The 128697-nt window shown below is 42.1% G+C and overlaps 2 protein-coding genes across 3 annotated transcripts; one reads left to right on the top strand and one right to left on the bottom strand.

Moving 5' to 3' along the window:
- Positions 1-15219: 15219 nt before the first annotated feature.
- On the bottom strand, positions 15220-26499 carry commd7 (COMM domain containing 7). 2 transcript variants are annotated; one of them, XM_083976305.1, is made up of 9 exons: positions 26335-26499; positions 25037-25090; positions 24706-24808; positions 22185-22241; positions 22005-22042; positions 21227-21317; positions 19318-19367; positions 19176-19224; positions 15220-15493 (listed from the first exon to the last, which is right to left on the bottom strand). In XM_083976305.1, exons 1-9 carry the CDS (start codon positions 26413-26415, stop codon positions 15417-15419), a joined length of 600 nt encoding a protein of 199 aa, XP_083832431.1. In that variant the 5' UTR covers positions 26416-26499; the 3' UTR covers positions 15220-15416. The 2 variants fall into 2 exon arrangements, with proteins under 2 accessions (XP_083832431.1, XP_083832432.1); XM_083976306.1 differs by having other exon boundaries at positions 25037-25087; positions 26335-26486.
- Positions 26500-29820: 3321 nt separating this feature from the next.
- Positions 29821-91707, top strand: dnmt3bb.1 (DNA (cytosine-5-)-methyltransferase 3 beta, duplicate b.1). Its single transcript, XM_083976294.1, has 22 exons — positions 29821-29989; positions 45381-45489; positions 58694-58844; positions 59116-59201; positions 59312-59446; positions 61142-61285; positions 67238-67396; positions 67498-67605; positions 73986-74127; positions 74245-74367; positions 75457-75501; positions 75593-75669; positions 76448-76560; positions 77399-77582; positions 78818-78902; positions 79003-79148; positions 81973-82063; positions 83068-83216; positions 84393-84478; positions 86884-86953; positions 87074-87192; positions 88865-91707. Coding segments are annotated over exons 1-22 (2466 nt in total). The 5' UTR covers positions 29821-29987; the 3' UTR covers positions 89007-91707.
- The last annotated feature ends 36990 nt before the right edge of the window (positions 91708-128697 follow it).

Raw genomic sequence — 128697 nt, 5'->3', positions numbered from 1 at the left:
ATTCGTTCACTCACATGCACTCTGAACCCATACAAGCACTTTAACCTTTTTACATGCACATATTTATTTATTGTGTTTTTATGCACTGTGTTTTATGTAATTTAGGTACTTCTGTTTCTGTTATTTGCGTTTTTCTTGTCATGTATTTCCCAGCTGCTACTTTATAATTCACAATTTTCTACTCACAGAAGGGTTGGGAGAACTTTCAGAATTATCAAAACACTTTTGGAGTTCCAGGGGGGGTCTGGCTGGCAATGGATTTTCATATAATGGTGGTGAATAGAGCTCACTTTTGAATCATCCAAAACACACACTATGAAACATCCAAATACCTCCATACTGCTCGTCGGACGATCTGATTGATGACTCCAAAAGTTCTCTGTACCCTTCCTTGGCATGACAGTGAGTAGAAAATTGGTGAATTATTGATTTTGGGTGAAGTATCCCTTTAAATAAAGTAATCTATCTATCTATCTATCTATCTATCTATCTATCTATCTATCTATCTATCTATCTATACACAGGGACACAAGTGGATAAGAGAAGAGGTCAAAGGTCATGTGTGAATTCTAAAGTTTCCCTCACTGCAGTAGTCACGCACAGGTCGAGAAACATTTAAACATCTGGATCAATCTGTAGTAAAGTTGAAAAGTGGAAAATTCTTGGTTATGGTTTTATCAACTATTTTCAATGCACATTATAACTAGGCTATTATTTAGCTCCTATAAAACATCTCTGATACACAATATTTGGTGGCGAACCTTGGCCCCACTACTCTGGGCCTTCAATTGGACCATGGGACCACACAAGGCAATGACCGATCAGCCAGAGCCCCTTGTCACATGGAAGTTCAGCATATTGAACACTGCAATACACAATATCAATTCAAATATAGGAAAAATTAAGACACAAAATTGAACATAAGTCAACCTAAAATCACTCTCAACGCTCACAATGATAACAGCAGAGTTAACCAGCAACTTGTTGCCTACCCATGAAGCAGCAAACAGAGACATTCAGTTTCCTCAGTGCAGCTGCAGCAAACATTTAGAGTTTCTATTCATCTATTTTCAGAAACATCTTCAACCAAATATAGGCCTACTGCAGTGATCTGATCAAACTTCCTGCCGGAGACACGGAGTTGACAGGTGTCTCAAAGGACATATGCTGTTTCTGAGTGGGTTATGAGTAATAGACTGGTTTTAAATATCTTAAAAACAAAAAGTATTGTCTTTGGTTCACGACATAGTCTAGCAAAAAATCCTACACTTAACTTACAGATTTAAGGACAATCAATCAAACAAGATGATAAAGTAAGACTTTTGGGCGTTACCCCTTAGTAATACACTTTCGTGGTCTGAACATATCAATCAAATCATCGCTAAGATGGGTAGAAGCATCGCTGCTGTTAGGAAATGTGCTACGTATTTAACACCTGCAATTCGCAGACAGGTAGTACAAACATTGGTGTTGTGTCATCTGGATTATTGTTCAGTTATTTGGGCTTCTGCACCCAAGTCTGAGCTTACAAAATTACAAACAGCTCAAAATAGGGCAGCTAGACTTACTCTTGATTGTTCTTATAGATGGAGTGTGGACCGTATGCATTCTTGTCTTGGATGGCTGAAGGTTATTCATAGGTTATCCAGCAGTTTATTGTTATTTATTCGAAACATTATTCATAATAAGTATCCTACAGCTCTTTTTAATCAGATTGGTTATAAAGCTGATGTTCACCACTACAGTAGGCTACCAGAGCTTCAACTCAAGGTCTACTTGCATTACCACCACGACCAAGAACTAATTCAATAAAAAGCACTGTTGGCATTTCGTCATGGAATACTCTTCATTTAAATATTAGGACTATTCCCAGTAAAAAAGCATAGAAACATGTAAAGTCACTTTTTAGACGTAAGAGTTAATTTTTCATGTTATCATTTTGAGAACTTTCTCTTTCTTTCCCTTTTTTCTTTCTTTTTATTGTAACTGGATCTGTGTATGTTTTGTAACTGGATCTGTGTATTATTATTTTATTTTGAACTTTTGAAAAGGACCCCAGGAAGACTAGCCTGGCGTTTGTGCGTCGGCTAATGGGGATCCTCAATAAATAATAAACAAACAAACAATAAACAATAAACAAACCCACGAGGAGTAGGTTCATTCAGCTGGTTGCAGGCAGGGGTCTGTCAAATACAGAAAACCCAACTCACGGTTTGTCTGCTGTCCTGGAGGAGAAGAGCCCGGATGTTGAATAGTCCGAAAATTGACGGTGTTGTTGTGATCTGTTCGACGCTGAAGTTAGCCGACCTAGCTCGGCTGGCTCACACACAGTGGTAAACTTTAAGTCCTGAGTTGTTTTAGGATTAAAGAGTTGGAGATCAGATAGCATTTCCACCGGGCGCGCCGCGGCACGTCAGCAGGGTCCCACTCCCACCCAGCAGTGGTCCTCCGCCGCAGCGCAGCGATATCAACGAAGCCGTTGCTAAGTCGCGTGAAGCTCAACAGAGCAGATTGCACCAGACAGGAACTCACTGTAATACACTTCCGCCCCCTTTCAAAAATAAAACACAATAGGTAGCCTACGCAGTTAATATCACAACTTCATATCAACAGGGTCTCGGATATTCGGTACCACGGACGACGAGAGATTTTTGTGGAAGTTGAAAAACACTTTACTGTTTCATGTGTTAACTTCCAGCACTTGGACATGATATTGATTTTAGACCGTTGTTGTGATTGGATATTGTGTTTATTGATATGCTTTTTGATATATTCTCTGATGTGCTTTTTGACATGTATTATAATGAAATGCTTATTCTAATTTAAACATATTATCTCATGTAACAGCTGGTGAAGTCAGGCCACAAGGCCACCCACTTTGCCTGTAAACCGGTCAGGGTTTACTATTGTTTTTATGTAATATGCCCTGACTTTTATTTAGCGAGTGAGTGCCTGAAGCCTAGTGCCTTTTCTTCCCTTAGGTCAATAGTGTCTCCAACAGTTTTCATGGAGACAGTGGCAACAGGTGTCTGGGACTAGAATGATGTTTCCTCTGGTAGCTCTTGCTAACTCGCACTAATCTTGATGATGGTCAGTGTTTCTAGATCATTGAAACTTTTTCCTGAAAAGGTCATCTTGAAAACGGAGTTTCAACGTATCCATCAACCACACAGTCTTCTCCACTGATTTCCACCATTTCTCTTTGTTGTCATTCGTACTTTCTCCGCTCGGTCAGTTTTCTCAGCATTCACTATTTCTTTACAGCTACTCAAAGCACTGCCTGCCAGGAGGTGTCACTGAAAAGTTTAGAACAATAATCTAGAAACAATTTCTATTTCAGTGAGTAAAAGCAAACAATGTAAAATAAATCAAATAGGACTACTTTCGATGAGTTACTCCCACCGCAGGTAATTAATTAGCATAAATGATAACAGTCCTGGGAATAAAGTTAAACAGTTTTATTACAAAGGTTCAGCTTGACAGGTTATATGCCCACTTGTAGCTATCTCCTCGGTTTACGTCATCAATATCATTAGCAAGGCAAGGATTATGTATTACAAACCACTTGGCACACTTGGCACACAAGGTTTACACACTCTCTGAACTAACACACTTAAGGTTTGCACACAAATCCATTTCACTGCAAATGTTTTAACCACATCACACCTTATGCCTGCCTTGATGGCTTGAGACTGAAAACAAGTGGGGGGTTGGCCGCAGAGAATAAAACAAACAAACAAAAAGGAAAAAAAGAAAAGGAACTAGACAAAATAATAAACCCAAACCAATAAACAAACAACGGCAAGAAACAGCTAATAGGCCGCTGATTCTCTGCAGAGACACAAATACAAATCTTCAATACTTTATTACATCCATAAAAATATTGAAGAGTTTACAGCATACATCACAACTTTAAAATACCTGGTCTGCCCAACTGTGCCCATTCACCGACTACCAGCTACTCACAACCCCAGCAGGGCAACAAGTCTGAAAAATATTTAAAAAAAAACAGTTCATATCAAACACACATCAATGACATAAACCCTCAAAAACAGGGCCTCAGGCTACCAGTATTCCTTGGTTTCCCTGCATGCCCGCATGGAGTGAGGTGTGCACCTGCCTCACTCCTCTGGCCAGAACCAACAAACAGACGCTCTTTCCCTCATGGGATTTTTTTGGTTTCCCTCATCAAACTCATCAAATACACAATCCAACAACTCCAAAAAGCTCTGGTGGACAAGTTGTGACCTGTACATTCACCACGCTATGAGATAATAACGGAACTTTACGAGACAGAGTTGTTTTAGAGGTAAATTCATGCAAAACCGCTGATACGCGTTCCCATCGGGGCAGTTTTTCAGCAAGCAGTCTCTGCATTTGCCTCGAAAGCAACTCCGTCTTGTAACATTCTGTTATTATCTCAAATGAAAGTTTATTAGATATTTATTTGCAATAATCTAACACTTTAAAATGGTGTGACAGAGGTATGAAATATTAAATCCTATGCTGTATGCTGTAAAGGTGTAACTATTAACAGGGCTGGTCGTACTGTAGCAGCTGCCTGAGTCGTCATTCTTTCTTGGAGGCCCAAACTGGGGATTTCATTGTTTTCAGTGTATCATCAAAGGCATAGGCTACAGAATAAAGAATACAATGTATAAAAACTATATATTTGAATAAAACAAACAATAAACTGTGTTGTTTGCCTGAAGAATGTCATGTGTCCTACCCAGAAACAACAGGGAGCAGATCCAGGCTGAAACAGGGAACTGATGTAGAGGGGTGGGAGTGGGAGTGGGAGTGGAGTTTCCTCACCTTATCTGGGAGGCAGATGTACACTTCAATCTGCAGGTTCTGCATCCAAACTGGTTACAGGGCTCTGGTGCTGCAGGAGACGAAGGCCTCTCTCTCAGCAAGAGACTATGATGATGATGATGATGGTTAGGGTTTTAAAGGTGTTGCTTAGTGATGACGATGATGATGACAGCTCTGTTACCTCTGGAGAAACTCACACTTTACTACCTCAGCCAGTAAAACATGTCTGGACACAATCCTCAGTTTTCCTGCTGCATTCGGCAACAAATTCTGACCCTCGACCCCCCGAACTCACGACCTCTGAAGGGATCTCTGAGGTTTACCGTTCTGCACCTGGACATGCACACGAAGATGCACAAGTACCTGCACATGCACAGACACACAGGCATCCTATGCAAAAAACCTGGAGGAAGACCACCCAGCACTCACTGTCTCTGTCAGGGGCAAAAGTTATGGGTTAACACACACACATATACACACACACACACAGCCTCGCATTCAAAGCCGTAATTACCATATACATTGGGGGGGACATATCCCCCCCCAATATTCAGATATGCTCAAAATATCATGCCCCCCCCCCCCCCCCCCCCCCCCCCCATATATAGCTAGCTGAAAAAATAAAAAAAATAAAAAAGTATTCCATGTGTTAGCGAATTTACCGAATTTTCTGGATAGAGTGCACCTGAATAAGCCGCACCAGCTAAATTTTAAAAGAAAATACATATAGGTCGCACTTGAATATAAGCCTCAGGTTTTCATGTTGTAACATGAGATATTTACACAGGAAGATAGGGAACTATGCAAGTCCACTTGCTTTTCCGTTGTTTCGGTTACGCTCCTCTCGCCCATGTGCATTTGTTTACAATGAAGCCGGAAAAAAATCAATAAATGGAGCGGTGGATAACGTTACATAACATATACGATGTTACGGTGTGTGTGTTTGTGTAGTCTTAATCGTCATAAACAAAAGATTACGGATTGTGTTTGTGTGCGGTGTGCAGAGACGAGAGCTGGGACAACGGGGCGGGGAAAAAAGTAGCAGCTTATAGTCCGGAAAGTACAGTATATAGAAAGAGAGAGATTTGGTCCCCCCCAATGTTGACTCCATGGTTACGGCATGGTTATGACTGATACTGTGCTGGACTTATATGTACCATAAATATAGAAAAGCTTTAAAATGATAAAACTGTCTTATGAACACACACAAGAACACAATGGCATCGTTTGACAGCTGTGAGCTACTGGAGTTTACCCTGATAAACTTCCTCTTCCCTCTGTAGGTCCAACGGTAAAACACACACACACACACACACACACACACACACACACACACACACACACACACACACACACACACACACACACACACACACACACACACACACACACACATACACAGTTTCCAATTGCAAAATTACCGTTTGAAGACTTTGAATTCCTCAGATGACATTTTTTTCAGATTCACGCTTGGCGGAAGAGCAGAAGGCCTGGTGACAAGATAACACCAGCAGAGACTGAGTGCTGACAGAAGCAGCTGAGACACAAAGTTAAAGGTGTACAGAAATGGCCGTTTGTCCTGTTTGTCGCCCCGAGTTGTCACGAGCTGCAACACGAGTTTACCCGAGTAAGGAAAACGAATTTGATTGATCGTTATCGAGCGGGCGGGATATTCAAAGCTTGGGGCGAGCCCGAGCTCCGTGTGTGTGTGCGTGTCTCAGACGTTTGAATGACGGATGACGGATCCAATATCAGTGGCTGGTGAATCGTGTACAGGCTGACGTATAATCCGTGCGCCTGCATTATCCAATGCGAAAAAAAAATACACACTTTCATCCCGGATTTACTCAAAAATAGAATTTTGCACAAAGTTTGGCCTACAACGTCTGAAAGATGAGTTAATTTTATGATCCAGAGTGGGCTCAAATTCAATTTTCTTTTCTGTACACCTTTAAAGGTAGCAAGGTAACCTGGATGTGTGGGCACTGGCAGTTCATGTCAGACCACAACTAAAGCAGAATCGCAGGCAGGTGGCCACGTGTAGATCCACACATGAATGAGGTGTAACATATTTAACACAGCAGGGGTTGTGTGTTTGTTATAAACAACAAATCTCCAATCCCCTTCATCTGTCTATTTTTCATTTTGAGATACATAAGTTAATACAACTTAAATGACCTTTTTATGTAAATGTGTACGTGTAAATGTGTATGGTGTCTGTAGTGTCTGATATGTTTTATGTTAAAAATGAGGAAAATCAATAAAAAAAAGTTGAAAAAATAATCTTCTCTGAAACCAAAAGTGAATACTAAAACACTGTGTGTGATCTGTGGAGCCACACAAACGGAATCACACTCATTATGTCAGCTCATGCAGAGGGGTTTCCCCAGAGGAGTAAACTCACTGACCACACTAAGCCACATTGGTGCTGTGTGTGTGTGTGTGTTGTGGGTGTCTGCCTTGTGTTAAGTCTTGAGTTATGGCTTTTTTAAAAAGTGTTTTATGAGGTCACGCTGACTTTAACATTTGACCACTGAAATCAGTTTGTCCTTAAGTCTCAGTGGACATTAGTAGTCTACAAAATGTGAAGGAAGTCCCTCAGGGAGTTGCTGTCAAGATGTGGTGCTCACAAGGCCAAAATCAGATTGTATGAAGCCACCATGGCCTTTGACCTGTTTGTTTTAATAATTAACTGAAATTCAATAATTGAGAGGAGCACAGAAGATACTTTTGCTTCTCCAGAGTGGATGATATCATGCAGCAAGATACATGCTCTTCCTCACTGGGTGTCAAGGACAGGAGGAGAACATGTTTGTTAAGACAAAGTGATTTTCTATCGCTGTCAAATAAACATATTTCTCTTGAGTTCTATTTTTTCTCCTCCATCTCCATGGTGAGCAGAGGTGAGGAGCAGCTGAGGATAGAGTAAAACCCAACACAGGGAAGTGAGGGGTGGGGGGGTAGAGATCCACAAGGAGTCTGAATGACTGTTCTAGTATATAAAACATGAGGGATCCCTAACCCTCCAGGCTAACAGATTCTTGGCAGGCAGCACAGGGAGGACTCTGACAGGTTTACCTAGGGTTTAGAGATTCTATTGCGTAACTCAATTTTGTAAAAAAAAAAAAAAAAAAAAAAAAAAAAAGACATGGAAGATTGACGCAGCAAAAACTGACTATGTTGAATGTGCAGTTCTGCCTTTTGCTCCTTGTGGCTGGTCTGGGAAAAAGAGAGCAGATTGTAGAGATGTAGAGATACAGGAGTCAGTGACCCATGGGTGAGAGGGCTGTTAGATATGTGGTGTTTACCATAGGTTTACACGGCAACAGGCTTTGGGATGTGTTTCAGGAAGACAGTCTGTTCGTTTATGACCGGATGAGGAAATGAGACAGTGTTTACAATATGTTGAAGCTACAATGGGGGCGGGGAGGGGGGCTGTGGAAAACAAAGGGTTACTGTAGCTTGTTGGGTTTAGAGACAAAGACATTTTTGGTTGTTTTTTTTTGGTTTTTATGCCCTACATTTTAAAAATTTATTTTATTTGATCAATTCAAAGGAACCCTTTTAAACCTTTTTTTTTTTTTTTTTAATATCAAGTGTCCAGTAACTGTCAAGTGGGTTTTATCCTATTTCATGTTTATCTTGTGATGTTTTATCTGTGATGTGAGTGAATGTTTCTTGTCAGTGCGTAAGAAGCCCACTGGAATGAATTCCAATCGACATGCCGATATGGAAATAAAGTATTGAAACTTCAAACTTAAAATACTAATGTAAAAAATAAAAATATAAAGTACATAAAACATACAACTTTGAAAACACCTATGTATAAGAATTAAAGGGATAGTTCAACATTTTGGCTCTGTCCTGCCATTCTAAAAATACAGTAGCTTGCACCGACAATTAAAGGTAACGAACCTACTCCAAAACTGTAGCGATTATGGCAATGGGCCAATTTGCCAAAATGTTGAACCATCCCTTTAAGAATGAATATAAATACATACGGGAAATCATATAAGAGTATCTCTATATAAATAAATAAAGCAAACATAGATAAATGAATTGGGATGTGGTGAGCAGTGTCAACATGTGAAAGTGTGTTTTACATTCATGAGGGTGAAAGGAACTCTGATGTACAGCATACATGTATGTTTAAAATAGTGTGTTTTAATGAGGACACAGTCAGGGTATGGGAGGATGTGTTAGACACAGTGTTGGCTGTGAAGGTTAGAAAATGACAGGATGTCTGAGCAGATACAAGATCTCCTGAGGGGAAGAAGAGGTGTTGGTGAAATCAAGTCTGGGGTCACGGACGCCACGAGGAAGACGAGTTATACGCCTGATCTTGCTGGTAATTAAGAAAAATTACGTTTGAGGAATTACAGAGTGGTTTGGGGGCAGATCACTCGCTGAGGTCATAAAGTTGAGATGAGCAGCTTTAGGCTCTTGGCTGCAAACTGCATGTGGATTTTAGCTCATTGTGCTCATATACCTAAGAACACAGTGGCGCTAAATTACATGGAACTGTCACTGAGATTGACAACATTATTTAGACTACAACGTTTATGATCGTAAACTAATGTATGACAGGTTTGTGGTTCCTATAGGGAACACATAAGGGGGAAGACTGTATTCAGAAACTGTCGTCAGGACTTCTGTAACTTTGTGATGTCACAACAAAGCGGTCACCAGAGGTGCTCTTACAGACCACCCAGACAACAGTGAGCCAATCAGAGGAGAGAGGACAGAAGATGTTTTACACTTGGAAAGCTGTTTTTTCGGCTCTTTTATCTTCTCATTGCTCTTCAAATTGGAAATAAAATACCAGAAAAGTGTCATATATTGGACCTTTAATGTCTGAGAACAGCACATTTCCTGTGTTTTATATGAATCTTGCTCCCCAGAGGATGAACCCTTTCTATTCTGGCGCTTCTTTGCAAAGCCAAAATGTTGCCTTCATAGCACTGCCATGTATTTTCTTAGGCAGATACTTTTTGCAAGCCAATGCAATCAAATTTTAAACCAGATATGTTGGGATGTAGTCTAGACTGCTATGAAATTGGCTGAACAAATACCTGATAATCATTCAGTCAGTCAGTCAGAACTCTGGTCCAACAGCTCTCAGTGAAGTGTGACTGTATCTCTTCGGAGCAGAGATGAGGAATGACGAGGACTAGTACGCACACGTACAGCCGGGTGGTTCGTCCTCCTGAGGTCTGCCCCACGGGGTTTATATGTATCAGTGTGTGGCATCGATGCTTTCATTTTGTCTGTCTTACCTCTGTTATAACTGCTAATTGCTGCTCCTTAAAATCACCCTGCCCCGACACGTCCCTGTGGGCCCTCCAGCTGATCCACAACACCACGGCACGTGTACCGACAGGACAGGACACAGGAAGACGGATCACATTTCTCCCTCATTAGCTTCTCTGCATTGTGTCAGCTCACAGTGACCTGTTGCTGCATCTAGACACAGCACAGCCATGTCCAACTACAGTTTTTCTCAGTTACTAAAACACTAAAACCCATTCACCAAACCAAATTCTCAGTGGCATAAACTTTTTTTGGGGGGGGTTTTTGGCCAAACCTTAAATAATGTTCAGGTACTTTGACAGAATTTGCAAAGCTCATCCGCTCTTTTTTGCAAAAACCTTAAACACGTTCTCAGTCACTGACCACAGTGCTACACTTGCAGCAAAATGTGAACACAACTCCAACACAGCTGGCATCTTTTACATACAACTCAAAAGTGAACACACATATTTCTAAAGATGTAATCAGACCAATGGGGCAGGAGAAAAGTCAGTTCAGAGCACAGGTGGCCCAATTGTTGAAAAATATGTGCTAAAGTGCCCTCTTAGGAGCCAAAATTTGAGCTAGGTGAGGACTCGCTGTATGTGCCCTTTTTTTTTTCGCCCCTGGCCTTCTGTCTGTGCACGCCACTGCTCTACAATGGACAGAAACACAGTGTGGGGTCCTCCGGCTGGACCCCACAAAGACATAATGTTGGAGAATAAATCTCAGTGACTGTGCAGTAATATGCTTTTCATTTAGATCTTTTTCTTTTAGTTTTTTAAATGTATATTTAATTTTTTTTTTTTTATGAATGCTCTGTGGTGAATATGTTTTTACTTGCTGTGTGTATGATCTGTACAGTGTTTGGTTTTGAACACAGGAGAACTGGTTTTGAGATGATAGTTTAACTTTGATGGAAAAGTCTGGGGTTTTGTGGGTGTAGTTTGATGTTTTGGATTTGTGTTTAAGGTTTTGAGAAAATGAGTGGAAGTTTCAAGAAGTGTGTTTTAGCAATTGGGGAAAAACTGTAATACACTGTTAGCCTTTTTCCTGCTGTTTTACAATAACATACTGGCAGCACCGTTGCCTGCTTATTATTGTAAACGACTGTTACAGTAGTTACTGTAAACGGCTAATACAGTATGAAGCAGGCAACGGTGCTGCCAGTATGTTACTGTAAACAAAAACTACAATATGTTACTGTAAATGAAAACTACAGTATGAAGCAGGCAACGGTGCTGCCAATATGTTACTGTAAACAAAAACTACAATATGTTACTGTAAACAAAAACTACAGTATGAAGCAGGCAACGGTGCTGCCAATATGTTACTGTAAATGAAAACTACAATATGTTACTGTAAATGAAAACTACAGTATTAAGCAGGCAACGGTGCTGCCAGTAAATTATCCTTACTGTTATACCGTTTTACAGTAAGAAATGTATTACTGAAAATATTGATGTATATTATTGAACTGCAGTGGCCTGTAGATTACTGTAAAATAAAAAATATTTACAGTGATATGCAGTAAATTCAAATTCTTTATTTAAAAACATACACACAAAAACAGTACAAATTTTGCAATACATAAAGTTTTTTAAAAATCAAAACAGTATCAAATTCAAGTATGAAATTCATAGTTTCACTAACAACAGTTGTAGTATTTCAGTACAATTAATTCAATACAACAATACAATTCATACAATATGAAAGTACAAAGTGCTTACAAATGTTTGAAACATAAACACTTTTCAAAGAGTTAAAGACTGAATCAAATTTTATGCCATGTACTAACTTAAAGGGACAATTAGGAGTTTTGGAAAGCAAAGTGTTTTCAGACTACATTTCTCATGAGCTTACGCGCGCACGGTGAAATTCTTGGACCGGTGCAAGATGGAAAAAAGCGAAAACATTTGCTAAGAATGTTTTCATTGATCAAGAATAAAATTCGGAGGTTCAAAGACAATCAGATACCGTCGTAGTTTCGACCATAAACGGTGATTCGACAGCGTTATTCCCATGACCCCAGTGTTTGCGAAACCGAAAGTAGGAAATGCTGGGCGAGCCGACCACTAAATAATATCAAAATTACCATAAAGACAAAACAACATATTTATTGAAAATTGACCCATTAACAAGTGGTAACGTAGATCCATCCACATTAATATGAGACTCCTCGTTGTCCCTTTAAAAAAATTAAAAAAATTCCCAGGAAAGGTTGAACAATACCTCTAACGATGGGGCAAGGGGCAAGGGGAGGCCACAGACCACAGAGCTTCGTTTGGTGATGGGTGTGTCGATCAGTGGGATGTTGGAAGGACTTCAGTGGAGAGTATCTTTCTGAAGTAAATGAAGGAGATAGTTAGATGGAGAAGATGTGTTTAAAGATCACCTGCCAAGGGCTGGTAAAGTACACTACACTGAACACACAAATGCCACACTATCCAGACCTTAATTTGTGTAAGATTTTATCTGGTTTGATTTAGACAGACATATTTCCTCTGTTAACAAGGCCACATCACTGTATAGATGAAATTTGTTCTTTACAACCACAAATTTCAGAATGTGTGAGATGGTTGAAAGTTTTCCTACCTATGAAATTTATAGCTGGAATTCAAGTGTGTGTGCATGTGTGTGACTGTCTGAACATTTCAGGCTAACTAACATCATTCAGAGTAATGTCATGCTAAGCAAATGTTAATTCAGGTCAAGTTTAATCAAGATGTTTAATTTGTACAATACAACTTACCAGAATCTGACGCTCTGGTTAGACAGCCCAGTGCCAGAGGCCCCTGGCCAGTCTAAAGGTTCCTCTCTCCTGTCTGGATTTTTCTGGAGCCTGGTATTCACCTGCTTCTCTGGAAGGTCCCTTCCTGCCTCCTGATGCTACAACCAACACAAACAAACAGACACACACATTAAGCAAATACACGATTGGCTGCGCCACTTATCAATAGCATTTCCAATTTATATTTTTCCTTACATAAAAACTTACAAATCTCTGGTTAGACAGCCCAGCACTGGAGTTGCATGGCCAGCCTCAAGGTTCCTCTCTCTTGCCTGGACTCTCTTGGAGCCTGGTACACACCCCCTTCCTTGGAATGTCGCTTCCTAATGCTACAAACAACAAATTAAACAGATGTATAAAGCAACGTATAGATTCAGCTGCACCACTTAATTTATATTCACAAACTACCATACAAAAATTAGATCACTTTCCCATATCTTTATATTTTTTCAAAAAAAAAAAAACTTTCAATACTTTGATACTTTTGCCACAAATTCTGTCAAACTTTTAAGAATTTCAAAGACCTAAGGGAACCCTGGGAGTAGTGTAGTGATCTTTTAGCTTTTAGGTGCTTTGATAACGTCTCTGCTTTGTCCCACCTAATCCAAACTACGGTACATTACTAGAAAATACACAAATTGTTGTTTACTGTAAATTATATGTTATCAACAACGGTACCTTACTTGAAAATGTATTAGTGTAGTTAACTGTAAATAATCCAGTAGGTAACCATTTTTGCTTTGTGGGCCCATGATGCATTGTATAAGAGACCAGTATCATACCGTATTTTTGAAATTATACAGTTTTGTACTGTTTTCAATGTTTCTAAGATTTTTACTGGGCATTTTAGTTGACAGTCAAGGCTTTCACAATGGTATTTATTGAATCAAATTAATATTACAGACGCACACACAAGATTATAAATCATAATCTTCTCGACAAGAAACGTGACTGGGCTGGCTGCCTTGGCTCCTCTCTGAACAGAGTGAGCACAAGGGACGACAATAGCAAGCAGGCTAAGGCTATCCTAGCATGCTACTAAAGCTAGGACATTAGGGACAAAAATAAAAAAATATATATTTTAACGGACTCAAGTCTGCAGGACTCACACAGGAGGGCTTGGGTGTTACACCGAGCAGCATACAGCAGTTTGGCCGCATTCAAATGATCATATTGTATGAACATTTATCACCAGAGAGCACATAGCCTAACTAGCTACTTAACGTTACCTCCTGCCATGAAACACAGGCACGCACGCACGCACATAGACCCAAGCGAATTAATAATGTTTTGGTGAAATTCATAAGTGGTGTCTATCTAGATGTTAATCTTCTACATGACTTTAACAGTTACATAATGTTAGCTAACCTTGGTCGGTAAGGGGTAGTAGGTATGTGTTTGTGACTGTCTGAACATCTCAGGCTAATAACATAATTCAGAGTAATGTTAGCATTATGCTAAGCAAAGGTTAAATCAGGTCAGGTTTAATCAAGACGTTTAATTTCTACATTTAAACTTACCGCAACGGTGTAGCCTCTCTCCACCAAGGTTGATGAATGAACTTTACTTGTCCACCGTCTTCTTCGTCCTCTTCTTTTGTTTAACGTAACTGGCAACTGGTAAATGGCTTTTAGATGCATTCCCGCCTAATCCAAACTACAGTACCTTACTAGAAAATACAAAAGTGTAGTTTACTGTAAGTAATCTAGTAAATAACTGTTTTTGTTTTGTGGACCCATGCTACAACAGTATACTACTGCATTTTTGAAATTATACAGTAATATACTCTAGTTTATAATAAAACTCCCATGATGCAATGCATGTTACAGTTTTATACTGTTCAATGTTTTTAAGTTATTTTACTGGACATTTTAAAGTAATTAACTGTAGGTTTTACAGCAAAGGCTAACAGTGTACACATTATTAACCCGGCTTCCTCTCTCTCCTGTGGCCTTGTGCTTTCTATCCCCCTGCACATCTCTGTATACTAACTTACAGAATCACAGTATTCCTCTCACTGTAATCATATGATGACTCAAGCCATGAAACAATAGGAAGTGATCAAACACATCCAGATAAGGTTGGATTGACTTTCTCTCATCATTTTACAGTTTGTGTGGATTTCTCTTCAGACAGATGAGGACAGAGCAGCCACCAAACTCAAGGAGTCATTCACATCTTGGTTGGCAAACAACACTTCCTGTGCTTACACCAGAGGAAGAAATTCAATGACTGGAGTGTTGCTTTATTCCCACATAAATCAAAGATACACACACACGCGCGCACGAACACATACACACAGTAAGAGTGTTTGTTTCTTTTTCTCTTTATTGAGAAAAGAGTATAAATTTCTGGCAGAAAATAACAGGACTTGTTTTTGTGCTCAGTTTCAGTCAATGAGACACACGCGCACACACGCACACACACACACACACACACACACACACACACAGTTTGACACATTTCAAATTACAACACACATTATCTCGCAGTGGCTCACACACAGGCACACACACTCAGCTCAGCTGAAACACTCCATGCTGGCCTTGGCCCTCTCCATCTCGTGCAGGAAGTTGTAAAACTGAGGGAGGGTCAACTCTGGAAGAGACAAGGGAAGAAAACAGGAAACACACTGAGGTGAATGGATCTCCACTTCACTGCAGAAGACACAGTCGATAAAAACTGATTGACACTCTGACTTAAAGGACAATTCCGGGCAAATTCAACTCGGGGCTGTATTTTCCTAACATTTTAGTTCTAAAAGAAGGAATCTGAAGATTTTCAGTTTAATCGCTCCTGTTTTGCGGTAGTTGCGTCTGTCCCCGCATCGCCACGGCAGCAATGAATGGGAGCAGACGCAAGTTCCGCTGCTTAGGCTGTTTACATCCCTTAAAGCCGCATTTTTTTTTCCACAGACAGCATCAGATGGAGACTCAAACATGCACCGAGAAGTTTATTTACTTCAAGCAAGCCGACATGTTTGTAAAACTAGATCTAATTCAAAGTCTCCCGGAGTCTCGTGTTCGGTGTGTTCACGTGCAGTGGGAAAGCTAACGTTTGTGTCATAAACACAGGAATATCAACTCTTGACTTGCTTCAAGTAATAAAAACTTCTCGTGCATGTTTGAGTAGCCACCTGACGCTGTCTGTGGAAAAAAATTTACACTTGAAGCAAGTCAAGAGTTGATATTCCTGTGTTTATGACACAAACGGTAGCTCCGACTGCACCTGAATGCACCAGCACGGCAACTTGGGTCTCGCGCAAGACTCTGGGAGACTTTGAATTAGATCTAGTTTTACAAACATGTCGGCTTACTTGAAGTAAATAAACTTCTTGGTGCATGTTTGAGTCGCCATCTGACGCTGTCTGTGGAAAAAAATTGCGGCTTTGAGGGATGTAAACAGCCTAAACAGAAGATTTTCAGTTTAATTGCTCCTGTTTTGCGGTAGTTGTGTCTGTCCCCGCATCGCCACGGCAGCAATGAATGGGAGCAGACGCAAGTTCCGCAAAACAGGAGCAATTCAACTGAAAATCTTCAGATTGCTTCTTTTAGACCTAAAATGTTAGGAAAATACAGCCCAGAGTTGAATTTGCTCGAAATTGTCCAAACAAATATTATTTAGCTCCTAAAAATAATTTGGCTTTGTTGTGTGTTTTCTGCAATAGTAACTGTCTGGCAGAGTTGGCTAATAAATTGGACTCTTTTATGTCAATGGGTGTAGTGGCAGAGGCCTGCACAATGACCTTGCCTTAGCAATGTCCATTACTGAGTCAGAATAAACTAACTACACTGTAAGAGACAAAATTTCTATTATATTCAGTTCGGGCTGCCGTACAAACATGGCGGCGCAAGATGGCAACACTCTCTAAAGCAAGACCCTTGCTATATGTAGATATAAAAGAAGAATTATAAGGTTATGAAAACCAAACAAATTTTATTTTATAGTGATTATACAATTATACTAATATATTCATGGGTAGTATACTCAGATTTTGCCAATAAACCCTGCCAATTATTACACATTGGACCTTTAACCAACGACACACACACCCTGCATCATCACAACAAGCTTTTTGATGTGTTTTGCAGCTCTTTCAATGGAAAATGTGTCTGGAAGTGGATTTGCCTTGAAGAAAGTGAAGAGCTTCACATGAGCTGAGGATGAGGATGAAGAAACCTAATGAAGCTCTCTGACAGTGGGTCAGTGGTGTTGACCCAAGACAACGGGGAAAATAAGTACGAATACGTCAACATTCTTCTATGGTGAGTGTGCAGAGGCCATGGTGGTGGGGTGCATTACTCTCTCAGCTGCGCTGCTGACTCACAGTTCTGACTCCGTCTAAAGCTCTCAGTGCTCATTGGCTCTTGGACAACTCTTCGAGTTTCGTTTTGACTTCAATCTTGCAGCAGCGCCTGGTCGTGGCCGGTTTATGGTCAAATGATGTTCTTTTCACTTCCGGCCCAAACAGATTCCAGCTGCTTTCTGCTCCTCCTCCTTTCCTTCATGTGTTTAATACTTATTCCCCGTGTCATTTCACTTTATTACACAGAATTTCAGTTGTCAACATACAGCTCTGGAAAAAAACAAGAGACCACTTTCACAAATGTTTCTTAAAAGCATCTCTACATGTATGACAGTCATTCTTTTCTTTTCTTTTTTAAATACCAACACAAACACAACTCATACTATGTGACACTGATGAGGTCATCACCTGAACCACATCTAATTTTATAGGAAGACTATAAAAACCACTGCTGGGATTAAACATTGACATTATCCCACAAAAACTGATTTATAAACTCTTCCTGAGTTAAAATATTCTTGCAGTGTTCTTTAGGAATAAATATGAACATGTTTTCTTTGCATTATTATTATTATTCAAGGTCTGAAAAGACTTGATATTTTGTTATTTAGACTAGTTTAGTCATTAGCCAATAAAAGCTCTAAATGACAATATCTTTATTTCAATTTTGGGAGAAATGTTGTCTGTAGTTGATAGAATAAAACAGCATTTTTTAAATTGAATTTTACTCAAACACATACCTATAAATAGTAAAACCAGAGAAACTGATCATTTTGGTGTGGTTTTTAAATTTTTTCCAGAGCTGTATATGTTTTGAGACCAGACAAACTCCATAATGCACAATGACTTTATTTTCAGAATTATGACTTAAAGAGGAACTATGCAAGTCTGGACGCTTTTCCTCTGTTTTGCTAACCCTCCACCTGGCCATGTGCATTTGTTTTTAATGAAGCCGACGAAAAATCAATCTATGGAGTGGTGGATAACGTTATATAACACATACGATGTTATGACGTGTATCCTTCACCCTTGCCCTGACGAAGGTCAGTTTGGCTGAAACGCGTAAACACGTTTTTAATAGATTAGCCATGTATCAATAAAGGCACCAGGTTGGTTTTCAGCCATGAGACGCCAGGTGGAAGGCAGAGAGCCTCCATTCTCACTCGTAAGAAGTCACAAGTCATGTAGTTCGATCACAATTACTCCGGATTTCTTTGTATGTGTGGATTACTTAGGTTGTTACCGACATCTGGTGAAAATTTCATATCAATAGCCCCATTCGAAATATATTTACTGAAAATTACTAAAAATGTTGCCGTGTTCAATACTTATTTTCCCTTCTGATCTTTTTTAATCCGCTGTTTGCTGTGAACAGTTTTCCTTCCAGCTTCTGTGCAAATCTATCCACCACCTTAGAGAAATAAACAAGTTGTCTATTGAAACTTGAGTTAAAAATAAGCTTCCTTCTGTCAATAATAAACATTTTATCTGCGTTTTGTCTGTCATTTGTGCAGTTTCAGCCACAAAAAACATCACCTCAGGTATCTCACGGTCCATTTCATCTCATCTGTCTGCATGTTTATACAACTGTGCAGCTGGCTCTCCAAGCATTGAAAAACTACATTTGAAAAAAAAAAAAAAAAAAACTTTTCCAAAAGTGGAAACAGGAGTGGCAGCAGCAGAATGTGAAAGAAAATTATAGTTTCCATCACAAGATATATATCCGCTCCGCTGCTTCTGCAGGCTGAGCATTCCTGTTGATTACACACATCTCCCTTCAAGCAACACAGTGGTAGATGGAGGTAAGGGGAGCTTCTACTCCTAAGAGGAGTAGAAGCTCTTGAGCTTCATGCACGTGTGTTATTATTCATCACACTGCTGCACCCACATGGATCTGACAGTCTGTCTGTATTTCATTGGTCCGAAATGTCGTCAGTGCTGATTTTATCAGTACACATAAACAAACTCACTCACCCATGTACACGTTCTCGGAGGAATTTCCCCGTCTGACCACCAGCTTCAACTGCAGCAGGACAGAGAGATTTGTCACCGTGTGTGCGCATGTGTGTGTGTGTGTAAATAAGAAGCATAAAGCATTATTTCTTGCTACACTGACCTGCAGAAAGATGTTGCCCACTTTCTGAATCTCACTGGTGCCCACCGTCACTGTGGGTCAGAGAACACATCACAAAACAACAACTCAGTCAGACACAGGGACGTTCATCTGTCTTTGAGGTAACGGTCACATCCCAGAACAGCAGACACACACACACACACACCACTCTAGCTGGTTACTAATGTGTGTGTGTGTTGGATATGTGTGTTTGTACATGGCCTGTCTGCCTGGTCTTTGGTTCCTTTAATGTATTGCTACTTTTATTAAGGCCCAGTGGTCTCTAGGTACCTACTGTTTTTAATAAGATTATTATTATTAATATTATGTTAGAATAACTGATTTGCTTTGAGGGTGTTAGCTCGGGCTGGGAATCACCACAGGCCCTTTGATGCAATATTATCACAATACAGTATTACTGACGTTTTAAACATGTGTTGCACTCATACATTGGGATTTATGACCTTTCATCTAATAAGATCAAGTTCTCAGTCTGTGAAGTAGACAGAAACAATTGGTGTTCCAGTGCTAAAGTTTTCATATTTTCATTTTACATGGTAAAAGGTTGATACTTGGTGTCCGTCCCCGTGCTGACACAATATTGCCACACAGAATATCCTAATACTAAGTTGTATTCATGTTTTTCCCCCACACCCAACCATAGCATGCTAGAAAACACCTTCAGGCTGCCAAAAATCACAGGTTCAGCAGTGACTGGCCTCAGGTCTGGTCAAACAAACTCCAAAATGCACAATGACTTTATTTTCAGAATTATGACTTAAAGAGGACACTTTTCCTCTGTTTTGCTAACCCACCACCTGGCCATGTGCATTTGTTTTTAACGAAGCCGATGAAAAATCAATACATGGAGGGTGGATAACGTTATATAACATATACAATGTTACAACGTGTATGTTTGTGTAGTCTTAACTGTCATAAACAAAAGATTACGGGTTACGGAGCGCGTTTGTGTCGTGGTGCACAGAGACGAGGGCTGGGACACCGGGGCGGTGACCGAGTAACTACACTGATGTTGCAAGGTTGATTTTCAGCCGTGAGACGCAGGTGGAAGACAGAGAGCCTCCGTTCTCACTGTAACAAGTCACAAGTCATGTAGTTAACTATCACAATTACTCCGGAGGTTTTAATTAAGGTAAAAATGTAGCAGAGCCACAGGAAAATCCTGTTTAGTTTCTCTTTAATTTTTTTAATTTACATTTCTATACATTCCTCTACTCTGTTGTAATTATTACTCTTTTTCTCTACTTAATTCTTATTTTCTTTGTTGCATATTCTTTGTATGTTTGCATACTTGACTAATAAAAACAGCAACTTATATGGGGTTTTGGTTTTAACACTGTGATGTTAAATCAACATTGTGGGTGAAATAAACCTACTTGGTCATCATGAATCTTTCTTAAAAATATGTTTGTTTAGGTTCATAAATTATTCACATTATCAGTTTAAATGTGTTTTGTAAAATATGGAAAACTCATACTGGTTAGACACACCCCATCTGGGTGACTGGAGGTTTTTTTTTGTAGTACGTCTAAAAACAGTTGGGCACAGCTCAGGCCAATAAGCTGGAGCACATTATGAACATCAGTTCAACGATGGTTTAATATGACACTAATGACTCTCCTGCCTGGCTCTATTAGCATCTCTATCACCTGTATGTCTTCACAAGCCATTAGATCCCAATGAATAAACAACACTGTCTGATAGAGACCCATCATCTAAATGCGACTCCGCAGTGCATTAGAGGACCTAACATAACATATGCTAATGAGTACATTAGACTAGAGACTCGTTTTCATGAGAGCAGGGAGAGCTGCAGCCCTCACAGCGTGCACAGAAATAAACTTACAGCCAACCTATAATTTCAAAAAGCTAAATCTGATGTGGTTTGTACCTCCAAACTTCCACTCCATGTCGACCAGCTGGTTGACCATCAGAGTCTGCCTCACAGCGAGTCTGGACAGCGCTGCGTAGTGCTCCCCCCACTGAAAAATACCACTGAAAATGTCAGAATGACTCCTGTTGTTATAGCAGGGTATATACAGGAATCTTGAAGTTAATTCTAATACCTTTTTAAGACATTTTCAAGACCTTCTCAATATTTTTCAATACCTCACCGCCACTTCAAGCTGTAACCATTTACATCAGTGACACTTTTAACGTAACATGCAGTTTTAATTTGTGATAAAGACTATAGACCACTATGATGCTACAGAATTCAAAATAGGCTGGGATAAGGCAAAGTTTACAAAAAAAAAAAAAAACATTGCTCCACTCTCAAAAAACAAAAACAACAAGCTTATTTTTTTTTTTTATGTACCGCTTCATCTTTGTTTTTTCATAAAATGAATAAATTCACACACTTTTACAATGTTTTTTAGGACTCTTGGACAGCTAATTCAGAAAAAATACCTTCAAAATTTAAGACTTTATAAAGTCGTGAAAATACTTTTAAATACTTTTTAAGGGTCTTAATTTTCCCCAAATTGATTTATCACCTTTTAATACTTTTCAAGACCCTGCGGATACCCTGTATAGAATGATTTCTGGATGCTATTTAAAAAGAGAGAAAGAAACCAGTTTATCTACTAAGCGATCGTCATGTTGTAAATGATGAACATCTGCATTGGATATTTGATTTTTATAGATTCTGACAACCTGACATTAATTACCTGCTGTGAGAAGTGAGCCGCCTTGTCTTCGTTCAGTCCTGAGGAAACAAGCAGATGTAAAAAAAAAAGTAAAATGATACAGCGTCATGAGAGAACACTATCCAGGAGCCATACTTAACCCCCAGGTTTAAAAATCGACGCCGCTGATGATGTTATCAGTTGAGGAGACGGGATGACTACCTAACGTCACGAGGTCTTCTTTGATCTGCTCGGCTGTCAGGTTTTTCTTCAGGGCTCCTGAGGAGGAGACAGGGGGAATAAGTGTCACTCAGATGGAAACGTCCCTGTAGCTGCAGCTTTCACAGGTGTCAAGGTCGGAGTGTCGTGGGAAATTTCAGAATTAGCACCGTGTGTACGTTCAGATCCGTGCGACCTCACAGAGAGCTGATGTACTGTAGTCAGGTTGCACCGATGAGAAAAGAAAGAAAATGCACTTCTTGTCCAATTTTGTATGTTTAGTTTTTCTTTTATTCCTATTGTTGTATGATATACTGTTAATATGTCTACTGGCTATAGCGGAGGAGTAAGTCACAGCAAACATCAGCATCAAGAGCCAATAGTGTGTACTCAAGCTTTATGTATCTGTGTAGGCTCAGAGCTTATGGTGTACAGTAGCTGCTATAAAGGTTCAATGTGGAAACAACAAGAGCTCTGATGGGCTACAACAACTGCTTGTGTTTTTTATGCGGGTGGCAAAAGTCATTCAGCCATGTCAGTCATGTAATGCAATAAGATTTAAATACAATATGATAATATCACAACCCAATGAGCTTAACAGGTTTGTGGATAGGGGCCCAGTCACAATGTGTACAATACAATTTCAGCTTCAATATGCAGAAATCTGTATACACAAAACCCTAAAAGAATAATTTAATTTCCTAAAACAATTGAACAGTCCAAACATTGATCAAATAGGACAAGAAGATACACAATCAGCATGACATCCATCCATTGGCTATACTGCTGGAAGAGATTAACACACTCACATTCACACCTATAAGCAATTTTGAGGCAAATCAAGCTAGTGTGGATGTGTCTGGACTTTAAGAGGAAGCTGCAGAACCAGGAGAGAACCCAGGCAGGAACAGGAAAATTGGGGCCCGCGGGCCAACCGATTATTTTTGGCCCGCTGCCCATGCTCGAATTTTTAATTTTTGAAATTTCTATAATTTTCCCACTGTGATGTATGTTGCATGTACGACTCCGACCACTAGGTCGACCACTGTCACCAGTGTTGTTGTTAACGTGCTGGGAGTTTTCATAGACGAAGAGACAGGAAGTAAACACACAAGTTGGGCAGTTGTCGGTCTGAGAAGTGAAGCTCACTTCCGCGTTCAAAAAACTGCAATCCCCTCGGCTTCCTCTGGGGGCTGGTGTCAGAAAGCAGCATTCTACATAGACCCCCATGTTAAAATCACAGATTTTACATCCTCAATAAACATGTTAAAAGCCTGGTGTCAGCACGTTTTTTTTTCTCAATCGATAGTTTCTACCCCCGCACACACTCTGAGGGGGGTGAATTTTTTTTTAACTCTACCGTTTTACTGTTATTAGGTTAAAACTCTGGCCAATTAGGGCGCGGAAACGTTGAGTGACAGGTCCGAGCAGCTCCGTGGACAGCTGCTTCGAGGCCAGTGGGCGGGTTATCGGCCGGCCAATCCAACATGGCGCTGTTCAGGCCGGCATATTTGAGTCACAAAAACGACTCCCCAAAACCAATGGGTGACGTCACGGGTGCTACGTCCATATTTTTTACAGTCTATAGTCCAGCTTAGAGCTCTGAGCTCCAAAGAGCTTTAGCACCGGGAAAGGTGACGGCACCGGTAGCGGCAACGACGATGGCAATGGTGCCGACTGGACTGTTGCCCCCCGTCGCCATCATTGCCGGTAACGTTACCGTTGCCGGGAGCTTTAGAACTTTCTCCAGAGTTGCGGCAAGCTCTGGAGGGGAGGCTGGCCGGCCGTGCAGCCCAGCACAGGGCGCTGTGTGTGGGTGAGAGGAGCAGGGAGACTGGGCATTAACTGACTGGGCAACGGCAACAAATTCACAAGCTACTCTGCTTTTCTGGGGACGACACAAGTAGCAGACAATGCCCTTCTCAACCAGAGTACCACTAACTTTGCTTTGTTTTAACAGCAGGGCTCCACACTAACATGTTTCCCTAGGAGTACTGTGGCCCCTAACTTAAAATTTTAGGAGACCAAGCAGAAAATTTAGGGGCACACACTTGTAAATCGACTTGTAAAGCAAGTATTCACAATACTCACACACATTGACCTGCCACCTGTAATTACAAACATCAGATTTTTCTCCCCATGTTTCACCAGCGTTACAAAACAAAAGACAGGCAAATTCACTGGCTGCACATGTGCACATGAAAAATTTACTTGCACTGTCCCAAATTTTAGGGGCAAAATGCCCCCATTTAGGGGCAGTCTGGAGCCCTGTTTAACAGTGAAACACAATAATCAATAGTATTATTTAAAAATTACTTTGTATGAGTGTTTATTTTTGCACAATTAACCTATGTTACAGGCATATTTCATTTGAATGTTCATTTTTGGCCCTTCACTGAGAAGAATTTGGGCACCCCTCGTCTAACATCTGTGAACCACTGCATTTATCATGCTTTCCTGAACTTCAAAAGAATAAACTGTTCATCAGGTGGATTTTCTATGTGTGTGTGTGTGTGTCTCCCACCCTGCGGTACCAGGAGCACGCTCTTCATCAGGTTCCTCAGAGGACCAGCGCTCATCCCGTGTTCTCCTGCAAACTCAGTGAGCTGCTGCATGAACCTCTCCGTCTACACACACATGCATGCACGCACGCACACACACACACACACACACACAAATTTATGCATTCATTTGCACACATGCACAATGGGACAGGCAGTGTTTTTCCTCGGTTCAGTTATCAAGGTTAATCACAAAAATCCAAAGTCCCATTGACATAAAAATTGTCTGTGTGTGTGTGTGTGTGTGTGTGTGTGTGTGTGTGTGCGTGTGTGTGTGTGTGTGTGTGTGTTCACCTCTTTAGGCTCCAGGAGAAAATGGAACAGAATTTCAATCAGTCTCTGAAACTGCTGTAGAAAAAAAAAAGTAGTGGATGTTAAGAAATGTTCTGCTGTTTGGTTTGTTCGATCAGCCTTTCACATCAAGAGACGCAGTTTCATCAACAACTTGAACCTCTATCCAACAATGTTCATAAAGTAATAAAACAAAAAACGCTTAAAGTATATCAGTTTCAAAAAAGTGCATTTTTAAATGATGTGCATGTGATACAGTGAAATGAAGAGTCAACTCAAACCAAATCACAACAGACATCTTCTTTACTAATGTGTGGAATAGTGAAAAAGAAAAAACACATCCTGAATCATTAAAGTTGAAAAGACCATTACAGTGAGGTCATAGTCCACGAGCCTCTCTTAATAGGTGATGAAGTCTCTTTGTGTTTTAGTTGTGCAGACTTGGACATTTGAGCTCCTTTTTGTCTCTTTCTGTTGTTTTGACAGTTTGTGGCTCAAAGACACCATCGTGTCCAATAGAAATGTTCAGTAGCTCATCAATGCATTTGAGCATTTTTACTTTTTAGTAGGACTTGAAGTAATCTCATTTCATTTTTTATTTGTTCCATGCACTGACAATTTCAATTCACACATTACTGACAAAATGATAACAGATTTTAATTTACACATCCCATGCATGGGAACGAGCAGGATGAAGTTATTTCCCTGCCCCTGAATCAATTCATTTTCAAATCTGAACCAGATGGTCTGCCACATTAGAATATATGGACTGGTGTTGAAAATTAGCACATGTGCTAAACACACCTAAGCAAAGCATCCACTGGAACAGTCTCAATGTATTTGTGATGTCCGTATCAAATAAATAAGCATAACATAACATTACTTGAAAATAACACCGACAACAAAGAAGAAAAATAAATCTCAAGCAACTAAATTATGGCCATGACTTCTCAATAAAAAATAATAAACAGAGAACAATAGTTACTAAAATAGTTTTGTCGTGTAGTTGAATACGGTAGTTAAGTGACCCTACACTGTGTACCACCACTACTGTAATACTCCCCCCGCCCCACCGGGTCTGCTCCCGTCACATGATCCTCACGGGCTTGTCATATCACCGGGTACGTTTATTGACAGCTCCGACAGTTCGTGTATGAAACCAGACAGATTTCCCCCAGTAACGTCACATCTGCAGCAGGTTAAAGCCTCACAGCAGCTGAGCTCAGACACACTAGGCTACTGTAATGTTACACGGCGTAGGGATACATATGTGTGTGTTGTGAGTGGCGGCTGAGTTTTACCTGCTCGTTCAGTTTGTTCAGGTTCTGGAAGTCGGTGCTGACCGAGTCCGGTAAAACGTCTTTGGTGAAATGAAGCTGCATATTTAGTTATTTATGCTTCGTCTCGCTGAGAGAGAAGCTGCTCTGCTCTGTTTTGGATTCTGCTTCCGGGTTCGTCGATGCGCATGCGCACCAAGCGGCAGCGCGGCGCCGCCCCCCTCACACTCTAAATTTAGTTGATCATTTTCATTATTGGCTTGCTGGGTGAGTCGACCACTAAATAATAATAGCCTAATAAATATAATAGCAAAATAACTATAAAGACAAAACAATTGATCGAAAATGGACCCATTAACAAGTGTATCGACAAATATGAGACGACTCCATAGCCAAAAGCAAACTCCTCGAGGTCTCTTTAAAACTGGTTTCAAACTGGTTCCAAGCACCAACTCCGAGCTGCATGGTCCCATATTGTCCATAGCTGGTCCAGAACTCTTTTAGGCTAGTCTATGGTCCAGAGCATAGGTCCAGAACTCTTTTATACAGTCTATGATCCAGAGCTGGTCCAGAGCTAAGAACCGATGATATGAGGGGCCTGGGGCGGGGTTACCTGACCACACAGGAACAGCAAAAACAATGAACCGCCATTTTTAAAACGACAACGAGCAAGTCAGTTGCATGTCAAGATCTATGAGTTGCATGGATGTATTATATTAGATCCATGGTCAGTTGCATGGCTCTGACTTGGCTCCTTTGCTTGTGGCAAAAGTAACCTTCTTTGGAGGCACCAGGCTGGAGCCAGTTAAGGTCCGGCTATAGCACCAGAACCGAACTAGAACCAGGTTCTTTTCGGTGGAAAGGGGGGTTGGTGTGGTTGGTCTGGTGTTGGAGTGACCCCCTCGGTCATCTCTTCCCAGAGTTCAAAGATAAGAAAAAGGCCTAGGCCTACTTCACTTTTTCAAGCTGTATACGTGTTGGTATCTGGTTCTTTTTTATACAGTAGCCTATATATAGGCTAGATTCTCTAACAAAATGTGTATTTTCTACTCCATTTTATAAATTCAGTTACTCATTATAATTTATTATTTATATACTGTCCATGTTTGACCTCAAGGTCTTCAGTGAGGGCCTGGAGGATGTTCCTGCTAGACTGACAAAAGAAACGGGAAACATTTGTAATCATACATTTCTATCTGTACTGCATTAAATAAAGATTATAATAGAAACTTTCCCACTTTAACCACACCAGTAAAGTGTTGCTTACACATCATGAAGTGCACAAAGCCTATTCATGCAGCATCAGATGTCTCAACTGTACGTTTACATGACACTTGAAAAAAACGAATTATTGCCTTAATCTAACTATAACTGGACAACTGAGTGCATGTAAACGCCTCAGTCCGACTAAAGTCGGAGTTCTCCAACTCCGATTAAGACACCCAGATAATGCGATTGGAATTCGATTTTCTCTGTCATGTAGCTATAGGCTACGCCTGACTGAAGCTGGACAATGCATGTGCGCATGCTCCACAACAGTAGAGACGGCATAAAGTGGAGCAGAGAAGCCGCCCGAACCCGCCAAATTAAAGAAAAAAACCCAACGTCAGCACTGATTCAATACATTTCACGCAGCGCGACCAGCAAGAGCGTTTTATTTAAAAAAAGAGAGAGGGGGAGGAAAAAAAGAAAGCCTGTATCCTATTCTCAGCACGTATCCGGCCCAGACTGGCGCGTCTGGTCGGGAACTGCAGTTGAGAATTTATTATTAAGCTTACTAAGTTGTTTATTCAGTTTTTTACGAGGTGACAGAAAAGTCAACAGGACAGGGGGGCGCCGCATGAGGGGGCGGACCCCGTCAGTTATTCGATTTTCTCAGTTGCATGTAAATTGAAACAAGGACAGAAGTCCGATTAGACGGCAAAATCGAATTTTGAGCATAGCTCGATTAAGCTCTGCATGTAAACGTACATGTTACAGCAATTAAGCTAATGGATTCTCAAATAACTTGGGCCATTGGTTGAAATTAGTGAACTTTAAAGCAGAAGTAAGCGATCCGGTGGTTTTGGCTAACTTCCTGTCATCAGATGGAGTTAGCAGTCCCCGCCCTCGTCCCTACATCACCACATTCACGCACATCCCTTGGCTGCACACACAGAGAGGACCGCCCCTTTATGCCGTTCTCTCTCCTCATTGGATAAAGGTTGTAGGATACAAGGAGAGTTTTCTCCTCGGCTTACAGCAGAGCAGAGTGACTGACAGACCCGTGTTTCAGACCAAACACTCTACGTACAGTATAGCGAACAATGGAACTGTGTATTTTTTTTCAGGTAAAACCTCTTTTAGGCCGTGAAAATAGGCAGTTTCTTTGGGTCTGTTCACAACAATGTATGTTGTAAATCTCTGGGCAGGGCTATGGGCTGGCGTTGCTAACGGGAGGAGTGCAGAGAGTCTTCTACTGCAATTAAAGTAGCTACTTCGGGGCTACTATATAAGTGATTGCTGTCGGAAGATTTAACTATTTAAGACTTATATTAACACAAATATTCCGCTTACTTCTGCTTTAAGTAGCCTAGACAGTTTAGACAATTTTGCAAATCACATTGACACAATATAGTTTTTGTCTTTATTTATTCAAAAACAGACATATATGGAGGTAGCCTACGCTGTGCCCCCTATCGCACCCTCGTCCTGGTATAAATTACAGAGTCATCTTAAATTGGATTATCTCCCAAGTATGGAAGATTTTAAAGCGAGGATCAAGGACTATTTGACTATTGCATGCACATGTTCTCTCACTGAACGCAGCTGGTGATTATACTGTAATGATGTGATTTGCCAAACTGTTTTAGCTGTCTTTATGTTTGTTTTGTTGTTTTTCAAGTCGGTACTTTATGTGGACCTACTGTGCTGCTCTCTTGGCCAGGACCCCCTTGCAAAAGAGATAATGAATCTCAATGGGATTATTCCTGGTTAAATAAAGGTTAAATAAAAAAAATAAAAAATAAAAAATAGGTTCTTAAAACATGAATAGCCTATTCAAAGTGTAGCCTATTTTGCTTGCTGGCTTGAGAAGGAGCATTTTTCATTTTAAAGTTATTCAGAAAAGAAATTGAAATTTTCACACACAGTGTAGCCCACTACTAAGAAGGAGACTATAGGCTACAAGTTTCTACATCACTATGTTTCTTGTCCCCTGGGGAGAAGGATGTTTCTCCCTCTGATTTCCAGTGAAATCAGTGTGAAAAGACGTTGACTCATAACCAGAGAGGGAGGGAGAGGAGAGGTGAGTGGTGTTGAAGAGTGGGAGGAAAGTGGGAGGTGACAAGTTCACCTGGTTAAAGCCTCGGAGCGGCGACCAATCCCCTTTCACCTCTCTCTCTCCCCTACTGGCGGCAGAGTTCGTCCAGAGGGACACACACACACACACACGCAGAGAGAGAGAGAGAGAGAAGAGAGATCTGCAGCAGCATGCTCCAACAGAGTGCAGGGCTCATGTGAAGGGGATAGACGTGATCCAGAGTAGACCCGAGATCAAGTTCACGGCTGACTTTCCAAGAAAAAGAAAAAGAAACTCTTTTTAAAAACACATTCCCCACAGGTTCGAGTCCGCGGCCACCAGCACGTCCTTCTGCACCGTCTCCTGCCGTGGATGAGAGCGACCAGCCCGGGTTGTTATGTAAGTTCCTCAACGCGGAGGGCGTTTTTTCCCTTCTTCTTTGCAACATTTAGGTTTGTAAGTAGGCACCGAGCGAATAATTAAAGTTCCACTTATCAACACGCGCCCTCTCTCTCTCTCTCTCTCTCTCTCTCTCTCTCTCTCTCTCTCTCTCTCTCTCTCTCTCACTCACACACACACACACACACGCCTGACCGGAGTCGTGGCGCTCATTGTGAAGGTGTGCGTGGCTGTGATTGTGCTTTCGGCTTGATTTCACACTTTGATTTCACTCTTTGGTGCACTTTGGTGAGAGCTTGCAGGTCGGTAGCGATAGTCGGTGGCAGACAGCCCCATGTGCACGGAGAAAACCGAGCTGCGCGTACAGATGTTGCACAGATTGCTGGTAAGTCGACGTCCGTCTGCTCGTGTTTTTTGTGCGAAGCTGCTGGTGACTATCAAACCGTCTTTTAAAAAAAACTTATATATAATTTCCCTGCAATAATAATGACACTTAAACTGCTGCAGTTTCTCCAACTTTTCACATCCAGTTCATCGTCAGAGCGTCTAGATATGAAGTTGAGCCACTTTAAAAAAAAAAAACTAGACAACTTTGATCACCTGTTGCTTCGAGCCGATTTAAAGCGGTTGATCGATGTTTGACCTGTTTGCTTTATTAGGATTTGGTCCGAAAGGTGAATTGTTAGTGTTGTATTAAAGCGGCGTGAGCTGTGATTAGTTTCACTAGTGAACAAGTGTTGAAATTGCACGACAGCTTTTTTTTTTCTTACTCATTTTTTGTTTCCTGGTTACGCGCTCTGGTGTTTGCACGCACACGCACAGACCGGCACAGTTATTTTTTTTTTTTGGAACAAACGTGTTCTCAGATTGAGGAACAGTGTGGGAAGCCTGCTCTCGTGCACATACAGTGTGTGTGGTGTGTGTGGTGTGGTGTGTGTGTGTGTGTGTGTGTGTGTGTGTGTGTGCAGTCATTACAGAGTGCAGGTAGCAGCCACGCGGTGGGAGACGATGGGGGAGGAGTCAAATCAAACACCAGGAGAGTTCACTTTGCAGGAATGTTGACATAATGCAGGTGACTGGGTGAAGGCGGCTGCCAGCTGGAGCAGGCACACTTCCCACCAACACGCTGTCTCATTTAACATACCGGTAGATTTCAATGCACGTTTCACACTGTGGGCTCTTTCACAACTTGACCTTGGGATGATTTAGTAAAAATCTGTTTACACTTTAAAAAAAAAAAAACAGTAATTGTAGGTCAGTTGGCCTCACATTAAACCTGCAACACATTTTTTTGGTCATATTCAAGGATGTTTGGATGATCAGGCTGCAATTAAAGCAGAAGTAAGCGGTATATTTGTGTTAAGATAAGTCTTAAATAGTTATATCTTCCGACAGCAATCACTTACATAGAGTGTTTGGACCGAAACACGGGTCTGTCAGTCACTCTGCTCTGCTCTGAGCCGAGGAGAAAACTTTTCTCGTATCCTACAGTTTTTATCCAATGAGGAGAGAGAACGGCATGCAGGGCTGTGTGTGCAGCCAAGGGATGCGCCTGAATGTGGTGACGTAGGGACGAGGACTGTTATGGTGCGTTCAAGGCAGCCCGTAACTCGTGTTTTTCCGACCTGTGAAGTCATACCAGTTCGATCTGGTACGAGTTCACGGGTCGGAAGTTACGAGTGGCCGTTATAGTGACTTTCACAGGTAAAACAGGTCGGAAAAACACGAGTGGGTTGCCTGGAACGCTACAAAATCGTAAGTTGTGACTTGAAGCTGTAATTTACGGTTTCAAAAGCCTGCCTGGAACGCAGCATTAGCCAAAACGACCGGATCGCTTTCTTCTGCTTTAATGAAGTTTGCTTCTAGTACGGCGCTTTTAACTGGATACGCAAAAGTCTCTGGTTTCTGCTGATGTGTCTCTGTTACCTACAACAGCAAATGAGCCCATCAGTGTGAAGATACGCTATTTCTAAGTAGTCTAATTCTATACCTCTGGAAGGCATGGTCGGGTCGGACCACTGACGAAACGATACGAATAGATACATTAGCCTACTACGCACGCTGCAGATAGCTGCTAAAAAAAAAAAAAAAAAAAAAATTAAAAAAAAAGGTTTTCAAAGCAAGTCCCGTCTTCTTTCCGACGTTTCCAAAACAAATCTACACGCGCCGGCCAGACAAACGTCCCAAACAGTGGGAAATGCAGTCTTCATTCCGGCAAAACACCACCGCTTTTGTCCACAGGGGCCGCCAAAATCAACACTAAATGAAAAGTCTGTATAGGGGCTTTAATAATTAAAATTTATAATAATTATTATAATTTAGTGTATAAGATAAAAGGAGCCATCATAAAAATATACATTCAGTTTAGGGCAGCGTTTCTCAAATAGTGGTCCGTGAGCGACCCCTAGTGGTCCGCAAGGTGACACGGTAACATATCACGTTTCAAAATTGACAGCGTTTCAAACTGCTTGCAACAGGTGTAGTGTGTTTTCAATATTTAGGATTTTTACACCCATACTGCTGTGCAGCCTCGGTTCAAACCAAATGCGAAAATGACAGTGTTTCACCAGCACACGTGTTTGTTTTCACTCTGGACCAATAATGCACCAATGCTAAAACGTCATGTTTCCATGGTTGCCTGGAAAAGACGCGTGGTACGTCAACGTTTACATGAGTCCCGGCGTAAAAATGAAACTCTGAAGTAACGCTTTAACTTTTTATTTTGAAATAAAAAAAAAATGTTTTAACCTTAACAATGGAGACAATAATATGGCTGCACTGCCTAGCTAACTATATATAGCTAACTATGTGCGTCTTTTAAGCTCAAACTTGTTGTGGACACCAGGCAGTTGGAGTGGGTCCTGGTCCGGCCGCGTCAACAAACGGGCCGCACTTGAGTCCAACTGTAGCCATTTCAGTACGCAACTGAATGCAACTGTTGTGTTCACACTGAACCAAATGCACCGAACTCAGGCCCACAGTTAAACTGGGCCGACCCAATCACTGCCTGTGTGAAAAACACCCTTAATCAAGTAGTAGGTATCAGCAATATGATATTGGTAAAGCTGTCATTTTAGGTTGTACTATTTTGTGACCTGTTGAATTTGGCATATTGTTTGGGGGGCTATGTAGAGTCAGGTGGTCCGCAAGTGTTTGTTTTTTATGGGTTAAGTAAGTGGTCCCTGGTCTGAAAATGTTGTCATGTAAAAGTATGTTGACTGATTCCTCTTTGATGGTGGAGATGGTTGAGGGAAGCAGTGAGTAAAATATTTCAATCTGGTTCCCAGCTCTGATGTTCACGAGGAGTCTTTAGCTCCAGGTTGTAGTTTAGTCCTGATCGTATGTGTGGTTCTAGGACTGTACCTCACTGCTGCTCAGCAGACTCACTGCTGCTGTAGTGAGACTCAATCAATGGAGCTGAAGATCTTGGACAGCTGTCTTTGCTGTGTCCTCACAGATGGACAGACTGAGAGCTGGTCAGAGGGAACTCAGTGTCATTGTCATGACTATTTGATCAAAGTGTCCACCAAGAGAAGATATTGAAGTATTTATTTCCACCTTTTTTTTAATGAACATTTTTCAACATAATTTCTAAATACTACGCCATTTAATTGTCAATTATGACAAAAAACCGGACAGTTTAGGACCCAGTAGTTCTTTTCCAACAACTTAATAATTTTAGGCTTTAATTGTTTTCCCAATGATTTGTCCAGTTCTTTAAAATCATTAAACATTTGCTTTAGGGTTAATTTGATCAGGTATCATGATTCAGTTCTTTGTGCTGCTGTTTTGCGCATGGAGATCAAACCCAAAAGGTCATGGAGCAGCTGTAGTGCTGTGTGATAAATGGTTTTTAGACAGATGAAATGAAAAAGTCCCCCCAAATTGTCACAAAATCAACAAACGGACTCTCTGCAGCAGATGTTATCACAGCTGGTTAATGTGACACAGCTGCAGCAGTGTGAATCACTGTTATAATGTCTTCAGATGCAGCTCATCCGTGGTGGGTACTTTCCAGTTGTTTTAATCATGGAGGGAACTGCAGGAGAAGTTTATTTTTTCTTGTCTTCTTAGTGGCACAAGATAGAAAACATGTCATAAGAGCAGATGTGTCATGTTTGGAGCTGGTAGAAGGTTCAGGATAAAGTCTATAATAGGTTTAATGTGTTTGGCCAGAGGCTGTTGAGGCGACCTTGTTCAGTTCGCACATTCATAGCTGGACCTGCACCGCACCTGACTCCCCTGATCACACACACCAATCGATTGTTGTGGTCATCCTGCAGAGAGCTTGAGACTTGTTGTTGCACATGCACGAATCTCAAAGTTGCAGTTGTGTATGTGCCGTTTAAGGCTGCAGATACAGGAATGTAAGCGTGCTCTTTAAGCTGCCGCAGCTCACTGAATGGACCTCGCAGGCTACTGTACGAGCCCCGCATGCCTTCGCAGCTCAGTCTGTACAATGGGCAACAAAGCAGACAATGTATAAACTGTAGGGCTCGATCTGAGCTGGAAGGGGCCATAAAGTACATGACAGACAAGGAATGCAGCCCCCAGAGAGAGACCCTGAGGAGCTGACCCCCCTCCACCTCCCACCCACCCACCCCACCCTTAACTCACACTCACAAACCCTTTGGGGAGCGAACAATCCCCTCTTGCAATGCGGTCCCTAATCTCTCACCACCAGACACAACTTTGATGTGAAGCCCCCACCACCACCACCACCACCACCTCCTCCTCCTCGCCCCCCCTTCCTCCTCCTCCTGTCTCTGTGTCCCCTTTTCAGGGCCCCCTCAGCCTCTGCCCTCCATCCTTCCTCAGTTCTTAGTTCATTCTCGCTTCCCCCTCTCTTTCTGCGCAGACGGTCACATATAGTACAAGGATACAGAACCGAGATGCACAAGTTTCACAGAAGTATAACTTCAAGCAGAAGCTGGAAGTTGGGGGCGGAGTGGGGGGGTGGGATGCACACGACAGCTCTGAGCTAATGTTACCACGACAAGACGGTGGCCCAGAGAGGAAAACATGCTCAATGTGCAGCATAAAGAATCACAGCAAATGCAATTAAGTAAATATGCTGCAAGTTCAGTGTTTCCAGAGGATGCTAAAGAGTGATGAACCTGACTGGGATGCCTAGTTGTGACTGTAGAAGTTAAAGCAACTACAAATAACTTTTAACTGGATATGCCAAAGTCTCTTGTGTCTGCTGATGTCTCTTTATGACCTACAACAGCAAATGAGGCCATTGGTGGAAAGATAAGCTGTTTCTCAGTTGTCCAACTCTATCTTTGGGAGGCAGTGGTCGGGCCAGTCCACTGGACGAAATGATTTACAGGAGACGGCGCGCGCAAGCCAGATAAGCGTCCTTACGACAATACACGCTAGAGCTTGTGGGAAATGCAGTCTTCATTCTGGCAAAACACTACCGCTTTTGTCCACAGGGGTCGCCAAAATCAACACAAAATGAAAGTTCTTTGTAGATGCTTTAAAAGCACTGAGTAATGAGTGCATCCCATCAGGGTCGCCACTTTAAAAAAAAAAAGGTGATTTATATGTATTCATCATTTGTCTTGAAGGGGAACTATGCAAGTCTGGTCTCTTTTCCGCTGTTTTGCTAACCCTCCTCTCGGCCATGTGCATTTGTTTTTAGAGAAAGCAACAAAGCCGGCGAGAAAGCAATCAATAGAGCGGTGGATAACATTATTTATCATATACGTGTATATTTGTCTAGTCTTATCTGTCAGGATAAGAAGAGAGTTTGCAGGTTACGGGGCAGGTTACGGGGCAGGCTTCTGTTGCAGTGCGCAGGGACTAGAGCAGGGACACTGGGTCAGAGGCTCTCTGATCTCACAGGGTTGGTTTTGGGCTAAGAGAAGAGCCTCCATTCTCCCCTGTAACAAGTTAGAAGTCATTTATTTAACCATCACAATTACTCCAAAGCTGTAAAGGTCAAATGTAGCAGAGTTAAGGTGAAATCTTGCGTAGTTCCTCTTTAATTCTGAGAACAACATGGACTTTATATTATTAACTTGGACTGCTGGCCCCACCCACCCCCCAACACTTGTGCCCCCTGTGTTGTGAATTCATTTTTACATTTTGTTGTCTTCAGAATTTGCTGCCCGTTTGTGTCTTTGTGTGCGTTTTCTTACAGTGTTTTGAGCTCTCGGGGCCACCGTAATTAGTGATTATGTGTTTTTATTTGTTTTTCCCCCCATCACTCTGGTTTAAAGTGCTGTTAAGCTTTCACGGTGTTGCAGATCCTGCATGTTGGTATCATTACAGGCCGTACTTTCAACAATACATGTGATGCACTTACTTCAGTTCAATCAGTGTCACAAGTTTACACAGTTTAATGACGATGGCTGGTTTGTGTTAAGCTCAGAACCAAGCAGCCAGATGTTTTTGCTGCACGACGCTCCACAAAGCCCTAATGAGAACAGAATAATATTGATATCACGTGAGTTTATGTAACTTGTAAGTGACACTGATTAGATAGATAGATAGATAGATAGATAGATAGATAGATATAATTATTGTCATTGCATATAAAAGCAGAATGAAATTTCGTTTGTAGCACCACATCAAATCAAAAGCAGCATAAAAAGGCTTAAGTGCAGTTTAAAAGATAATAAATAATGCACAATATGCTGCACACTAATAAATACACACACAATTAAATAGTTCACCAGGAGAAAGTAATCCGGACGTGAATGCGGTCTGATGTGAAGCAGTCAGCAGACACACGTCAGTGAGCAGGTACTTTTTTTTTTTTTTTTTTAAGCTCTGATTTTGTTTTCTGTAGATGAAAGGTCAAAGGCCTGGGGAGCAGAAGGGGGGACGGGGGCAGATGGGGGCGGGGCGCGTCTACATCCTGTATGAAATAATGAACTCTATCACCTCTGTGTGCAGGGAGAGTCCCTTGATTAATATGCATTCATGTCAGAGACGGTTTGTGTCACAGGGCACTGACTCAACCCAGCGTGCCACCAAGGTGTGTGTGTGTGTGTGTGTGTTCCTCATGTTCAGTCACACCGTCTGCAGAAGAAAGCTGATTCTTTACAAAGAGTTGGAGTGCATTTGTAAGTTAAGCCAAAGTTAATCTAAGGCTTACACAAGCTTCAGTCTTGGGTTTTGTACTGCCAGTGTTTTGTCTTTGTAGTGCAGCTAACAGGATGTGTCCCATCCTCACCATCGGCCTGACGAGGAAACACTGCCCCGGGAATCACATACAGGGGAATGTGAAGTCCACTCTAGCAGATACTGACTCTAACTTTAACTCACGGTCACTGTTACGACCTCAGTGGTTCACCGTGGTAACGTTTTGGAACTGGTTTTTGCACAGTGTCACTGCACAAGACACACACACCAGACTAAATGTATGCACTGAGAGATGGAGCCAGATCAACACAAAGGCTGTTTAGTTAAATCAATGGAAGTGTGTGTGTGTGTGTCTGTCCGTGTGTGTGTGTGTCCTGTGTGTGCAGGATGCACCTGTGGTATTATTTAAGTGGTTCTTTTGTGTGCGGCCCTCGTGGTGAAAGCCTCTGTAGGCTACATACATGAATATACACACCACATAAATATTTACATGTAATCGTGTGGGTGTTCTCGTGTTGAGGCAGGAAACCAGTTCAGTTTGAATGAAGATACCTGAAAGATTCTGTAACACTTGAGGTTCAACATGTGTGTGTCAGGGCTCCAGGCTGCCCCTAAATGGGGGTGTTTTACTCATAAAATTTGAGATGTTAAAGCAATACTTAAGAACTTTCAGTTTTGGTTGAGTTTGGTGGTACCAGTGGACCAAAGCGGTAGTGTTTTGCCTGAAGGAAGACCCCATTTCCCATGATGAGTGCTCGCGCGCAGCGTCGTGAACATCCTGATCTCCCGGTCGCGTGCAACAACTCGGTGCTGACCTGTTGATCCGCCTATTTAGTGATTTTACAATCAGTATCTCCTCGTTCATGGTGTCAACGGGGTGAAATGGTGTCTGAAAACCTCCGACCTGTTGACTTCAGGCCGGCCTCAGCCCATTACAACGTTTTCAAGGTGTAGTGCGGGAAATATGATCCGCCGTAAACACGGTGTATTTTATTTAGAAAATTAGCCGGGTGTTTTGTTTTGTATTTTGTACACGATTTCCTGTCCTGCACGAGCTGCTCTGTGCTGAATTTATGCACGATGCTCCGGCATCCGGCAAAAATAAAAGCTCTGCGTGTTGCAGAGGGCTGCCGGATGCTGGAGCCATGACGCAGCAGAGCAGCAACCGGTGGAAGCACACACATTCACTAGAATAAATTCAGGGTTTCCCCCAGAAAACTTGTTAAGCCCGGTGGTAGGGTGGCACCGGCGGCCCTTTGGCGGGCCACCGGTGCCCAAGCGTGTTTTTTTGTGACAGGGGCCTAACCCTGACCGATGGCAGGGCCCTGTAGGTAGCCTAACAGATTAAATTAATGGAGCAGTAGCATTTAGCAGGTGTGATTCCATAAGGCCTTAATATCAATGTTGAAAGTTGACTAGAAATTTGAAAATATTATCATAAACATCTGTAACATATTTAAACACCAGCTATAGCAGAGTCTTACAGAAAGGCACTCTTGAAATGCTGTTCAATCAACCACAAAAAAAAGTAGGCCTAATAATTATAATTTATAAAAAAATATTTAAATAAATAACATCAACTGTTTGCATTAAAAACTAAAAACAACTGCCTGGTGACTCCATTGTTAAAGTCTAGCCTTATTTCCATGGATGTATTATAGATCCATCATCGTTTTTTTGTTTTTTTTGCTCCGAGATTTTTTACATCTGGAGTCACGTGCACATGACGTACCACGCACTTTTTCCGGTCAGTCGTCATGGAAACGTGACACTCACGGATCTACAAGAACAAACGTGTGTGATCGCGAACTTTACGAGCTGAAAAATGAAACAATGGATCATTTTCACATCAGGTGAAAGCCCCGCGGCTCACAGGAGTCCGGAGCTCTGACGCTGCAGGGGACGACGTGCTACCAGCTAACAGCTAACAGCTACCAGCTACCAGCTAACAGCCGCTACAGCAGCTGACAGCCTCTGGAGCTGCGGCTCAGCTCACGTTAACGTGGACTCGGTGCGTTCCTCTCGTTCAGCTGGTGAAGCAGCGGTCTGATGCTGTCTATTGTCTGATGAGCATGATGTCCGTGACGTGTCTCGTTATGTGCGACAAAGTTGTAACGTTGTCAGGTGATGAAAAAGACACCTGACCACGTGTTTATGGACTATAAAAACTGATTAAAAAGATTAATAAACGATGTTTAGCCTGGCGGGGGGTCAAGTAAGGCCTGGCGGCCCGCCAGGCTTATAATACACTGGGGGAAACCCTGAAATTGCCCCCTTGGGGATAATAAAGACGTATCGGCTCCATTACTCTGCATCCAGTGGAAATTGCCCGTTACTCTCCGTCTTTCGTCTCCTCAGACAAAGCTTTAAATTTCTTTGGTTTTCTTACTGCTTCTGCCATGGTAGCGGTAACCCCACATGGGCGTTCGCATCGACTTCCGTGTTTTTTACGAATGGGGAAACGGGGAAGTGACGTACCGTAAAGCAGTCAGCACATTTGTAGTTTTTTCTGTGGAGGGGTTCCTACCATCCACCTGGAAGCTGCTTAGTGCCAGTGAAGGCGATACAGACCCTCAGGCCATGACAGAGGTGTCATTCAACCTGTTGTAAGTCGATGTACCATCACAAAAGTTCTGAAAATATTATATGAAGGTTGAAAAGTTACTTAGTGTTGGTTACATTTTTCATTTACTTGCATGTGCAACCAGTAAATCTGCCATTTGTATAACACTGGTGAAACAACTTTGATGTGAAGCCTCTGGAATCAGTCATTCCACAGGTGGCAGGACAATGTGTGTGAGGACATGAATGAAAGGGAAATGTAAATATTTGCTTTGCAAGTCAACTTATGGTGTGTGCCCCTAAATTTTCTGCTTGCGCTACTAGAATTTTAAGTTAGGGACCACTGTGCTCCTAGTAAAAAAAAAAAAAAAAAAAAAGTTAGTCTGGAGCCCTGAGCATGCGTGCTTCTGTTGCCTATTAATTAATGATCATAATCGGTTTTGCCAAATAAGCTTCAGGTGATGAACTGATATATTGCCCTGTCAATTATTCCAGCACAAAAAACATAAAGCCCTTAACTTTGTAGCACAGTATTCCCATAGGAAAGAGTGGGGTTACTGTTTGTGCCTGTAGCTTGTTGCTGCCACGCTGCACTCAGGTGTTTCTTGAGTAAGACCAGGAAGTGATATATATACATATATACATATACATATATATAGCGACAGGAAAGAGAAGTGGTCCAAACTTTGACTTGGTCTCATACAAAGTGATGCTGTTAGTGTGGGTCTCATTCATCAAACGTGAGCAGAACGAATTTGCGTGTAAACTGTGCGCAGACGGAAATTTACGTGGATTTCCGCATTCATCACACTGCTCTCTACACCTGCTCCTGAATGCGTGTAGTGCTTGTGTACGGTAAATGTAGAAATTAACATAAATATTGTTTGTCACTGTTGGAAATGACAATTTTAATTCTTATTGCTCTCCTTTACCACTATAGACTGGCTTTTTGAAAGACGTAATTTAAACATGACAAATGATTAGAAATATATGGAGAGAGAGAAGTTTTAAGGATCGGACATGCACGTACAAGGCTCCATCTAATGATTATATTAACTGGATATAGTATATGATATTAACTGGAAAAACTTGCATTCCATAAATGTGCAGCGATATACGATGCAAAGTGTGTGTTGCCAGACGTTGTTGCGGCTTGGTGGCCTGGTGAGACGCACACAGCTTCATCCTGTTGGCACCGGTTTGGATGGAGCTGTGAGAGACGGCTGGTTTATCTGTAAGAATATAACCTGCCTATACAACTCCATGTGTTGATGCAGTGATGCTCCTCTGCAGCAGACAGCTGAGGTTCCTCCTGTGGCTCTTGTAGTTATGTGTGTGTGTGTGTTTTTTCCCATGTTTCCTTCTTCAATGGTTCTTAAAACCGAGGACACTACATCTGTTACCTCCTTCCAGGCGTTAGACCTACCTGTCCTAGTCACGCCACTACTGACGGAAGAACATAAAATATTTTTTCTCACTTCACCCAAAATGACTTGATCTCTCCCTTTTCTCTCTCTCCCTCTTTCCTTGTTTGCATCATGATCGCAGGTGGACAGGATGCATCTTCCTCCTTATATGGTAGTCGTGGTCTCCTTATATGGCTATTCATGGGCGGGGATCTATAATAATTGCTGATCAACAGGAGTGTGCTGTAAATTTACGATGGGTTGGTCTCCATTAGGGCTGACCCGATTATCATATTTTGATAATCGAAGCTTCGCGGACATAAAATCGATTTTAATCGAAGCTTCGGCGGCTGGCGGGGTGCGCGAACGTAACGGCTTACGGGAAGGGGGGGAGTGGAAATAATGAAAGTGATGGCAAACAAACACTGCATATCTCCTAAATCAGGCAGGTTTTCAGGATGCCAAGTCGCCTACTCATTTTAATGTAACAATTGCCGATGAGAACCGTGTCAAAAAGGGAAAAAGGAGAAAAAAAAAATCGATCACAGACTTTCATGATCGATTACCATGGCAACGAACGAAGCTTCGAAGCTTCGAATTTTTTGGGTCAGCCCTAGTCTCCATGATCTTGCACACGTACTTACGATCAAATCTGAGATTCCCGCAGCGTTGATGAATCCAGAGTATGGTTTTGGTGTGAGTGAAATCATTTGTGACACTGTGATATTATGAAAGCGATAGTGACGTTTTAGCGGTGAAGTGAATGAATGTAGGGGAAACACTGTCAGTCCATTCTAACATTGCACTGCAGCTTTCATTCAGAAACAGTATCTGCTGTGACAGTTATCTCTGTTGTTCAGTGTTTAGAGACTCAGACTAGAATTAGCGCTGTTGACAGTGAAACCTGTGGATCCACACCACCATTTGGGAAATCAAAGAATCGCACAGATGAATGGAATCAATAAAAGCATTGGTATCAATACAATCTACTCGATTCCCATCCCAATTAAAAACATTGGTGATAATGAACTTTATTTATAGAGCTTGTCAGGCAAGCTTTAAAGGGACATTGTGTAACTTCTGTTATCTATTCACGAAAATCGATTATTTCGTTCAAAAGTCTGTTTTTCATTCATCAGTAATCCCCCCCATCAACAAACTGAAGTGTTCCTTTCAGCTCTGAATTAGCCGTTCATATCATTCATATCTACATGGAGCGGTAAGCTCGGTGCTGCTGCCATGTGGTGTCGCCATGTTTTTACGTTCAGTGGCAGCGTGACGGTAGGAAACCACGAAAACTCAGCGGAGACACCGGAGCTGTCGGCTCAGGTGGAGGTGGCGTCTGTGAAAAGTCACCGTGGTAACGCAGTGAGGAGGAATGGAGCGTTACACTGATGCTGCATTCACCTGCAGTCGGACAGACGGCCGTCGGTAACAAACCAGATGTTATTTTAGTCACAGAAGTCCAGAGAAAGCCGGTAAAACGTGGGCCAGGTAAACAATATGATATCGCCATGACAACATATTGTCACGTATTGTTTTGCCTCATGTTGACAGACCACTTGTTTACATAGAGGCTTGTTTATGCCGTTACGTGCAGCGGCTGTCCTCCGTCTGCCGTCTGCCCAATTTCATGTGAATGCAGCAGAGTTGCTTGTGATATACAACCGCAACGCTAGATGGGAGTAATTCCTACACAATGTTCTAGTAAGAGCGGGTTAAAGGACAATGAATAAAGACCATGGTGAATTAAAGTAAAACTGGAAACCAGTGAGAAATGAGCAGCAAAGCTGCGCAAACAGGTTTTCAATGTGGGCTGCATTTTTTTTTAAATGTGTGAATAGAATAGTGTGCATTTAAAAGCCTGGTAATAGAGGGTGTGTAGTTGTGTGTATGTGATGTATGTGCCAAATGTCAGGAAGATTGACAATAGGGTTAGATCTAATGCCACATTACGAAGCCCCAGGAACAAACTAATTACTGCAGCACAGACTCCCACACACACACACACTTTGAGCTGGTCACCTCCCTGATATTTAAACCTACACACACACACTCGTATCCCCACTAAAATAGGAATGTGTGCACCTCCATGGAGCTAAAGAGACGATGCAGAAACACAACATTCTTACTTTCATGTACTAACACATACACATTCACTTTGTTCTCTCTCTAACACACACACAGAGACACACACACATCCTGACAGGCCTGTGTATCTGTTTACCTCAGGTCTGTATAGACATGTTTCCTTCCCACTCACTTGAACAGAAGAGGCTGAAGTCATCCTCTTCTGCACCGCCGTGTCTCTGCAGCAGCTTCTCCACTGATCAGCTGTTAAATCACCTTCTCTGTGTCAGTTGTCGAATCTTTGCACTTGACATTTGTGCATCTAAGTTTTCTGTCTTAATTGCTGATTGTTCACACTGCAGTAGAGCCCTGCGCGGGACTGTTTTCTTCATCCCGCTCCTGCCCGCTCCCGCTGAATTTCTGACCATTACCGCCTGCGCCCGCAACGTGTGTGTTACATTCCCGCCCGCTCCCGCAATGTGCATGTCCACTCCCGCCCGCACCTGCAAAACTCTGAGAATTTATGCCCGCACAATAATAGAGATGCATTGATTTTGTGTCTTCTCCTGTCCCGCAGGAGAAAACACGTAATTCTATAGGCTATTACAAAGAGACTCATGGGCTGCGTGTCTTTTGACGCACTGGTCTAGCGCTCCTATTTCGTTGTTTTCATTTTTCAATTCAATAAGGGCTGTTTCATATTCTATTCTCCTCTTCTGTATTTTATTTATTTTTCTACCTTTATATCTTTGTCACAAACAATTGAGAATCTTTTCCAAATATCAGACTTGCCTTGCTTATTTTTTGTGTTGTAGAGACCTTGTTTTAGCTTTTTTTCTATTTAATTTGTTGACTCCGTCATCCTGTCGCTCCCGCAGTGTTTTGTTTTACCCGCCCGTTCCCGCCCGCAGCAAAGTTCAAACCGCCCGCTCCCGCGAGATTTGGATTGGGTCCCGCGGGACCCGGCGGGACCCAATCCCAATGCAGCCCTCTACACTGCAGCGCTGCGTCCTTTTGTGGTGAGACTGAGTGAAATTCGGGACATTAAGTGAGGATCCTGTCACGATTTAATTTTCTTTTCAATGTAACGAGAAACTTTTCTTCCATGTCTCAAACAGGTTGTGGTTGTCTGATGTTTACAGGTCTGCTTTGCAACTCAAACTTGTGTGTTTTTTTCTTGGCTTACACTTTCTAATACTGATATACTAGAAAAAACAGTTTCATCACTATGTATGGAGATTTATATGAAGACTCTTGTTACATACGTTTAATATTTTCTTCACTAAACATTTACTTATGAATTTACAAAGGTAGCAGATGTGACTTTGACAGACAGCGAAGCACGCCTTGTGAAGTGCACACTGTGTAGATAAACAGAGATGAGCAGGAAGATGATGAGATGAAAGATGAAAGTTAGAGCCTTTGCATAGGCCTACATAGTTGTTTAACAAAACAAAAGTGACGGTATGCAAAGTCAAAAATAACAGATAAGGACTCCAAGACTCAGTGAACTTCAGTCTATTCAGTCCCAAGTGGAGGCTAGCTCGTTAGCAAGTGGACAAGTGCTTAGCAAAGCAAAGCTAACAGGTAGCTTAGCTAAGTAGTTCACTTTATAATGCAATTTATAGGCCTAATGCTATGCTAGCACTTAGCATTGACTAGCAATGAAGTTGGTAATTGGCCAAAGGATAAACATTTACTGTCAAGTCAACCAACAATACATTGATATGATATTAGGCAGAGCTTGGTGTGTGTGTGTGTGTGTGTGTGTGTGTGTGTGTGTGTAGGGTTGTAGGTCTTGAGGCTGGATTTTTTCTCAAGACCAGTCAAGGTCACAGCTGCAGCAATGTCTTTTTTTTTTCAACCGCAGATGTTTCTCTGTCACTCGTTCACTTCGGTTTATGTGATGTAATTCAATAACTATAGATAATTAAATTGCTCTACCAAAGTATCTTTTTAAAACTTGGTGGCAACAGTGTCAACAGTGAGAGGAGCGTTTAGCAGGTTCTGGCCTGTGTTCTTCTGTTCAATTCAAACCTTGTTTCAATTAAATATGATTTAGATTTTTTATCAAATTATTCTTTTTAGCTGTGGAATACTGTAAATATCAATCCACATGATTTCTATGAGCACTGGTACTGAATACAGTCCTAATGGTCTTGAAAATAGTCCGGAACGGCCACAGGTGCAGCACTGACGCGCGGGGAAGTCGGCCATGTTTGTTTCCTGACATTTTCCTGGTTTGTGTCTTTGTCCAGGTTTGAAAAGGAGTCGGGACAAACACTGGACCAGTCGACTGCGACAGCGATGCCTTCCAACAAGTACTCAGCTGCTATCATGGAGGAGAGCAAGAACATTGCTGCTACGGTGAGCCTCACACACACACAGATTTCGCAACAAACAGCCAAATATTTAAATAATGCCCCAAAACCTCACCTATTCATTCGCATGTGCACACATGCGCACACACAGACATACATGAAGCCACTCCCTGATCTCTGTGAGCCGGTTGTGGTTGAAAGGAGTGTGTGTATCAACGCCAGGGCAGATGCCCAGACAAGAGTGCCAGCATGAGTCTAATTGAGAATGTATTTGTGCAAACATGGGAGAAAGGATAGAGGGAAACACACACACTGATATATGCATCCAGACACACTTTTGCTCACCGTTTCACATGTACCCACTTTCACTCTTTCATAACTGGCAGTCACATGTGCACACGCACACACTCGTCCGTTACAACTCCTTCCTCTTTCAGGCTCGTATATCACTCCATCTGAGCGGGACACTTCCTTCCCTCTCCCACCTGCTTTTCTTTCTTTTCTCCTCTTTCTCTCCTTGTTTTTTTTTTCTCTCTCTCACACATACACGCCCTACCTCCTCCCTCTCTCATTTGTCTCCATCTCCTCTTCATCGTCACCACTTTAATCCCTCACTATCTATTGTTTGCCCATCTCCGTGGTAACCGTCCTAACTGCCATCGTATCACACATTGTGTGACGGCCGGGGAGTCGAGCTTCGCTAATGGGATGTAACTGAATAATCAAAGTGGTTTTATTCTTCTATTTTTTTTCATATTTCCACGACAAACATTCTATAGTGGACAATTTGACTGGAAAAATATACCATAAGTCAACTCTATACTACAAACAAAACTGTAACAAACCATGGATCAGGTGGCCCTTTGCTGCATGTCACTCCGCCTCTGTCTCCCTATTTCCTGTCTTTTTCAACTATTCTTTCAATTAAAGGCAAAAAAGCCCCCCAAAATACTTTTTTTTAAAAAGGAAAAAAAAGGTCTGTCAGGCTTTATAATACCTCCCTGCAGAGTAAATGTAAGGTGCTCGAATTTAAGGTATACCTTCACCTCCTCCACCCATCGTTGATGAGATGACGGTGTTGCCTTAATCCAGTTAAATAGGATCAATCTCCTGACCAACAATGAAGAGAACACTATTGCTTTCCTTTGGTTGATTGTTAGTTCTGCTCCCCCTGGTGCTGCACCAAAGATGGCTGTCAGAGGACTGAGCTAGTCTACATCCTAATCATGGATGGATGAGAAAGTTCTGGAAATTTCGGCCTAGAACTCTTGCAGCTTGGGCAAGTCGGATCAGCCCCTTGGTAATTTTTGCTGATTTGTCTCTTAAAGGGATAGTTCAACATTTTGGCATATTGGCCCATTGCCATAATCCCTGTAGTTTTAGGAGTAGGTTCGTTACCTTTAATTGTCGGTGCAAGCTGTGGCGGAGCAGAGCCGTGAGCTGCTCAGAGCTACGCTACGGAGGCTAATGGGATTTCTTAGTTTCCCTCATGAAACTCATCAAATACACAATCCAACAACTCCAAAGCGCTGTCGTGGACAAGTTGTGACCTGCACATTCACCACGCTATGAGATAATAACGGAACGTTACGAGACAGAGTTGTTTTCAAGGCAAATGCAGAGACTGCTTGATGAAAAACTGCCCCTGACGGAAAGGCACATCAGCAGTTTTGCATGAATTTACCTCGAAAACAACTCTGTCTCGTAACGTTCCGTTATTATCTCACAGCGTGGTGAATGTGCAGGTCACAACTTGTCCACGACAGCGTTTTGGAGTTGTTGAGAAATCCCATTAGCCTCCATAGAATAGCTCTGTGCAGCTCGCGGCTCTGCTCCGCCGTTCTAAAAATAGCTTGCATCGACAAATTAAAGGTAACAAACCTACTGCTATGACTATAGGGATATGACAATGGGCCAATTTGCCAAAATGTTGAACTATCCCTTTAACAGTGCAGGAGGAGCCATTAATGTTTATGTTTTTCAACCTGCTGTTCATCAGTCTCTGTGGGATCGTTCTCATTTATTTCTGTGGCATCACACTGACTATAGATATCAGCAGCTGACACGTAACACCACCAGTGGGACGACTGTGTCTGTCAGCGTTGGGCAAGTTACTGAAAAAAATAAATCACACGTTATTGCTTCATATATAAACTGACTAGGGTGTTACTAGGGAAAGCAGAACTGTGCTGCTTGGTTTGTTGCTTCAGAAGATTAGACTCACTTTGTGTTTGCTCAGTCTCAAGTTGTCACACCTGCACATAGACGACAGTTCACCACAACATTGTGTCCACAACTGTAACCTCAATCCTGAACGCTATGCCATTGTGTGGGCTGATGATGTTGTGACCACGCCCACCAAGTCAGGTGATCAGTGATCATAAGCTGTGTGATTCATCTGAAGTTAGGCTATTTTCAGGTAAAGCAATAAGCTTGTTTAAATGGCAATAATTGTGATTGGTTAATTTGAAATGGTAACTAGTTACATACAGTGACATTTAGTTTTGAGCTCAGTCTTCTTCTCCGTCTGTGTTGCTGCATGTTGGCACACTGGCGCCTCCTGGAGATCAGTACATGACTTTGAAACAGTTGTCAGGAATTTGTATCATGTCCTGTTGCTGCTCTCTCTGTGTCTTCTTCCTTTACAGTGAGCATGTGGATCAGAACTACAAACTGAAAGTGAAACAAACTTGTACACGGCTCTAACGCTGCATCCACATGGAATACATTCCTCAAAGAATACGTCAATGGCAACAGTATACGGCAATGCCATCCAAAGTTAAAATATTTTAACCTTTTACCATGCACCTTCATGGAATTCACAACCGGATGTGACATTTTGGAAGGAATTAAACAGATGTTTCAGAATGCAATGCAATATTAAAGGGATACTTCACCCAAAATGTGTAATACACACAAATGTTCTACTCACTGTCATGCCAAGAAGGGGTTTGGAGAACTTTCGGAGTTAAACGCTTTTGGAGTTTCAGGGGGGGTCCGGCTGGCAATGGATTTTCATATAATGAGTTCACTTTTGAATCATCGTGGCTTCAGGACACTTGGGTCAGTACGGACGAGCAGTATGGAGGTATCTGGATGTTTCATAGTGTGTGTTTTGGGCGATTCAAAAGTGAACTCTATCTGCCGCCATTATATGAAAATCTGTTTCCAGCCGGACCCCGCCTGGAACTCCAAAAGCATTTTGATGACTCTGAAAGTTCTCCAAACCCTTCCTTGGCATGACGGTGAGTAGGCAATTGGTGAATTATTGATTTTGAGTGAAGTATCCCTTTTTAAGAGAAATCTGAATTTTATAGCCATATGTGTATAGCTATTAGAATAAAACAGAATACACAAGGATATCTTTTTTTTATTCAATTTGTTGTAAATATAACATCGTATAGTAACATTTTGTCACGTGTGTATCGTTTTGCCGCCGTGCCGCTTGTTTGTTTTTCCCATTCCGTCTGGCGGCTGTTGTCCGTCTGCCTGATTCCATGTGAATGCGGTGTAATAATAGAAAGGACAAGTCCATATTGGGGTTGTGTAACAGTGAGCGAACCCAGGCATACACTTGGTTTCAGAACAGTTAATGTTGAACACACACACTGCACGCTTGCAGTGTGTTGTGTTGAGACTTGCAGCTTCGCAGAGAAGAAACTGCTCCGACAAACTCGACCCGAGGCGCAAATATTGAGACAATTGGGGAGTTATTATTGCACACTTCTTTGTTATCAGACCATAACACCCCGAGATCCCCATAGCCCCTCAGGTGATGCTTTTACTGCACGCCGCATTTTTGCAGACATCCGCTCCAGACCTGCACTTCTAATCATTTAGGCCCCGCTAAGATGTTTTGACAGCGCAGTCGGAGCGCCCCGGGGCCGACTGTTGCTCACTGTGGAATGTGTGTGTGTGTGTGTGTGTGTGACGTAGGTTATTGAGATCTGCATGGTCCAAGCACTCTGCCATGTAGAGTGTGCGGGATGCATTGAGCCGGATCTATACGAACACTTTTTGGTAGCGGTGGACTAGCTAGGAGGAGTGCTGACAGAAGTTGTAGTTGTAGTTGTGGTAGTGGCTGTGATGTTTGTATTGTAAAAGAGAGCAAAGGGAGGCAGAGGAGTGGAAAAGGATCATTTGTGCTACTTTAATGCTTCATTGGGCAAGTTCATGTCTGCCAGCCTCGGAGAGGAAGAGGAGGAGGAGGAGGAAGAGGAGGTTAATGGAGGATATTGATGACAGTCCTCTACACGTCAACCTGACTGACATTAAATACCGTTTTCAGTTGTCATCCGAAACCACCAGAGGAGCCGGGTCAGCGTTTCACGCACCAGTAAAGAATTTGTCGGAGCTACAGGCCGAACTTTTTTTTTTTTTAAGTGCTTTTCTCATTTCTTACCGGAGCAGCGGAAGATTTCCTGCCTTTTATCATTTTCACCCTCATCTCAAAGAGACCGGGTTTACTGGGTTTACTCCCCACAAAACCCGTGGTCCTGCTCCCTTTTTCTCTCTGTGCACCGGCAGCAGTTTTTCCCTCCTCGTCTTTTTTTTTTTTTTTTTTACAAAAGCTGCTCAGAGAGAGAGAGAGACGAAGAGAGGGAGAGTAGTAAAGAGTTCAACAGAAAAGAAATGAATGGAGGAAATAATAGAGGACGGGGAGAGAAGAAAGTGAGGGCGAGGTGAACGAGGGCGGCAGGGTTTTGTTTCTGTTCAGCAGCGCAAAAGGAATTTTAAGTCGGGTTTTCTACAGCTGTAAAAAATAAATAAATGAGATGAAAATGTTTGAATGAGATGAAGTGGAGCAAAAAAAAATCTATTCATTGCAAAACACAAGCAGCTTTTCTGTGAGTTTTATTTAATTTATATTTTGCTTCATAGGGGGAAAAAAAACGCATCTCTTTTAGTGATGACACAACAAACAGCTGACTGTGCTGTGAGTTGACTGACTCATCATCTCTGGGAAACTGTGACACAGCCATACTGCTGCATACCTCAAAGGAGGCGGAACAAGCAGTGTCTCTGAAGTGTGTGTGTGTGTGGGGTTAAGAACTGGTAAACATCATTACCTCATTGCTTATTGGTTCCCTTATTGCTTCCTTCTACTTCACGTGCCTGGCAAAACACTAACATTACAGTCTTGGACAGCACGAAGAGCAACAAGTAAGTGCAGGAAGTGATCATACTGAGTGAGAAGTGGCCCAAACTTTGGCTTAGTTCCACATACAGTAGGGGTGGAGCCATACATCGATCTACATATCAATCACGAATTGGTACATTTTGGGCCATCGTGTAGCTCAGTGGGTAGAGCAGGCGTCCCATATGCAGCTGTCCTATATATTAAAAGCATAAAAGCCTAAATAATAATAATGATAATTTACAAATTGATACATATTATCTTTTATTGGGTGTGCCTTTTATTTTGAAAATCCCCTGGCTTTCCCTAACCGTTTCCACCCGAGTGTGCACACGTTCAAACGAAATGCGAGCGGCAAGCAGCCAGAAAAAATGCCTCAACTAGTGAGTCACGTGCTGTGTGTGTGAGCAACCCCACTCTGAGACGAAACACACAGGAAACACCACAACAGGCCCCTTCCTGTCAATTAAAATGGTTAATAGTTTGGGTCATTGTCATGCTTCAGAGAATCTGGGCCCCGGCAGCGGTTCAGAATTCTCAGGCCTGAACCTGAATCAAGCCTGACTTCAGCCTTTCAGCGTGGTTTTAAGCTTTAATCATTATATTTTGATTGACTATTGTTTTGTAATCGATAACTTTGTTTTTTGAAGTGACTGAACGCGATGCAGCTGCAGCAGTGAGCAGAAGTTGCACTGAACGGACCTGGTCGGCTCGTCTTCAAGGGTTGTGATGAGTTTAAACTTACTGCAGTACTGAGCCTTTCCCCTGTTATTGTCCAGTGTCCTCAGTTTGCCGTCTCTAATCTTTTTATTTATGTTCATGTTTGTGGCGGGACGTGGGAGTGGGATCGGGTTAGGTGTAATTTGTTGTGAGTGACGTGGAGCAGGGAGGGAGGGGGCAGAGTGACTTGCTGCGTTCAAGTGTCGCCGTTTAAATTGGTTTAACACAACTTTCTAATTGGCAGGTTTTAAAAAAAGCCCTTGTCCGAGGTAATGATGTGGTAACTGAAGCCCGGCCCTCAGGCTGGCGGGCTTTGGGGCCCCTCGGGCTTAGAGCTAAGGTGCAGGGCTCTACTGCAGAATAAATGTGGGACAGTACTGCACTTCTGTGAAATACTATGTTGCAAATACATTTTATTTCCACGGATATATTTACCTATAATGAATGAATGAATGAATGAATGAATATATAATGAATATATCCACCTTTTTCTGAACGTCAAAAACGTAAGCCGTTCTGATAAGCCGGTTTTGCTCTTCCGGTGGAATTGAAAGTTTACGTTTCCATGGTTTCAGTAGTCACGGTAAACGCATGGATCTTTCTTTTTTTCTTTTCTTTTTTTTTTCATTGAAAATCTGTCAAACGCATGGATCATCACGCAAGCTTTTAACAATCAGTGTTTCCCATACATTCATTTATTCGTGGCGGCCCGCCACAAAAAATTATGTATCCGCCACGAATAGATTTTTCTACTTTTGACTCGATCAACGCAATATCGTTCCGTTTATTCATCTCCGCATTTACCGTAACTATGACAACTAGTGAAACCATGGAAACGTAAGAATTCCACCAGAAGAGCAAAACCGGCTTCCGTTTTTGACATTCGGAAACTTGTGGATAAGATGTACAATTAGCCAGATTCATGTCATCACTCGGGGTGGGAAGATTCAACGCCGTCACATAACGTTACCGTTTACGTTAGCAGGTGCAGCTAATGCTGGCTAACTTAATTCAAATCAGTTTAACCCAAATGTTGTTTTACTTTGAAATATGGCCCGATGTCCCTTCAGACGTTGACAACCCATGGCTTCCTTAAATCTGTATCAACCGGGAAGTGATGAAAGGAAAGCAGAACATCAGACTCCCAACGTTTGTACGGCTTGCAGCCAGCAGTTATACGGTTTGTTTACCCACCCGGAGTGATGGCGAAAGGAAAGATGGCGACGCTGTGAATATGGTCAATGGAACTCTGTTTGGCTTCTCTTGGTTTGGTTCTTTTGGAACAGCTACAGCTGCTTGAACTTCCACTAAAACTGGTTTAATTGGTGTGAGTCGTCCTGTAGCGTTTGTTTCTGTATCGTCTTCACACATCCCTCTCCCTCACCTGACTTTGAGATCATTCATCAGAAGAGTGTGGGAACGCTGAGGTAGATACTCGTAACATTGAATTCCTACAGGTGTCGCGGTCGGACCTCTGCTGCGGATTTATCGTGCAAACGCCAGGTGTAAATGTATGAACGTGAAATCCGAAGCTGCTGAGATGAAGCTCGGGGGTCGGCATGTCTCTCATTAAGTCATACATCACGTGGCGTTGTGTTGGTGATGACGGAGCGCGCCACGAAGGTCAGAGCCGCGGTTCCTCCCAGCTGTGAGCCTTCATCACATGAGGCTGGGGAGGGGGAGGGGTGGTGGTGTTATCACTTTTTTTTTTTAGTCGAGAGCAGAGTTGTGGTCGTTGGTTAAACCATCCCGTGGCTCAAACACAGCTTTTATAGATTAAACCAAAAAAACATCTGTAATTGAAGCAGTAAATGAAATGGATAATGACTGGGCGGACGCGGGTTGATTGTATGAAAATGTATCGGCAGCTATTTTCATTTTTCTAACTGCATGAGATCAGCAAAGATCCTCTTTATTTCTGGACTTAAATAAAACAAAAGCTGACTCGTGGTCTGACAGCTCCCGTCTCCCTGTGTCTCTGTTGGACAGATGGGACGGATCACTGACTTGCACAGTAGTGCTAACACAGTATAAACATGTGTGCTGCCTGCCTTCTCCAGCAGCTGCTCCCGTCGCCGTCATCACTCACTCTCCCTCTTAACCCAAACTGTGCTCATTTCTTGCCACACACACACACACACACATACACATCCTCCAGATCTATTAGATGAACACACTGTGGTGACTGTGGCTCACACACGGCGGCTGACATCGGCGTACCTCTGCCTCTCTGACTCGGGTTCCTCCAGGAGCAGGAGGAGCAGCTCTCCGTTAAACTGTTGCACACTCCTTGCACAAGTTCACCGAGTTCATTTATTATAGGGGAAATTTGGCATTGAAAACACACACATATGCGTGCACACACACACACGCACGCGCACACACACCACATGCGTTCCCTGTTTTATGACGACGAACAATCACAAACAGCCTCAGATATGCATAGCTGTGATTTGCGTTAAAGTTGGCGAAGTGTCACAGTTTTCCATCTGTTTCACAGCTGCTGCTGCTTCTCTCTTTCTCTCTACTTTGTTCCTGATGTTTTCCTCCAAAGATTACAGAGAGCAGTTTGGGAGGTTGGACTTGATCATCTGTAAAATAGGAATTGAAAGAATGCCAACCACAAGTGGCATCAGAAACGAGGTTTGAGATGTGAAACGTCCCATATTTGACGCTTTTTTTTGTGTGTGTTTTTTATTTAAAATGTTGAGCCATAAGAACATTTCTGGTTTTAAGGAGCCAAAAACCATCTCGGTGTAGTTTTGTTGTGACATCACCAAGTTACAGAAATCCTAACACCTTGTTCTAAGGCTCAGTTTCTGAATACAGGCTGTTTGCATTTGTGGACTGAGGCTTTGATACTTTCACAGTGTTAATGTAGAACTTAGAGCTGATTTACTGATCAGTAACATAACAGTAGAACAGTAAAATGAAAGCTCTTATTGAGAAACACTGTGAAGCTGTTGCAGTCGGCTTGTTAAGAACAAGCTAATGGCAGCTGTCTGTGGAGTACGGTGGCCTGGAGGTGCAAATCAACATTACAAAACATAAAACACTTTTACAAATTCTGAAACAAATTTACATTTCAGAAAACAAAACTACAAGTCTTAAAACAAAGTTACATTTCAGAAAACAAATTTACATTTTAGAAAACAAAATTACATCTCAGAAAACACATTTACAAGTTGCAAAACAAAATTACAATTCAGAAAACAAATTTACAAGATGCAAAACAAAATTACATTTCAGAAAAAAAAATTACAAGTTGTAAAACAAAATTACATTTCAGAAAAAAAAATTACAAGTTGTAAAACAAAATTACATTTCAGAAAACAAATTTACAAATTGCAAAACAAATTTACATTTCAGAAAACAAAATGACAAATAACATAACACTTTTACAATATCTGAAACAAATTTACATTTCAGAAAACAAATTTACAAGACACCAAACACTTTTACAAACACCAAGACACATTTACAAGTGGCAAAACACTTTGACAAACTGCAGAAACAAATTTACAAAAAGGCCAACATCAACCGGAAAGGGAATGTACCAACCCCGGGGTTGACCCGGAAGTGAACGAGGAGCGGTCATGACGAGTTCTCGTCGTCAATGGCTCATGTGCTTGCCACAATAGGGGCAAAACATTACTCTTTCGCTCATCTCAGGTCTCCGTTAGCTTCTCCATTGACGACGAGAACTCGTCATGACCGCTCCTCGTTCACTTCCGGGTCAACCCCGGGGTTGGTACATTCCCTTTCCGGTTGATGTTGGCCTTTTTGTAAATTTGTTTCTGCAGTTTGTCAAAGTGTTTTGCCACTTGTAAATGTGTCTTGGTGTTTGTAAAAGTGTTTGGTGTCTTGTAAATTTGTTTTCTGAAATGTAAATTTGTTTCAGATATTGTAAAAGTGTTTTGGTCTTTGTAAAAGTGTTATGTTATTTGTCATTTTGTTTTCTGAAATGTAAATTTGTTTTGCAATTTGTAAATTTGTTTTCTGAAATGTAATTTTGTTTTACAACTTGTAATTTTTTTTTCTGAAATGTAATTTTGTTTTACAACTTGTAATTTTTTTTTCTGAAATGTAATTTTGTTTTGCATCTTGTAAATTTGTTTTCTGAATTGTAATTTTGTTTTGCAACTTGTAAATGTGTTTTCTGAGATGTAATTTTGTTTTCTAAAATGTAATTTTGTTTTCTGAAATGTAAATTTGTTTTCTGAAATGTAACTTTGTTTTAAGACTTGTAGTTTTGTTTTCTGAAATGTAAATTTGTTTCAGAATTTGTAAAAGTGTTTTATGTTTTGTAATGTTGATTTGCACCTCCAGGCCACCGTAGTGGAGTCTGTTTATCCTGCTACAAATCACAAAAACTTCTAGCTGAGACAAATCAGTCCCGATTAACAAGAAAATACTTGTTAAAAATCTTTCTTGAACGTTTTTTAAAATCAGCATCATATTTGAATGTACAATAGCCTATCATTTAATGATGTGCTGGTATCAACCGCCCACCGCCTAATTTACCAGCCAACAGCTGAAAAGGAGAGTACCGGCACATATTTTTTCCCACTTAAAGAGTAACTAAACCCCTAACCCAAATATAAACCCCAAAAAACAAATTTGGGTATGAAGTAGTGTTGTCAATTGATTCTGGTCCAACTCTTGACATTTTAGTCAAAATATTTCAATTTGGTGTATTTTGTTGTAAAAATGTAATAGTGACTGTCCTCTATGGGTTGAAACACGGCTATTACAATCAAATTTTGCTATTGGCTGAGATGGAGGTCGATGACGTGTCCATGTGTGTTTATTACTTTTTTTCTCTCCTTAGTGTGATTTTGCGGGTGTAAATGGGTGAAGCAGGTGTGAATTTCCAGCTTAGAGCACGTCAGCCAAAACTGAGGGGTTTAGTTACTCTTTAAAGGGGAACTATGCAAGATTTATACCTTCCTTTTTTCTTTAATTTAACAGCTTCGTAGTAATTGTGATGGTTAAATAAATGACTTCTAACTTGTCACAGGGAGGGTGGAGGCTCTCTGCCTTCAAGGTAGCGTCTCTTGGTTGTAAACCAACCTTGCAAGATTAGCGCCTCCGACGCGGTGGCCCAGCTCTCGTCTCTGCGGCAGCGGGACACAACCGCGCCCCGTAACCCATAATCCCTTGTTTGTGACAGATGAGACTACACAAATATACAGTACACATCGTAATGCTCTTATGATACATAACGTCATCCGGCGCGCCATGGATTGCTTTCTCTCGCCGGCTTTGTTGAAAACAAATGCACATGGAGGGTTAGCAAAACAGCAGAAAAGCACCCGGACTTGCATAGTTCCCCTTTAAAGCACTGGCCATTGATATCCATGTTGTGTTGTCAGCACCTGTTGATCAATGGAACAGTGACACCACTGGTAGAACTGTGCATGTGCAGCTTGATGCAAGTGTGCACCTACATACACATACAGTGCGTACTGTATAGGCGTGCACACTCTCCTTAGGCGTTACCTGAACACATTAGCCCCCCTGCATCTTTTGGTTGTTTTATTCTGGGTTGGGTTAAATCACTTCTGTAAGTGTGATGTTGCAGGTTCAAGTCCAGACAGGGCTGAGCTGCATGGCCGGTTCAGGTGGAGGAGGAGGAGAGATGAGGCCATGCTCGCGCTCTCTCTGTCGTTCCAAACACATGACTCACTCAGTCAGCATAGATTTATCATCCACCGTGTAGCGTTTACTTCAGGTGCAGTCGGACAGGCAGGCGTGCCCGCCGGCCCTCTGACATGTGAGTTTTTCTGTGACTTTGAGCTGAGCAGAAATGGGTTTCATTGATGTGAAGGCCTGGCCCTGAGGGAAGGGGAGCTGCTGCTGCTGCACCTTCGAGGGCATTTATCTCGTTTGACACCTTTTTTTTTTGTTTGTTTAACACATTCAAAGTTTTTCTTTCATGAGATTAGAAGATTTAGGATGTTCAGCGCCTCACATGTCGGCGTCACACTCTGTGCTGGCGATGACAGAGTTGCAGGGCTGTGTGACAGTTACACGGCTGGAACTTGGTGGACTAATTCATCATGGGAACACAATCGCTCTTTATCTGGGGCTTTGGGAATGTCGAGCATTGATGTCAACTTTCTCCTCGTCCTCGGCTCTGGGTGAGCCTGTGTGGAGGCAACTTGAGTATTTGTTCTTCACTAGTTTCTGTGAAGGTGTCGCTACATGTCAGGGCTGCGTATAAAAATACATTTCCATTTCAAATATTTCTCCAGTTTTTGATTTTAAATTTCTATGGAGGAGAAACAAGTTGTTAATCCAGGATTTGGTGGTGAAACTACTGAAGCTTCAGTTTTGAACATAAAATGACCCAGAATTCCTTTCTGTAATCCCGGTAATTCAGCTTTTATTTTAAAAACCAGCTGCTACTAAAATAACAACTTTCTCTCCTCCCCAAATTATACACAGTGATCTAAACAGAGCAATGTGAAAAATATCAATTAATTGAAAATGACTGAATTTAATTAGCTTTTGGTCATAGTGCATATAGCACAAAATAACCTGCATGGCCCAAGGTGCTACACGTGCACTACTGAATTATATTTAATAAAACAACAAATATGAAATTAAATCAAATTCATTACAAGTCAATAAGAGCATCTTTTTTTTAAAAATTTTTTTAATTAAAGTACTAGGTGTTGCACACACCCGCCCGCTCTCGCTCCAACCTTCAATTGTACTGGTTGCCAGGTACACCTATAGGGAGCGGCTAGTAGCTAAAGCTAAGCTAACGCTAACCGTACGAGCAGCAGCTCCGGTGTTGACAGCAGACTGGAAACACATCTGAATCATTTCACACTAACTCGCCTGCAGACAATCCCGACAAACCTGCAGCATCAAGCCTGCACCAGAAACGTTACAGTACCGGCTGACTGTTAGTTAGCATTAGCATTAGCACGATGCCATTTCTCCACAGAGCTATCATGATCTGGCAACGTACTAATGCTGTTAGCGCAGAGATCATTTCATGTCGACGTTGCCAACGTAACCAGATGTAAATATTTATATATTTTGGACCCGTCAAAGTTTATAAAACAATTATTTATATACTTGTAAAATTATACTTTTATTCTGCACCCCTCTAGACGTTCTGTGGATGTATTATTTTTGAAAAATTTATCGTTTTGATGAAAAAGTTGTAGCTATGACCTTTAAACAGAAAGATCAATAAGTTACATAAGATCAATATCTGCTTTTACCAATAGTATCTGTCCTGTGTGCTGCTCATCAGTCCGATCGGCTGAGCAGCTCCAGCCCCTCCCTCACTCAGGTCTCTGAATCCACCTAATCACCCCTTGCTTTTGTGTCTCTGAACCACCGTCCCCTCACACCGCCGTCCCTCTGTCCTCAGGCACCCGTGAACGGAGACGCGTCTTCGGCCGAGGGCCTGTCAGAGAACGACAGCGGCGTGGAGCTGACCAATGAGAACAGCCCTCTGACTGCGGCCGAACCACCCTCCCCCTTCAGCCCCAAACAGAATGGAGACGCTGCCTCTCCTCAAGGTAACACACACGTGCACATGCATGCACACAGAGACACACCTTTTTTTTTTTTTGGAAATCAGAACATAGAAGACAAGTTTGAATAAACTTATCTAAAGTCATGTTCGTCCTTGTTTCGGGGACTTTTGTCTCTTCTGGTCTTTCTACTGTTTGGTCTGAGAACAGATCCCTGGTTGAGACTTTGATCTGTGGCACGAAAGTATTGTGTTTCTTTTCTACCATCTGTCCCATCATCTGTCCATCTCCTCCCTCCCTCTCTCTCTCTCTCTAGATGATAACCAGTGTTCAGGTGGAAGCAGGAAAAGGAGCAGAAAGAAGACAGAGGAGGAGGAGAACACCTGGGACTCCTGCAGCGAGGTACAGCTGCACACACACTGTGGCTGGTCTGGTATGTCATCTGTGGGGTGATGTACGTGATATTTGATCCACTCTGTGTGTGTGTGTGTGTGTATGTGTGGGCGTGTCAGGAGGAAAAGGCATCAGGAGCGTCTCAGCCGGGTTTGAGACAGAGACCTGTACCCAGAACCATCTTCCAGGCCGGTCTGACACCGCACACTAAACCTCGCAGACCGAACCGCAAACAGGAGCACAGCGTGATCGTGGTATATACAGGCACACACACACACTATACCTCCACTGCCTGTTTCTCTTCTTTTTTTCCTTTTTCTTTTCTAAACCTCATGTGCCGTCTCTCTCTGTCCCGTACTTCCCCCTTGACCCACCGTGGTCTAGCGCTGCACCCTCCAGCTCACATATGAAGCTCTTCTAGTTTGATAGTCTAGGTTCAATGGAGGGCTGGCGACGGTCACAAAAACTCAACTCGACTCATCTCAAACTTTATTTATAGAGGAGCTATGCAAGTCCGGTTGCTTTTCCTCTGTTTTGCTAACCCAGCCTCCATAGACTCAGCTGACTGGATGTGTCATGGCGGGCTGTTCCAGAGCCCAGGAGCAGCCGCAGCAAAGGCCCGGTCACCTTTGGTCTTCAGCCTAGTTTTAGGGACGACCAGTAGCAGCTCTGGCCAGGGAGCTCAGAGCCCGTCCACACGGACACGCGTTTCAGTGAATCCATATAAGTGTTTTTTTTTTGTTTTTTTTTAATAAGTCTTTTTATTTGGTTTTTCGTTCACATACAACAACAATTCACACACACAGTGTATGCAAGAAAGCTTATAAGAAAATTAGCAGTTGGTTGTCCTACACAATGTATGTTGAAAGCAACGACAAACTTAAACTGAGCCGGAACAGCTCCTATGAACCACTATTAACCCTTATCCCTTCCCCACCCACTGTTAGATAAAGGAAAAGAAAGAATCCATATAAGTGTTTTATCGTTTCCGGGGGTGAGGATGAAAATGGTTCCCAGAGTGGTAAAAAAAATCTGAAAACGCAGCCCCAACGTTTTCGTGTAGACACCCAAAACGGATCTTTTGTGAAACAACGATGTCATACCCCCCACCGCTTTGACCCTTTAACCTGAACCACACCACTAGATGATTACACTCTATGGACGCAACGACAACAACAAGGGCCAACTAGCTACTGTCGCTCCCTCTGACTAAATATTCTGCAGGACTAACAGCGCATCCATCTTTGAAAAAGTTTCCACCCTTTGTGGCGTTAAACAATAAAGACAAACGGAATCAGATGATGTTTTTCATCTGGCAGCTGTCTGTGTGTCCTTCAGAACATATTTAATTGAGCCTACACTTCCTGCTGACCTTTTGCCTTCATGATTTTAACATTTACTCTTAGATCTAGCCCTAATGTCAGTTGGAGTGACGACCCTGACACTTAGGTGGATACACCTGGCCTGAATAAACACAAACATCACGCCATGTTCCTTCGCTCCTCTCTACTTAACATAGTTGTTTTGCAGCGTAGTGGAAAATTCTTAAGGATGGTTCAGGATGATTTTTTTTTTTTTTTTTAGTTTTCACTTGCCCACATCTGGTTTCCTCAACAATTCAACACGCCCGTTAGTCAGAAAAGGAGGGAATGTGACTTTGATATCTCAAACGGAGCATATCAGAATAAAACGTGTTGACCTTTTTTCCTCTTTGACTCCATTTTTAACAACCCACATCCTCATCCTGTCTTACACTCCTTCTCATTTCTCACTGTCTGATTTTATCTGCAGGGTGCTTCTGCAAAAACTTCATCTCAGCTTTTCTTTTTCTTTTTTTATTCACAACTGAGTACTTGAGCTCTGACTTTTTTTCCCTTAAATGAAGCTTCTCTGTTTCTGTTGCATTCTGTCTCTTGACTCTAACGTGTTTCCCTCCCCTCCTCCGTCAGTGTGCAGCCGGCCCTCGGACAGTGGTGGTGGTGCCTAGCGAGGTCCCTGAGGCCCCCCGTCTGGAGCTGATGGAACAAGACTCCAAGGATTCGGCACAGAGCAGCACCACCACGTCCAGCTCTGAGGCCCAGTCAGAGTATAATGTAAGATGTGTGTGTGTGTGTGTGTGTGTGTGTGTGTGTGTGTGTGTGTGTGTGTGTGTGTGTGTGTGTGTGTGTGTGTGTGTGTGTGTGTGTGTGTGTGTGTGTGTGTGTGTGTGTGTGTGTGTGTGTGTGTTTGAGAGATTTGGACATCATGACATTAGTGACTGATAGAACGGCATACGTATATACAGGGATTGCCAGGGTCCACCAGGGACCACCAGTGGTTCTCAAAGTGTGGTCCGGGGACGCCCAGGGGTCCGTGAGTCCGTCCTCGAAATTTTACCACTTTTTTTTTTCAAGTTTTTTTTTTTCCCAGAATTTCACGCCATTGGCCCTAATTTGAAAGTACACTGACTAAAAAATGTAACGCTTTTCAGTTTCAGAACAAATATTTGTGTATTTCTGGTGTTTGTTTTAAAATGTTGTCCAATGGAGGGTCCGTGGTCTAATTTGTATCAGTTCACATTCGTTAACGTAACTCTAATGAATGAAATTTAAAAAAAATAAATTAAAAAAAAGTGCGGTGAAAGTAGCCTATTAGGGAGGACATTTTTGGACAGATTTAACAAAGAGCATACGGTGTAAAATGTTTAGGCAACCATTAGTTTTATTTCAGTCTTTTTTATTTATTTATTTAAAGAAAGCTAAGACCTGTGGGATTACTACAGACATGTCTGGAGTAGGCTACAGTAGAAAATGTAAATTTTTCATCTCTGCCTAGTAAAAAAACTAACAAAAATCACATTAGAGTAAAATCTACCTTTGAATCATGGGATATCAGGCAAATTAATAAGTAATGTGTAGGCTAGCTGTGTAAAAGTAGATGGTAAAAAAAATGAACCTGAGCAATTTTGCAGCTGTTTTATTATCAGAGATACGTATGTCCAGGTGGAATTTGACCTTTGGAAAACTAATTATATTTCACTAGTAGCCTGTGTCATAATATTCACTCCATCCAAATACAACTGTTTTTGGCTCATTTTGATTTCACCTAGACCTCTTCATATTTTCCCATTCAAAGAAGACCATACAACCGAAATGAAGTTTGACACCAATAATTTACTAATAGAAAATATGCATAGAAATGTGAAATACTACATAGCTAAACAACATGAATAACCAATTATAACACAAACCAAAATAATTTGCTGCAACAAGGAGCAGTCAGATGTATGTTTGTGGTAACTATAAGGAAAAGCAAACAAACTTCCTGGGCCTGTTTCAAAGTGAGGAACACAGCTGACGCTCCAGAAGGAAGTCACCCCAAAAATAGTAGGCTATAGCTATGGTAAAAAAGAGTGCACACTTCACCCTAGAAACCTGTTCATCTTTATGTTAACAACCAGGACCTTCACATTGCATTTCAGACTTTTTTTTTCGAGCTGGAATTAAACTTTATAATATAATATTTTTGCTACTCTGTGGCTGCTACGAGTGTGAGGAGCTAGTCTCCTGTTTGTAATAGATGGTGTGTTCTCATCAGAATTCAGTGAAGTTGGGTCTTCTCTGGATGACCACTAGTGATGATAATATCATAAAAATGGGATTAATCTAATATGATGTGTGTAGTTTTTATCTGTCAAAGTGCACCAGATTGAAGCCTTATAATATAAAATTGCCCCAAATTTCTGACACCCCCACCCCGCCACCCCCCCGCGCACCAAGCCTAAATGACCTCGGTATTTCAAAAATCCTGGCTACGGCCCTGTCTGCGGGAGACTTTGAATTAGATCTTAGATCTAGTTTTACAAACATGTCGGCTTGTTTGAAGTAAACAAACCATCTGACGCTGTCCGTGGAAAAAAAATTGCGGCTTTGAGGGATGTAAACAGCCTAAGCAGCGGAACTTCCATCCGCTCCCATTCATCGCTGCCGTGGCGATGCGGGGACAGACACAACTACCGCAAAACAGGAGCAATTAAACTGAAAATCTTCAGATTCCTTCTTTTAGACCCAAAATGTTAGGAAAATACAGCCCCGAGTTGGATTTGCCCGGAATTGTCCTTTAATCCGTTAAGAGAAAGTGGAAGAGTTTAACTGCAGACATCAGAGAGTCTGTGTGAAATGAGCTGAAGGAAAAGAGCGAAGGAGGAGGAGGAGGAGGAAAAGCTGCCGGAGAGAGAATATTTAAAAAGAGGAAGTGGAGGTTTGGCAGCGACTGAAAGTGGAGGAGGGTAACTCCCCTCACAGACCTCACAACCTCCTCCACCTGGCCTTGTGTTGGTGCAGGTGGCCACACACACACGCACACACGCACACACATACACATGCACACAACCACAAGCGCCTTGCTATGCAGACTGGTGGTCGTCATGACCTGAATGAAACTATTGATACTGAGCAAACAGTGTGTGTGTGTGTGTGTGTGTGTGTGTGTGTGTGTGTGTGTGTGTGCGTGTGTGTGTTTACCACGGGCCTCCTTTCAGATGCATCTCCCCGTGTTTGTGTGTTTTCACTGCCTGGACTCAGTGGAGCGTCGCCTCCTTCATCCGAGTCAGACTCCATTACAAAGCCCTAATGGGTGTTCTCTCTTAAGGCGGACTGAGGGGATCACGGAGCCGCGGGCTCTGTCGGGATTCGCCCGTGTGCATAGAAATCCCACCTGCTCATAAATCAACAGGCTGAAATGGGTCAATTATGGCATTATCAGGGATGTTGACTGTTTTCTGTTCACCAAGAGGCTGAACGTGCAGAACAAACAGCAGGAACAAAGGAAACACCTGAGCAAACAAGGAAATCAGGCTGCGCGGACATTTACAGGCAGGTGCAGGGCGATGCCAAGGTGGCCACATACTCTGCACTTCATGTTTGTCATGCTTTTAAGATTAAGAGGTTAATCTTAATTGAATCCAGATTTTGTATTGATCCATTAAGGGAAACTTCACACTCTGAGAACTGTGTCACTTTTAGTTTTGAGGTTAAAGGGATACGCCAACATTTTTTTTCATGTCTTGCCTCACTCCCGAGTCCATGACAAGCAGATAGACGCCATCCTTTCGACTGTGCGTGCAGTAACAAGGGAGATAGAGCCCGCCACGACTAAATTATTGCCACCACTGCTTCAGTATTGGGGCAGACGCACAATAATAATCTACCAGTTACTATTACTTTGCACCCTTTTCCACTACACAGTTACAGCTCTACTCGGCTCAACTCGATTTAGGTCATTTTCCATCACAGCTGAGATCTTCATAGTTTCTCCTCAGTGTGGGCGGGGTCGTCATATCACGGCGGCTACGGCCACATCGTCTCGCTCTCTTTTTTCGACCCTCTCGTCAGCTCCAAACTCACTCGTCTGCACCTCGGTTACAGACACTGTTGTTTTCCACACAGCAGTCAATTAACTTATGTAAAAGAATAACAAATGTCTCAGTTACAGATCAGTGGTGTGTTTTGAAAATTAGCGCATTTGATTCTCGTGTCAGACGTCACGCTTGAGTGGAAGTGGAAAAACAAAAATAAAATAACCCCCGCCACTCCTTCAAAAAATTCTAGCGGAAACACTGTAGTATATTATTATTATTTTGTTGTATGTGAAGTTTCAGGTTTTTTTTTTTTTCATATATAAGAGTGTGCAGCAAGTGAAGTAGACTCAGCAGTAGAACTTAAAGCTATATGGTATGGAGGATTTCTTTCTTTCTCTCTGGATCCACTGTTAGACGTGGTGACTGGAGAAAGTTCACAAGTTTCTTCTAGTTTTTTTTTTCTTCTACCTTTCAGTTTGGCATCAATCAAGCTGATATTTCCAGCCTGTTGTTTCAGGCCTCCCAACCAATAGAGGGTTTTTTTGGGGGGGTTTTCTCAGCTTTTGCACAACACAGATATCATTACAGATCTCTGTCGGCGTGTCCAACCATCAGTCCTGCTTCCTCTTCCTCCTCCTCCTACTCTGCCAGATGAGATATCTGTCATCTGTCAGAATCTGCTCTTTTCCCCTCCTCAGTTTTCCCCTCCTGCAGCCTGAGGAACAGCTTCCAAACAAGTTACCAAGGCCTCGTTCAGGCTGCAGCCAAAATCCAATTTTTTCTTCTCCAAATCTGATCAGAATCTGATCTCACTGTGACTGACAGACCACATTACATATTGTTTGTGTCCACATTGCATGTGTGTTATCCACAAAACGGGCAACAGTGGACTGTACCAGATCATTATATGGAGCCATGGCACAAATAGTCGAACTGCAAAGAAGCAGCAGCAAAGGCAGCCAGAGCTCCAGACTGCCCCTAAAATTTGAGATGGTGCATGTGTTTTTTTTCTTCTTTTCTTTAAATAAACAGGTGAAACATGGAATCTGTCAGGTACAGGTTGCAGGGTAATATGTGTGTGAGGATCATGAATGAAAAGTAAATGTGAATATTTGTCCAAACAGAATGAAAAAGCTCCATATAAACAGCTGAATTGGAATAAACAGGCACAAACTGAATGGAATTTCATTCGGTTTCAGAGAGGTGGAATAAATCTTTTCTTAAACCGAAAGAAATGAAAATGATCATGTAAACGTAAAACGGAATGTGACATTTCTTCACTTGCAAATACTTGAATGAAAGTTTCAAAACAATGAACTACTATGCTGATCAGACCATAGATCTCCATCTTTGATCATTCATGGGATGTTTTGATTTCTAGAGTTTTCAACTGCCCTGGAAATTAAAATCCGTCTGGATTTACTGGCATTGGTTCTCGGCCCGAACCCGGCCAGACTCGGCCAAAAAAGGAGGGAAAATGACCCAAATCAATTCTATATAATGTCGGCCTGCAGTGGCACATGTAAACACCCGAACGGATTAGATCATATCACATGGTAACAGTTAGGGATGCACATGATTAACCGTTTAACCGTTAACCGATAACAAGAACTTTGACCGATTAATACTATCGGTTATTTATTTATTTTATTAGATCCTTATGTCGTCAACTCATGGGGGCGTGTCCACACGTGCAGAGTTCACGTGCCTTCAGTCATATTTCGCAGCAAAAAGTTACACAGGAGGACTGACAGTATGTGCAGCAGCCCCCATGAAGGAAGATCAGACAATAAATGTAGCTACACGGACATAGATGTGCATCACCTGTAACAACGGCGCTGGAAAAAAAAAAAGAGGACGTTGCTGCTCTCCAGCCGGTTCACCTGCAGCTCTCCTGCAGATCCACAGAGGAGCTGTCAGAGGAGCTCTGCTGCTCCTTCAGTCTGGTGTTTGGCTGCACTTTGTATAAAAACAGTTCTACATTGGACGATCTAACCTCCATATGAGCGCGATCAGCTGAGACAGAGTGCACTGATCAGCTGTCGCGGCGCACGTGTGTATTTAACGGCAAAAAAAAAAAAAAAAAAAAAATTTGAAACCAAAAAAATATATATATTTTTTTTTGCCGTGCGCCGCAAGATTCTTAATCTTATCGGTTAACGGTTAATAATCGGTTAACGAGCGTCGGTTATCGGTCAGAAAAGAATTTCAAAATGTGCATCCCTAGTAACAGTTAACCCCGAAAGACTTGATTCGGAACGATTTCAATCAGAAAGAGGAAAAAGTGTCCATGTGTGCGCCCCTAAGGTTTCTGCTTGTGCTCCTAATATTTTCAGTTCGGGGGCCACTGTGCTCCTAGTAGTAAAAAAAAAAAGTTAGTCTGGAGTCCTGTGAGGACTGATCAGAATCACATTTGAAAACCACCTCAGTCTGAACAGCCAAAAAATCTTATTTCAACCTCATACAGTCAGAGAATCAAACTAGATCCAGTTTGGATCTGCTAAAAATCCGATTTGGGGGTGTCGGTGTGAACCAGGCCTACGTCTCAGTCCTGATGTTTTCCCGAGTCAGAGACGGAACGTCCCAAACTGTTCCTCCACCGCAGTAAAAAAAAGCTTATTGTCTTATTGTTGACGTGACCTTGTCCTCCCTCGCTCTCCGTCTCTCTCCCTCTCTCTCCCTCTCTCTCTCTACCTCCCACGTCCAGGACAACAAGGGTTTTGGCATCGGCGAGCTGGTGTGGGGGAAGATCAAGGGATTTTCCTGGTGGCCCGGGATCGTGGTGACGTGGCGCGCCACCGGGAAACGGCAGGCCAGCCACGGCATGAGGTGGCTGCAGTGGTTTGGAGACGGCAAATTTTCTGAGGTGAGGAACGGAAAGAAAAACAGACGGGGCCGTGGGAGAGGAGTTGAATCACCGTCGTACGTGTCATCTGAAGCTGTGTTTCGTTTTTTTTTTGTCCCCAGGTTTCAGCCGACAAACTGGACTCCATCACCGCCTTCCCAAAGTTCTTCAGCCAGCCCTCGTACACCAAGCTGGCCTCCTACCGCAGGGCCATCTTCCAGGCGCTGGAGGTGAGTCGGGGTATTTTTTTAGGTTTTTCATTCTGTTTATTAAAACTCGTTCGGCTGCACGTTAGACAAAATCCCCTTAAATATCCCTGAATACAATTTAAAACTTTATAAAAGGAATGTACAACGTACAATAAATCAAAGAGTGCAGCTCACTATTGACAATGTGGAAGTGGAAAGAGTTTTTGAAAATAAGTTCCTTGGAGTTGTTATTAATCACAAGCTGTGCTGGAAGCCACATATCAACTTCTTAAATAAAATATCAAAAACTATGCAGGGTTCCTACACAAGTATGGAATTTGATTTTATACATTTCCAGATCTGGAAAAGTATGGACAATGGAAACTATTATATGGAAATAATATATTTATCTTAATACTCAAGTGAACTTCACTTTGGCTCAGTTATTTTGTATTTGCTATTGGCTACAAACCCCTGGAAATTATTTGGTGACATAATGGCATAAAAATTCAGAATAATGAAAACAAAAGATGCATTGCATGATTTACTTAGATTATACACATATAATTACTCAAATGTCACATTTGAGTAATTAGATGAGTAATTACCGAGAAGTCTGGAAATTAGGGTCTGGAAAAAGTATGGAATTTTGAAATTTCAAATGTGTAGGAACCCTGACTATGGCAATTCTATAAATGTAAAAATATCTTAACAATAAACTCACTAAAAATTCTGTACCAATCTGATAAAACCATATATAAGTTATTGTATAGAAGTTTGGGGACACACATTTAAAACAATTACTAAACCAATTTTCTTACTTCAAAAAAAAAAGAAGAAGCAATACGGCTCTTAAACAAAGCGGATTATAAGCAACCCACCAACCAACCAATTATTTATGAATACATATGAACTCAAATTCAAAGAACTGGTGGACTGCAAAACTGCACAGAATTAACAACAACATGCTGCCTGGCTGTATTCAGAATGTTAATATGTCAATAAAAGACAAAGCCATTACGACCTCAGAGGGGTGTGTATATTCAGAAAGTCAAAAATCACCAAACTAAGATTTGCTGATATTTGTATATCAAAATAGGCAAAATAAGCTAAACTTCAGCCTACACCTTTTCGGTCTAAATGTTTTTTTACCTCGTCAAGCTGCTGTATTTATGTGTGATCTATATTTCTAATGTAAGATGAAGTGACACGTCTAGACCGAAATAAACTAAACTAAACTAATGTTAAATGATAACGATGGGAGTGTGAGGCATTCCCCTGGCAAGAACACACTGGTTCATTGCAAGTTTGTGTGCGTCAGTGGCAGAGTAAAGCAAACACACGTGGGTTTGCTCCTCTTCTATCTCCTGCATCTCATTCTGTCAAGAACAGAAGAGACGACATCAAACCGCGAAGATAAACGAGGGCTTCTTGATTAAATATGCGATTGTGCAACAGATGATCGATCACACAGACACGTCGGGACCGTTTCGTCGTCTTATTGTCTCAAACTTTATCATTTCTGGTGTCATATGTCGGGCAGGCAGACAAATGATACAGCCAACATTGATTTTTTGTCATAATGTGTCAATAGTTACACAAGAGCTAACCTAAATAAAACACACACAACAGTATTTGACTTAACATCAGCAAAGTTTGTAACTGACAAATGAAGAACATCAATAGGAATGTTCAGGAAATACATCAAGCAAAAAAATACCTTTTGGTTTCTTTACCTGACATTTTTCAAAACCGAATAAAATTGACATCAGTTGCAGTCTGAGTGACAGGTCTGTCTCTGGGAATGTCTTCCAGTCTGTGTCCTTTCACCCTGTTTGTTTTTCTAGTGTGTGTGTGTGTGTGAGTGACAGATGTGTTTAAGTGCAGACAGTCAGTCGGCCTGCAGGCCTCTTCATGCTTCTGTGTCTGTCTGTCACTCGTCCCGCTCTGTCCGTCCGTCTCTCGTCTCTGTCTAAACACTCAACGCTCTTCAGTCATGATGATTTCCCTGGAAGTCGTTTCACATTGTGTTCCAGGGTTTTAAAAACGACACCGTTTGGCCAAATGAGGGCGCTATAAATAAAACTAAAGTGCAAAACCTCATTCAGGTGGGAACACTGGCCTCACATTTCCTCTCGTCACTGCTTCTGTATACGATGGCAGGAGTATTGTTTTACTCTTTCACATCTATCTTCACATCGCTGAATGAAAGCGACATCATTCTTTTTTTATTTATTTTATTTTGAATTTCAATTTTTTTTTTTTCAATTTTTTCTTTACTGTTATCCTCACATAATACATTACACAGCTGGTATTGATTTCTTGATTCACAATTATTGTCAAGAAGAAAGGAAAACATCAGCATATCAAAACATAGCTGTGAATGAATGAATGAATGAATGAATGAATGAATGAATGAATGAATGTTTTATTTTCGTGTCATGCCACCACTGTGGCCCATCCCATACGAGATTACAAGACACAATAATAAATACAAAAAACAAAAACTAGACAGTCCTTCCTGTTGGTGTTAACCTGCCTAACAGGTGTGACATAAATAAACAACTTAAGATTACTTTCAGTACTCAACTATATATCGCTCTTCGTCTCATTGCCCAGGCCTTTTCAAGAAATAAAGAAAATGCAAAAATATTCAAATGAAAAAGAAGTTTTAGCTTCTCAGCATCGTCTAACCACACAAATTCGTTATTTGGATCTACTTTACTGAACAATTTTTGTCTTATAGAGTCATAAAAAGGACAGTAGAACACAAAATGAATTTCATTCTCCACCTCTTGGATGTCACATAAATTAGAAATCCTATCGTCTTCAGCTGTGCCGACATATCTGCCTGTCTCGATATGAAGACCAAGAATACCAGCTCTCAATTGAGCACACAGGGATCTTTTCTTTTTAGACAAATTATACAAAACATAGTTTTCTGTATTGTAATTGTGTAATGTTATAAGAAACATTCATTCATTCATTTTCTATACCGCTTATCCTGCACTAGGGTCACGGGTGAGCTGGAGCCTATCTCAGCTGACTTCGGGCGAGAGGCGGGGTACACCCTGGACAGGTCGCCAGTCTATCGCAGGGCTAACATATATAGACAGACAACCATTGGGCAATTCAGAGTCACCAATTAACCTAACCTGCATGTCTTTGCACTGTGGGAGGAAGCCGGAGTACCCGGAGAGAACCCACGCATGCACGGGGAGAACATGCAAACTCCACACAGAAGGGCCCCAGCCGGCCGGCGGGTTCGAACCCAGAACCCTCTTGCTGTGAGGCGACAGTGCTAACCACTGCACCACCGTGCCGCCCTTATAAGAAACATAACCTGCATATTTTTAAGAAAAAACAACAGCAAAAAAAAAAGCAAAACTAACTAAAGACAGACAAAAGGTGGAATATAAGAAAAAAAAAACAATGATGAAACAAAACGGGATGTGTGGGCTTGCAACAGCGGCTGCATTCAGTTGTAGGGAGACCAAACAACAACATTATCTGAGCTTTGATATGTATGTATAAGACGTATAAGACCAGGCAATCCTTCAAACCAACAGAGAAATGACAAAGAAAGTAAATGGGCGGAGACAAGTGATTTAGTTTCTAGAATGTGACTGTGACATTTGTACATAGGAGAGCCATTTTGACCATGACCTTGTGAATTTATCCATTTGTAGGCGAAGTGAGAAAGTAATCTTTTCCATTATATATATATTTCAATATTTGACAATATCAGTCTATTCCTCTATTGTGGGGGAGTCAGGGTGCAGCCAGTGTCGTGTGATGGTTTTCTTGCCAGCAGAAATCAGAGCGCCAAATAAGTATTTGTTGAGATGCCCTGTGAGAAAGTTAATTTCTCCCAGAATAAAAGTTTTGAAATGATATGGTATTTTCATATGAAACATGTTTTCTAATATTTTGTGCATCTCTGACCAGAAATTTACAATTACTGGACATTCCCAAAATATATGCCAGTGGTTTGCATCCCGGCTCCCACACATCCTCCAGCACTGTGGATCCTCTCCCGCAAAGTGAGCTTTCTGTTTAGGGGTTACAAAGAATCTTCGAAATTACCTTCCTTTTTTAAAATTTTTATTTATTTATTTGCACCATAAAAAAACAGAAATGAAAGAAGAATAGTAAGTGCAGGAGAGGTTAAAAAAAACCTACATGGGCTTATAAGAAGCACCTCCCCAAGAAATATACACATTCAGAGGATAAATCAACAACAACAATAGGAGAAAGCAACAACAAATAACAACAAAAAAGGAAGCAATACAAGTGCCATTTTATAGCACACACTCAAAGAAGTCGGAAATAAAAACATGGGTATGTATAAATATAAAATAATTGTATTTAACTGAGTGTATGAGCATGTAAAGAGATAATGATCCAATGACAAATATACTGGAAAAGAAACTATTAGGAACCTTGATTTAACAGGTAAGCTTTCAGTCTTAACTTCAAAGTATTGAGGGATGAAGATAATTTAACAACATGAAGATGGGAATTCCAAAGTATGGAGCCTCTGTAAGCAAAAGAAAACTGAGTATGAGTAGTGCGACAAAAAGGGGGATGAAGTTTATCAGTCTGTCTTGTGTTATAAGAATGGACCTGAGAGTTAACTGTAAAGAATTCATGAAAGGATTTGGGCAGCAAGTGGGAAAGATGGATATATTTATAAATAAATACACATGATTTAAGTATATTAATATCGTAGACTGACATTATCTGAAGATTCTTAAACAGAGGGGCAGATGGAGACAAATAATTAGAGAAGGTGGCTAATCTAACAAATTTCTTTTGCGCGATTAATAATTTCTGTAAATTAGAAGGATAAGTGCTGGCCCAAACAATATTACCGTAACTGAGATGTGGATGAATTAAGCTATAATACAGTATATTTAAAACTTTCTGAGATATGAAATCACGAATTTTTTTGATGATACCAATGGATTTCAACACTTTATTATTAACAAGTTTAATATGTTCGGACCATGACAACCTCTCATCAATTAATACCCCTAAAAATTTGGTGGAGGAAACCTGAATTATATCATTATCCCCAATAGTGATCTTAGCGCTGGATTTACAATATTTTTTATTTTTTCCCGTAAATATAATAACATTTGTTTTTTTTACATTTAATGTCAACTTATTTATCTGGAACCATTCAGAAAATTTAATAATGCCAGAATTGGCTTCACTAATTCTTCCTTCTCCCAGTTATCTTTAATGTAGTCTGTGGAGTAGGTTTTTTTTAAATCATGAAGCCCTTATTTGAATTTAATTTTTTTTTCATAACAGCATAACGTAACATGACAACGAGAGGATTTGGGTATGAGGTAAAGCAGAAGGGTCGACATAAGAACATCATATAAAAACATAAAGATCCTGTTTGGAAATGGGGAAAAACATTTTCTATTAAAGGGACTGACCTTATCTTTGCCAACAGTTGACACATAGGTCGGCTGAAGTGGGACACTTCATCCTTTTTAAAAAGTCCACTGGTGTGTCTGTAGCTCACCCAGACACACACTGTTTTCATGCCAGGCAAGTGGGGCATTGTTTTAAATAATATTAATAATATATTTTGTATTATAGTCGGAGCCCTTATTCTTTTTCACCTAATCCCCAAGACCTCAAAGAACAGTTGTATAGTATATAAAAAGACGTTTATAATAATCGTCTATGCGTTTCCAACAAATATGTGAAAATCATTTTTATTTATTTATTTATTTTTATTTAGCACAAACAATATCATAAATAAACAACATGAACAATCAACATTACTGGGATGTGCAAAGGGGAGGTATGAAACCCAAGAGGGCTTATATGAAAACCTCACCCAACATATTCAAAGATCAAATTTGTTACGGTTTAAAAACAATAACATAGGAAAATAATTGAACAATAATGAAAAATAAGTAGAAAAGTAAGAGATTAAACAGTAAAATATAAGGAATATTTTCCGTTTTTAATTTTCCTTTCTTTTTCTGATCATATAGCTTTTTCTACATTCATATGACACCACTACAGAATGGATATTCTGAAAGCATTAATACACAAAGAGACCAGGCGAGAGAAATCCAGAAGAACATGCCATAGACTCTGAAGGGTTAAAGCCTGACACCCATCAGACTTATTGGTATTTTGTTGTCGAGGTCAAAGGAAAATAAATAATTTAATTCCACTTAGATTTTAAAGGAGGTTGGATTAACTCTAATGATCTCATTTTCTTTGTCTTTCACCTAAATTTAAAATTTCTAGTCTTCTATTAAATATTCTATTTGGGATTTATATTTAAATTCCTGCAGGATGTGACAGATTTGACTTCACATTATTCATGTGGTTTTTAATTTGACTGCTCACCTGTCTCTGTGTCTCACACTGTGACCTCTGTGTCTCAGATGGCCAGTATCCGGGCGGCGAAGACATTTCCTCCCTGTGAGTCTGACAACCCAGAGGACCAGGTCAAACCCATGCTGGACTGGGCCAACGACGGCTTCCTGCCAAAAGGAGAGGAGGGACTCAAACCCACACACAGCGCCAGTGAGGAAAAAGCAGCAGTGACCAGACTGTTTCCCCTCATTTAGCCAAGGAATAAGAAACTGATCTGTGTGTGTGTGTGTGTGTGTGTGTGTGTGTGTGTGTGTGTGTCCTCTGCAGACAGTAACCCTCTGGACCACCAGGTCCTCGATGTCTCGCTGCCAGAGTACTTTCCCAGCGCAAAGCGGCCCCGAGTCAGTCTGTGTAAGAACAAGGCTGCCCCCGAGGAGTCCTACTGCAGAGGTAGAGGTTAAAGTCAACTCAATTATCAACATCTTACACAATCTTGGATGTAGGCTATACATGTTGGAAATGCCCCCCTTGTGAAAAATAAACAGCTGTGCCCCCCCCCCCCCCCCCCCCAAACAAAAAAAAAAGGAGAGAGAGAATTAGCCTATTTATTATCATACAATGATCAAAACAATATTTGATTCATTAAACATAATTTGGTCTTTCCTGTAGGATTTGTGCAATCTTGTTTCTCAGCATATACGTAGCTATTAATCATCATGACATCCTAAAGCACTAATAATAAGCCTAAACATTGATATAGAACTCTGTAACACACTCATCACACAAGCAGCTACATGCTCTCCCTGTCCCTGTGTGATCATCTGGGAAGCAGACAGTCTGAGGTTGAAGTTTATATCAATGAAATGCAAAGGTGACACTGTGGCAGGTCTCCACTGTACGTCTTGACCACATGTCAGCTGTTCAGCTGTAGTAGTGTTTTCAGCTCCGCCGCACTGTGCAGCTTTTTTTTTTAAATTCCGGTATAGGCCTATTGCGGGAGGACATGCGGTGCTGATCCAATGTATTTATCTTTGTCACCGTGAGAGGCACCGGGTCGCTTTGAGCTGCGTTCATATGAAGTTACACCTGACGCTGTGCAGCACACCTGACGCAGGACAGGGCATTTTGACAGGTCTGCGCTCACATCAGCTGTGTTTATTTACCCTCACCCTGTCACGTGAGCGATCAGCTGTTCTTGTCTGACAGCCACCGCGGCCGCAGCATCTTGCTTAATGACTAGGCTACTACAGATTTGACGGCTGCGGCACCAGAGCATGGATGTATTGCACCAGAGTCAAACCGGGGGGAGAGTGATATGCCATCACTTCAATCACAGCCTCCATTCAGAGAAAACACACACACACAAGTGACTCGCAAAGCTGTCGCATGCGTGCGCGGACATTTTTCTCATAGCGTGTGTGACATGTCGCACTGTACAGGCCTGATACATCAAGTAGGCGCACCCCCCGCCCCCCTACTTCCAACGTGTACGTATGTGTGTGAAATGTAAACCTTACTAACATTTCTTTTCTCCCACAGAACAAATGGTGAATGAAGTTTCGAAGAATAAATGTAGTATTGAAGGTAAAAACTCAGTTTCTTGCCATCTGTTTCTAGAACTAATGCAAATTAGGAGTTGTTTTCTTCATCTCTCTCTCTCTCTGTGTGTTGTCAGAGTTCTGTCTCTCCTGTGGAAAGAGAGCAGCAACCTTCCACCCGCTGTTTGAAGGAGGCCTGTGCCAAACATGCAAGGTAGACTTTGTTTTTCTCTTTCCACCATCATTAAAGGGACATTGTGTAACTTCTCCTGTTATCTATTCACGAAAATCGATTATTTTGTTCAAAAGTATGTTTTTCATTCATCAATAATCCCCCCCATCAACAAACTGAAGTGTTCCTTTCAGCTCTGAATTAGCCGTTCATATCATTCATATCTACACGGAGCGGGTAAGCTCGGTGGTGTCGCCATGTTTTTATGTTGTGGCGGTAGGAAACCACGGAAACTCAGCGGAGACACCGGAGCTGTCGGCTCAGGTCGAGGTGGCGTCTGTGAAAAGTCACCGCGGTAACGCAGTGAGGAGGAATGGAGCGTTACACTGATGCTGCATTCACCTGCAGTCGGGCAGACGGCCGTCGGTAACGAACCAGATGTCATTTTAGTCACAGAAGTCGAGAGAAAGCCGGTAAAACGTGGGTCAGGTAAACAATACCACATCGCCATGACAACATATTGTCATGTGTATTGTTTTGCCTCATGCTGACGGACCACTTGTTTACATAGAGGCTTGTTTGTGCCGTTACGTGCAGCGGCTGTCGTCCGTCTGCCGTCTGCCCAATTTCACGTGAATGCAGCATGAAAAATACGATTGAGTTGCTTGCGATCTACAACCGCACCGCTAGATGGGAGAAATTCCTACACAATGTACCTTTTTAAATTGTCACTTACTGATGATGCACAGAAAAAGAAAAATGTTGCTGAGTGAGGTTGGATTGAATGACCCTGATGGATTGTGTGTGTGTGTGTGTGCAGGATGTGTACCTGGAGATGTCCTACATGTATGATGATGATGGATACCAGTCTTACTGCACTGTTTGCTGTGGAGGTCGGGAGGTTCTGCTCTGCGGCAACGCCAACTGCTGCAGGTCAGAAGTAAAACATGAAATACACACAACGTAGTACATGATACATTCCCACACACAGCTTAACTCAACATGCAGTATCCTTTTATTTTTTTATAAGTATTTCTATTAAGTGCAAATTACAGCAGCAATGGTAGTATGATCATTAAAACAAGACAGATTATATAAAGAGTCTGTATAAAGAAGTGCTATCTATATTAATATTATGAAATATTCAATATTGCCCATTCATAAACGTAATGTCTTCCATTCATGTTTGTTTGTGCATAAGTTTATCAACACCAAACAAAATCTTTCTGACACTTTTCAACATTTTTTTTTACTTTTTCATCTGACCTTCATTCATATTCAACTAGGCATAGTGGCAATCTTCATTTACCCTTCTGTCGAACATCTGGGCATCCATCTAATATTACATTTAGAGGTCCACAACTCTGGAATGGTTTAGATGTGGTTCTGAGGTCAACAACATCTTACACATCCTTTAGAAAGTTACTGAAAAAACACCTTATGTCATAACCTTCAGTGTTATTTTTCTGTTTATGTTAATTATGCATCCTTCTTCCTTTCTTTTGTTGTTTGTGTTTCATAGTCTTTCTATGTTGCACTGTACATTTTATTGTTCATTTTTAATTTTATTTGCTGTATTTCTCATTGTTTATCTTGAGTTTCATGTAATTCTTTGATGATAGGAGTGGAACTTTGTACAAGCCTTTAAGGCTTCGTTCCCTCCTTGCACTGTTTTAACTTGTGCTAAATGAATAAATCAAATCAAATCTATCTGAATAACAACAGCAACAATTAACACCGAAACAACAACTATCTGTGTGTCCTCCTCCAGGTGTTTCTGCGTGGACTGTCTGGACATCCTGGTCGACCCCGGAGCGTCCAACAACGCTCGCTACCTGGACCCGTGGAGGTGCTACATGTGCCAGCCGCTACTGCAGTACGGGGTCCTGAAGCGGCGGCACGACTGGAGCCTGAAGCTGCAGGAGTTCTTTGCTAACGACAACGGACAGGAGTTTGTAAGTCGCATTATCTCAACAATACATTTGCAGAGATAGGCCTACTAAATTAAATGAACTACTGTAGGTAAGAAATAAGAAAAAAACATTTGTGTCATACAAATGATTTTTTTCTGATCTGTGCTGTTTATTGTGGAAATATTAGAGGGTTTCACTTCCTCACCTCTGCAAAATAAATCCAGATGAGTCAGGTCAGGATAATAAAGCCATAACACATCAACAACATCATGCAATGCAATCCAACCGCCTTGCAAAAATACCAACTATTTCAAGTTTAATCTTTGTTAAGAAAATCCATCAAAAAGGGTGAATCTGGAAAAGTCAGTGCTGTGGTGAGAGGTAACTGTGTGTTCACACCAAAAGCTTCCAAAGCGTCAAAAACGCTGGAGGGTGGGCGTCAGACAAGACAGCTTCCAAAACGGCAAATATTTTCAGCCGCTTTGGTCGCTCGTCACGTGACTGACGTCAAAGTTCGATCGTGCTGGTCATTGGGGAGCCGAAATACAAAAAAAAGAAAAATAAGGGAGCTGAAGGAGCGCGTCATAGCTAATTACCCTAAAGTTAACCAGGGCTCAACTTCTCATCTGGTGACGCTTTGGACGCTTTGGAAGCTTTGGAAGCGCGGTGACGCCAGTTGACGCTTTGGACGCTCGGTGTCGCCGGGCTCTCATTGAAAATGAATTGACTTCGGCGTTTTGACGCTTTGCAAGCTTTTGTGCGTACACATAGTAACTAATCTGTATTTTTAACAAATGAAGTTCATGTTTCTTAGGGTGAATGAAGCTGGAGGATTTTAAATCCTGTCTCTGACTAGAAAGACCTGAAATCTTGAAAGTTCTTTTAAAGTTACAAAGAACTTTCATTTTGTGTTGATTTTGGCGACCCCTGTGGACAAAAGCGGTATTGTTTTGCCAGAATGAAGAGCTCAAGCGCATATTGTCGTAAAGACGCTTATCTGGCTCATGTTCTTCGCTCTGAGTGGCGTAAATCGTTTCATCCGGTGGACCAACCCGACCTCTACCTCCCGAAGGTATAGAGTATACTATTAAGAAATAGCTGATCTTCCCTCCAATGGCCTCCTCTGCTGTTGCAGGTCAAACAGAGACATCAGCAGAAACCACAGGCTTTTGCATATCCATTAAAAAGGTCTTTGTAGTTGCTTTAACCTAAAGTGTGATTCTACCTGGATACAGTGAGATCAAATTATCTAAGAATGTTATCTCACTGTCTTCTAGGAGAAACCAAGGATGTACCCAGCAGTCCCGGCAGAGCAGAGGCGACCAATCAGGGTTCTCTCCCTGTTTGACGGCATTGCAACTGGTGCGAATGAGCCTGTGATGCATTTGTACTGATGTGTGTGCGATGTTCCATTCGTCTAAACATGTGGCAGACCATCATGCAAAGCTGTTTGTGTATCCAGGCTACCTGGTTCTGAGGGATCTGGGCTTTAAGGTGGACCAGTACGTGGCGTCGGAGGTGTGCGAGGACTCCATCTCTGTGGGCGTGGTCAGACATGAAGGAAAGATCCAGTATGTCCATGATGTCAGGAACATCACCAAGAAAAACGTGAGGATGAGAATCTTGAAAGGCGATCATCAACTTTAATGAAATCTTTGCATCACTGAGAACAAGAAATAGAAGGAAAAAAAGTAGAGATTCATTTCATAATGTCCATTTAGCTTTTGTTGAAGACAAATTCTATAGAGGAAAAAAAGGTAATTACTAAAAGTTTTACTTTTCCATAAAGTAAAGTTTGTGTTTCCTGTGTTGCCCCTTCTACCCCTTCTGCCATTGGTTCACAGCAATTTGAAGGCAGAAAAACTCAGAAATGCAATTTTGCACTTCCTTTTCTGCTGATATGTCCTCTAACACAAGAAAAATGCCACAGGAACATGTGAAAAGCACGAAAAACACGATTTTCATGGGAGGGGGTCTTTAAAGCCTTGTCTGATCATGGCTGTCCCATGTAAGTCCACGCTCTGATGAAAGTCTGACGGTGTATTCAGACCTGTGGCTCGTCTGCTTTGTTCAGGTTTAGCAGCTTAACCGATACAGTTGTTGCATTCTTCTTTTGGCTCATCTGTGTTCACACGATAACAGTCCCAAGCGGTCCAAAGATGTAAACAAATGACATGCACGAACCAACTGTTCTCTGATTGGTCAGAAATCTCACCTGGAAGGAGGAGGAGGTTAACCGGGAAAAACAGAAAACATGGAATAGCGGTCTCTGGGGTGAAACACTCCAAATGAACCAGGTGTAAATACACATTTAGGGCTGGTACTCACATAAGGACTTTCTAAATCTCAACAGATTTTTTTTCCGTGAGAGAACCCCCACATGAAGGTAAAAAAAATCTTTGAACAGTTTTGATCGTATTGTGTGTGTGGTGTGCTTCCCCCACATACAAGAAACTTTTGATCGAAACAGTCACGATTGTTGGGGGTCAACAATTGTAAACTTTGACTCTTAATACACCACATACCACAGGATAATCTCATAAAATAATCTTAAAGGATAATTACCGTTTTTTACAATCTGGACCTTATTTCTAGCATAAAATACGATCATTTACTCACCCAGATAACTCTGATGTCATTACAAGTCGTTTCGACAAAATTAGGTCCAGCCGAGGGTCGCGTATATCCATATAATGTGAGTCTATAGGGCAGCGGAATGCAGCCTCTAAATAACACATTATCCGCCGCTAAACTTGTTCATTTCACCAATATGTTGTTATGATAGGCTAGTGCTATTCCCCTCTGAGTCCGGGGTTAGCTCTTATCAACATCCGGGGTCTGTAGGTTGACCTACTGACCTCTGACCTGGATGATGTCATCTCCGACCGCGGTGCGCCGCAGCTTGTTGCTGCCGCTAATGCTACGGTTCGTTTCTGTGTGTTTCCGACTTGTCAGAACAAAATGAGCAGCTGGATGAAGTTCAGCTTCCACAGGCTTCCTCTCCACAAACTGGACTCACTAAAGCTCTGGCTAGTTGCGCTAAAAATGGACCCGAATGCCGAAGCAGACTGATTATTATCAGAATGATCATCCTGGTCAGAGGTCAGTAGGTCAACCTACGGACCCCAGATGTTGATAACGGGTCAGCCCGGACTCAGAAGGGAATAGCACTAGCGTATCATAACAAAATATTGGTGAAATGAACAAGTTTCGCGGCGGATAATGTGTTATTTACACATTATATGGATATACGCCAAAAGTATCTGGGTGAGTAAATGATTGTATTTTATGCTAGAAATAAGGTCCAGATTGTAAAAAACGGTAATTATCCTTTAAGAGCCATAAAATCATCGGGCGATTTTTGTCCTTGGTTGGAAGGGGGGAAATTGGAGCAAAATCAGGCAGATTATCTTTGTGTGTGTGTGTGGCAGGCTTTAGAGACTGAAAGCTTGGCACAACAAGTGAAATTGACCAAATGTGCGCGGATATCTTACGTCTGACACCCTTGATTCCCCAGCACCTCCTCCTACATAACAGGACTAAAAACATGAGAAATGAGTAATTCAGGTCCCGGTTAGCATGAATGTAGGAGAGGACAGAGAACAGAGCTGACCTCATCATCCTGCAGGATGAGAACTATCTGCCACTTCCTCTGTGCAGCATCTCCCTTGGTTGTCTGCCAACTTCACCAAACCTCAAGTAGTTTTTGTGTTTATGAGTCAATGCCACGCTGGAACCGAGCTAATCACTTCCTTCCCATCTCCACATTTAACTTGGTTTATATCCAACTCTCACAGAGTGTTTGTCCCAAAATGTTCAACAAAAATGAACAGATGACGGCATGGAAGGATGGGACCGATTCAAACCTCTTATTGTAGCCCTTTCTCACACACACACACACACACACACACACACACACACACACACACACACACACACACACACACACACACACACACACACACACACACACACACACACACTCTTGTTGACTCTGGCTGGCAGCTGCAGTGGTGTGGTTTAGGGCAGAGGACAAAGAGCAGCTTCAACCTCTGTAAATCCCCTCAGGAACTCAGTGTGTGTGTGTGTGTGTCTGTCGAGTTCATGCCCCTGCGCTCTATTATCTCTCCTGTAAGAGATTAATAAGAGCATCCCACCCCCACCTCCTGTTCTTTCTCTCTCTCCATTCCCTATTTCTTTCCTTCTCTTTATCTCTCTCTTCATTATGTTGAGTGGAGGAGGAGGGATTTGTATGTGAAAGGAGCAGATGTAAAATTAGCAGTCGTGTGCCTGTCGCTGGTGATCAATTAGTCAATTAACAAAAATGTATTTTGGTTATTGAGAAATCCTGTCATATAAAGTGTCAATAGTGATTAATGACTATTGGTCAGGTAGCAGGAAATGAGGATTTCATGTCTCCTGTCTCCCTCAGATTCTGGAGTGGGGTCCATTTGATCTGGTGATAGGAGGAAGTCCCTGTAACGACCTCTCCATAGTCAATCCAGCAAGGAAAGGCCTGTATGGTAGGTACCTGCTGAAGAGAAGTATGTCATAGACTGCTGATTATTGTTTATTGATTACCATTGTTATTCTTGTTCTTAACTGGGCCACTTTTGCCAATTCTGTGTGCCAGTGGTTTAAGTGGCCACTCTTTTTTTTTTTTAGGAATGTACTGGTTATTTATTTTCTCTGACCCGACCTGTCCGTCGTCTGCTGCTTGTTGTCGGTGTATGCACGGTGCACTGCTTAAAGGGATAGTTCAACATTTTGGCAAATTGGCCCATTGCCATAATCCAGTTTTAGGAGTAGGTTCGGAATTGTTACCTTTAATTGTCGGTGCAAGCTATTTTTAGATCGGCGGAGCAGAGCCGCAAGCTGCTCAGAGCTATACTACGGAGGCTAATGGGATTTCTTGGTTTCCCTCATCAAATACACAATCCAACAACTCCAAAACGCTCTGGTGGACAAGTTGTGACCTGCACATTCACCACGCTATGAGATAATAACGGAATGTTACGAGACAGAGTTGTCCTCAACGTAAATTCCTGCAAAACTGCTGATGCGCGTTCCTGTCAGGGACAGTTTTTCAGCAAGCAGTCTCTGCATTTGCCTCGAAAACAACTCTGTCTCGTAACGTTCCGTATCTCATAGTGTGTGAATGTGCAGGTCACAACATGTCCACCAGAGCGTTTTGGAGTTGAAAACGATCCCATTAGCCTCCATAGCGTAGCTCTGAGCAGCTCGCGGCTCTGCTCTGCCGTTCAAAAATAGCTTGCACTGACAATTAAAGGTAACAAACCTAAGCTGAATTGCCCCCTTGAAGTCTAATAAAGTTGGTTGAGTAATCTGTAGAATTACTGTTCATATGCTGTAACTCTGCATTGGAGTGTAGTTGCAGGCTCAGACTGCAGGAGCATCACATTGCTGTGCCCTTCTGGAGAGACGTCCAGGGGATGCTGCAGTACTGGAGCAGGCTGGTGATGATTACTTGGACCCTGACTGTGATTCTGTGTTTTTTTCCCTCTAGAAGGCACAGGGAGGCTGTTCTTTGAGTTTTACCGTCTGCTGAGCGAGGCCAAACCCAAAGAAGGAGAGAACCGGCCGTTCTTCTGGATGTTCGAGAACGTAGTGGCCATGGGCGTGAACGACAAGAGGGACATCTCTCGATTCCTAGAAGTGAGTCACCAGGACTGTCCAGCTGTACCCAGTGCTTAGGGTCAGAGGGAGAGGAAAGGGGCCTGGGTTCGGGAAAGGAGGGGGGGGGGGGTCTCGCAACTGAGTGATGCGCTCTCTGACAATCGACCAATCAACTAGCACCTGTATACGCACACACGCCCACTACACACAACACCACCGCTGTCCACGGTGATGCTCAAACCCCTGGACCAACTATACAAGCACTGATGCACATATCATGCCCACACAACAATAAGACTTAGAAGTTTTCATTCGCCATACACACTCATTAATTCACAGCACAAAGTCATACACACACATCACTAATCAATAACACGCAAAGCACGACAAGCAATAAAAAACATGTGCTTACATTTCAGTTTACTTGTTGAAAACCACCCACCAACCATCCATACAGCCTTTTTCCTATATTCTTACTTTACTCCTATGGCTGGGAGCATTTTTTTTGTCCTTTAGTTGTGTCCTTTTTTTTCCCGCTTTCCTCCTTATTCATTTCATTTCATTTCATTTCATAACCTTTATTTAAACTCGGAGATATATTGAGGAGTAACCTCATTTACAATATAGCCGAGATGAAACACAAAACATATAAGGACAGAAGACAAGACATTTGAAACATACAAAAACATAACAGAATACCAGAATTTAAAGGTGACTAGGGTAAATTGAGACATAGTTAAAAGCACGAGCAGTTAGAGGTAAAATAAGATGTAGTTATTATTAAAATTGTCCTATTGATAAAAGTGAGGTAAGTTTCAATTGATTTTGCAGAGTGTTCCAGAGTATTCACGCCCAACATTCACTGACTGCGTCGCGGTGTAACCTGAAGATTGACGTCAATCAATTTTTTCCTTTTTCCCCCTCTTTTCTTTTTTTCAGATTAAAAGGCAATGAGTAACTATGGCTAACTTCACAGATAAATAAAACACAGAGCACAGATACAATGAGACAGACCTATAACACACAGTTTATTTATTTTTAGTATAGTTTTATATATATTTTGATTGACAGATTATCAAGGTCCAGGATCCAATCAAATAGGTGCAGGTCCCGACCCGCGAGGTGCCGGACTTGTTCCGGCAGGGTCAAGCACAAATCAAGCACTGGTTGTATTTTTTACTAATCACTTTGTTTCTTTGTGTTGTTCTCTCACAGTGTAACCCTGTCATGATCGATGCTATCGAGGTCTCTGCTGCTCACCGTGCCCGGTACTTCTGGGGGAACTTGCCCGGCATGAACAGGTAGGTCGACTCTGAGCATTTAAAGGTCATCACATCAGTGAAAAACACACACACACACACACACACACACACACACACACACACACACACACACACACACACACACACACACACACACACACACACACACACACGTCCACTCTTAACAATAATGGGTTTGTGTGACCTGTAAGTAATTCTTTATTTCTACAGCACAGTGAATAAATAAAACAAAACGATAACAAGGCACCAACACCATAGAAATGAAACAGTGGAAAAACAATAGTTAAAATATCTGGCTAATTGAATGCTTGCGGAAACAGCTGAGTTTTGAACTGTGCTTGATAATGTCCACCAAGGCAGAGGCTCTCCAGTCCAGGAGGAGAGCACTCCACAGCCCAGAAGCCACAGTTTGAAAGGCACGTCATCTTTTGTTTTCAGCCAGGTTCAGACTACACGATTTTTTTTTGTCTTTCACGATGGTCACCATGTCGGATTAAACGATCACAGTGGCGTAAACTCTTTCCGTGTCTTGTTCGGGAGACTGGCAACACTACAAGTATCACCCTGACCAATCATCGTTCACGACCGATCACGACCCTGTAGGCTACGAGTTCATAGGTCATCTAGGAGGCGTCACAACAAACTGTCAGTCATGGATGCTGTAGCGCTGTGTGTGATAGTGGTCTTTTGCTCAGACACAAAATAAAAGGAAGAAAAAAATGATAGTGGAGCCGTTTCCAGGTCTGGTGAAGAGGACAGTCTGACTGTCTGTCCTTCACAGAGAACGTGGGGGATATTAACAGATGTGTAAACCTCAACGTTAACTTATATTGTGCACATGAAGCTTTTTTTCAGCTTTTATCATTTACAAAACATATAGTAGTAGTGCAGTAATCATAGAAACAACAGGGTAAACATTACATTAATAATAAGTAAATGATACAGAAAATAAATAGAAATATTGCGCACATGAAGCACATGTTAACTGGGTATGAACAAGGCGTAAGAGCACTCTGTCATCCTATTGGTCAGTGTCAAGGTTCACATCGTAGGAGATGTCAGACTAGGCGAGGAAATAAAAAAAATTCTAACATGCTAGACTTTCCGTCGGGGCGTCGTACAGCGTCGTACAGCGTTGTAAACCCGCTGGTTGTCAATTATGTTACACTACACGTCCGTTTATCGCTCCCGACGCTCATAATCGGGCACGACGCTGGAAATGTGTCGACCACGAAGAAATCGTGTCAAAATCGGCCTGAAATCGTGTAGTCTGAACCCGGCTTTAGTCTAGTCCGGGGTACAACCAGGAGCCTCTGGTCAGAGGGCTGGAGAAGGTCTGGAATGTATGGGGGGGGGCTACCCTGTGTGTTAAACTTCTTCGAAGCGTGAATGGGACGGGGGTTGTATTAGTGTAATAACATGTCTGTCATACTGTAGCAGCTGGAAATGTCCTGGAAAATGATTTAAGGGGAGACACTACAGGTGAATAGGGTAAAAGTTTTAACTAACACATATCACCATGAAACTTGCCAAGTTTATCACTTACATTAAGACAAATATTTTTTGTATTACAAGTTTTGTCAAATTTTATGTTTAAATATGTAAATGAGGCAATATCTGATGAAATATGCGCTAATTTGCATACGTTTCCAGAACCGAAATCTAAACAATGGATAAAGCTACTTTCAAAATTATTGTTTTGTTTTGTTGACATACTAGAGTCAGAAGTTTTTACAGAGGGGATTTCTTTTTATCACTCTGTAAATGAGAAAATACTGTCACCAGCCCTAAAAAAAAACAAATTTCGCCCTGTTTTAGGAATAAAATGCTGTATAAATCAGACTGTGAATGATATATCAACAATCCCCTCTGTAAAAACCTTCATAATATAGACAGGAATAAAACTGGAAGGTTTGGTGTCTGTCAGTGCTGCTAAAGTGGAGATTTCTAGCTCAGAGTCTGAGGAAAAACTCATTTTGAGAAAACGGCCTTTAAAGACTTGTTCTGTAAAATTCCATAGATAGCACAGTATGTCACAGTAGCTGCTAACTTTTTGTAAATTTAGGAGAAATCTACTGACGAAAGAGACAAAATGAAACCGCCTTAATGTGGATTTTCTACCATTTCTTTTGATTTTTCTGAAAGAATACATGTTAAGGAAGAAAACTAGCCCAAAATCTCAAAATTGAACACTGAATGAAAAAACAGTGTTTTGCCTGTAGTGTCTCGCCTGGAAAAAAGTGGGAACCTTGTTTCATCACTTGACTGTAATCTGCCCAAAAGACCAAAACTAACTTAAAATTGTATCTACCATGCTATTGGGAAAAAAGGGTTTAGAGTATTTTCCAGGGTTATCAGTATCAAGTTTGAAAATCTTACTGTGGTGGTGAACCGTGGTGTGTGACTGCTCCTCTCTGCTGCAGGCCTCTGTGTGCCTCTGGGATGGACAAGCTGGAGCTGCAGGACTGCCTGGAGCACGGCAGAGTTGCAAAGGTCAGATATGGACGAGGATAGGTCAATGATGAAGAAACTTTTTTTTTTACCCACTCTCTGCAACTCCAAATTTCATATTTGCATACTTTCTCATTTGAACGTGTTTTTGTTGTCTCGTAGTTCGGAAAGGTGCGCACCATCACGACCCGCTCCAACTCCATCAAACAGGGGAAGGACCAGCACTTCCCTGTGCTGATGAACGGGAAGGAGGACATCCTGTGGTGCACTGAGCTGGAGAGGTGAGCAGAGCACACACACACACAGAGAGACACCAGTGTTAATGTTGTCAGCTATTTTTCAATTTAGTTTTAGTCTTAGTCTTGTGTCGCCCTTATTAGTTTTAGTCATATTTAGTCAACTTGTATTATTTTTTGTTTAGTCTAGTTTTAGTCCACTAAAATCCAAAGTATTTTAGTCTAGTTTTAGTCAATAGTCTTTGAAAGCAGATTGACAGTAATGTTAATAAAACCAATAGATTAATTTTAGTCTTTTTCTCACTCATCTCACAAGATTTATATTATTATTACCCTGATGAAGTAGCTCCACATGTTGCCAAAGATCCCACCAAATTTTATTTTTTTAAGCAGGTAAATATACATATCGACCCAGATGCAGCTACGACATCTCAAATAAGGAATAAGAAGTTTTATCTTCTATTGTTCAGTGTGTTTCAGGCAGGAATACATTTATTGAAACACGGGTTAACACGTGAAACGACTCTGTGTATTGAGTGGCAGCACGTTTTACCAGAAAAGCTCTGTTTGTACTCACCACATTTAGCACAGTGTGGGTGTGTGCTCCTCACTCAGACACACACACACCCCTGGCAGCAGCGCAGGAGGAGAAAAAAACTGACGCGCATCCAGTGAAGGCACTTTTTGGATTGTAATTTTAAAGGAGCATTATCGCAAATACAGCAGTAATAGCATAAAACAAGCTGAAATATGCAAAAGATGGGTCGGGGGGAGCCATAACTAAATTTACAAAAAAAATCGCCAACAGTGTAGTGTCCGTGGGGCAAATGCAGCATTTGTCTTTGTTATGATCCAAGCCGGCCCGGCGCTTGCTGCGTTCAATTGCACTCGGAACTCGCAAATACGACCTCCGAACCGGAAAAATGCAACAGTAAATTGTAATGTAGCAGTGTTAGGGTGCTCACAGTCACTGAATCGTCCCACTGCGGTCTGCACGTCACACCAACTATCATACATTTGTAGGAGGAAGTTGCAGTTGCTGTTGTTGCCGTTGTTGTGGTTGTGCGCGAGTAGAGCTGCCTCTTCCACTAGCGAGTTTTCTTTTTCCTTTCCCGCGATTGCACGTTCATTCAGCCTGGTGAGGGGGGGAGGGAGGGAGTGAGGGAGGGAGGGAGGGAGGGAGGGGGGGGGGGGGGGGGGCGCTGGAGGGGTGTGGGGAGATAATAACAGAATGTTACCAGAGTTGTTTTCGAGTTAAATTCATGCAAAACAACTGATGTGCGTTCCCCTCGCCTCGGGGGCAGATTTTCAGCAAGCAGACTCTGTATTTACCTCAAATGGCTCCGTTTCGTAACGTTCTGTTATTATCTCATAGCGTGGTGAATGTGCAGGTCACAACTTGTCCACCAGAGCGTTTTGGAGTTGTTGGATTGTGTATCTGATGAGTTTGATGAGGGAAACCAAGAAATCCCATTAGCCTCTGTAGCGTAGCACTGAGCAGCTCGCGGCTCTGCTCCACCATTCTAAAAATAGCATGCACCGACAAAAAAAGGTAACGAACCTACTGCTATGACTATAGGGATTATGGCGATGGGCCAATTTGCCAAAATGTTGAACTATCCCTTTAACACACTCATAGCTAGATCAAATATGAGTCTCATTTAGCTCGACTGTGATCATTCAGCGACACTGATGTGATTTTTCTCCCCACCTGCAGGATCTTCGGCTTCCCCGTTCATTACACAGACGTGTCCAACATGGGCCGCGGCGCCCGACAGAAGCTCCTGGGCCGGTCCTGGAGCGTCCCCGTCATCAGGCATCTGTTCGCCCCGCTCAAAGACTACTACGCCTGCGAATAGAAAATGCATCCCGCCACCAGCGAACCGATGCCACTTTATGAATAGATTCCGGCTTTTCTATCGTGACACTGGCTTCCAGAAACATCGTCTGTAAAGAGCTGGAGATAAAAAAACAAAAACAATAACAAAATCAGTGTAGCTGGGGAAAATAGTGAGAAGTAGCTGTTAGTTTGTGTCCAGATGTTTCTGGCCTTTCTGTAGCCTTTAACACACCTAACACACTAACACAAAGATACGCAACTACTACTAAGCGCCTCGGCTGTGCTTTGTCACTATATCTAACGGTGTCTGAGGAAGGTGAGCGTGCAGGCAGTCAGCAGCATCTGTAAAAGAGGCCAGTAAGCTGCTTCGCTTCTTTGAAAGGAGGTTAAAAAAAAAAAGGGAAAGAAGACGCCAGCCTCTCCTTTGTTTTATGTTAACAGTCAGACTGTGTAAAGATGAATAGCATTTAAACTTTTTTTTCTTTTTTAGAAGGCATTGTTTCTAAGTCGAAAACACTTAGTGGTATAGAAAAAGATGGAACAGCACAGCAGAGAGCAGGTACGCGTTTTTTAGTTGTAAAGGGCTCCGTATCGAACCTGTATCGCTCGTCCCTCTGTGTAGCTGATACAGACTGTTAATCTGAACACTTAGGATTTCTTGAGCCAAAGTCAGTAGATGGACAGCTGAAGTCCTGCTGCTCCACTAGTCTTGACATGTTGTATTTTTTAGACTTTTTTAAGAGAGAGGGTGTTTGAAATTGTCGTTTTAACCACAACCTGATACTGTTTTAAGCCCAATATAAAAAAAATTAAGCTACCGTATATCTACAACTGTACTGAACCAGAATCTCTCTTTTTTTTTTTAGCAGAGGTAATATGACTGTTTGGTTTTGCATACCAACATGTCCCATGAGTCTCAGCCACAGAAATACAGGGAAAAGCCTCATGGGGTGCTGTAGGTGCTTGGTGCTAACAATCTAGTCTTTTATCTTTTTAACAGTGCCGGTGTACCCGTTTTAGATTCAAATATGAAAAAGAGACATTAGTGTCATGTTGGAGTTGAAAGAAACCCTCCGGAGGAAAATACACTTAGCATTGGAGGCTAGTGGTTTTATACGTAGACTAGATTTTACTTGTTGTAAAGGAAAAAAACAACTATTTTACCTTTTTCTTTGTCTTTTGCTTTGAGATAAGTTCATATTAGTCAAAAAAGAGAGAAAAAAAAACTTTATCAAAGATTTTATAAAGGCATCTTCTTTGTATAGATAGTGTGAAACTTTGAGTTAAATTGTTAATGTCACAGTGACTTCTCCCTAAGAGCTACATGCAAATACTTGAAATAAGTCAATGCAAAAACAGATGTAGAGAGTACGTTTTTGTCTTTTGTCAACTATTCCAGACAGCTGAGGAATTAAGTGATGACATTAATCCTACTGTAGATGTTTTCTTTGTTTTACTTTAAATGTTTTAGTTGGCTGCAGCAGCTGGGTGTGGGCGCTCCTGGTTGGGGGAAAACAACCTCGGGTGTCCCTGTGTGTAAATGTGGTTTTACAGCTGTTTCTGTACCAGAGAGGGGAAAAAAACTATGGGAAACACTGGTGAACACACTATGTTTTTAAATTAGCACTGACAACTTTTCCTTGAAAGTAAAATTCTAGTTTCCAAAAAAGTAAAAAAGAAATTGACAAGTGGACTACCATGAAAATTTCCTTGATGATGCTGGTTAATATTTAATCTTATGGTTTGTTTGGTTTACTGCTCTGCAGTATAGAATTTGGTGCTCCTCAAAGATTATAAATATTCATCTACAGTCCTGTGCTTAAACACACTTGTTCCTAAATTTGTTTGCACATGTGTCATACTACTGGACTGTTTAAATTGGTACCGATTCTCGTAACGTGACCAGTGAACCAATCAAAAACTTGGTGTAGTCCTTCTGGAATATCTCTGTTTTTATCGTTGTTAAGACAACTGGAAGACTTTTAATGCTGTTGGCTGCCACCAAATCAAACTAAATGGGCATTACCTCAGACAGGGGCAACTGTGCATCACTCCTCTGATAGGATCTATTTTCTGTGAATACATACTGTAGCTCTCTGCTCCCATGCCCTGTATATATAGCTTGTGTTTGTTTTTTTTTATCACTGGAACTGTTTTTGCAGTGTTTTGTGTACTGTATCAATAGAAAGGTTTACAAGTGTTTTAATTCCAAGAACTACATTGTTTTGTTGATTTTTTTTAATACAAAATGCACAAGCCAATGACCAGTCTGTTTGGAAATACACGACTCCTCTTAAAGTGCCACCAGCGACCTTTTTTACTTTTCAAGTCAGATCTTTTTTTTTTTTTAAGTCACCTGCAAAACCAAAAAGTAATTGTTTACATGCTTCATTAACACTGCTGAACCACAAAAAAGTTTATTTTCTTTATGGTAACAGCTCTTTTAAGACATGTTATATTGAGAACACAAACCGAATATTTTAACACAGTATAAAGCTTGCTTGAAATTTTTAATATTATAGCACACTATATAGCATATTAATCAATAGCTTTTGGATATCTTGTGTTAGTCTACTTTAGATTTAAACCCTTTCTGAGCATATTTGTAGGCTCGTGTGTGAATGTGATTTGAGAAATGTTTTTTTTTTTACTACAGCCTTTTGTGCTTTATCTTCTGTCAGAATCATGTTTTAGGATTTTTTTTTATTTTTTATAAAACTCAAGTGCAAAAGCAAAAGAACAGATTCTGTTATTTTTTATACTTCATTTAAACTGTTTTTTTTTAATGTTTGTAAACTTCCTATAGCAACCTATATATAATTTTTACTCAATAAAACGCAGCCTGGCTGCTCAAAACCACCGACGTGTCGTGTTTTACATGCTCATTCACCTGTGTGTATTTATTTGTTGGGCTTTTCAGGACTTTATTATGACAGAAACAGATGGAGTGTCGGGTCAGGGGAGAGAGGGGGGAAATGTGCAGCAAAGACCTGCGAGTTGGACTGTGATTGGGACTCTACAGAGAGAGCCAGGAGAGCATCCCCTCTGTATTTGTTTATACAGCTTCTTTGGAACACCCCTCTAAGTGGCTTGTAATACATTTCAGGAAGTTCATTCATTTGCATGTAAGCAATCATTTCCTGCTCTCTTTTTTTTCAGAAGCCCCTTATTAGTGCGCTAGTTATATTCCAATTGGGATGATGAATCCCCTATGATTGTCATTGTTAAGGTCTAAGCCAAGAGCTAAAAAAAACAAAAACAAAAAAACATTGCTGTTTAACTCTATTTGTATTACTTGGAATATAAGATTTGGGTGTCACTAACAGAATTTGAGGATCCTGTTGAGGAGTAGGCTATGTTTCAAGCTTAGAGCATGTACGACAAAATAAAACCTGTGGTAGGTGTCATTTTACAACTGTGATGTTGTCTGACAAATTCAAGAAACACATTAATTAAAGATAAATACTGAACAGTGATTTCAGCTGTAAATCACAATTCTTAAACTGACCAATCAAGGAGAAAGCAAGAAGATAAATATTTATTATTTATTTATTAAGTCAGTGGTGTAGTCTATGTGATAGGCCTACTCGGGTATACCCAGTATACCCACTGAAAATGCATTAATATTTCAGTATACTCCACTACAAATTTGGTCTATCAGCAGAACTGAAATCAGACCCAACAGCATTTTTAAATCCAGATTAAAAACATGTGTTTCCATGTGAGCTCTTTTAAAAAACTTTAAATCTTTATCTTGGATTTGCACTGTGTCCTCTTAATTTTAATACAAATCAATATTTCATGCTGCAAACTCATAATTTATGCAGGGCTTGAACATGGACCCATGAAGCAAGCATTTAGCCTAAATGGCACACATAAACGGCATCAACTGGGACACCCTGACCACTGTTGTGGTTCAGCCAAAAGCAAGTGGTCCATGTGATTCCCCAAGAAATAACTGTCCAAAGATGTGTATTCTTGATGATGTTGTTGGGGTCAGTTAAGATACTCTTGAACTGGACAGAACTTCCTTTGACTGCAAAGTCGGACAATGCTTTTACAAAGAAAACGGAATAGTTTTAATTTTTATTGGAGGTGCTGACCTCCTAATACAGTAGGCTACCTCCAAAATAATATAAAATGACTGGAAGGTAATTTGTCAATCGTGGGAAGAGAGGTAAGTAAATGAGAACCATAGAGCACTGTCATGGGCTTTTCCTCCTGTGTACTGGTGGCGATGATGTCACATGGTCCAGCTCTGGCGCAAATATGCATTCAACAATAACTTACCCAAGAAGAACAGCTGGAATTGGCCCGGCCAGATGTGGACATGTAGAGCCAAGGGCAAGGCATGTTAACTAATCTTAATGAACATAGGCAGCTACAGTCAAGTGTAATCCACAGTGGGGCATAGATGATAATTAGAAATTCAGTCGACAGAAATCAAATAAAACTGTTTTATACACTATGTTAGCTGTAAGTTACCTTCTTGTCTTTCACTACACCATAGGTAACAAAAAAATGTGTGGAGTGTAGGTGAGGCCAGAACTGACATTTTAGCTCAAGTTAAGCGTAAACGTAACTTCAAAATGACAATGGTTACAACGGGATGTTCGTGCTAAATGTCTGCTAGCGGCTAACGACTAGCACATACAGTTAGCTCATAGCTACCTAGGAAATAGACGCTGGTGCTTGTTAACAAACAATAACATTAGTGGACATCTGACCTATTTTTTTCCATGTGACAAACATGCAGACATATTTCGTTGCGTTTTAACTAGAACGTCTCTGGTTTTAGTGATTCAACGGGATGGCGCGGACTCCAACAGTGAAACAGAGGGGGCGGTGAGTTTCGTGTGAGGGGGCGCCACAGTCTTCGTCCCAGTCGTTTAAAAGCCCGCACGGAGCAGAGCGGAGAGGTTGAGTGAGAAGCTAACTTTACTTTATTATACTTTGGACATATTCGCCAAAGATTTAGACTCGGTGAGTTCGTGTATTTAAAGGTTGGTAACGCGACGAAATTTCGCCACTGTGCGTTATATCGCTGTGCTAAGTTTGAGTACAGTAACGTTAACTGCGAAGTTACGTTACTGTTTACATACATGAGTTGCGTGTAGCCACATCGGCTATTGTCTCGACCCTTTATCTAACACACGGTTAGTTAGCATTGTTTCAGAATTCAAGTCACGTAGTCGCCGGGTCGTAAGGATTAAAATTAAACTAGCCTATGAAATTTATGTCAACCTTCGGTTTAACTTATGAATGAGTCGCTAAACACGTTTTGCTATATTTTGTTTACTTCCTTCACGTTGGCGTCTTCGTGCAACAGCGGGCGTATTTTTCGCTAACTGTCTTGCGGCAGAGGTGTAATTGAGAGCATTATGCTTAAAATGGCAAGTTATTTTATAGGACTGTTTTGGTGTAGCTTCCAACCAACGCTAGCACGTGTTCATTGTGTTTAAGTGCCAGCATTCAACGTCCCATCGTGGCTTCTCTTGATAACGCTGTAAATGTCGCCGCCAACAGCTGATCTGGACTCAGATGTTTACTCATGTGTAACCCGCATGGGGTCAGTGTGAAACTGACTCGGAATCAGTTATGGAAGGCCATCTGCACTGCTTCCTATTGGTCAAAACCCTGACCGCTCTAACACGATTGGTGCAGACAGTAGCGGCTGCGTTCGCGTCCACCCGGTGATTTACAAAACACCGCCACAAAATAAAAATACATTCTGTTGTTTGAAGCGCCATACGCTTCGCTTTACGTTTATGTTAGAAGTGGTGCTGTGGGAAGAAAGTAAGCAAGCCCTCTGTGCCAACTACAACAGAAAAATAGCAGTTGCATCCTTGGTCGTTTGTAAACACTCTACCACTCAACACAAATCAGTTCAGTGGTTTTATCGGCACAAATAAAACACTAAATACATCGTTGTTGACTAAATGGCGTCAAAGTAAAGTGGAGTATACCGACAAAGTCAGAGCAGCATAAGAATAGCTTACTTGTCATTTACCGAAACTCGGTTGAACGCAAGATTTGAATGCACCGTTTTAGCGGGAAAACTGGGAGAGGAACTCTGTCTGCAGTGCAGTTACTGAACAATACCAGGGACACCCGCAGCAGCTTCCTCCTGCATTCCTTTCACAACACAAAGTTCGGTCAGGGATTGGTATGTAAACAAAGTAGAAGCTGGTAGCCCAGTTCAACAGGCATGATGACGACACTCTTTCCAGCATGCCTGAGAAGAAAGGTGGGAATAATCGTTCTTGTAATTTATTCCACAGATGGTCACAGGAATGACTTCTATGGCTCACTGTATCACATGTTGATTATCTACAGGGCCGGCCCTAGGATTTTGGTGGCCGTAAACAAGATTTTTGTTTGTGGCCCACTCTAAGCGCAAACACCAAATCACTGGTTAAAACTGAACACAGACATGTTTATGCCCTCTGAGGTTTGAGGCCATTTTCTTGAATTTAACATATTTTCTTAAATTGATCTTTTTAAGATACTTGCAGATGTAACAATACTCAAGTGTTTTATGTCTACACTGAGGCCAGATTGTCCTAGAACACTGTATAAAGAAATAATTTAGGCCAAATGCTGTAAATTTGAGGTCTGCTTTTTGAAAAATGTCAAATCCCTTGTGAAAACACACCTTCAGTTATGAGAATGAACTGTTTTTGGTGCTTGAAATAGGATATGAATACAGTCATATATATAAGTGTAGAAAACAAGTCTAAAATTTAATTTTGTAAGATTGCCTTTTGAGCACAAATGTTGTCATTCTGCCATTCTATTTTCACCAAATGTCTCAAATGTGAGATAAAAGAAGCTGAATAATGACTTCAAATGACATATAAAGCTCATAGCGTGCGTGCAGACCTCAAGATGTTTAAATGACTTGAATGAACCCTGGTACCTTTCTGATCATGTGGCCCCCCACCTAACGGCTGTGGCCCTAAACAACCGTGTTTATGCCAGGGGCCGGCCCTGATTATCTATCACTAGTGTTTTCTTAAGTTGTATGTTCTCAGGAGATTTTTTTTTTGCAGTGTTTGCACAGGTCCATCCCTGTTGGAGATGACACTGAATTTAAGTGGGGATGCAGGAAATTCATATGTTAATGAGCTGCTGGCTTGGCTCAATGAAACTCTACAGACAGGCTTCACCAAGGTGGAGCAGGTATGCACAGGTAAGTCAAAATGTGTGTGCATATTTTTATGTGTAAATAAAACCCCAACTAAGAATGATAAGTTCTGGCGCTGTAGAGCATGTATTGTAGAAATAGGGAGTCATCGTAAATAAACACCATGCACTTATCTTGTAGTTAACCCTTCTCATTTGTTTCTTTAAAAAAAAAGGCACAGAACCAGAGGAAATGTTTTATAAAGTAATTCAAGTGTGCTAAGAAAAGTATTTACCCCCTTTCTGATTTCTAATTGTTTTTTGCATATTTGTCAGACTTAAAGGGACAACGACCACGCACCGTGAAATTCTTTGACCGGTGCAAGACAGACTCATGTTTTCATTCATCAAGAATTAAAGTCAGAGGTTCGAAGACGATCACATACCGTCGTAGTTCCGACCATAAACGGTGATTCGGCGGCTTTATTCTCATGACTCGTTGTCCCTTTAAATGCTTAAGATCATCAAACCATTTAAATGGTAGACAAAGATGCCCCAAGTAAATAAAAAATGCAGTTTTTAAATAATGATTTAATTTATTAAAGGTTGAGTATGCAGAATGCTTATTAAAAGCTAGATTTTTTCAAAAATAATACATCCATGGGGCGTTAAGAGGGGTGCAGAACACAAGTATGTTTTTCCATAAGAAATTGTATTTAGTCTGAATTATTTAAAGCAGTACTAAAGAACTTTCAGTTTTGGTTGAGTTTGGCGGCGCCAATGGCCCAAAGTGGTAGTGTTTTGCCTGAAGGAAGACTCCATCTCCCATGAGAACCAGCGAATAGCGCCGTAAACATTCTGATCTCCTGGTGCATGGAAATTAACAGAAGACGTCCAAACTAAGTTTCTGTTACCAGCGGATCATTTCTCAGTAAACACACATACACAATCCGACGGAAAGGTGCTGCATTGCTGCTCCCTCCTCGTCGTGACTCGCGAAAGTGAAAGTGAAACTTAAGTGAGAGCCGGGTTCCTACCATGCTCTGTTAGTCCCGATTCTTTGTGTTGGAAGCCCAAGAACAAACCAGAGAAGTCTTTCGTACAAAAATAGTAGAGTTTACTCAGGTCACAGTCAGATAAAGTACATCAGCGCTGGACTCGTAGTGACAGAGCTCTCGCAGGATCTCGGCCAGGAGTGAGTCTGACAGAGCTCTCACGAGATCTCCATCAGGAGCGAGCCCTGATTTCAGGAAATGGTTCATATTTATCTTCTTGGGCTGGGCCTGCCATGTACAGAGGTTGGGTCTCACACGACAGAATATAATTGGCCAGTTACCGGTGATGTACCGGCATGTTCTCAGAATGTGATAAGCAACATGATGTGTGTGTTGTTCAGGCGTGTATCTAATGCAACAAACCTAACTGACAGACTAAGAGAACTCAGCAGTTACATTATGTCCTTGTTTATCAGGCTAGAGTCACACTATCTGGCTTCATGTTCACACACATCAGGTTATGTGCGTTCAAGTACTAAAATAGAATACATGATATCTCAAAATATACATCACGTCATTCAAGTATAAAAACAGAGTACATAACGTCCCAGAACATGTCCAATTGTAACAGCTCCTCAAAGCTGCTTAGTGCCAGTGAAGGCGAAACAGACCCCCTCAGGCCATGACAGAGGTGTCATTCAACCTGTTGTAAGTCGATGTACCATCACTAAATTTATAAAAATATTATATGAAGGTTGAAAAGTTCCTTAGTGTTGGTTTAAATTAAGAAATTTTGACGGGTTCGACCATGACTTCCTGTTTACCTTGTACCAGCCGGCATTGGGAGTCCCTTCTCTGCTGTTTTGCTAAGCCTCCTCCCATTTGTTTTCAATGAGGCCTTTGATAATCAATCAGTGGATTGATGGATTATCATATGCATGTTACCATGTGTGTATTAATGATTCAGATAAATCCCATCACTAACCTGCTCAGTTGAGCACACCTGACTGCTCACTGTGATTTAATCACATGTGAAAGACATGCAATTCACTGGCAGTTTGGTTTGAAGTGCGTGGACTTGAATTAGATAGGTTGGACCCCCGCCCCTGCTTGTCACCAATTCCATACATGTTTGTGTGTCCATATGAATATCCAGGTGCAGCCTTTTGCCAGCTGATGGACTGGCTATTTCCTGGGTCCCTTGACCTTTCCAGGGTCCGGTTCCAGAGCAATAACACAGTGGACTTTATCCACAACTACAGTTTACTGCAAGCTGCATTCAGAACAGCTGGAGTGAACAAAGTGAGTATCTTTTTTTAATCTGAAAACACAATTTGAAAATGCAGTCATGACATTTAAAAAAAAAAGGCACTTTATAATTTGTTACCTTGGGAGTAATGGCAACCTCACTGTCTTACTGCTGTTTGTCCCATCCAGTACTTAATTATGTTGTTGGCCATTACAAAAAAGACATTTGGGTGGCTCATATCCCAAGTGCAAAATTCCAAATCTCAACTATTGATAGAATCGACTCTTCAACACAGTATTACTAATTTCTTTATGCATCCTTCCATTCCTTTGCATCTTTTGGATGCATTGAATGTCAATGTTTCAGAGGTCTGTGTATTCCTTTCAGTCCAGCCAATATAACACACCAACTTGATATCGTATCGTATTGATGAAGTTTCTCTCATCTCTCCAGCACGTCCCCATTCAGGGTCTGATTAAGAAGAACTCTGCGGTGGCTCTGAGCTTCTTGCAGTGGTTTAAGGTGCTTTTTGATAAGAACAGCAAGGGCAGAGAGTACCATGCCTTGGAGGCTAGAGGCGGACAGAGTATGAGTATGGCGTCTGCTGAATCAGGTGGGAGAAATTATTTGTCCATATGTCCATTGTATGTATGTCTGTCACTGCTTATTGCTGCTTATATGTCTTGTTGCTACACGGTGCACTGTTGCCCAAGACGAATTTCCTCTTTTGGGGACAATAAAGTTAGTCTAATCAAATCTAATTATATGTCTCTCTATAGAGAAAACTCCCCCACCCTCCCTATTGTTCATGTGCGTTAAATATGCCCTTTTTTTTCTATTCCCAAAATAGATGACCCCTCTTCCCAGGCCTCTCGCCAGAAACTGGAGATTATTTTGAAAATGGAAGGCAAGACGGTGGAAGAACCAAAGCAAGACAAACAAAAGATGAATGCAGACGTAGTAGTCTTGATATCTGATGACGACGATGTGATGGATGTGACACTGGGGACAAAACCGGAGACAGTGGCGAGGAGGGACTCGGACTCTGCACAGGCGACAAAGAAAGAAGAAAAAGCAGTGGACACCCGCGGTGTTTTGTCAAGCATCATCAGAAAGTACTGTGTCGACGGTGTGGGCTTAAACACGGACGCTGATGCTTCTGGCTCTTTGGTTTCTGCCATTTTGAGCCCATCGTACCAAAAGGACATCAGCAAGGCCAGCGTGGACACACCGTACTGCCTCTACCTGTACACGGGGTTAGAGCTAGGCGGAGGACAGACGTCGAGCCTCGCTCTGATCGGCTACTATGACAAGAGCGCGTGGGCCAGCGAGGTGAGGCCGCTGCAAGCTCTGCAGCTGAGCGTTGACACGGCCGGGCTGCAAACCCCACCTCACGTTTCCACAGCGAAACACGACGCACGCATTCTGATTGAGATGCTGACCAGATTCGGACTGAATCTGTCCAACCTGGCCGCTTTTTACTGTGACGCTCCACAGATGTTGTGCCATATGTTTGTTTCCAAGCTCCAGATTCATAACCCAAGGCTGCTGTCGCTCTGCAGCCTCCCTGGGATGGCAGGGAACGCGCTGCAGGCCGGACTCCTCGCTTCCTTCATACGCGTCGTCGAGCTGGTCACAGCCATCCACCATCACTACTCCACCCATCCCTCTGTTAACGACAGCCTGAAGGAGATATTCGCCGAATCGGAGTCGTACGACCCGTCCCACGCCATCTCTGCGCAGTGTTTATCCATCATCTGCATTGTGCAGAAGATGGTCAGTCACTGGAGGGATCTAGTGGAGTATTTTAAATCTCTGGGCCAAGCAGACGGCGCCGTCCAGATCAGAGCTCAGCTGACGGATTATCAAGTTAAACTGCAATTCATCTTTCTCGCCCAAAATTTGGAGCCACTTCGAGCTCTTGAGGAACTGCAGCGGCGCGGGAGAGCGGATGTGGCGGCAAAGCTCCACCAGACCGCCATCGCGATCCAGTCGTACGCAGGCAGCATCCTCCGGCCCTCGGTCGCCGAGCGCTTCCTCAGGAAACGAGACCTCTCGTTCGTGCACAGTCGCGCGGACCTGCTCCCCGTGACGGAAGTGAACGTGGGCTCCCTTGCCAGAGATTTCCTCTGGGCCACCGCTGTCGTGGATCTCGGGGAACAGGAGAGGAGCGATTTCCTGAAAGATGCGGTGGCTTTCTACAGAGCAGCAGTGCAGAGCTTGGCGTTGAGCACTCCAGAGCAGCTTGGGGATGCAGCACTAAGGAACATCGCCACAATTCTGAAAAATCCAGGAAGCATCGATGTAAGAAGATTTGTTTCTGTTTTTTTCTAAGTGAGACTTAATAAATCAACATTTGTTAAATCAGAATTAAAACCAAATCATTGTGAGGATGCAGCAGGAAATGAACCAAGTACAGTAGCTGGTTCCCACTCTTTTCTGTTGAACTGTTCCTTAACTCATTCGCGACCATTGACAAGTAAACTCGCCACAGCGTGCCGAACATTCAGGACCGTTGACGAGTTAACTCGTCAAAACCGTTTTTTTTTTTAACAGATTATGATAATAGACACTCTCAGGTACCCTGTGTGTGAATATGGTAGTCCTCTGTAGTTAAAACAGTTTTTAGAGGACTCAATCAAAACATGATGGTTTTTATAAACTGTGTGATCTTGGTTTTGTCTGAGTAATCGGTCTCCTTGAATGCTGCTGTTTCCAACGTGCAGCTGGCGCTGTGAGCCGGCCGCCCTGTCCCAAAGCACTCACCGGTGGTCAGTCACACAGGAGAGTCACAGAGCTGTCTCCGCTGCGGCCAGAGACCCACACCGCTGCACTCCACGCCCCCCCCCCCTCCAGATTTGCCTACAAAAATACTTATTTAGCTGTAGAAATCATTTGGGAGACATGCCACACTGCAGAGTACCGGTAAAATGAGCAGATTGCCACTTGACACAAAAGTGCATTTTTCTCTGTACTAGAGCGGGAGCTCCATTTTTGAAGAAACCAAGCTCTCTTCTTCTCCTTCGTACTCACGAACGAAACGGCGGAAAAACTTGCCGTTTTTTTCGAGAGCACGTTGGAAAGTCACTCTTCAACCACGTGAAAACCGTTTGTTTCAAGGTGATGTACAGAGTTCGGTTCGACGTGAGAAAATGGCCAAAAACATGCGGTCCGGAGCGGATGTGATGAGCAATTAGTGTGGTCGCGAAAGAGTTAAAGGGATAGTTCAAGATTTTGGCAAATTCACCTGTTGCCATAATCCATAGTCATAGGGGTAGGTTAATTACCTTTTAATTGTTGTTGCAAGGTATTTTTAGATCGGCGGGGCAGAGATGCGAGCTGCTCACGAAACGGTACTTTTGCTTTTCCCTCAAAACTCATTAAATGCACAGTCCAACAATGCCAAAATGCTCTCATGAAGAAGTTATGGCCCTGCACATTCGCCACACAATGAAATAATATTTTGAAGTCACTCCTCCCAGAAGCCGTGTCTGGAATGTAGTTTCGTTTACACATTTGCCTTGAAAACAACTCCATCTTGTAATGTTACATTATTATCTCATAGTGTGGTGAATGTGCAGGTCACAACTTGTCAGTGAGAGCGTTTTGGAGTTGTTGGATTGTGTTTGTTGATGAGTTTGATGAGGGGCAGGCGAAAAAGAACCATTCACCTCCATAGCGTCTCTGCCCAGCCGATCTAAAAACTGCTTGCACCGACAATTAAAGGTAATGAACCTACCCCTTAGACTATAGGGATTATGGCAATGGGCGAAATTGCCAAAATGTTGAACTATCGCTTTTAGTATGAAAGACATTTCTTTTGTTAACAGCTCTGTCTATATTTCCTATCTCCTGCTGCGCTATGTTTATTGATGGCTTATTTTGTTTAACATTACAACATATGAACATTTTAGGAGCCTTTAATCTCATCATTGTTATACACACTATTGTATTTACCCCTTTTAAAGTCAGTCCCTGCTTGACTTAATCTAGTTTCCCTGGTGATCTCCCCCTCAGGATAATACGATGCCCAAGAGTGCGCTGTCAGAGCTGGTGGTCCAGCTGGGTCTGTGTAAGGCCAACTCTTCAGAAATACATCAGCTGTCACAAGACTTCCCCTGCTTCACTGAGAAAGCGAAGCAGCAGCGGTCAGGTGAAACAGGAGAGGATCACTGGTGGGCAAAGGTAAACTGAAACTGAAAGTTAAATCCCCCCCCCCCCCCCCCCCCCATGTCCCCTTAGGGGCTCCATACAATCTCATTACCGGGGGTGAATAAAGGTGCTGACTTGTTGTGAATTACTGCAAGCCAGTTGGAATCAGTAACGCACCCATCCAAGTTACAAGAGCTCTGTGTCTTACCTCTACAGATGCTACATGGCGTGAGACCATACTGTATGCTGCACAGACTCCTCCTGACCCTCCTGGCCCTGCCACGCTCTCTTCAGAGGAGACAGGTGTTTGATAAGGTGAGTGTTAGAAGATAGTTAACCTGGAAGCCCACTGGTTCATTCAGAGCAGGGTTCCCCAGTTAGTTCTCAGCGAGGGTCAAAGTATTTGAAGTGTGTGAAGCCAAGAGCCAAAACATGCAGGTTAATTTAGATTACACAAGGCAAGTTTATTTGTATAGCCCACAGTTTGTCTTTGGATTTACACAGCATCACATCACAGCAACAACATCACCTGCCCTTAGACCCTTAGACCCTCATAATGACCCTCATAACTCTTAAAGGGATATTTCAACATTTTGGCAAATTCACCTATTGCCATAATCCCTATAGTTTTAGGAGTAGGTTCATTATTTTTAATTGTTGTGCAAGCTGCACGGTATTTCCTCATTTCCCTTATCAAATTAAATACACAATCCAACAACTCCAAAACGCTCTCGTGGACAAGTTGTGACCTGCACATTCACCATGCTATGAGATAATAACGGAACGTTACGAGACAAAGTTGTTTTCGAGGCAAATGTGTAACTGGAACTACATTCCAGACACGACTGCTGGGCGGAGTGATTTCAAAAGCAAGTAGTTCTGAGTATTTGCTTCATGTGTCGTAATGTTACATAATTATACGTTATTTCATAGCGTGGCGAATGTACAGGTCACAACTTGTCCACAAGAGTGTTTTGGAGTTGTTGGATTGTGTATTTAGTTTGATGAAGCAATCGTGGAAATACCGCGCAGCTCGCTTCTCTGACCCGCCCATCTAAAAACAGCTTGCACCGACAATTTATGGTAATGAACCTACTCCTAAAACTATAGGGATTATGGCAATAAGTGAATTTGCCAAAATGTTGAAATATCCCTTTAAGAAAAAAAGGAGAAACCTCAGGGTGAGCAACAAGGGAGGGATCCCTCACCCAGGACGGGCGACAGACACTAACACTGGAGAGAAAAGAAAAAAAAAGGAATCCTAGCATTCTAACACCTTTTTATATCTGTGGCTCAAGTCAAAAGCATTTTAATTTACAGCACCCATGTAGAGGCCTCACATAAAGGAAGACAAAAGGTTCAAAAGGTCCCAGGTGTGTGGAATATGTTCTAATATATTCCAATAACAGTATAGCAAGTGGAACACAGCAGTAAAGGAGCAACTTTAATCCATATTTGACATATCAATATGTAACATTAGTGCTGATTGTAAACCCATCTGCAAAATGTCCACAGAAACACAGAGAGAGAGCGCCAGGTGTCTCGCCAGGTTTGTCACTTTTAGCGTGGACCTCTGATGTTGTAAGATTATGAATAATCCAGAAATGGGTTTGTGTGATTGCTCCTATCTCAGATGTTACGCAGCATTAAGGGGCTCCCCGTCAGCAAGGAGACACCCAGCATCACAACCCAACCAGGCAGCTGGGCCGGGAGACCTCGCGTCCTCAGACGGAAACTACCAGTCCGCAGAGAGCATGGTGGCGAGAAGAAAGAAGAGAGCGATAGCGATAGTTCAACAGACAGCAGTGACAGTCTCGTGGCCAACCCCAGTCGGCACAGTTCCTCCAGACACCACGTCATGGAAGACTCGGACTACACAGATAATTCCTCTGGTGAGACGAGCAGCGTTTCTGCAACGGCTTCAACTACATGAAAAGCTGTCAGTTGTCAACAACAATTCCAAAGGCGATGATAAGAACCAGTGTGATGTGTTGTATATTTATCAGATGTGGTTGATGTCACTGAAGAGTCCAGAACACCTCGGACCAGCAGACAGAATACAGAAGGTACGTAGCGTTGTATAAATGTATGAATATATAAATGTAATAATAATAATAATAAACTTTATTTATATAGCACTTTTCAAAACAAATGTTACAAAGTGCTTTCCAGTAAAAACAATTAAAAATGACAACAAAGACAAATTAAGTGACATCAAATAAAATCAGGGAAGGCTTTTCGATAGAAATGGGTTTTGAGTAAGGATTTAAAACAAGCTACTGATGAAGCTGACCTGATGTCCTCTGGCAGATCATTCCAAAGTCTTGGGGCCCGGACTGAGAATGATTTTTCCCCTTTTGTCATCAGTCGGGCCCCAGGGACAGCTAAAAAACCTTTATTTGAGGATCGCAGAGGGCGGGCAGAAATGTGCAGAGATAAAAGGTCAGCAATGTATGCAGGACTAAAACCGTTGAGTGCTTTAAAAGTAATCAATAAAATTTTAAAATCAATTCTAAAACGTACTGGAAGCCAGTGCAGGGAGGCTAAAACAGGCGTGATATGCTCGCGTTTCCTGGTTCTAGTTAAAAGCCTGGCTGCAGAATTCTGCACTGACTGAAGCCTGTCCAGGGATTTTTGGTTAAGACAGGTAAAAAGGCTATTGCAGTAATCCAGACGTGATGAAATAAAAGCATGTAAAATCATTTCTGTGTCTTTAAAAGATAAAAACGATCTAATCTTTGAAATATTTCTGAGATGATAAAAACAAGACTGTACAAGTTTAGTCGTATGTTGTTCAAAGCTTAGATTGCCATCAAACCAAACCCCAAGGTTTCTAGCAGAGGGTTTGATGGCGTCCGCTAGCGGCCCAGCAGATGGCATTATTTGCTTGGTTATCTGCTGGGGGCCAAAAACGAGAACCTCGGTTTTGTTGTCGTTCAGCTGAAGAAAATTTTGCGACATCCAGTTTTTGACAGCGGTGATACAATCTAGTAAAGCACTCAACTTCCCAGGGTCAGTGGCGTTTACGGGCAGGTACAGCTGAGTGTCGTCAGCATAAAAATGGAAAGACACGTCATATTTTTGTATTATGTGCCCCAGGGGGAGCATGTATAATGAGAATAGAATTGGTCCTAGGACAGACCCCTGGGGCACGCCGTACTTTAGTGGGGTGAGGGAGGACGTGTAATTGTTTGCTGCGACACAGAACTTACGATCTGAAAAGTATGAATAAAACCATTTCAAAGCTGTACCTGAAACTCCTACCCAGTGCCTCAGACGATTTAAAAGGATCCCGTGGTCGATTGTGTCAAACGCCGCACTGAGATCTAGAAGTACCAAGACTGGGCACAGCCCACTGTCAGATGCCATTAAAAGGTCATTGGTCACTTTAAGCAGAGCCGTTTCTGTGCTGTGGTACTTTCGAAATCCTGACTGAAATTTGTCGAAGATAAAATTTTCCTCTAAGGCTGCTAAAAGCTGTGAAGAAACAATTTTTTCTAAAATTTTTGAGATAAAAGGCAGTTTGGAGACTGGTCTGTAGTTATGATGTAGGGATGGGTCTAGGTTATGTTTTTTCAGGAGAGGGGTTACGCATGCCGTTTTAAAATAGTCCGGGACGCAACCAGTAGTAAGCGAGCTGTTGATAATAGAAAGCAGGCAGGGTCCAACAGAATCCATTACTTGGCTTAAAAATCTAGATGGAATCACATCGAAGGGGCAGATGGACATTCTAGTGTGTGAAACCACATCTAGAAGTTCAGGTAAGGTTAATGGATAAAACTGGTTTAAAATGTCCTTTTGAGAATAAAAGGCATCGCTAAAAGCATCGCTAAAAGAGGCACTGGGTGTAATCGAGGCTCTGATAGACTCCACCTTATTGTTAAAATAGGATAAAAACAGATTACAGTCGGCATCTGATTCAATAGGGACAGAGGGAGGGGGAGTATTAACCAGGGCGTCGACAGTCTTAAATAAAATCCTGGGGTTGTTGTGGTTAGTGAGAATAAGATTAGAAAAATATTGTCTCCGCAACTCCTTTATCGTACAGTTAAAAGTTGATAAAAGGCTCTTCATAATGTCAAAGTGAATCTGGAGACCTGATTTCTTCCAGCAACGCTCTGCTTTTCTACACTCTTTTTTAAGACTTCGGATAGTATCATTTAGCCATGGTTGCCTCTTCTTCGTGGACTTGGTTATAAGTTTCTGAGGAGCAACGGCATTAAGAGTGGATAGGCAGACAGAGTTAAAATTGGTAATCAGATTATTGGTGTCTGCAAATTCAGGTGGTGGCTGGTAGTTGAGACTAAATTGGGTGCAGAATTCTGCCGGGCTATTTTCGTTAAAAACCCGAGTGCGCCAGGAGTGTGTGGCTACTGTCTCAGAGACTAGACATTCACTGTTAAAAACTATGCACCTGTGGTCCGAGACCGTAAGATCTAGCACGTCTAGGAGTGTTAAACTCATACCGAGAGTGAAGACGAGGTCTAGTGTGTGCCCACGGTTATGAGTCGGGCCCTGAACATGTTGTTGAAGGTTAAAAGAGTTAGTGATAGTCATAAAATCAGCAGCCAGGGTGTTGGAGGGGTCGTCTATGTGTAGATTAAAATCCCCGCAGAGTACCACTCTGTCGTAGTTTAAAATAATGGAGGATAAAAACTCAGAAAATTCTGATAAAAAGCCACTGGCAGATTTTGGAGGGCGGTAGATAAGAGCAAATAAAATCGGATAAGAACCAGCTAGTTTAAAAGTCAGAGCCTCGAAGGAGGAGAACCCGTTAAAATGTAATAAATTACATTTAAAATTCTTCTTATAAACGCAGACTAGACCGCCACCACGACCACTGACCCTGGGTTGGTTAAAACACTCATAGTGGGGAGGACATAGTTCCACAAGCTGGCTACAGTCAGCATATTGCAACCACGTTTCAGTTAAAAACATAAAATCCAAGTTTTCTGAGGAAATAAAATCATTTAAAATGAAGGTTTTGTTAGATAAAGACCTAACATTAAACAGCGACATTCTGAAGGTGGTTGCTGTGGGAGTAGTTGGTAGAGTGTTAGTCTGGATCAGGTGAAGATTGTTGGTGTTTCTGCAGGTAACAGATGTACATGACTGAGAAATTCGTGGGGTGATGATTACAGGGATGGAGAAAGGAGAAGCAAGTTGAATAGGAGGAGGAGAAGCCTGGTGTGGCCTGAGGGGGGAGCTATAGAGCAGAGAGGGGGAGAAGGGGCAGACATCCTCAGCAGGACTCATACTGTAAGGGCTACCTACAGACAAGCGAACCTGAGACAGGTCATGCTGAGGAATATGTCATTGTTTTATGCTGAATGCTATGTAGTTTATAGCATTTTTTGTAAGCAGCTTAGTTCCTCTTTTGTTGAGGTGAACCCCATCTGCTTTGTACATTGATGTATTAGACCAAAACGAGTCAAAGTTAGCAATGTAGTCAAAACCCGTGGCTGAGCAGAATCCCTGCAGCCATTGGTGGAGGCTGTACAGGCGGCTAAAGCGCTCTGAGTTTCTAGAGGCGTTTGGGATGGGGCCAGAGATGATGCACCGTTTTCCCAGGCTCTCCACCGTGCAGCATAGCGATTCAAGGTCCCTGTGTAGTTTGGAAGATTGTCTTGACATGACGTCATTGCAGCCTGAGTGCGCAATTACCGTGTGGACAGTGGGGTGAATGTCGAGGAGGGTAGGAATTAATTCAATGAGGTCAGAGGTTTTTCCTCCTGAAAGACAATAGGTGATGGCTCCAGGAAGTGCTAAAAAACGCACAATAGAGTCTCCAAGTATCAATAACTCAGGGTGTGTAACGTCTGGAGTGCTTTTGTAAACCGCAAGTTTCGGATTAAGTTTGTGATCACATGACGTACTGACCAGGTAGGATTCCAAAATTGATGTTACATAGTCTGTCCCTGCTGTCAATTTCAATTCAATTTGGTTATTTAAAGTGTCTACGAGGAGTTTCGGAAAGCAAAGTGTTTTCACACCACATTTCCCATGAGCCTCCGCGCACACGGTGAAATTCTTGGACCGGTGCAAGACGGACGAAAGCGAAAACATTTGCCAAGACTGTTTTCATTAATCAAGAACGAAAGTCGGATGTTCGAAGATGATCAGATACCGTTGTAGTTCCGACCATAAACGATGCCAACTAGTGATCCGGCGGCGTTATTCCCATGAGGCAGCGTCCAGGAAACTGAAACTAGCAAATGTTGGGCGAGTCCAACACTAAATAATAATATCAAAATAACTATAAAGACAAAACCATATAGTTATCGAAAATTGGACCCATTAACAAGTGTGGGTAATGTAGATTCATCCACATTAATATGAGACTCTTTTATAACCAAAAGCAAACTCCTCGGGTTCTCTTTAAGAAATAATGGACAATGCATGTTTATGAACATTTTGAATGTAAATATGTCAGATTGTAGCCCCAGGCTAATTTCCACCTGTTGTCCCTTAGCAGGCTGATGTTATCAGGAATAGGGCCCGGTATAGCTACTGATTTACTGAATCAATCATGGATGCAAACAGCGCGCCGAAAAGCGAAACTCGCTTTTTTCATGACCAATTAGGTGACTTGTGTGAATCGTTCAGATCCGAAGAGTTTTTGTTTTCTCAGCGTCTCAGCTCAGGTCAGTAAAATGTTTTTCTAACAGGCTGACAGTGACAATCACGTGAAACTGAGGCGAACTCATTCATGGTTGTCTCTGATTATACTGATAACAGCCGACCTCCAATGTAGACGCGCGACATGCGCGCTCATTAAAGCGGCGCGTATCCGCGTACATCGGTGCGACGGCGACGCCGTTTTCCCCCCCGTGCATGTGGAGCTGTGCGCCACAGACATGCACGGTTCCCTACGTTGCTGTGTCAGGCAGGTGTTTCCCACGGAGCTCTGCCCCGTTTCAGAGGTGAAGGAAGCCCTAAGTGGAAAGACGTCGCCTCAGCGATGTAGAATGTGTTCAATTCAAAAAGTGAAACTAACACATTATATAGGACTGTATGTCCATTACACACTGAATGAAACATCACATGTCTTTATTTATTCAGTTTATTTTAATAGTAATAATTATGACTAACATTCAGTGAAGACCTAAAAATCAGTATCTCCGGGGTTTTTTTTTTTTTTTAAGCATTTTTAATATAGAAATGTTGACCTTCTGGAAAACTGTGTTATCTTTATGCACTCTTTGCATATGCATCACTTTCCCTGATATTGTAATGTACTTATTTGTTAATGGTGAGCACCCCCCCCCCCCCCCCGGGAAATTCCTCTCTTTTTTGGTCCTGACCCGTTTGCATCCCTGATCAATTCAATTCCGATTCACAATTCGATTTCGAATTTGATTCGACATTGAACCATTTAGAGATACAGTTTGAATCCCAATTTTGTTTGGTTATGAAAGCGATTTTCACAGAACTAATGCTGCAAATTGTATAAAGATGGAACTCTCTAACCTGGTGCATTATTAAAAAATATTAATGTTTCCATTAAAAATTGACCCAAAAGTTACAGTTGCATTTATGCACATGTAATTAACATGACCCACTACAGAAGTAAACAGTGCAGTTCTTCAGTACAGTTGTGGATGATGATCGCTATCGCACAGATCTAACAGAGGAAACAGGAAATTGCATACATCAAAAGATCAATCTAAGGATTTTATGATTCGATATCTGATCTTTCAATTGAGGATCAATATGAATGGGAATAAAGAGTTGTTGTTTTTTTTTAAACCCAACCCCATTCAGCAAGTAAAAACACTAACCACAAGACACAAGAGGAAATAAGACAATAGACGATATAGAACATTTAAAGCAGAAGTAAGTGATATATTTGTGTTAATATAAGTCTTAAATAGTTATATCTTCCGACAGCAATCACTTACATAGAGTGTTTGGACCGAAACACGGGTCTGTCAGTCACTCTGCTCTGAGCCGAGGAGAAAACATTTATCGTATCCTACAGTTTTTATCCAATGAGGAGAGAGAACGGCATGCAGGGCTGTGTGTGCAGCCAAGGGACGCCGTGAATGTGGTGACGTAGGGACGAGGACTGTTATGGTGCGTTCAAGGAAACTCGTAACTCGTTTTTTTCCGACCTGTGAAGTCGTACCAGTTCGATCTGGTACGAGTTCACGGGTCGGAAGTTACGAGTGGCCGTTATAGTGACTTTCACAGGTAAAACAGGTCGGAAAAACACGAGTGGGTTGCCTGGAACGCTACAAAATCGTAAGTTGTGACTTGAAGCTGTAATTTACGGTTTCAAAAGCCTGCCTGGAACGCAGCATTAGCCAAAACGACCGGATCGCTTACTTCTGCTTTAACTACTAGTAGTCTACTACAGAGTTCAGAAAGTGCCAGTGGACAGACCAGGGTGTACAGAGTTTACAAAGTGCAGAGTGTTTGTAACTCTGTATATGATGCTTCACTCCATCCCAAAGTGCTTGAATAGTAAAGTGCCAGTGCCAGTTTTTGGGAGGAGGAGCAGTAGTAAGGTTATTGCACATTTGTCAGTTTAAACATAAATCAACATATATTTACACATTAAAGACAAATGGCCGATGTCGTCAGCAGGAGGACACGAGCACCAGAAGCTCACCAGACGTCCACCAGCAGAAGTTGAATATATCTTGAGCAGTGAAGATGATGACGATGTCATGATTACAAACACGCAGTCCAGCTCCACACAAGTCCAGGTAAAGCTGCTCTATTGGTTTTGTCTTTTGTAATGTGCTCACAGAACAATTTTGAAGCTGCACTCAAGCTAAGCTAAGCCAAGCAAACCAAAGCACATCTGTCATTACCTCTGTTCTGTCTGAGATTGTTAGACTTTCTTTAACACTATGTTCCTGCATGATAAAACGAATAATTGACAGCCTTAGTGGAAGTGGTTTCAGACACCAGAGACCAGTCAGTTGCTCTGAATATCATTTATAACCTTAAATGCTTTTTGTGTGTGTGTGTGTGTGTGTTATACAGGGTGTGAATGGGGAGCTGGTCTGGGGTGAAGTGGAGAGCTTCGCTCCCTGGCCGGCCATCATCATCCCCTGTGAGGAGTCAAAGCTGATTCCTGGGAAGAGGCTGGTGGAGTGGTACGGACAGAAGGTGTTCTCTCAGGTGAGTCAAACATGGTGCCGGGAGAATAACAACTACACCACTGACTATATTCACATGAACCACTGTTTAAAGACCTAATGGTATTTTTTGTAATCCTGTCCCTTACCTGCTTTCAATGACTCTTTTATCCTATTTTTCACCTGCTGAGTTACTGATGTTCTAAAATGTTGTCTCTGATCCCAGACCAGTTTGAAGGATCTGAAGCCATTCACTACCTTTGGCCAGGCCTTCTGTGCCAACTCCTTCGCCACCCTGGTCACATACAAAGAAGCCGTCTTCTTGTCACTGGAGGTCAGTATTCCTGTTCATTTCAAAAGTACACAGAGGTACAGAGTTATCACATGAAACATTTCAGCATTAAACCCACTGTTCTCGATCCTAAATGTTTAACAACAAAGGATATAAGTGATTTTTAATCGTGTTAATCATTATGCGGGCATGTGTGGTCACCTGCTAGAAGCACAAAGCCAACTTTCATCCAGCGAATGCATCTCTAACGTACACTTTTTTTCACCATGCTCAGTTTCAACTATGTTTTTCAAGTCTTCCTGTAGTTCCTCAAATAGTGACTGTGGTCTTTATTTACTCACCTGCCCAGGGTACTGGCCCTTATTAGACAGAGGCCTTTGTCTCATTATTTTCTGTTTTCCTTCCATTTGCTCTATTCACTTTTACACATTAGCGACCATATGTAACAACAATCTCATTGTTCAGTAGCTCATCTTCATCTTCCTCTTGGGCTGCTTGACACCTGTTCCATTGCTGCGCTGTCAGAGCTGGGTCACCGCTACGCTCCGTCTTCGTTTCGCATGCCGGAGCAATTCTCTGTCATTCAAGTCAATCAGAGCGAGACAGATTTTTTTGTTTGCCCCCGGCTGTTACAAGAGTTCTTAATTGAATACCAGCTTATAACTGAAGAAATGCTGTATTTTCAGTCATAAGTGAAAAATATCAGAGGTATTTTGCATGTTCATCCACCATTGTTGCGTTCTCCAGGAGGCAGCGCTTCGTTGCAGGAAGCGTTTTTCTGGGAATCCTGAGGATGCAGATGAACTGCTGAAGAAGATGCTAGATTGGGCCCTCGAAGGTTTTCTTCCCACGGGACCAAATGGACTCAAACCATTTGCTACTGTACACGGTACAAACATCTGAACCCTGGATAGATAGAAGTTATTATTACCAAACAGGTCACAGATTACAAGAAACACTGTAAAAGCACAAGTGTTAGACTGTTTAAGGTCATGTTTCAAGGCTGGATATTTTAGTCAAATGAATTTTAATGAGGAGTGATGAGAAGCTCCCAACTCTCTGCTCAAAGTAAAAGTAGATGAAGGCAGAAAAGAGCGACACAGACACTGAGCATGCATTCCAAATTAGACCTTCACATAAATCAAGAGGTAAATGAAGCCAGATAATAATCAGCAGCTTCTAAGTGAACAGAAAAAAAAAACAGCCACACAGATTAACGTGGATGGAAGACAACAGATGATCTGACATAGGCCTTTAAGTGTTTTCATGCCTGTCCTTCCTCCAGGTGCTGCAAAATCATGGCACAGGCAGAGGGGGCCCGTGCAGCACCTCCTGAGACCCAGGTCACCCCCACCACGCAGCAAGGGCAGCATCGCCTCCAAGGTGAAAAGCATGGCCTCCTCCATGAACAAACTGTCGTGCAGCTCCAAAGAGAAGTCCTCCTCCAAGGGCGAAGGTAGAAAGACAGGATGGGAGGAGAGGATGAAGAAGAAGGGAACCAAAGAGAAATGGGAGAAGAAACACAAGAAGGAGGAACTGTTGAAAGAGAAGAATAAGGGGGGAGGATGGGGAAAAGGAAAGGGGAAGAAGGGGTGGGGTGGGGATAAAGGAGGGAAGGAACAGAAGAAGAGAAGCAGCCTGTTAGACGGGTTCGATGCCGACATGTCTCCAGACTACCTGCCGCACAAGAAGAGGACCCCCGTCAACGCCAAAATTTACAAGCCAAACCCAGGAGGCGAAACCTACACCCAGCCAGACCAGAAGCTCCGAGGTACTGCACTGTTGAACTCTGTCACATGAAGCGTTACAGTGATGACTGGAATAACTGAACACTCACCATCCGATGTTTACTTGTATTGTATTTTGTAATTTATTCTGTCCCCCGCATCTGTTTTTTCATGTGGTGGTCGTGTCGTGTTATATGTACTAGAGAGCAAACCAAGACAAATTCCTTGTCACTGGTTGACATGGCAATACATTTTCTTTGACTTGACTTTGACTTTGACTACTTACAGAGGAAACCATCCGTAAGATCATGGACATGAAACAGGACATCGAAGGTGAGTGTGCTTAAAGGGATAGTGCAACATTTTGGCAAATTGGCCCATTGCCATAATCCCTATAGTTTTAGGAGTAGGTTCATTGTCGGTGCAAGCTGTTTTTAGAACGGCGGAGCAGAGCTGTGAGCTGCTCAGAGCTACGCTATGGAGGCTAATGGGATTTCTTGGTTTCCTTCATCAAACTCATCAAATACACAATCCAACAACTTCAAAACACTCTGGTGGGAAAGTTGTGACCTGCACATTCACCACGCTATTAGTCTAGTACGAAGAGGGGGGTATCATGCACCCCCCGGAAATATACTTCTAACCAATGTTTCTAGATTGGAAAAAATGTGTAGAAAATGATGAGCTATGTTAAAAAGTTGTCAGAATGTCCCATGTATCATTTTTATGCAAATTAGTGCCGCCATTATCGAAAAAACCTAATTTCACTATATCTCAGTCAATATTGCAGATAACTGAACAAATAAGGTGTCTAGACCCATGTTTTGAGGGTCAGAGATCATAATAAAACTATTCATAAAGTGATCACATGTTGGTGCCATGCTAGTAAGCAAACCTAACCCTTTTACCAATTACAAGACGCCAATATTGGAGATACCAAATAAGGTGTCTAGACAGAGGTTGTTGTGTGTTTAACCAAGGTTTATTTGGATCAAACATCATAATAGAACTCTTCTTGATGTGACCACTCTTCTCTTTCCCATGCCAGATGAACAGTCAAGTAAATGGTTCTCCACTATGCATCACTCATCATCGTTTTCACTGAAATCATCAGAGTTAAACTCATCCTCTCCTTCCTCTTTCTCCTCCTCTTCCTGTTCATGTTCTCCAGTGTCATGGGGATCAACCAGTGAAGTTGGTAGGATAGGACCACAGGACCACACCGGTTTCCATCCCTGCCCCTCATCATAGGGTTTTGGTTTTTCCAGAATAGGTTCATCAGCTCGCTAGTACAAGGCGACACGGTAGTTCACATGTCGATCATGTGGCTTCAGAGCAGAGTGGCATGGAGGAAGGCGAGCCAGGTCAACCTTAGACTTGCAAGTGAGTTTCTTGTCCTCCCCCACCATGTTGCGTAGCAACTTGGCACGGACAACATCCACTGAACTCACAACTCTGTCCAGACATCAGACAGGTGAATTGCTCCAACTGCCTCAGCACCTCAGGCTTGACACTCTAGCAGTCACTGAGTTGACTGAATACGTGAAACCTGGGATTCTTCTTCAATTGCCCCACTTTCCGGGGCGCCGAGTGGCGCAGTGGGTTAAGCAGGCGCCCCATATATTGATGCTATAGTCCTCGTGCAGGTGGCCCTGGTTTGAATCCCGCATCGGACGGCCCTTTCCTGCGTGTCATTCCCCCTCTCTCTGCCTCCCTATTTCCTGTCTCTCTCAACTGTACTGTCAAATAAAGGCATGAAAAAGCCAAAAAAATATACTTGGCACTGGTACAGTCTTCTCCACTGAACACATAGAACCCAAGAAGAGTGGTGCGGTGGTCTTCTCCCAGGGATTCTGCAAGCTCAGAGATGTTGAGAAGTTGTTGGTGTTGGGTTAAAGAAGCTTCCTGGATCTTCACACTGTAGGGGTCTGATGAAGTCAGCTTTAGCAGCCTTGCCCACAGCTTCTGCTCGTACTGTAACACGTCCATCTCAACATCAATGGGGACAGGTGCACCAGAAGCCAGGCAGTTGTAGTATTGCAGAATCCCTGGGAGAAGACCACCGCACCACTCTTCTTGGGTTCTATGTGTTCAGTGGAGAAGACTGTACCAGTGCCATCAAAGGGAGAAGGAAGGTGGGGCCCTTGAAGAAGAATCCCAGGTTTCACGTATTCAGTCAACTCAGTGTCAAGCCTGAGATGCTGAGGCTGTTGGAGCAATTCACCTGTCTGATGTCTGGACAGAGTTGTGAGTTCAGTGGATGTTGTCCGTGCCAAATTGCTACGCAACATGGTGGGGGAGGACAAGAAACTCACTTGCAAGTCTAAGGTTGACCTGGCTCGCCTTCCTCCATGCCACTCTGCTCTGAAGCCACATGCCCGGCGTGTGAACTACCGTGTCGCCTTGTATTGTACAAGCGAGCTGATGAACCTATTCTGGAAAAACCAAAACCCTATGATGAGGGGCAGTGATGGATGAAGACTGATGAAGGAGTGTTGAAACCGGTGTGGTCCTGTGGTCCTATCCTACCAACTCCACTGGTTGATCCCCATGACACTGGGGAGCATGAAAGCGAAAGAGGAAGGAGAGGATGAGTTTAACTTTGATGATTTCAGTGAAAACGATGAGTGATGCATAGTGGAGAACCATTTACTTGACTGTTCATCTGGCATGGGAAAGAGAAGAGTGGTCACATCAAGAAGAGTTCTATTATGATGTTTGATCCAAATAAACCTTGGTTAAACACACAACAACCTCTGTCTAGACACCTTATTTGGTATCTCCAATATTGGCGTCTTGTAATTGGTAAAAGGGTTAGGTTTGCTTACTAGCATGGCACCAACATGTGATCACTTTATGAATAGTTTTATTATGATCTCTGACCCTCAAAACATGGGTCTAGATACCTTATTTGTTCAGATATCTGCAGTATTGGCTGAGATATAGTGAAATTAGGTTTTTTCAATAATGGCGGCACTAATTTGCATAAAAATGATACATGGGACATTCTGACAACTTTTCAACATAGCTCATCATTTTCTACAAATTTTTTCCAATCTAGAAACATTGGTTAGAAGTATATTTCCGGGGGGTGCATGATACCCCCCTCTTCCTACTAGACTATATGAGATAATAACGGAACGTTACGTGAAAGAGTTGTTTTCGAGGTAAATGCAGAGACTGCTTGATGAAAATCAGTAGTTTTGCATGAATTTACCTTGAAAACAACTTTGTCTCATAAGGTTCCATTATTATCTCATAGTGTGGTGAATGTGCAGGTCACAACTTGTCCACAAGCTGTTAGGCCTTATTTTGACAGTTGTGTACCAAACTGTTTAATTCAACACAGCTGGACTCAAATGAAGGTGTAGAACCATGTCAAAGATGAACAAAATAAATGTGTACGCAGATATTTCAAGTGATGCCTTGTTTATTGAGAACCTTTTCAAAATGAACAAAAAAAGAGTGTTTTGAGGGAGGCTCAGTTTCCGCGTGGACAAGGCCTAAGACACATCTGTTCTCTCGCTCTTTCTCTCCATCTTGAATTTGTCTTTGTCGTGTTTGCAGGTTTCTGTTTGTGTTGCGGGACAGAAAAGGTTGAGATATCCCACCCCCTGTTCAAAGGCGGCCTCTGCTTAAAGTGTAAAGTAAGGAACCTTCAACTTCTCCTCGTGTTACTGAAGCACGAGGCTGCATGTCTGCAGACCGTCCCTTTTTCTTGTTCCTTCCACTGCTGTTTGTCTCTCTGAACTTTCTATAAACACAAGTCAAAATCCTGGAGGGATCACTCGCTGGCACCAGGGGCCTGTTGTTCGAAAGTAGAATAAAGATATCCAGGATAAGTGGGAAAGCCAGGTTGGACAAAGTCTCATAAGTCCATCCTGGTTTAGTTGGTTGTTGGAACGCCGAGCCAGGCTGAGGAGGAGCAGCTTTGTCAAGCCAGGTGTAACTAATTCTCTCGTCAGTAGACCACAGAGATTGATCACAGATTCACTGATGAGAGGACAGGTGTGGCTACTTTCCTCCAATCAACAGCGGATCTTAATGCTGATATCAGGGGACACACCTCTTTCAAAAAAAAAAAAAAGCACCGTCGCTGTCGTAAAGCTCAGAGAGAGCGCAGCGGACAACTGCGGACAAATTTAATAATCCAAATTCCTTTCACAAATTAACAGTTGGTGCACTTTGCCTTAATGATGAGCAGTGGAGGTTGATTCATTGCACAAATCTAAAGTAAAGTTTACAGCACAAGGCCAAAAGTGCAAAAGGTGAAAATTAATTAAATATTAGAACATTATGCTGTTTGGTGCTTCAATAAATTGCCGATAACAAAGATGAGGTCTATAAATTATTTGGAAGGTGCTCACACTCACTCAATTTTATTCTTATTTTCTTACCTCAACCAATATTTAGACATATCTATTTTGTAACATATTTTATGAAAATAATTTTGAAGGCCTAATTATGAAAAAAGAGCCTAATAAATATTGTAAATGTTTCGTGTTTTTTGAATATTGTAAATGCATTTTATTTATTTATAAATCAGGCCAATATGTACATAAGAACATGGAATAACTGTATGAAACACGTTGATTTCTGATCAGAGTGACTGCTGACTTCACAGATAAAGACAACAGAATCAACTTAGCCTGGCTGTTAGCCTGGTCTGGAGCAGGCTAGCTGCAGAGAATAAATCACCATAGTAACTTGACCAGGATAAAGGTATCCAGCTTTCGAACAACCGACTTGAGGCTAAATTAGGCCAGGATAACCAACATATCCTGGCTTAATCCCTTATCTAGGTTTTGAACAACAGGCCCCTGGTATGGTTTCTGTTTGGCTTTAACTAGCACTGTCCACTGTTTTGACTTGTGGTTAAAACAAAATAAGACTTCTACTTTTATATTGTTATTATTCATATATCTTTACAATTCTTTAGTTTATAGTATTTGTACTTTCAAGTTTCTTTTTGGGTATTTTGGTAATAATCTTGTCTACCACTTGCACTGTTGCTTTGTCATTATTGGTATTTTCTAATACACAGATAACATTACAGTAACATTGGTCAATTGAATAAACAGATTGTGGGGGGAAAAAAAGAGAAAATAGGAGTAACAACAAAAACCACACTAACCAGTGGCTGCGCTGTTGTCTGTGTGGTGTAGGACAACTTCAAAGAGACTCTGTACCGTTACGATGAAGATGGGTATCAGTCCTACTGCACCATCTGCTGCTATGGGATGGAGGTCTTACTTTGCGGCAATGACAGCTGCTGCAGGTTAGTCTGTTCTCCTTCCTCTTTGTTTCCAGCCATCTAAGGTAACAAGTCGAGCCCAGATTTTATATATATTATATAATTAATGTTTATCTCCCCTTCTTGGCCTGCAGATCTTACTGTAAAGACTGTCTGAACATCCTGGTTGGCTCTGGGACGTATGAATCCCTGACAGCGGAGGACCCGTGGATCTGCTACCTGTGTCAGCCTCACCAGCCCCACGGAGCTCTGATGCCCAGGGAGGACTGGAGCATCCGCGTCCAGGACATGTTTGCCAACAACATGGCCATGGAGTTTGTAAGAACATTTCTATATTGCACTGAACTCATCAACTTTCTCAATAGATTCACTATTTTCAATCTGTTACAGTTTTTACATTCTTTATTTAACACTATAGACCATAGATTCATTTTTTATTTTCCACTATGCAGCAACAAAATAATCAGTGCATTGTTCATATTCTTAAGTGATGATATGCCAGTGATCAGTTTTCACTGAAATATGTGATCAGTAGATGGGAATTTACACTCCACTCACTGATCACCTGTGGTTGGTTGTGTGCTGTGCACTAGAGGGCACCAGAACAAAACAACTTATCAGCCATATTGAACTTTAACTTAATGTGTAATGTGTCCCCTACAGCGTCTGTAGTGTTGGATCGTAACTGTTTAATTCTTCCTTTGAATTATTTGCTTTAGAGCAACAACTAATGATCATTTTCATCTTCTATGTACAAACATAACAACTGAAACAACAAAATAAAATATAAGAATCTTATTTTCTCCTTTGTCTAAGAGATGAGTAACTGCACAGGCTCAGTATCCACTTTGTTTTGTCCTGTGTAGGAGCCGCACCGTGTTTACCCGTCCATCCCCGCCAACCAGCGCAGACCACTTCGAGTTCTCTCACTGTTTGATGGGATAGCAACAGGTGAGCACACAGATTTGTCTAAAACTGTTTTGACAAATGCTTTTTAATTTCTACACATTTCCCAAAATGCTAAAGTAATATAAATCCAACAAACAAGTGTTCTTGGAACTGTACTAAGCTTGATCTGCATCAAGCAGTTTTCAATTTAATAACTCATTATGTTTTAAAGGGATATTTCAACATTTTGGCAAATTCCCCTATTGCTATTAATCCCTATAGTTTTAGGAGTAGGTTCATTCCCTTTCATTGTCGGTGCAAGCTGTTTTTAGATCGGCAGGGCAGAGACGTGAGCTCTGCACTGCACACGGTATTTCTGCCTTTCCCTCATCAAACTCATCAAATACACAATCCAACAACTCAAACGCTCTCGTGGACAAGTTGTGACCTGCACATTCACCACGCTATGAGATAATAATGGAATGTTACAATACGGAGTTGTTTTTGAGGCAAATTAAGCCGGAACTATGAACTACAATCAACAACCAACGAATATCTGTATAAATCAAAGTGTCTTCTGTGTTTATTCCAGGCTACCAGGTGCTCAAGGATCTTGGCTTTAAAGTAGAGATATATGTCGCCTCAGAGGTTTGTGAGGACTCGCTCGCCGTGGCGACCATCAACCACGAAAAGAAGATCGTCAACGTGGGCGATGCCAGGGGCATCACCGAGAGCCACGTACGTCCACGGTCACTTGTTTTACAATGTACAGCGTCTCTCTGTGTCCCCTCCCTTGTCCAACCTTTAAGTCTCATCTGTTGCTGTTCTGTGAAGATGCAGCTTACATGTAGTCTGCAGTTTACCAGGTACACCTAAACCTAGCTAAAGCCACATCAGTCCTGTATTGAAGGTTGTAATGTTCCGTTTTTGTTGGAATGAGGTTTTAAGGTTGTAGTAGGTTGGTGTACCTAACAAACTGACAATGAAAGCAGATCTTTGTTCTTCTCTGATCATCCAGATCGAGCAGTGGGGTCCGTTTGATTTGCTGATTGGTGGAAGCCCCTGTAACGACCTCTCCATCGTCAACCCGATCAGAAAAGGCCTCTACGGTACACAGCACATCAGCTACACACACACAAACTGTCTACAATCACAACAAGGATTAACTGTGGTATTATACCATCACGATAAAGCACCAAATTGTGACAAATTCGCAGTCTACTCAAAACAAAAATAATGTTCAATTTAATTGTCAACAAACCATCTTGATTGGCTTTTACTTTTATTCTGACACCACAAACTTTGGAAAAGATTTTTTCCATTTTGGGTTGAAAAAAGATAACATTATATTCCCTGATGTTAAATGACAAATAATTACGCATTGTCATTATCTGATGCCCAAAACAAACTTTTAATAAAACAGTTACTGAAATGATCAAATCATATTTTTTCGATCTTCTTGTAAATCATTTTTAATTGAAGAAGCTGAAGATGCTGGGTTGTAGTGTCTGAACTGTAATTCCCTCCTCTCTCTGGCAGAGGGCACTGGTCGGCTCTTCTTTGAGTACTACCGCATCCTCCACCTGCTGAAGCCCAAAGAGGACGACCCCCGGCCGTTCTTCTGGCTGTTTGAGAACGTGGTCTTCATGAACACGCATGACAAAGTCAACATCTGTCGCTTCCTCGAGGTTGGTTTAGTTCAGCTCTGTTTGGAGCCTTCGTCTCCTCTCCTCTCCTCTCCTCTCCTCTCCTCTCCTCCTCTACGCTCCTTTCTTCTTCTTACTTTTTTCTTCCCTCTCTCTGTTCTCTTGCCCTCCGTTCTTCTTTCCTCGTTGCTCTGCTGTTAGTTTTAGATAGTAACATGTTCTCGACACAGAGAAGAAGGACTGAATGACCTGCAGGCAACTGACTGTTTCTTCTACCTGCTCCTTTGACAGTGTAACCCGGTGCTGGTGGATGCGGTCAAAGTGAGTCCAGCTCACAGAGCTCGTTACTTCTGGGGAAACATCCCAGGGATGACGAGGTAAGACCTTTGATCACCAGCTGTAGGACTTGTATTTGGGTCTTTTTTCTTTTCAAATCGTGTCCCCAATTTTTATCCCTTTGTTATGTGTCATTCTCATTTTGTGTTTTACTTAAAGGATACTTCACCGTCATGCCAAGGAACGGTTTGGAGAACTTTCAGAGTCATCAAAACGCTTTAGGAGTTCCAGGGGGGGTCCGGCTGGAAACAGATTTTCATATAATGGCGGTGGATAGAGTTCACTTTTGAATCGTCCAAAACACACACTATGAAACATCCAAATACCTCCATGCTGCTCGTCTGTACTGACCCAAGTGTCCTGAAGTCGCCACATGAAAAAGTTGTTCGAAAAAAAAAAAATTTGATCTCTGTTTTTAGCCTTGTTGTAGCAGTAGCTCCCAGTGGCCCTGTTGATGTTTGTGGGCATGTGCGAGATTTGCTGTGAGATGTTCGCTTGTCGTTGTAAACCATTGGATGTGTGAAGTAAACACGGAAGAACATCTTTCATCACTACTACTACTACTACTACTACAAGGCTAAAAACAGAGATCACATTGATCTTTTTCATGTGGCTTCAGGACACTTGGGTCAGTACAGATGAGCAGTATGGAGGTATCTGGATGTTTCATAGTGTGTGTTTTGGATGATTTAAAAGTGAACTCTATCCGCCGCCATTATATGAAAATGCGTTTCCAGTCGGAACCCCCCTGGAACTCCAAAAGCGTTTTGATGACTCTGAAAGTTCTCCAAACTCTTCCTTGGCATGACGGTGAGTAGATGATTGGTGAATTATTGATTTTGGGTGAAGTATCCCTTTTAAGATTAGTGTCTTTTTCAAGACATTTTGCATCTGTTTTCATTCATATCAGTTATCCTTCTGTCTGGTAACGCCAGTAGAGTAAAGTCATATGAATGAAGTTTTCCTGTTTTCTTCTCATCTCCCCATCAGGCCCATCATAGCCACCCAGAGTGACAAACTGGTACTGCAGGACTGTTTGGAGATCGGGAGAGAAGCCAGGGTCAGTGAGCCGCCCCGCTGCTTCAGCCTCGCCCTCTTGTCTTCTCCTCCACCATTCTCCCATTTTGTGTAACTGTAACCACGGTGATCACAACGCTAACTACCACTGCATGTTCTTCCTGGTTCCAGGTCACCAAGGTGAGGACCATCACCACCAATCCAAACTCTCTGAAGCAGGGCAAAGATGTGTCCCTGCTGCCTGTCCTCCAGGACGGCCGAGAGGACAACCTCTGGATCACTGAACTCGAAAGGTAGGCATCGTGGGTTCTGTGTGTGTGTGTGTTACATGTGCAACGGAGATTTTTTTTTTTTTGACCCGGCCTGTTTTTGCTCGTTTAAACAAAGCCCTGGTTAGGGTCCATATCGGCCAATCGATTGGAGCATCCCTAGGCATAAGACGAAAGGCAAAGCCAGTCCATTTCAGTGAGTTGGTTAGTTCCAGATAAACTGGACGTTAGTGGGTCGAGTCCAAGTAATTTGACTCAAATAATGCAATAGTTACTTTTCCTGGTTATTAGTTAGTTTTCTAATGTAATGATTTGTGAGGGGGGGAGTAACTAGTAGCTATTACTAATTACTTTTTAAAAGTTACATGCCCAACACTGGTCGCCAGTCTTCACATTATTATCAGCTGTGTAACGCCAAATGATCGTAAATATATTCACACATAGTTGCACACATAGGAACAAAACATGAGAGATCCATTGGGTTACCAAAATATATAAAATAACTAATTACTTTAAAAGTACCGTGCCCAACACTGGATGTCAGGCGCTGCAAGTTGTTGATGATGATGATGATGATGATCTCAAGCAACGACAAACATGAAATCATCTGGACTTTAGCAAACAGATGTGGTGTTCTTCCTTGTTCCCCCAGGATCTTCGGGTTCCCCAAACATTACACGGACGTGAGGAACATGAACCGGCAGCAGAGGCAGAAGGTGCTGGGGAAGGCCTGGAGCGTTCCCGTCATCCGTCACCTCTTCGCTCCCCTCAAGGACTACTTTGCCTGCGAGGAGCTTCTGACAGTGTCCACCGCCACGCCTTCCTCCTCAGCCTCCACCTCCACCTCCACCTCCTCCTCTTCCTCCTCCTTCTCGGCCTCCACCTCCCCTCCCTCTCCAGACCTTCAGCAGCTGAGATAAGGGAGTCTGCTCCTGTTTAATGCGATGTAGTACATACAGATGTGTATGTGTGGAGGAGAACAGGCAGCCTTTGTGTTCAGTCTCCTGTTGTTCACAGACGGGCTTTTGTGGACTGCTGCCTCTGGGACTCTCTCTGCTCTGTTCCCCTCAGATCTCTTGCATCATGTCACACATGGAGCTTCACGCCAACCCCCTTCCCAATGCCACCCTAATCCAGAGATCTTCACAGGAGGAGAGGTTTACCAGAGTATGAGGTTGAAATGGAATGAAAGTTGCTTCATACTGATTAGGTTATGAATCAAATTCTTCTGATTTCCTCCCTTTGTGGTCGGTAACTGTCTAAACCATTTTTGTGGTTTATATATAACCTGAATAATATTAAATTAAACAGGTGTGTACATAAGGTATTGGATGTTTTTAACCAGTTTTAAATGAATAAGAAAAGCATGGTCAGGACTAGCATGTTACAGAGATTTTTTTTTTTTAACCACTGTTACATTTGAGTCATTTTTAAAGATGTTTTCAAAGTGTCAATCATGTCAAATTGAACAGGGCTGCTTTATTGTCATACTTGAATCAAGTTTATTGTTTTTGGAAAAAAGAAAAACATAACTTGCAGCTTTACAGATTTTTTTTATCTAAGAAGCTGCAATAGATGAAAGTTTCTGTGCATATGTTGCCTTTTCATGGAAAAAAAGAAAAAATTTAGTTCAAAACACTAACTTGAAATCATTTGCTATCATCATTTTATATATTTTGTATCTTTGGTTTTTATTGGTTTTAAAAAAAAATCAAGAATCTAGACCTGCAGCTGATTATTTCTCTGCCACTATTGTTAGTCAGCACAAATAACTAATGTGTTGAGATGACTCATAGATGGATATTGACTTACTGTTGTAGGTTATGGAGAAAAACACACATTTAGCAATATGAAAAATGACAGAAGAGCTAATAAATTACCTGTTGTTAACCGACTAATCATGAGAGGGAAATGTAAAGAAAATAGTCTGTGTGAAATGAGGACACAGTGAATTGTATTGATTGTTTATTGTTGTTGCATGTTTGTGTGTGTACAAGTGTGTGTGCGCACTGCCACTTTTACACAAACAAAACTGAGGCCCACAAGAGCCTGTATGTTGTTTGGGTGCAAAATGATAACAAAGCCACAGAATGAATGATGATGATGATCATCTGTACCATATTTGATGAGCCATTAGTTACTGTATGTTAAGTTCACTGTGGCAAGCAACACACAGCACAGCAGCCATCAGCCACTGATCGTACTGTCTACACTGCCTGTTGTGGTGTTCTATGGTTGCAGACGGTCACCACCAAATCAAATGTTAATGTTTAATAATGCTCACATGCTAATTGCAATGTACAGAACACTAATGCAGAGGTCGGAGACCTAACGTGACTGATGATTGTATCACAAATGACTGTTATTGGGGTTTTTGCACACAACACCAAGGGCGTGGATTTTAATGTAAGACTGTCAAGTATGTATGCGGAGGGTGGGATGGGAGGAAGTGCAAGTGTCAACCCACCTGTAATGCATCAGATACTGTTGTGTGCGTGTTGTATGTTTGAGCCAGTCCTTGAAGGGAAATCAGGAACTTTTACTTGAGATAACAGAAAAGTTGAAATGCCAAGAAATGATTAAAACAAATTTGAATGACCCATGGGTTCTTTATTTCATCTTTAGATGAGGTTTTTGTTAGTTTTGTTTTTTTTAGAATGTTGGCACCGCAACAATTCCATTAAATGAGAACATTTACTTGAGGCTCACTATATCCACAAGTTTCCGAACGTCATCTATGGTCAAAACCGGCTTCCGGTTTTGCCGGTTTGGTTTGGTCACGTTTTCAGTCGTTGTCATAGTTGCGGTAAAATGCATGGATCTATTAACGCTGGCTTTTAACACGGATGTCAATTTGTGTGATATCCACTGTTAAAAGCTGGTGTGATGATCCATGCGTTTTACAGATTTTCATTGGGAAAAAAAAGAAGAAATCCATGCATTTACTGCGACTACTGAAACCATGGAAACGTAAACACAAAATTCCACCGGAAGAGCAAAACCGGCAAAACAGGCTTACGTTTTTGACCTTCGGAAAAAAGGTGGATAGTGTATGTGAATTTGGTGATCAAAAACATCAAACATCAACTTCAGTTTTTCCCCATAGTAGAATTTTATTCCCGGTAAGGTGAAGACATAAACAATGACGAACCTATAACATGTGAATGTGGAGATATTGACATGGTTAAAGAGTAAACGGTCAATGGATATCCAAAATACATTAAAGATTGTTTAAAATAGTTTTGGATCAATTTCTATGAGGGAGATGGACCCAACCCCTCAAAAGCTCTGACATCCAGTGGCTTATGGCATTTCCAAGCTAACTTCTTCTGTTGAACTAGCCTGCTGTCGAGCTTTACTGTGTTTAAATGAATTCACAATGGCTGAAAACAGAATCCCAAAAGACGATTCTATCAAGTGTCCTTGTACCCATTTCACAAACTAGCCTTTTTATGCAGGACATCTTGTATCCTCTGAAGAGAGCATTATTTAAATTGTTTTATTCCCTATTCACCCTGTTGTTAAAGTGCGTCCTTGATATTTGGGAATTAAGATAATTTTATATCATACTTTATTCTTAATACACAACCAAAACAAGCACTATGAAATCCACAACACGTCCTCACATGTTTGTCACAGGGAAGGCGGAATCTCAATGAGCAGTGACTGATCACATGTGCAATCAGAGCCGATTGGCATCAGCTGTGCAATCTGCACAGTGGAACTTTTAAGACCTCATCACACAGTTGGAGGTTTTTCCTTAGCCACTGATGCCATGGGAGTTATTGGGGCCTTGCTTGTTGTTGGTGTGCTGACTGCCTGGCTTGCCAAAGGTTTGTGGACTCCAAACTTTTTTAAACTTATGTTTAATAGTGAGGTTAACTCAGTGGTTCCCAGCCTTTTTTGGCTTGTGACCCCATTTTGACATAAAAAATTTCTGGTGACCCCCAATCACATGCAGTCATGTGATCACGGCCGTCAATCATGCATCAGTTCCGATATTTTTATATGCTGCATTTTATTTGAACTTTATATTCGAGAAAGTGAAAGTATACAGTTTAAGATTGTGTGTGGTGATTTCAATAATCATTTAAAAAAGAATAATTTAGTTAAAAGAATATTTTTATCAGTAATTTTTTTTAATCAATTATTAGACATTTCAGGCGACCCCGTTTGTATTTCAGGTGACCCCAAGTGGGGTCCCGACCCCATGGTTGAAAAACACTGGGTTAACTGATCTCAGTCTGTTTGTCAGTGGGGTAATGTAGCATGGCTGATGAAAACTCGACACTTGAATTGTCATTGAGCTGTTGTGTTTGAAACACCGGTGTTAACGACAAGTTTACCGTTCACAGGCTCTTGTATGCCTGTCAGTGGCACAAATGAAAGACAAGATGGATTGCCCGGGAGAGTGAGTGGTAAGAACCTACTGTAGCAGCAATGATCTTTCCAGAGCTACTTTCTGACAATTAACAGTTTTTTTTGGGTGGGGTGGGGTGGGGTTTGGTTACAGATCGATTTCCAAATAATCTTTCCTTAAAGAAGGCCCTTGGTCTGTACCGGTCATTGGAGTCCATGTTGGAGAAACAGGCCAAAGAAGGTGAGCAAGTTCTCTGAAACGATACTAGCAAACTGCAAGTTCATGTCGAGAGGAAAAAAAAAAAGTCTGGTTTAATGCTTTGCTAGGCTTTTAATATGCCCCATGTTGTTGTGATTTTATTTGGCTTGCCTAACTCATGAATGAAATCATTGTGTACCCACTATGACATCTCAGAGGGGGAGGAGCTCTCAGTTGGTTTGATGCAGCCCACTCCACTAGACTATATTGTCTTTTGGTCTAAACCAAGTGTTTGCTTTAAAATCCAAAGTGTTTGGGCAGTGGGGTCCTTCGTGACTGGAGGTCTATATGTATTTTACATTTAATTTCTTCCTTCAATTAACAATTGTTTGTCAAATGTTCATTTCAGTACAACTGGAAACTAATGAGGTAGAAGCTGAGGTATTGGTTGGTCACCAGACATCTGCACAGCAAGACACGAGCAGGCCAAAGGAGGTCAAAGAGATCAAGACTGATCATGTGGTGGCCATCGTTGAGGTCCACGACAACGCCACGTCCTCCATGGAGGCCCACGACAACGTTACGTCCCCTGTGGAGGTCCACGACAACGCCACTTCGCCCGTGGAGGCTCACGACAACGCCACGTCTTTGGTGGAGGCCCACGACAACACCACGTCCACGTCCATCGTGGAGGCCCACGACAACGCCACATCGCCCGTGGAGGCCCACGACAACGCCACGTCCACGTCCATCGTGGAGGCCCACGACAACGCCACGTCTACATCCCCCGTGGAGGCCCACGACAACGCCACGTCGCCCGTGGAGGCCCACGACAACGCCACGTCGCCCGTGGAGGCCCACGACAACGCCACGTCGCCCGTGGAGGCCCACGACAACGCCACGTCGCCCGTGGAGGCCCATGACAACGCCACGTCCACATCCATCATGGAGGCCCACGACAACGCCACGTCCACGTCCATCGTGGAGGCCCACGACAACGCCACGTCGCCCGTGGAGGCCCATGACAACGCCACGTCACCCGTGGAGGCCCACGACAACGCCACGTCTACATCCCTCGTGGAGGCCCACGACAACGCCACGTCCACGTCCATC

The sequence above is a fragment of the Trachurus trachurus genome (genome assembly GCF_905171665.1).
Source record: "Trachurus trachurus genome assembly, chromosome: 7".
In the NCBI taxonomy this organism is placed as follows: domain Eukaryota; kingdom Metazoa; phylum Chordata; class Actinopteri; order Carangiformes; family Carangidae; genus Trachurus; species Trachurus trachurus.
This window is presented reverse-complemented; position numbering and strand designations above follow the sequence as displayed.

Coding starts and splice junctions, on each gene's coding strand:
- commd7 (XM_083976305.1), bottom strand. CDS start 26,415: ATGCAGCTTCATTTCACCAAAGACGTTTTACCGGACTCGGTCAGCACC. Junction 25,091..26,334: donor TGAACAAACTGAACGAGCAG/GTAAAACTCAGC, acceptor TTTTTTCTACAG/CAGTTTCAGAGACTGATTGA. Junction 21,318..22,004: donor CGGCTCACTTCTCACAGCAG/GTAATTAATGTC, acceptor GGTATTTTTCAG/TGGGGGGAGCACTACGCAGC.
- dnmt3bb.1 (XM_083976294.1), top strand. Junction 61,286..67,237: donor AGGCCCAGTCAGAGTATAAT/GTAAGATGTGTG, acceptor TCCCACGTCCAG/GACAACAAGGGTTTTGGCAT. Junction 87,193..88,864: donor TGGTGCACTGAGCTGGAGAG/GTGAGCAGAGCA, acceptor CCCCACCTGCAG/GATCTTCGGCTTCCCCGTTC.